We start from the raw sequence: 144,179 nt of genomic DNA on the forward strand, positions 1-144,179 counted from the left end.
GTCTTTCTTTCTCAGAGTCTCTCGCTCTTCTGGAAAGAACTCCAGGGATGTGAGAGCTTAGCCTGTTAAACTATAAAAAATATCATAAATGTTCATTAAATATTAAACATAAGTTTTCCTTGGAGCCACACTCTTATTTTCTCTTTCTTGCAAAGATAAAATGAGTCAGCCAGTAACCTCTGCTCTCTTAGGCCCTGATGGAATCTTGCAGTCACATAATACCCCACTGATGGCAAGGGGTCTCTGTCCATGCAGATGTGATTGCAGGACTCGGGACCTAGCTTACGTTGGTCCCAATAGTTATTGCATTATAACACTGTCAGGCTGGAACACAGCACACATTGGTGTGTTTTGTTTTTTTTTAAAGGGGGGGAGGAATAGCTCAGTGGTTTGAGCATTGGCCTGCTAAAAGCAGCATTGTGAGTTCAATCCTTGAGGGGGCCACTTAGGGATTCAGGGCAAAATCAGTACTTGGTCCTGCTAGTGGACATATGGGGCTAGACTCAATGACTTTTCAGGGTCCCTTCCAGTTCTAGGAGATAGGTATATCTCCATATATTATTAATTATTATTATTATAATAAAGCTCCCAATCATCAAGAGGACAGTAGGGGTCTCCTCTGAGTTACACTTGAACAGCTTAGGAATAGCCTATTGAGTCTCTTATGCAAAAAGAGGGGTGTTTTGAGGGTAAATGCATTAATGATAGTGAGGCACTCAGATACTGTGGTAATGGGGAACATATAAGTACCTAAATGCCTTAGAAGAAGGATATATATTTTTAATCCTTAGGCCTTGTTGGACCCCAACATTGACGCTAACATCCTTTTGTCTTGTAAATATTATCAGGGTGTTCATTAAAATTTGTGATTGGAATACCGGCTGCTAAACTGCAATCACAAAAAAACCCTTCAAGACTAAGACATAAAATGTAAGGCTCTACTGTGTCTTTTAGGAGACTGGCCCATCGTGGGGGTCAGTGTAAGGGGGCCTGACCTCAGAGGGAGCAGTTGTGAAGGGACAGTGCACCCCACAGCTCCCCACCATGAAAAGGGATGCAGGCACTTCCTCAACCCATGAGATGGTGCAACATCTGTTCTTATTCTCAGCTCAGGTAGACATACATGTGCTAGCTCTGCTCGAGTTAGTGTGCTAAAAATAGCAGGGCAGCCACAGTAGTGGCTCAGGCTAGCCAACTAAGTACAATCCCATCCAAGGTCCTAGGGATGTACTTGGGCAGCTAGCCCGACGTACCACCAGTGCTGCTGTGGCCACACCACTATTTTTAGAGCCCTAACTCAAGCAGAACTAGCATGTGTACCCCTGCCCAAGCTTGGAATTACACCTACTAGCTGCAGTGTAGACGTATCCCTGGTGGCTGGCCAGCTCTGCTAGCAAGTAAGGAGTGGGTTGGGGCCATGATTCCCATCAGTGGTTAATGGAAATCAAAACAGGACAGGGAGCTCTCACCACACCAGCTAAGGCTACGTCCTCACTATGGGGGGGGGTCGATTTAAGATACGCAAAATCAGCTACACGAATAGCGTAGCTGAATTCGACGTATTGGAGCCGACTTACCCTGCTGTGAGGACGGCGGCAAATCGACCTTCGCGGCTGCCCCGTCGACGGCGCTTACTCCTACCTCCGCTAGTGGAGTAGAAGCGTCGATTCGGGGATCAATTGTCGCGTCCCCACGAGACTCGATAATTCGATCCCCGAGAGATCGATTTCTACCCGCCGATTCAGGCGGGTAGTGTAGACCTAGCCTAAGAAAGAGGGACCACTGTTTACCAAGCCAGGGGAGGAGGCGGAGCTCTGTTCCTTCCCACTCCTCCCTTATTTTAACTCCTAGTCCCCACCACTAATCTCGCCTCTAGCCCATGAAATCTTTATGCTCAAGGATGGTGATTATCACCAGCCCCTGAGCAGAAAGGCACATTTTATCCTCTCTGTGGTATTGGGGCATGTGCCTTTAGGGGTAGAACTTTCCAGACAGAATCAGAGCAGTGAAGCTCTTAAGATTATGCACAGAACAAAGAAGAGATCTTGCAAGCAAAGCTCTGAGTGATCTCTGAACACCATGCTCTCCACCCTGAGAACTAACACAAAGGTTGGGCATTCTCTGGCCCTTCAGAAGGCACAGCAGCTAGAAATATCATTTTACTACACTGTCACCTGAGGGGGAAGGGGGAGGACAAGAATAACTGCTCCCTAATTTAATTTGAAGTTCAAATGAAAGAGCCTGTTCTTCTTCCATTCATCTATACTGTGAGCTATTTTTATCCAGGACACTGGGATAATTGTTAACATTCTGATGGGCCTAAAATATTTCCAATAATACGGTCTCTTTTTAAACCCCGTACACTGCCCACACCTGCAAAATGAACTAAGCAGACAAGAGAAATGTATAATGCTCATCACCCAAGAATCAAATTCTTCTCTCATCAATTATTAGAGACACTACTGTTTCTAGCAGCTCCTCTTAATAGAGCTGATTACAGCTGAACATTCAGCTGCTTCTGTAGGAAGTGCCAAGACTTACATTAGTTTATTATCCACATTTTCTTCTTCTTTAAGTATTCTCTGAATCCTGTATAAGTGATTGCCTAATGGCTAACGTACAAGCTCAGGAGCCCTGAGCTCTATGCTCATCTGTACCACGGAGTTCTTATGTAACCTTGGTCAAGTCATATAATCTCTTTGTGACTCCCCACCTATAAAACAATGATGCCTTCAGAAGATTTTGAGATCCTCAGTGCAGAAATACAAAGCATTGTTTGTTTGTTTTTTAATAATTCACACATACACCTTTGTTCACAAGCACAGGAGTTTCGAAAGTGCATAGAAGACATTATAAATTGGAGTGGTGGCAAAATGGTCTAAGCATCTGGTTCAAAAGACAATGCCATCCGACAATAAGGGGCTAATGGGGCAGCGAGAGTTTCATGGTGCCTGACTCTGTCTGGGAAGCTCAGCCCTTAAAGGCACAGACCTGCTATGCTATAGACAGGGTAAAATGTGCCTCTCTACTTAGGGGTTTGGGATAATTTCACCTAGAGGCAATGTTTTCTTTCTACGAATGAAATAGATGTTTTTCTTTTCTTCCTCTTTCCAGCAGCAGAGAGAGGGTTTGAATCAGGACGGGAAGACAGGGCTGGCAGATTCCAGCTCTTCAGTGGCAGCACCATGAAGTGAAGTCAGAGGAGGGACTGGCAGTGTCCAATCTCTTCAGGACAGCAGCTCCTTAGAGGGCAGGGAGGTTGTGGGAAGGTCTAGCAGCTAAGAAAGTTCCTCCCTCCATTGAAAGTACAGCACAGGACTGAGAGCTGCACAGACTCAAAAGCTACCCTTTCATTCCCCTTGGATAGCCCCCCTCCACCCCACCCAAGTCTGAGCAGCCTCAGTGCAGAGCTCCATCCCCACTTCAGGAACAGCAGTATGGGCCCATGTCACGTGAGGGAAAGCTGAGGCAGAGGGAATGAGGAGCCGGTAGGGGCCTGTGACCAAGAAGAAAAGGGTGAGCAATGGGAGCCCGTGATCTGGTGGGGATGCGGGGAGAGAGAGCAAAATGGAGGGAAGCTGCCTGTTCTTTACCCAGAAGGGTAGGGAAGCAGTGGTGAGAGTTACAGCAGAGCTGCTTTTCTGTGGTGGGACCTTGTGTGAATTAAGGATTGTGAGATCCTCAAGCAGACTCCTTCAGACAGTGCAGCATCTTTGGCACTTGCAGGAGAGATGCTCAGGCATCGCAAGATGAGGGGTTTTGCCCTTTGGAAGCAAGACGGGTGAGCTTCTCCCTGGAGAGGAGTCTGGCAGCTGGTAGAAGGTGGTGTTGGAGCCGAGTATTTGTCACAGGAGAATGAAGGGGGGTGGGGTGCCAGACGGATAATAGAAGCAGAAAATCACAGTTGTGTGCTAGCAAACAGGGTCCCCATGTACCTACTTATTTGGCACATATATAAAGCCAGATGTGAGAGGGTGCTCCTGGGCCAGGCATATATCTATACAGCTCTTTTGTAACATGGCACTGCTGCAATGAACAGGAGCTTGGCGTGCCATAAAAGAAATGCTGGCAGCTCTGCAGAGCCTCAGTACCCTGCTCAAGTTGAAAGCAGTGCTCCACGGGAAGGTTGGTTCCTGTCCATGATTGGAGGGAGCTGGTATGGAGGTCTCATGCAGGGAGAGAGGGACAGGGGCACTCCCGTTGGTGTGCCCAAATTCCCACAAATGATCATTCATGAGAAGGTTCTGACAGAATAGAAAAACACCTTGTCTTCAGACTGCTCAGATCTGAAGTTTCCTGAGCCTTCGCTTCTACCCACAGTTTAGTTGAGCTGAAAAGGTTGTGTTGGATGTGTTTGGGGATCAGCAAGCAACAAGATAAAGGCAGGCAGCAAGTAGGAAGCCCTGACCCCATCAGAAGGGCTTTCCTTATACAAAACCAACCTAAAATATTTATCTACCAGGAATTGTTTCAAGAACATTTAAAAATCTTAAAGGAAACATGTCTCATAACACACTGGGCTGAGAGTGATCGCTCAGTGGTTTGAGCATTGGCCTGTTAAACCCAGGGTTGTGAGTTCAATCCTTGAGGGGGCCACTTAGGGTTCTGGGGCAAAATCAGTACTTGGTCCTGCTACTGAAGGCAGGGGGCTGGACTCAATGACCTTTCAAGGTCCCTTCCAGTTCTAGGAGATAGGTGTAGCTCCATTTATTTATTATTTGTCCTCATCTATCGTCACTGGAGTTAAACTCAACAGTACTAAAGTCCAGGATGAATACATCCCGCTGTGTAGAAAAGATCAAATTGCTGAACAGCAGCTTTATTCCCTAACATCTTTTCAGGCCTTTTCACAGCTTGTATCATAACCAGCAACGGAGAGAAACAATAACAACCGAGAACTAGGTGCTACAGCTGAGAAACATATCTGTCTCCTGCGTTTGCCAGGCTCATCAAACAAGCAACCAGGAAGGTTGACTTCCACTGCCAGAGCCAAAGAACGAAAGGTGCTGAAGGCGATTAACTGACGTCAGCTGGAAGAGTCAGTGCTGAATGATCGTGGCACCCACATGCTGTATAATTTTGCTGCCATGCGAATGTGTGTAAACATCTAATAAAAAGTGTGATTTAGTACCTGGAAGCTATGAAATCTCTACCATTGTTATTGAATATCATTTTGGAAGGAAGGGCGACTGACCACAGAAAGCCAAATTTTGGTGCCATTTATGTTGTACAAGAGCATATACAGCTGGAAATGAAAACCAGCTAATGTCAGTGTAAATATGAGTAATCTTATAAAGAGAACAGCTATAAAGTGATATATTCAATCTACTAATAAAATTGCCTGTGTATTTGCTTGGCTGGCAAAAATCTGTTCTTTATTCCGGTTGCATTAATTTTAGTGTCCAAGCTTCATACACAATAAGCACCGTTCTCTGATGTTAATTTGAGGGTCTTCTTTTTGAAATATGGCTCCACAGTGGTAATTTTTAATCGCCTTGTGCCATGAGTATTTTTTACAGCTAGTGTGCTCAACGTGCAGCAGCAGTCAAAAAAGCAAAGAGCAGCGGCAGTGCATATAAGAGGCTGGGGGGAGGCTAAGCTTCCCCAAAAAAGGCTGGCCATGCAGGAGGCAAATGCAGTATGGATCACGTCCCTTTGGAGGTACACCCACCCGCCACCTTTGGAGCGCCAGAAGCAAAGCTCCCTAGAAGTAGGGAGGCCATCCCTACGCCCAGACCGTAGCCCCACCCATGCTCCACCATGAGGCCCCGCCCACACTTGGCCTCTTGCTCTGAGGCCCCGCCCTTGCTCTGCCTCTTCCCCCGAAGTCTCCCCGCTCGCCACTTGCTTCTCTTCACCACAGAGAGGAGTGAGTGGCAGGCAGGCAGGCAGGCAGGCAGGCAGGGTGTGGGTGGGAGGGGTTGCGGGAAGAGGCAGAAAATTCTACTGAGAATTCCAGGTTCTAGTGAGAATGCAGCACTTTATCCAGAATATGAAGAAGTTGTTTTGAATACACATATTCTTTGATTTAGAAGATGGATGAAAATTAGATAGTGTAATTCCAAAGGTTAACGAACTTGAAGGGTCATTAGACAAACTGCAAAAAGATTATCAGCTTTTAAAAAGAGCTGAATCAAAGATAAATTTAATTTAAACAGTTTCAACTCATTATCCAGTAGTTCTTACTTGAGAAAAGATAATTCAATGTCAAGCAGAAATGTTAGAGGATAATACTTTTGTAGTTTATCTTTGAGTGTTAGGTTTAAAGGAGGGTTTACAAGGTAAAGATGTTGTCACTACTTTATCTGTTTTGATAGAGTGAATTGTACATGTTTAACACAATCATCCACCTTTAATTGCTGACTTGGTCTTATGTTTTACTTAACATTAATGGAAGAGCTGGAAAAGATACATGGAGTATACTTTTACTAGAGAGACCAATATGTGATATATCAAAAAAAGAAAATGTCAAATTTCATGGAAGAGAAACACATTCGTGAAGAATGAGATTGAGAGTTAACCAGGGATCGGCAACATTTGGCACGTGGACCATCAGGGAAAGCCGGTGGCGGGCTGGGATGGTTTGTTTACCTGCAGCGTCCGCAGGTTCGGCTGATCACAGCTCCGATTGGCCACGGTTTGCTGTCCCCAGCCAATGGAGGCTGCGGGAAGCAGTGACCAACACATCCCTCAGCCCACACCGCTTCCCACAGCCCCCATTGGCTTGGAACGGCGAACCGTGGCCAGTGGGAGGTGCAACCGGCCGAACCTGCAGATGCTTCAAGTAAACAAAGCATCACAACCCACCAGCAGCTTTCACTGACGGGCCGCATGCCAAACGTTGCTGATCCTTGGAGTAAACGTTTTCAAAACTGCCTACATGAGTTAAGAACCTAAGTCCCATTTACAAAAGTGACTTAAGTTATGCCTACACAGCAAAAAAAAAAAAAAGGTCCATGGCAGCGAGTCTCAGAGCCCAGGTCAACTAACTCAGGCTTGCACTGCAGGGCTCAAAATAGCAGCATAGCAATTTGGACTCAGGCTAGAGCCTGGGCTCTGAAACCTGGCAAGCGGGGAGGGCCTTGGAGCCTGGGCTCCAGCCCGAGCATCTACACTGCTCTTTTCAGCCCTATAGCACGAGCCAGAGTCAGTTGACCCAGGCTCCTAGACTTGCCACCATGGTGTTTTGGTGTTTTGTTTTGCTGTGTAGATGTACTCTTACGCTCTTAGACTCAGCTCCTCGTAGGTAATTAGGCGATTAACTAGGTGCCTAACTACCTTTGAAGATCTGGGCCTTAGGAGGTCAAGCCTTTTTCTGACAAAATTATGAGTAAAACTAGGGCCTGGTCTACACTGGGGGAAGGGGGAAATTGATCTAAGATAGCAACTTCAGCTACGAGAATAGCGTAGCTGAAATCAACGCATCTTAGATCGATTTAGAATAATTTATTTTGCGTCCTCACGGCATGGGATTGACGGCCGCCACTCCCCCGTCGACTCCGCTTCCGCCTCTCTCCGTGGTGGAGTTCCAGAGTCGACGGCAAAGCGATTGGGGATCGATTTATCGCATCTACACTAGACGCGATAAATCGATCCCCGAAAGATCGATCACTACCCGCCAATCCGGCAGGTAGTGTAGACGTACCCTAGATGACAAGAGGTCTGTATTTTCTGATTTTGATTATACCAAAAAGGAATGACATAAAAAAAAATCACCTGTAGTTCATGGTTTAGCAGCTCAAGATCCTAGTTCTGATGGAGACTTTCAGTTGACAAAGAATTAAAATCTAGGTTTTAAATCATTTGCTCACTCCTCTACTCCCCACTTCACCTCACAGCTCCTATTTAACAACTGATTGAAATATAGATAACTGGGGTGAGCCTATTTGTTTGATGTCACACAGAGTTGGTAAAAAAAAAAAGAAAAACTGTTTTGCAGACTTTCTTTTAAGTTGTTTCTGTTTCATAGGATTCAAACTGGAATAATTTATTTTTTTCCCTATTTTTTCACAAAACACTTTTAGAAAAAGTTTGCATTGTTAAAATATCAAAATTCTGAATAATTGTTTTTCTCCCTTTGACCTCGTCTCCTCCCCCGACCCTTTTTGCCACTGATTGCAAAACAATGAATAACGTCCAAGGTTGTTGGGCTTTGTCATTTTCCACCCCACGCCCCATTGCCACTCTACAACTTTTCAAATCTTCTCCAACGTTGCAAAAATAATCATGAAACTCTGCAGTTCTGCTGCCTTCTAACTATTCTAAAATTGGAGAGCATTTGAAAAGTTGCAGAGCAGAAGAAAGAAAGGAAATTAAACCATATACACAATTCATTTTATTGTTGGCGATGGCGAAAAAGAGAGAGAGAGAAAAAAGTAAAGATTAAATTACCATTATTACTTATGGTTAATATGTTTGTCATTATTAATGATAACAGAAGTAGCTGCTTTTGTGTATTTGATTACTGCACAACAGTCACAACCAGTCTGTTTCACTCTAAATGTGCCAGGCAGTGTAACAGCAACGTATCATTACACAGACCATGAACCGTTGACAAGTTGTAACAACTGCACCAAACCTTCTGAGAGTGTAAATATAGCTAGCTTGCTACCCCTGTGAGTTTGCTCTGTTGACACAGAGGTGTTATCAAAACTGCAACAAAGGTCAGTCAACGTATCATGAAAGTTGCCCACTATGCTTCTAAAACAAGGGGAGTAGTACACACACACACACACACACACATACTGCTTGTTAATATAAACAGAGTCTATATTCTGAGCTTTTGAAATGTGGTTTGGTCCCCAGTTGGGTTGAAAAGGCGAAGTCTCAGTATTTTTCACAAAATGAAATATTCCAAAAATATTTTGTTTCAGCCTTATTGAAACATTTTGGTTCAACTTTATTGTTTTGACATTTTAATACAATACAATATTAAAGATGATCAAATGGAAATGAAGTGTTCTGATCTAACTGAAACTACTTTCTTGCCAAATTTTTGATGAAATCCCTGTTCCTGTAAAATAATTCTTTTTAGTCAAATCAGCATTTTCCGACAGAAAACTGTTTAAAAGTTTTCAGCCAGCTCTAAATATGAGTAATGGGCTCAGAATCTGGCTGATTAGTTTTAATTATATTTGGTAAATCATAGAATATCAGGATTGGAAGGGACCTCAGGAGGTCATCTAGTCCAACCCCCTGCTCAAAGCAGGACCAATCCCCAACTAGCCTCCTCAATGACTGAACTCACAACCCTGGAGTTAACAGGCCAATGCTCAAACCACTGAGCTATCCCTCCCCCTGTGTCACCATATATCTTCTAATTTCCCCAAATGTGGCTGTCTAGACCTAAATCAAAGTGCCTTTGGGTACTTGAAAAAGATATATAAAATAAACCATGTTACAAAAAATAGCAATTGTGCAGAGGTAGTAACTTTATATGGACCAACAATACCATTAGGGTTCTTACTGCATGGCCTTAGTAACTCATGTGCATCAGCCACTTTGAAGTGACATACTTCCCCCACTCCCAAGGAGCATTCTCATATTATGCAGTGTCAATAATCTCTATGTTTAACTGTCTTCAAGGCTTCATGGCTGCATACTGCAATCACTCTTTTTCAGAGTGATTGTTATCGACGAATGGGTCAATGGGTCAACTTCTCTCTGGGCTGAGCACTTTTTCTGTGGAGGATGTATTGTTTCCATATGCATTTATCTGAAATCACAACACAAAGAACACATACAAAAAGGTAATGAAACAAAAACATGGAGTATGGGGTACATAGGATACAAAGCTAAACTCCAACAATTACTAAGGATCCAGTCCTGCAAGGCGGTAAGCACTCGGACCCCAATCCAGCAAAGCTCTTCAACACTTGCTTACTTTTAAGCATGAGTAGTTTCATTGAAACTAATAGGACCATTCACATACGTAAGTGCTTGCTGGATTGGGGCTGTCATATCTAACTGACAAACAAACCAGTTTTAGGATAAATCCTTTATCAAGAATGGAAACCATGTGCAAAAATAAGGTAACAACACTTCCTGCTTCGCTCTGTCCTGTTCTGGGCTCTTTTGTTTCTGCCCCAGCAGGAAGAGTGGTATCTCTCCACTCTGTAGCACGGGGGCCAATTCTGAACACCTTGCAAGATGGAGTCCTCAGAGTATAAGGGTCCCATGTAATTGCATTTGGCATTAATCGACCAACTGTAAGTAATGCAGCATTTAGATTGTTCTTCCATCCATAAGACAACCATTATAATTACAGTGAGCATAGCTACCACCCACCAGTATTTCCCCTTTAAGAACTCACCAAGTTTCCAGTTGCCTTCTCAGCCCACAATGCTTTAATTCAGTCTTTACCAAGCTGGCAACAGCGATTCCAAAACAGAACTCAAGAGTCCCAAACAAACACAAAGTCTTTCATCAGCTCCAGCTCCGCACAGTCTCCTGGGCTTCCCTAGCTTATTGCCCGGCCTTCTGCCTCTGCAGTCTCAGCTGCTTCTCTCAACCACCCACCCCTCCCTGCAACTTCCTGCTACCTTTAATACTGGAGTCCCTCACTCCCCTCAGGTAGATCTCATCTTGTATCAGGGATGGCTTAGACCCAGGTTCTCCAGCCCAAGGGCAAGCCATCCCATTCAGTGACCCTAGGTCTGGATAATCCTGCCTGGCTCAGTCCACCATGCCTCAGCAATTTCATCTAAGTCCCTTCTCAAAGCCTCCTCCTTAAGCTTTCATATAAGCTATGGCTGCAATCAAAACAACTAATACAAACTTACCAAAAAAAAAAAAAAAAGGGGGGAAGTTGGAATCACCAAGATGAATACACTACCTCCCATATGACTCTGTTTTCACATTGTCCTCTCTATCATCCCACACCTTCCTTATCCTCTACCTGTGTTGTTATCTCCTCCTGCTATACCAGCATCTGGATAGTAGACTTTTGGACAGGGGAAACTGCTTTTACGTGTACTCTGAAACTCCATGCCCATCTATGGAGTTATACAAAAAAATAATAGGGTCCCCTGAGAAGTCATATTCCTGCCTCCATATATAGAGATTACGATAAGGACAGAATTTCAGCTTCAACATCTCCATGACCTGAGGAACAATACTCTTGATATATTGAACTTTTGACTCAACCTCTGAGCAAAGGGAGAGCACTGACACAGGATAACAGAGCCATTATCAGAGATAATGTTGCATCTCAGCATTAGCCGCTGCAGTCACCACTCCTACAATTGCTCCTAAAACACAGTCCATTTCAAGATGTTGACAGAAATCGACTCATGTTGACACATCTCAGAGTGCATGTGAAATTAACAAGTCTCCGTTGTATATTCCCTAAAACACAGCTTTGGAAGGTACAAAAATGGTACTCCTCTGGGAATGTGTCAGACAATTCAGACTGGTGAATTCACTTACATAGAAGAAGTAGTGGCCTTTCGAGGTTTGTAAGTAATGTAACTGGAATATAGGAACAGTCGGATTAAAAGTGTCCCATTCTGCATGTGCATAAAATTACTCACATTAGTAAGTCCGTTGAATGGGCAAAATTATACTCATATAAGTAGTGCAGAAGTGTTAGCTGAACTGGGCTCTAAGCCAGATCATGGTACACTATTTTCCTCATTAAAACTTTCCTAACTGAAATAGGGTGATAGAATCATTGAATGGAAAAGAAAAGATGGGATATTTCCAGAAATACAGAGCACGTACAGAACGTGGTGTCTTATACTACAATATTACTTATGATTGCCAACCTTTATCTGGAGACGGGAATTCAAATATACAATGTCCCAGCTGTGAGCGAGTGGTCCTCAGATATCCTACTTGCAATAATTGTGAATATGCCCAAATTAGGAGACTATAATCTTTTTTGTCATCATGACACCAGTGAAACTTGTTTCTTGCAAATGATCCTCAAATACTATTGGTGGCCAAATACAGAAAAAGAGACAAAATATAAAAAATAAAGTATTGTCCAGAAACAAACTGAAAAAACATGAAATACTTTAAAAACTTTTCACAAACATTTTCCACAAATAATTGCTGTTCCACAGAGAGTTTGCAAACATTTAATTGTAAATATTCAATATTTGCATTGTCGTTGATTAGTTACACAAATCGAATAGTATTGTTTCTGTTCCCTCATATACATCATTTGAAATCCACATCGGTTTGGGTTATGTACATAAGTCATGCAGTGCTGTTTCTGTCCCCTGGTTGGATGATTTATTTAACTAACCAATAATAATATGAATTTGAATCAATATGAATTTGAAATGAGATCTTTGAGTGTAAAATTCATAGTTTGCAATTTGTACTGCGGTTAGTTAGCTGTATGATTCATGATACATATATATGGCTTGCTTCTGCCAAGAGAAATTAATGGGATTACTCTTGTGCTTAAAGTTAACCATATTTTTAAGCACTTTGCTGGATTGGTTGTTCAATGAATACATGAGCACAAGAGTTTAAAACTAGTTTGTCATGCGCATTCACCTAAGTAAAGATTGTTTTCTAGAATATATGTGGAAAGAAAATATAGGAGTAAAAAACCTATCCAAACAAAATTCATTGGAAAATTCAAATGCATATTAAAAGAAATGTTCTTGTACCACTTACTCAGATCTGTCAAATCATTTTACTTGACTTTGCAGTGGTAATCTATACCAGGTCATATTACTAAACTGCAGATACCAGCTGGATAAAAGTTTTCTGTACGGCAGTGCCTACTGGAAGGCTTCTCTATAAGGCAGTTCCTATGCAAAGGAGGTTTTGCTCATTTAGTTTTAGTCATAATATGTTTTTGAATCATGTCTACTCAGTGATGCAATACATAGCTTTTCTGCAAGGCATATGTTCTTTGAAAAGAAAGTAGAAGGAAAGAGAACAGACAGGAAAAGGTTTAGACTGCTGCAGCCTTGGTTTTGCAGTGCGTGGTAATTACATTGAAGAATGCATGACTCACGTTGCTGCACTACCGTGTGTTGCTAAAGTAGAGGTTTAGCATACTAGACAAATGATGAAAGATATAATATTGGTTTCTCCGACATGGCCCATCGCTGCACATTTGTGGTGTTTCAAAGGTCTTTTTTTAGCACTCTACCCTAAGGAAAAATGTGGGGGTTTTGTTTTGGTTTTTTTTTTAAGCCAGAGTAACCTACTGAATCAAAATATACTATATTGAAATTACAGCATACAGATGAACGGACTCTTCTAAAAACAGTGTTTTGGATTATTTGGTAAAAACCCTGTTTCCTAAGAATTGTTTCGGAATGTGTGTGCAATATTCTTCAATGGAAACAAGATCATATGAACACTGTGTTGACACTACAGCAGAAATGTGACCTGGAAAGTAAAGCCGGTGAACCGCAGCCAATGGGAGCCGCAATTGGCCAGACCTGCGGACGGGGCAGGTAAACAAACCGGCCCGCCAGGGGCTTACCCTACACAAGCAGCGACCCCAGTTTGAGAAACACTGAACTAGTGATTAGGGGACTAGCAATCAGGAGTTTGAGTTTGCCACTGACTTGTTGTGGAACCCTGACCAAGTGACTTAACTTCTTTGTGTCTCAATTTCCCCACATGTAAAATAGGTATAGAAATACTTACCTCCCTGATAGGGTTAGGGTGAGAATTAGTAGTATTACGCATTTTCAGATTAGAAAGAAAGAAAGACTATGTTATAGAAGTGGCTATAAAAGGGATTTTTACAGATCACTGCAGTAAGAGTGACTGAACATGAAGAGAGTGCTTAAAGTGCTATCGGAATTTCTATTTGTGAAGCTTACTGTTAAGTTCACAGCTCCACTAAACAAGCCTGTGAATTTCCAGCCGTAAAGACATGTTTTAATCTGCATATTCTAACCAAACATTACTTTGTATCTGCTGTTTACTCTGTTTAAAGGCTAGCATGGTGCTTACAAACAGTTATTTTTTTAACTCTTTTCTACATACAGTACAGCTGTTGTATTTCTGATTTCCAAGCAAAAGCAAAGTAGTGAGTTATTTACTGGTCTGGCTATTGTCCAGACTTGTACATGGACTAAGCATCGAGTAACACTGTTCTCTGTGTATATACACACAAATTTGTGTAGATAAGCAGATGATATGATTAAAAATATGCAATTTAAAAAATGTTCAAGGGCACTTGAAGGGCCAGTCTATTATTTATTTTCATTTATTTTATTTATTTGGATTTATAAACATTAGGGGCAAGGCTATGAAACCTTTATTTATACTGAAGAGCAGCTACTCACACAAGAAGTCCCGCTGGCTTCACTGATTTGAGTAAGGGTTTCTTAATCGGGCTCTAAAAAGGACATGTGTCCATCTACTCTAGGGATGCTGGACATAGCTTTAAAGTACACATATCAAGAAAACACTGACATAAATGAACTGCAGAAATACCAGGACAATATGGCCTCTCTTATTGTAATTTATTCTCTCAGCTCTCCTATATATACTAATTTTGCAAACAGAAGTACAGAGAAATTAAGTGACACTGACATGGTCACCCAGGCATGGCAGAGCTGGAATTGAACCCAGAAATTCCAGATTCTAGCCGCAGACTGTGACTGGCACACCCTCTTTCCTGTATTTTATTACTGGTAGTCAGTAGTATAGGCCTTCCAGACCTACAGCATATTCCTAACTTATTGCAATACCGATATTCTGATTTATCTCCAATGTCATTTAGAGCTTTAACTTTCATGGGAGATTATTGCTGAAGAAATATGGTTTGCATATGTTCATGCTGGAAAGCTGTTTCTCTCTACATCAGTGTGTGTGTGTGTGTGTGTGTGTGTGTGTGTGTGTGTGTGTGTGTGTGTGTGTGTGTGAGAGAGAGAGAGAGAAAGAAAATCAAGAAGACTAAGTAAACATACAACTTGGACCCCATATATACTGCCAATGTGCATATTCAACAGATAGGGCAAATTCTCAGACTTCTAGCATTACTCCAAATGGAGTTACAGCAGCTGGAGAATTGGGTTTATAGCAGTCAGAATATCTAGCTGCTCCTTGAGTGCTAGGGTCTGAAGAGAAAAGTTGCAGATAAAATAATTTTCCAGAGATCATTCCATTAACTAGAATGAAGAACATTTTGTCGTCCCTCCTGCTTTTCTAAGCCGCAGTCCTTTTTCTTCTCTTACTCCTTCTTCCTTCTGTTTCTCAGCCCTTCGGGTTATCAGGTTCCAGCAAGTGAAGGACTGCATTACTTTAGACAGTGCCTATCCTGTGGTACTGACAGAAGTGTGATAACTATCCTAGCCAGCTTCTCACTGTTGCTATGAATGATTGGGGGACAAAATGCTGCTGCATATGAACACGATCTCAATACATTTCATATAGGAAAAGAAGCTACCACTAAACCAGGGAATGCAAAGTGCCAGTGTTTTCCCCTTGGGTGTAGCCATTTGCACTTCAGTACCTTATAATGCTCTTACCCCCTCACAGCTGTTTTAAAAAGTGCTCGTCTCCAGGAATAAACCAAAATGTTTGGTTATGCACAGAGGGTCTTTGGCTCTTTTCCTTGAAGTTCTTTAAGAGAAAAGGGTTCTGGCACTCAGAAGATCTGGTGACCACTATATTCCCATTTTGTCCCAGGTTTATAATATAAAAGCAGGTGGGCAATAGTGTAAGTTCTGTGATATTTGTGCGGATTCCATAATGTGTCCACTCTGGGGTACCTCTGTGCATCTGTCATACACCTGCTACACCTGTTGAATGCAGTTTCCTAAGTCAATGCTACACTCCATGCACTGAGCTTCAATGGGAATTGCACATTTAGAGCAGTTGCAGAATTGGATCTGTCGGCTCTAATTCTCATGCCAATGCCCATCTTCTTTTCCTGGGTCCACAGAATCAAGGAAGCTATTGGCGGGAAAGTTGCTACAGCCTTTACACAACTCCATGTGGCTAGGGGACTGGAGGACCTGTACATTGATGGAACCTCTGCCACTGGCCCTACCCCTTCCCTCTCTTGGGCTGCCTCCAACCTTCCTTCACCCAATCCTTAAGTACTACTGCTGCGAGAACCTCCCAAATCCTATCCTAATACCAAGAAACATTGTTCTGTATGGTTTCACTCCCCAGAGGGAGCCCTCAGCTGCAGGTCCTAAGGGCATAGTCCAAGGGCAGCGGGGGCTGGAGACAAGGCGCCCTCTCACTGCTGCCCCAGGGCAGGCTGCACTAACTGGAGGAGACAGGGCGAGATCCCCTGCAGGCTCCAGGCAATGTCCGGCCCAGCCCCTCCAGCTCACCCAGGGCAGCTCAGCAGCGCTTGTACCAGCCCTTTCCCGCAGGCAAACAGGAGAGACCAGCACCCCAAGCTCGCCTACACTGCCTGCAGGCTCCAGCCCCAGGGTGCCACCCGCACGGCCCTGGGCAACCAGTGCGCAGAGCAGCTGCAGGGAATCTGGGAGCTGCCCCAACCTGGAGCCACGTTCCAGCGCAAATAACAATAGCACTGAAGCTGCAGCACCACAGGTGGCAACATGGGCTAAATGCTCAAGTACATGCCCAGGGTCCCATATGCTGCAGCTTCACTGCAAGCTGGATCATTAATCAAAACTAGCTCAGGTACGTCTACACTTGCTGCAGTCACACATCTGATTGTAGTGTAGACTTAGACCTGGTCTACACCTAAAACTTAGGTTGACTTAGCAATGTCACTTGGGGCTGTGAACAATTTTGCACCCTGAGCAATGCAGTTAGGTTGATTGAGCCCACAGACAAACACAACCAGGTCGACAGGAGAATCCTTCAGTCAAACTAGCTATTGCCTCTCTGAGAGGTGGATAACTATTTAGATGGAAAAAACCCTTCTGTTAATGTACAAAGTGTCTACACTACAGCATTGTTGCACTGCCGTAGCTGTGCTGCTGTAATATAGACATATTTTTACTCTAAGGGCATGTCTACACTTACTAGGGTGTCCAGATGTCCCGATTTTATAGGGACAGTCCCGATTTTGGGGTCTTTTTCTTATATAGGCTCCTGTTACCCTCCACCCCCTGTCCCGGTTTTTCACACTTGCTGTCTGGTCACCCTAACACTTACCTCCGGAGCTATCGATGCACCGGGGTCAATTTATCGCATCTAGTGAAGATGCGATAAATTGACTGCCGAGCGCTCTCCCATCGACTCTGGTACTCCCCTGGAGCGAGAAGTGTAGGCGGAGTTGACGGGGGAGCGGCAGCAGTCGACCTACTGCAGTGAAGACACCACGGTAAGTAGATCTAAGTACGTCGACTTCAGCTACTTTATTTTCATAGCTGAAGTTGTGACACTTAAACTGACTTAGCTCGCCCCTGGTGTAGACCAGGCCTAAGATACCAGAGGCGCAAGGCACAGTATGGTAGCTTTAATTCTCTCCTTCTATTTTAAGGAATCACAAGCAATATGAGAAAATAGAATAGGAAGTACAAAGCCAGTGTTTGCTGTCGACCATGTGCACTTATGCAAATGATACTCAGAGCTAGCATCTCATAGTCTTTGTTCTTCCCTTGTGTCTTTAATTAGTCATGTCCTTTATTTTCATGATTTCATTATAAAACGTTTTGTACTTTTAATTTATTTCTCTCCATGTCCTTTTGTTCCTTCTTTGATGTTTATCCTTTTAATGCTTCTTTCCAAATGCTTTCTTTTTAACCTTCCCAGTTTTGATTTGCTGTCTTTGAAGCATTTTAGTATTTGCTACCTCTTTCCTCCACGTGTTATTATTTTGATTGATGATTTATTTATTATGTGCAATGAGATAGTAATCAGGGCCCCACTGATTTGGTATTACATACTATTATAATAATACATAGTATTACATAGTATTAAATACTAAAAATACACCTATTACAAAATAGATGAAGCGGAAATTATCATAATTTTAAAAATCATTTTCTACAGTACTTGTATTCACGGGAGTGTTTCTTTATGATGGTCGGAATGTAACACTGGTCCTTATGGGTTCAAGCCAATAGAAAATATTTGTGACCTCACTTAGTGTGAAGGTTACAGAAGCTCTGAAGAACATTAATCTTTGCTTTTATGGCTCGATTCTACAAGCAATTGAGCCCTCGTGTGAAGTATAGAACACCCTCAACTCCCACTACCTGCAATGGGGATGAGGGAACCTAGCAATCTCACAGTGATGCTCTGCACCTTGCAATATCAATCCCTACAAGCAAAGGCCCATTATTATTAATTATTATGGTCACTGAATTGTATTATCATGGGCCTAGGAGCCCAGGACCTGGACCCCACTGCGCTAGGTGCTGTACAAGCACTGAACAAAAAGACACTTCCTGCCCCAGATTGCTTACAATCCAAGTATAAGAGAAGAGAGAACAGATGGATACAGACAGACCAACAAGGGAGTACAAGGAAACAAGGAGATGATATTGGTCAGCATGATAGGAAGTGGCTTCAGCATATCAGCAGCTTAACCGTTGTCAGGTTTTTTGTAGGCATCACTTCAAGGGTGAGTTTTAAAAAGGGATGTACACTTCAGGGTTTCTCATTAACTTCAATGAGCTTTGGATCAGGCCCTTAGTTACTCAGTAGACATGTCCAGTCAGCAGAAACCAATTTTCTTCTGCACCAGGGTCCATTGCAGGGCCAGAATATGGCGATATACAGAAAGAAAACTTCTGTTATTAAATGACCAAGGCCATTTGGATCTATACACCCCAGCCAGTAGCCAGTTTTAATCAGGGCCACCCAGAGGATTCAGGGGGCCTGGGGCAAAGCAATTTTGGGGGCCCTTCCCATAAAAAAAAGTTGCAATATTATAGAATACTATATTCTTGTGGGGGGCCCCTGCGGGGTCTGGGGTAAATTGCCCTACTTGCCCTCCGCCCCCGGGCAGCCCTGGTTTTAATTGGGAATTAGTAGGTGTCTGGAATTTTCTTGACCAAGCCATTTACTCCTGCTTAATAATACAAGGCTTTGAAAAGAACAAAATTAAACAACAATACACTTGGCAGGTGGCTTTCATCTCCTTCAGACCTACATGCACCTAACTGTTAAGATTGTTTTTTGTTTTTTAGCTTGGTTAAAATATTGAATCATTCAGCACATAGGCGCCGACTCCGTGGGTGTTCCAGGGCTGGAGCACCCCTGAAAAAAAATTAGTGGGTGCTTAGCACCCACTGGCAGCCAGCTGTCCCCCCTCCTCCCTCCAAGTGCCTCCTGCCCGTCGGTGGCCCCGCCGATCAACTCCTCCTCCTCCTCCCCAGCGCCTTCCGCCCACCACGATCAGCAGTTCCACGGCATGCAGGAGACTCTGGGAGGGAGGGGGAGGAGGAGGAATGGAGCGCGCTCAAGGGAGGGGCAAAACTGGGTGGGAAGAGTTGGGGCGGGGGTGGGGGTGGAACCTGAGGCTGAGCGGGGGAGTTGGAAAGGAAGCAGCTGGGCCTGTGATTCAGCATTCATCCTTTTAGTGATATTTTATGCTGTCAGTCAAGGAAAGCGATATACTGCACGGCCAACATTTACTTCTACCTTCCAGTCAGTGAAGGGAGACAAGGCAAATAATCGGCACAGGAGGCAGCTCTCCTTCTTGAGTCAAACGGACCTGTCATTCAGACATCCATAACTGAGGCTACGGCTTACAGTGGTGCAGCGACGCCATTGTAGCGCTGCTAGTGCAGATGCTCTCTAAGCCGATGGGAGAGAGAGCTCTCTTGTCAACTTAATCACTCCAGCCCCCATGAGCAGCAGTATCTGTCAGCGGGAGAGTCGGCCACATCGGCACTTCGGTCCGTGTAACTTACATCACTCAGGGGGATGGCTTATTCACACCCCTGAGCGACATAACTTCTACTATGGTTACCATTCGTCCGGATTTACCCGGACATGTCCTCCTTTTTGTGCTAAAAATAGCGTCCGGGGGGAATTTGTAAATCACTCACAATGTCCGGATTTCCCCCCTCCCCCGGCAGAGCAGAGTGAGCGGCTGGGAGGGCTGCAGGAAAGTCACGGGCTGGACTCCGGAGCAGCTGTAGAGGAGCTCCGCCCTGCATTCTGAGCCGGCAGCTCCTCCCCGGCAGCCCCGCGCCCCGCTCCAGCAGCTCTGTGCAGGGCCAGGGACCGGGTTGTGGATCTATACACCCCAGCCCCAAAAGGGAGAGGATTAGTGTCTATGGCTGAAGAGGAGTCTGAATATTCAACCAAATGGGGAAGAGATTGGCAGCAGGGAATTAAAAAAGCAAACAGCATTGATCAGTATCGCCTGTGTTTTGCAAGGAAGGAAAGCACCCATGTGCCAAAGGGACCACTAACAATTAGCCCCAAGGGGTGGTAATTGTTGCAGGAGTACTCTGTGCCTGTATATATGTAAACAGTTAACAGATAAGGTGACAATAGGTGGAATTCAAGAACATGTAGCATAGCTCCTGGGTTTTGCAGGGCCAGTAAAACATATTATGCCCTGCAAATGGCTTCCTCTAGCACCTCTTTACACCACTGAATCACAAAAGGGCAATGTGAAGTGAAACTGGTTCTTTCTTCTTCTGAAGGGCTCCACTCCTAAGCAAAAACTAGGCCCATGCAGAAAAAGACCAATCAAACATACAATGCTAGATTCTGCCAGCCCTTGTGCAGGTGCACAGTGGGTAGGGATGGGAGGGTATAAGAAGCATCCACCCCACACTGGCTACACAAGAGCCAGACAGAAGTCTAGTCACTGTGCTCTACTCATCAGCAGAGCAGACCAAGCATTCGGGGGAAAGCATCAGGGCCGGCTCTCGCATTTTTGCCGCCACAAGCAGCAAAAAAAAAAAAAAAAAAAAGCTGTGATCGCGATCGGCGGCAGCTCTACCGTCGCTTCATTTTACAGCGGCAATTCGGCGGCAGGTCCTTCGCTCCCACAGGGAATGACGGCCCCACCGCCGAATTGCTGCGGGAGGGCTGGACGTGCCGCCCCCGTCTTCATTGGCCGCCCCAGGCACCTGCTTGCTAGGCTGGTGCCTGGAGCCGGCCCTGAAAAGCATACTGCACCCCATTAGCAGTATGTGCATGTCTACTAAGCAATAGAGAGGTAAAGATGCATTTTGTGGGGCTCCCCACTGCAGGCTTTGTGCCTAACCTACTCTGTGAAGAGAGAGAGAGAGAAAGGAGACAGATGGACACACACATCCATAGGACAAGTATTCTGGTGACTCAATATTGCAGTATTATTATTGCACAATAATAAGCGTATTGTGCCCAGGAAATATATTAGCAGTAGAAGAAACAACGTCAATGCTGTGTTGTATTTATACATGTTGCAACCATGCTCAAGAGGGCCCCGCTGAGATCAGGGTTGCATCATGGTAGGCACTTATCTAGTTAATTTTACTTGAGCTGCCTCAGTATTTTCAAACACATGAGCTGAGCTGGTCTGTGCCTGTTCTACATGGTTTCCAGTGAGAAAGGACAGAAATCAGAAGAGTCAGAGCGTTAATTCAAACGATAATAGGAAAAACTTTACAAGGAGAGAATTCAATTCATCTCAATAACAAGAAAGTCTGTATTTCTCATGACGGCACCTCAAATGGACAATACTTGACTCCTGTGGGCTTGGCTTCCTTGTGCAAATGCCACGACATTTTGTCAGGAAATGAAAAGAACAAAGGATTTGAGGGGGACTGGTCGATAAACTACTTAGCTGCATTACACAGAAATATTTGTACCCTATCCCTGACTCATAATATTGCAGTAAAATCAGTGAATCATTGCAGTGATTGCAGTCTTAGTGGGGGGTGGGGAGGAATCGGACTTTTTTTTTTTTTTTTTTTGTCAAAGGTCACCACCACACAGGTCTATTTACCCTGAAGCGTACATTACACATGGAGGACCCAGAACAAAGCACAGTTGATATTATCTTCTTTGGTTTCATAATAACCATGGAAACCCTAAAAAAAAAAAAAAAAGTTACCTAGATCATCAAAGACTTGGGGAGGGGAAAAGCATGCACTAGAAACCACTTTCTCTTTGCATTTTTCATGTTCATGTTTGCTGCCCACCCCAGAGTTATATCTTTGCAACTGCTCAACATTTTTATTTTCTGACAGAGAAGGTAAGGGACGAACTGTTTTCACTGTGGACCCAAAGTACTTATGGTAAGGTATATAGGTAAGGTACATATATGATTAATCTTATAGTAAGTGCCAAGAAGGCCCAACTTAGACCAAGGCCTATTGTGCTTAGCCATTGTACAAACGCAGAAAGAGACAGTCCCTGCCGCAAACAGCCTGCACTCTAAAGAGACAAGGTAGACAACAAAAGTATTATTATCCTCATTTTATAGATAGAGAACCAAGGCGCAGAGAGATTAAGTGACTTGACCAAGGTTCCGCAAAAAAGTCTGTGGCAGAACCAGGGACTGAACCAGATCTCCTAAATTCCGATCTAGTGACTTAACTATCAGGCCACCCCTCCTTCATCACAGCACATCTTCCACAATGAAAACCATATACAGTGTCACCTCGCAACAAAGCATGCACCATGTACAGACATAACAAGGAAAAGATGCAAGAACTTAATGCAGTAAAGGCTCACGTAAAACATCATATCAACAACTCAAGAAATAAAATACTATTAGGACCTGGAATATGATGACCCCCCCTCCCCGAAAGAAACCAAAAAAACAATACAAAGCTGGACACACTGACAATAAAATGAATAAGCTTTCTAAAAATCACATCCCATTCACAGTGAGGTAGAGTCTAAGATTTGGGCCTTGAACCTACTCCCATTAAAATTCCACGGCAACACTCCCATTGAATCAATGAGAGCAGGACCAGGCCACCAATGGGCACATCTTAACACAGGCCATAATGGTTTAATTCAGAGATCAAAGGAGAATTCTTTTTACAAAAAATATCGTGCAGGCATGGATTAGAATTTGTGCCTTTACCAGCTGTGTCTGGATTACAAGGGTATGAGGATCTACCCACCAGAACAACAAAAAGGACCAGGCTGAAGCAAAGGGTGGGAGGGAATGCATCAGAAAGGAAACTCACACCAAGTTAATTATTTAACACAGGTTTGGGTTTTGCTCTTATAATTATTTACTTTGAGGGAGTTGGAGAGTGGGCATTGCATATGGTTGCACTGTATTAAAAAAAATGTGTTTTTATTGGCATCCCTTGTTTAGAGTAATTGTTTGAGGGGAAAAAAATCACTTTGAGTTCAAATGTCCTTTGCAGGCAGCTGCTTTCAAAATCCTTTTTTCCAGATGGACAGTGGACTCAATGGAATTGCCTGTCCGTAGAACTGATCAGAAAACTGAAAATAATAAACAATGTCATCATTTTGTTCTGATTAAAATTGCCATCCAGTTCTATCAGTCAGCAACAATAGCTCTCCAATAGATCTGTTTCTATATGGACCCAATTCAGCAAAGCACTTAAGCATATGCTCAACTTTAAGCATGTGAGTAGTGCCTCTGACGTCAACATTAAGCACAGCTTCAGTATTTTCCTGAATCAGTATCCATGTGTTCACTCTAAGACCCCAATCTTTCAAACTTTTGCGAACATGAGTAGTCTCACTGAATTTATTGGCAGTACTCCTCTGGTTAAAATTACATGAATACATATTTGCATGATTGGGAATAAAGATAGGAGAAGGGTTGTAGGACTGTACCACTCATTTTATATTCCAGGCTGTGACACTCTTCATATGATATTGTGCATTTCTTTCGATGTAATAAAATATTTTTGACTTCTTCAGATTTTACAAGTTGCCTGAAAATTCAGTCAACAAGATGAGAAAGACTCGAGATAAGGAGTCAAATCATCCATAAGAAGCCAAAACTGCACAGCAACAAAAGGGAAAAAAAGCTTGCAGAAATATAGAGACTGTTCAATGAACAAATAAACTACCCTTCAATATTTAGGCAGCTCAAGTAAAATTAACTGGATAAGTGTATGATGCAACCCTGATCTCAGCTGGGCCCTCTTGAGTATGGCGCAACAAGTATAAATACAATACAGCATTGACGCTGTTTCTTCTACTGCTAATGTATTTTCTGGGCACAATAAGCTTAATAATACTGCAGTATTGAGTCAGCAGAATACTTGTCCTATGGATGCGTGTGTCCATCTGTCTCCTTTCTCTCTCTCTCTCTCTTCACAGAGTAGGTTAGGCACAAAGCCTGCAGTGGGGAGCCCCACAAAATGCATCTTTACCTCTCCATTGCTTAGTAGACATGCATATACTGCTATCTATCTTAATGGAGTGCAGTATGCGTTTCCCCGAATGCTTGGTCTGCTCTGCTGATGAGTGTGTATATCTATATATTCTGATTTAACATGAGGACACGTTCTTTCCAGGCATAAATTGACATAGCTCCTTGACGTCAATCAAGCTACAAAAATGATTCTGTGTGTAATTTACTGAGCTATATTTTGTAATTTATACACACACACACACATATATGCTATTGTTTGAGTTTAGAATGTTTCAAGAAAGTCCACAAGGAATGCAATAGATAAGATTTCACACCTTTTTATAGGAATCAATTTTAATATAGCAGGATGTAATTGTGATCATTCAAATTGCATATGCTATTATGTCAGGCATGTCAAGATAATTTGTTTTGACTTGGTTTAAAATAATCTTTTTTTTTAGATAATAACACATTTTCCTAACAGACAATCTTCTATATGACATCCTATTACTTCAGACGTGAAGTTTTCAGACCTCCTACTTTATAGCAATATATAAGATTACTGCTACACTAGGATGAATAGAGGAAATGTGCATACCTGCATAGTCCAAACCAAATTGCTTTAGAAACAACAATAACAGGTCTTGATTTCTTACAGCCAGCCAATTCTTTGTTCTGCTCAAGACAAGAATGAAACATTCTGGGCCAGATCCTCAGCTGGTGTAATTAGACCATTGAAATCACTGCCAATTTACAGCAGCTGGAGATCTAACCCTATCTCTGCAATTGTGACAGCTGTTCAGTAATAAATAAACAGGCAAGAGAGTTCTGTTTCATTGACCCAGTCAAGCAAATGGATTTTCTGGGTCCCATTTTCCAACAGTTTCTAAATTTGCACATACAGTTTAGGTCATACAAAACATTTGCACGCATTCATAAAAGAAAGTGTATATTCGAAATGAGAATGTGCCATAGTTTGAAGACTTGGGCCCCCTGAAATCAATCAAAGTCAGTGATGTGTTCCCATAATGGGCTAAACTTTGCCTGGTATTGTGACATTGAGACAGGGCAGCCCAGCTTAACTTATAACAATGAAAGCCTATCATATGTCACTCCTTTGAATACTATTTAGCTCAGGCTCCCAGCTCAATGCACCTGCAATCAACCTTAGCAAAACCATTAGGGGAAAGGGATGACTAGCCAGGCAGTGCATTTGATTTTCTGGGAGATTTGGACATGATGGCAAAAAATATAAAGCATCTAACTAGGTCCTATGCTGAAAGGCAATGAAAGTGATGCCTTGGGTATGTTTGCTTTACTGTTAAGCATACAAGAACTGCAAACTTTTGAAGCTTATCTTCCATAAACAAGCCAGCAATCAGGATTATTATAAGGTTGCATGTTTGGGATCTTGTTTTTGAAAACCAGGAGACTGATGGTTCAAACACAAACCTTAAAAATGCTTAGTTTATAGTGGAGCAGCCCAACATGCAACCCCCATTTTATGCTTGTGTTAGCTGCTGTTGGGTGTGTTAATAAAAATAGACACAGGACGTAGCAGTGTGTCTTCACAAAAGGGAGCAGCAAGGAAGAACTGAGTGAGCAGTTTGGTCCTTGTTTGGGGAGGGAGAGCATCTGTTCATCTGCATCCTAGTTTTGTATTATGACACTACCTGCAGAAGAGACTGTGCAAGCAACATCAAATCAGCAGAACTTTCAGCACCACAAGGTACTTTCTGCAACAATGTTCATGTTGCTGCAATCCTTATTTTCCTGTAATAAAAAAAACAAAACAAAAAAAAGTGTTGATGGAAAATTTTCAACCAGGCTTAGTTTACAATCTGCCCCACTGTGTTTGAACTTTACATGACAAGGTTGTAAAGAAGCCAGCAGAAAAACAGGCCTGATCCTCAAAGGTATTTAGGCCCCTAACTCCTATTGAAACCAATGGGAGTTAGGGGCCTAAATACCTTTGAGGATCTGGGCCTTATTACGCAGGATGTGTACTCACAAAAAACTATGCTTAATTAACTTACCAAATTAAACTGTCATGTAATGCAGCCCTCCTCATAGCTCAGTAATGCAAGCAGAGAAATGAGATAGATCAAGATTCCACTTAGACTTTATCAGCAACTGTTAATTCATGCTGAAAAGAAAGGAGGAAGAAATGCTATGATTTATGAAGATGAGGGCCCCCTGAATTTCAGTGTGCTTATACGGCACCGTGAAACCAAAGCCAGCCTGTTTTGTTTTAAAAAAAGATGCTCTGTGTTCATTCATGACACAAAATGTTCCATATGCAAACCAATCACACATTGTGATGATAGCTATTTCATGTGAAATTTGAATACAGTTTTTTTTTGGAGATATCCTATCTTCTAGAACTGGAAGGGACCTTGAAGATCATTGAGTCCAGCGCCCTGCCTTCACTAGCAGAACCAAGTACTGATTTTGCCCTAGATCCCTAAGTGGCCCCCTCAAGGATTGAGCTCATAACCCTGCGTTTAGCAGGCGAATGCTCAAACCACTGAGCTATCCCTCCCCCTTCAAACAATACTTCACAGAAAGCAGAGGACTTGCATTTATTGCGATAGCCAAAAAAATCAAATGAAGATAATGGAAGGGACTTCAGTTCATTGAAATGATCTGCGTGCAATAATGTATTAATGTCATAATATTCCATTAAGAGCTCATTAGTTCCTTGTTTACATAATGCTAGGAATTATCAAGGGTAATGTTCGTCCAACAAGCAACACTGCAGAAATGAAGAGCTGCTGGCCCTGTACTAAAGTCCCCTCTGCCGTCTCGGAGTTTAGATAAGGGGAAACATTTACATTTTTTTTTTACTGAGCTCTACGCCTCCAAAATAAAAACAAAAACCAGAAAACCAAGCAACCCCACAATCTTAACTAATTTCTGAACCGATCTAAGCGTGGTAGTATTATACCGGCCCTGTGGCTGTACAGTACATAGACCCGCTCGAGCAAAGCCTGTTTGGTGCACCAGTTTGAATGAGAGAAAATAGTAAATGCAATCTTTAGTTTTCTGTCAGCCCCATAGGTACAGGTACGGCAAATGCTTGGAATGCAAACATAAGCCAAGATCATCCCTAGCCCTACACACCCACACACGGCCGCGAGGGTGTGTAAGCAGCCCCTTAATCCCCTGCATGAGCTACACACCCAAGAGGTTCCAGCTGGAGGGGGGAAGCAGCCCCAGCAGAACCATTACTCCCTATGCATGGGAGGCAGGGAGGCTGTTTCCTCACTGCATTGGAACCTGCGGACAAGTAGCCCATACAAAGGAGTTAGGCCAGGGATTTTTGGCTCCATCCCCTTGGTTTGCCAAGCAGTACAATTTAGCTGGTGCAGAGGGGGATTAATGTACTGCTGGCATAGATCATTAACTTGAGTATCAACAGATAACACTGGAGTAAGAAAAGAGACAGGGAGAGAACTGTGACTCAGAGAGTCACAACTCCCCACTTGGTCTGCTCCTAAGGCAGCGCAGCTTTGGGCTGCCCCTTACTCAGAGCAAAAGCCATAGAGTAATTTGCTGGTCAAGCCACTCCTGTTTATTTAGTGGTGTTGGTGGATATAGCAATCAACGGCAGCCATCCATCTTGAAAGACGAAGGTATAAGCACCAAAGCAGTACAGTTACTGTGTGCCATGCTGCAGCATCACGAGTGGCTAAAAAGACCAATTCTCAAGCAATAATCCTTACCACAGATAACGTAGGCATAAGGCACAGAGCCAGAGGATGAAGCCAACTCATGACATGTGCTTGAGACCTGCTGTGCTTTCCTCTTTGCTTGCCTCTCTCTCAGCCACATCTCTTCAGCTCTTTAATTCCCTGGTGCAGCACAGCCCCTCAGTGTGGCCTGTTGGTAGCTGCATCTTCCCAGCTTGTGATATCCAGCTTTTCAAGTCCCGGTTGCAAATGTTCTTGAATCTGAGCCTAGGTTGGCCCATTGGCCTGGGAACATCCTGAAATTCTCCATACAAGAGATCCTTTGGAATGCATTTATCACCCATCCAGTGCAGTGACCAAGCCAATGGAGAGGACTGTCTTTAAGAATAGTGGTTAGACTTGGCAATTTTGCTTTCTCAAGTACTTTGGTGTCAGGAACTTTGGTTTCCCTCTTGATATTTAGAATACGATGAAGAAAGTGTGTGTGGAAGGTGCTTAGACTTCTCTTGTGCATGCCGTAGGCAGTCCAAGTCTGGCCACCATACTGCAGCATGCTCAGAATACACATCTGGTAGACCCGTAGCTTTGTGTTGAGTGTTAGTTTGCTGTTATTCCACACTTTTGGTCAGTTGTCCAAATGCAGTGGCTGCCTTTCCAATCCAAGAATTAAGCTCATCATCTAGAGATAAGTTATCTGATACAGATGATTCCAGATAGCATAACTTGTGCACAACTTTTAGCAAGGTGCTAGCTATTAAAACTTCTGGTACTGTCCACGCAACTTGTGCCATAATCATGTCTTCTTTGAACTGATGGTTAGTCCAAATTCATTACAAGTGTAAAGCTATTACAAAGTTGCCACAGTTCCTCTGCACTTTGTGCAACAAGCAATGCATCGTTGGCAACAAGAAGTTCTCTTAGCATCAGGTATTTAACTTTGCTTTTTTGGTCTTGGATGTACAATATTTAAGAGTTTTTCATCTGATTGCCTATGGAAATGTACACCCTTGGCACTAGATGAAAAAGCATGACAAAGCAGCAGAGAGAAGAATATACCAAAGACTGTTGGTGGCAAAATACATACCTATTTAATAATACTGGTTTTCAAAGCTGTCACATTGATCACCATCATACTGTACTGTTGGCCTCATGTCATCATGGAAGGATTGAATCAGATTGAGAAGGATTTGGGGGCAAACAGTTCTCTCTAGCAACTGGGAGAAGCCCTTTCTGCTGGCCAGGTCTGATCTATGAAGGCCATGTAGAGCGGTCTTGATACTTTTCTTGCAGTTGCCTTAGTGCAAAGACTACCTCAATAGTTGATCTACAAGCATGGAAGCCGCACTGAGTCTCTGGATATACACATTCAGAAAGAACTTGCTGTTTTTTGAGAATGCCTTGTGAGTAACACAAAGGAGATGCGTCTGACGAAGTGGGTATTCACCCACGAAAGCTTATACTCCAATACATCTGTTAGTCTATAAGGTGCCACAGGACTCTTTGTTGCTTTTTACAGATCCAGACTAACACGGCTACCCCACTGATACAAAGGAGATGGTTCCTCTGTGGATATATAGGGTTCTAAATATCAAAATCGGAAAACACAGAGAATTTCTTGACTTTTTTAAGCATTTTTTTCCATGGAATAAAGACACCAATTAAAGATCTCTTTTGGACGGCACTGCCCTGTCATCCCAAATATGAAAGACCTGATCATGAGAGGCACAGAGCAGTTCAAAGGGAAAATGAGTGTGCTCAGAGCCTATAGACTACAAAAGGTGAAGGTGAAGGAGAGCACGTAGAATGGGGCCATGAACCAAGAGGAAGTAGTAGGTTCCCTAAAGGTCAGATGAGTCTGAGAAGGGGATGATGTCAGGGAATGTGGATATCCTCCTTCCCACACAAGAATAGCCCAGGACATATAGGAGAAGTTAGTGAGATAAACAGGAGCAATCAGCATTTCCTTGTTCTCCAGGGCAGGATTCCCTGGTGTCCTTTACTCTACATCAGCACTAGCAGAAGCAGAGGATAAGCTACAACCATAAGGGAACTCATTCATAGTGTGTTTAAAGAATCAAAATAGCAACAGATTGTGACGGGTTGGATCACAGAAACCCCCTTGGGAGCTGCCACCTGATGTGCAAAAGACTACCTCTGCTCCTGTTTTCCCTGCCAGCTCAGGACTCCAGCACCCTGTCTTGCTGAGCCAGACACTCCCGTCTGCTGCAGCACAGACCCAGGGTCTGAATCACTTGTCCCAAAGCTGCAAGTTTACCTGAAAACTGCTCACCGAAGTGTGCTTGTCTCTAGCACTCAGATGCCCAACTCCCAATGGGGTCTAAACCCAGATAAATCCGTTTTACCCTGCATAAAGCTTATGCAGGGCAAACTCATAAATTGTTCGCCCTCTATAACACTGATAGAGAGAGATGCACAGTTGTTTGCTCCCCCAGGTATTAATACATACTCTGAGTAAATTACTAAATAAAAAGTGATTTTATTAAATACAGAAAATAGGATTTAAGTGGTTCCAAGTAGTAACAGACAGAACAAAGTAAGTCACCAAGCAAAATAAAATAAAATGCGCAAATCTATGCCTAATCAAACTGAATACAGATAATCTCACCCTCAGAGATGCTTCAGTAAGTTTTTTCTCAGACTGGACACCTTCCAGGCCTGGGCACAATTCTTTCCCCTGGTACAGCTCTTGTTGCAGCTCAGGTGATAGCTAGGGGATTCTTCATGATGGCTTCTCTCCCTCCTTTGTTCTCTTCCACCCCTTTATATATCTTTTGCATAAGGCGGGAACCCTTTGTCCCTCTGGGTTTCCACCCCACCTCACTGGAAAAGCACCAGGTTAAAGATGGATTCCAGTTCAGGTGACATGATCACATGTCACTGCAAGACTTCATTACTCACTTGCCAGCACACACATATACAGGAAGACTCACAGGTAAACTCAGCCATCTGCAGACAATGGGAGTCATCAAGATTCCAAACCATCATTAATGGCCCACACTTTACATAATTACAATAGGCCCCCAGAGTTATATTTTATATTTCTAGTTTTAGATACAAGAGTGGTACATTTATACAAATCAGATGATCACACCCAGTAGATTATAAGCTTTGTAATGATACCTTACAAGAGATCTTTTGCATGAAGCATATCCCAGTTACGTTATATTCACTTTTTACCATATTTTTCTAAAACTATCCCAGTTACATTATATTCACTTATTATCATGTTTTTATAAAACCATATAGACTGCACAACGTCACACAGATCACTTGAAAAGTTTGTCCACTGAAGAGCAAAATACCCGTGAAGGGGAATGATGAGCCTTCTCGGGTTCATGTGAAAGGGGAGCCCAATGGGGCCTCTAAGGCCTACGGGGCACTGGTGCCTTGATGAGCATTCTAATCCCTGTGGGCTGTGGAGGCTGGAGATGTCAGGGTGCTGAAGAATCTGTTACAGCTCATGGTGGAGCGAAGGGAGGAAGGGAATCTTCACTCCCCACGACCCTCTGCATGGTTACACTTACAAGAAACACAACCCTTTGAAAGTATGGACATTCATATTCAGAGATCGAGACAGCTCAGTTACCCTAACTCTCCTGCCATCTTCCCCTGGACCACTTTAGTTATGCCATGGGCTACAAATCACCATTTGCCCATTTCGAAACATGATTTTCCATGATGATCTCAGAGTGGTAGACTCCACAGCCATGTTTAAAAATATCATGGAAGGGCTGTGAGCCAGCTGTGCTTGGCGGGCGGGGGAGGCGAAGGGCAGCCTAAGGGAAGGTGTGGGGAGCAGGGCCAGTGGAACCATGACTAAGAAGATCTGAAAGCAAATTCTTGGAGCTATACTCCGGTAGGTAAGTACTATTGCTCCCATTTGATGGATGGCTAAATGAAGCATTTAGAGGTGTAAATGCTTTGCCCAACATCCATCAAACTAACAAATCAGTTGCAGAGTTCAGGAAATCCAATTCTCAATGGGAATTTTGCCTGAATAAGGACAGCAAGATGTGCCCCAGAACATATATCCTGTTCATATTGTGCTTGCAGTGTCAAAAAAACAACAACATACTTTAGGTATTCTTTACAAACTGATAATGCCCAATTCCCAGCATGAGTTCAATAAGCTTTACTTCAATAAGATTTACTGTAAGACTTATCTGCCCTTGCCTGCATTTGATAGAAATGTGGTGGACGGACTACCAAAGATTATGTTCCACACTCCACACACAGAGTGAGGAATTTTCAAGGTACAGGTTGCTATATGGCAGCCCGGCATTAAAAATGTTCTGTGCAAATGCCTGTTCCAATTCTGCAAGGCAGTCCATGTGGATGGACCACTGCACCCACACCAAGCTCCACTGAAGTCAATAAGGTTTTGCAGGAGCACAAAGGCAAACTTGCATTGAGCAGCTTGCAGGATCAGGGCATATATAGCCTTGCACTTTTCAGAGTCATTTACCACCTTTGAAAACAAAGTTTTCCAGTGTGGCAATGTTATAAAAGCAGAGATATATGTTTAATGCAAGCACAAGGCACTGCAGGAGCGCCGCCAGTTTTTCTCAAAAAGAACAGGAGTACTTGTGGCACCTTAGAGACTAACAAATTTATTAGAGCATAAGCTTTCGTGGACTACAGCCCACTTCTTCGGATGCATACCAAAGAAGTGGGCTGTAGTCCACGAAAGCTTATGCTCTAATAAATTTGTTAGTCTCTAAGGTGCCACAAGTACTCCTGTTCTTTTTACGGGTACAGACTAACACGGCTGCTACTCTGAAGCCAGTTTTTCTGCCACCCTGGGCGGCGGAAGGTCCCGCCCCAAAATGCTGCCCTCCACAGAGGCGGCGGAAGGTCCCGCCGCCGAAATACCGCCACGGTCGCCGCCCCCCAAATTGTAGCGCCCTAGGCGACTGCCTAGGTTGCCTAATGGGTTGTGCCGGCCCTGAGGCACTGTAATATAATATCTTGATGGCTTAACAGTCTTATAATGAGGGTTCAGAGTGTGATGCATTTGTAGCACACATTACATGTCAAAATAAGTAAATAGATTCAGCTTTTATGTGTTCCTATGTAAAGATAGCAAGTGGTGGATATCGTGTTTTAGCTTATTACTTTTCAGTATGACAAGGAGCCTTCAGCCAATATCAAGGCCTTGTTGTGCAACACCAGTAAGAGACAGACCCCGCCCCAAAGACAAAATAAATGAAGTATGATTATCCCCACTTTACACATGGATAACTGAGGCAAAGAGAGATTAAAGACCCAGATCTGCCACGGTATTTAAACTAACTCCTAATTTCAATGGATCTAGGTGCCTAAATGCCTTGGGGGAATCTGGGCCAAAGTGACTTGTCCAAGGACATGCATGAAATCTGTGGCAGAGCCATGAGCAGAAACCAAATCTTCCGAGTCTCAATCCTATCCTTCCTCTCTAATTTATCTTATTAGAAACTCTTGGTCAGTTTTCAGAATCTCTCCTGGATGGAGGACAATATTGGTAACCTAATCTCCTTTTCCATTAAGCTATGTTGTAAGCATGTGCGGCTAATGTAACCGGAGGGATGTATTATTACACTGCAGCACCTTTGAACATTGCTACAGCCCGGAGGATCCAGATTCAAAATAAAGATTATTCATCTGTTTCTTAGGAGGAACAGAAGCAGAGCTTTACATGTTGACCTTGTTATAGAGGGGTGAGGTGGGGAGGGAAGGCAAAGAAGCAGATTTGCTTTAGAAAATGCTCTCTCCCCTCCAGACAATGACATAGCAGAATTCATGTTCCTGAGTCTAGGCAGCCAGACTGTACTAATACTTTGCAATGCTATTAGCATAGATTCCCCCTCTCTCCCCCCAAAAAACCTTTGAGAAACAGACGCCCTCTCCTTGCCCCAGTTGGAGCTGCAGTAGGAGGGGGGGGGGGAAGGGTGGGAGGGGAGGGAAGAAAGAAAAGCTTGTGGTTGAGGCTTTCCTGTTACTATCATTGTAACGTTTATTTAGCCAATCTCTTAACTATGACGTCTGGATTCATGGCATGCTCATAATATTTAACACACCCACTGAAGGCTGGAGCTACAGCGCTCCTAGTCCAACCAGTCTAAAGCAGTCAGTGTAGCTGAAAGGGGTTTTCACTCTGCACCTGCCAAAGATCTTCTCTCTCTCTATTTTCTCTCTCTCCCTCTGTTTCTCTGCCTCTCCCTTTCTCTCTCTTTCTCTCTCAAGGCAGATCTGTTTGACCCAGCAGAGATCAAAGACGGCACCTCCCTCGCTAAGAAGAACCGCTACTGATTTGTGCTAGTGTCTTTCCTCGAATCTCTCTCCTTTTTCGTGCCATATTTAAGCTTTACGTTGCAGTAGTGCCATCAGACAGTTTTGCAACCAAAAAAAAAAAAAAAAAACCAACAACAACCAACAACCCCGGAACCCCAGCTTGGATCCAGCAACCACCCTGATTTGATCCTAGTTGAATATTTCTCTCTCCCAAGCACTGGATGCGATGGATGAAGAATCTGGAAACTGTCTGAGAAAATCATTTTCCAGCCAATGTTTTTAAACAGTCTCGCGGAGGAGAGAGAGAGAGAGAGAGAGTGTCTCACTGCTGCATCACTGGTCAATTTCAAAGGATGGGCGGAAGCGTTTCCAGCATATCTGACTATTATGGATGATTTTTGCTTCTCCTGAAAGCCTTTTATTTTTAATAGGTTTTATTATTATTATTGCCCCCTCCCCTTACTGTCTTTTTTTCTTACCCAATCAAAGCTTCAGATGTCGGGGTCTCTTCAATAATCCCTTTGCTTTCCCGTTGTGATCCCTGTAATAATAAAAAAAAAGATAAGAAAAATGGGACAGATGGGTTTATAAATTGAACGGCTGTTGGCTTTTGTTTGTCCTATTGATTTTTAAAGACTTGCTTTTGTTGTTGTTGTTGTTGTTTTTGCTCAGTACTTGATGAGACTCAGACGCGAGGACCGACTGCTTTGAGAATATTTATTTCCAACAGCCGATGGAGATAACTTTATCCACTTGATTGTTGGCGTTTGTTCTCCCTCCGCTCAGAAACCAACAAACACGCTTTTTCTGTGAAAGAGCTCCTTTAAATATTCAAATTACCCCCTCCCCTTATCATTTCCTAGGAGGACCCTTGACCATGAAGATGATTTTAGTCCGAAAATTCAGGGTGCTGATCCTGATGGTGTTTCTGATCGCTTGCACGATGCATATCATGATCGATCTGTTACCAAAGCTGGAGAAGCGAGCTGCGAGGACCGAGGGCCAGGCGGGCTGCTCGTGTTCTCACCCCCCGGGCGAGGAGGCTCAGGGCTGGGGGAAGCAGCGGACTAAGGGCGGCTCGGATCCGGGCTGGCCTAACAAGCACACGCTGCGGATCCTGCAGGATTTCAGCAGCGATCCCAGCTCCAACCTCACTTCCCACTCGCTGGAGAAGACCTCGGAGAAAGCCGAAGCTTTTAAGAGGCTGGAACAAAATGGCATAAGCCGGGATCTGGGGCATAAGCCGCTCATCCAAGATGGGAGTCTAAACGCCCAGCCCGTGGGGATGGGGTACTCCAAACTCGCGGCTCTCTTCGAGCAGCCCCTCTACAAAATCGCCCCCCCGGAGCTGGCCGAGGAGGATGTCTTGTTTAACGTCAATAGCGACATCCGATTTAACCCGAAAGCGGCCGAGAACCAGGACTGGTGAGTAGAGCGGGGCTGGGGCTGGGGGACTCGACGCGGTGGGTCCCCAGCGGGCTGTCATTGAAAGCAAAGGGGATGTAAAGCCAGCGGCTTCACTGGGCGCAGGATCAGGCCCCGAGGCTAGCAACAGCAAGGCTAAAGTCTCAGCATTGTATGCAGCGCTGCAGAGCATGGTTTCTCCCCAGCAGCAGAGTATTGGGGTTAGGTTCATGTGGCATTACCCTGAGACTGGGGATGGTATGATCCTGCCTTGGGTTGGTGAGAGGTAACTTCTCACTTTGCTCAGAGTAAAGCTACTGATGCAACAGCCCCTGGTGTGGCAACTGGATCTGGGCTCTTCCTTTCAATTACAATACCTTAAAAATATACTGGGTGTGTGAAGGAAACAGAGTCACTGCTTCTTGCACACAGGGTTTGAAATGGCAATGCAGTTCGCTTACATTCCAGTGTCAAACAGCTCTGCCTGGATGCAAAATTATAAGTGACAAAAGTAGATGATGTGTATGTTAAGGCTACTGAGTACTTTAAAAAAAAACAATAGACCACATGTATTACACATCATTTAAGAAGCACCATCATTTCTTATTAAAACCCTGAGGAGGGTAGAAATAGCATTATAAGTAGAAAACGGAGACTATTTGCGGTGTTATGTTGTAGGTTTCAAACTATGTCAAAGGCAGTAGCTGGAAATAAAATTAATAGTTGTTTTGTGTCTGTAAAGAAATATAGGTTCTAACAGGTCATTTACAAGACTGGAGTAGCAGCTATTTCAGATTAAATGAACGCTTCAGAGATATAATTCAAGTGTCACAAATGGGATAAGAAAATAACATGTTTAAAGCAGGCTGGTTATCCCCCCCTCCCCAAAACTAACAAAATAAAGAACACAAGACAGAGCAGTAAAATATTAACTTCTCTCGGAAGCAGAGAGATTGACTTCAAAGGTCATAAAACTGTCCATAATATACAGATATAAATGGGATTTCAACCTTCAGGATCTGACTTGTGACACAACATTTTCTGCTCTGAATTATTTTTTGACATTCTAAAGCCCAGTGCTTCTGTCTTTAACTTTTAATGCATTTGGTTTCATCTATAAATTCTCTGCTCCACTGATATATAAGAAATGCTTAGAAACTTGAATGGCTGAACAATCAAAAGGCATGTCTCTAATACAACAGCACCCTCTTTCAAACACAGTGACTCTGTAATGTTTAAACAGCTTTATTGTGCCAGGCAAAAGCTCTGACAAGCACTGGGGCAACCAGCCTGGATTTGAATCTTTAACAATATAGTGTAAATGTTTTCATTTTCAACCTCAAGTTTTTATGAATCACAAAGGCCCTCAATGTATCATAATTAAAATCAAAATTAAAGCACACTAGCTTAGAAAACTTCCAATTTCTCTGGAAAATCTCTGTCACCAGCATATGACAATAATGTATGGAATATACTCTAGAGATGGCTAAAGGTACAATTGACCCCTTCAATCAAGACATGTGATAGCAATGTGATCTCCAATATAACTACTGCTCTGCTTGTTATTGCTCCCACGGTTTAAATAATTAAAAACAAATCTAGCAGTTAACATTAATTCATAACATTCTTTGTTATGACAATAGCTTGAAGCTAAGCAAGCTTTCTTGCAGACATGGGAAATAGAATTTGCATTTAGGAAGTAGTCAAAAGTCATTTCACTTTCTTTGATCCCCTTGGAATAATAAGATCAAAAAAGGAATATGAAGTATAATATCTGAATGTAACAAGGCAATTATCAAATAATTTCAGGACATGTTCATTGTTAAATAAAGATTTGGGATAACCTTTATATTTTTGTCTCAAACTCGTTCAAGTTGTTTTCAACAACTCTACAATAAATAAAAACAACACTGGGTTGGTTTTTTTTTAACATTGAACCCTGAATTAAAAAATAAAATATACTGCATCTACCTCGAATTCAACCAACACTCTTTTGGAGTTTTAGAACAGTGCAATATAACACCAAGTCTGATCTAATGTCTATTGGAGTCAATGGGAGCTTTGCCACTGACTTTAGTGGTCTTTGGATCAAGCACTAATAATTTAGGTCACAACTCTGCTCTCATTGAGGTCAATGGCAAAGCTCCCAATGGCTTCACTGGAAGTGGAAGCAGGCCTTTAATCCACGTCAGGGACAAATTGAAACCCTTCTCTCACATCTATGTTGTTTGCTTTTCACATCATTGCATTTTGAAGCCCTCTTTTAAGTTGCTTTGTGGAGAACCGGCAGATAAAAAATAATAATACTTCTCTCTCTCTCCTTTTTGTGTGATAGGCAAAATGAAGGTAATGAAGATGAAGAATTTTTACCCACCGCAGAAACATCTGTAGATTCCTACCCAAACTGGTTAAAATTCCATATTGGTATTAATCGATATGAGTTGTATTCCAAACACAATCCTGCAATTGAAGCTTTGCTACAAGACCTGGTCTCCCAGAAGATAACCAGTGTTGGTAGGTTCAGATACATATATTTTTTTATGACTATTTACTTATTCAAGACCTCATTGTTGTTTTAATATTAATGAGTATTTTCCATTACTTATACTTGATGTTCCTAAAACATTGCTTCCTGGATACATTAGTCTGCACTTATTTTCCTTGTTAAATATAAAAGAGGCTTCATAAATATATCTTGCCAGTTCTGTGTGCATGAATATTTGAGAAGCCGTTTGTATTGCTGTGGATGCTAGCAAGATTCTAGCTGCAAAGCATATTAGACCAGATTCATCCCTGAGGTAAACCTATTGACTACCGAGGTACAGTTACAACACGGTTGAATACTGCTCATTCAACTGTAAAAAAACAAGTTGAATTTTTCAAAAGTCTGATTTTTTTTATTTGAATTTTCTCAACAAAGAGTTTGGTGTTTAAAAAATATCCTGAGGGGGTGGGTGGGTGGGATGAAGAGCAACATCTTCACCTGCAGAAGGTGTTTAAAGAATGAAGCAACAAAGCGCAGTGTCTCTACAGCTCTTGCCAATCTGCATTGTGCTCCAGTACTGCCATAGCTTTATAGCAGTACTGCAGTGTTTGTACATCCAGATCTACACTGATTTCAAAAGACAGTGAAACAAGCATCAGGGTAGCAGGATGGGGTCCATAGTCCGACTCTGTTTGTTCTGTTTATAAACCCATGATTGAGATGATACTATGTTGACCATTCAGTACATTTAATGATCTGGAACACATGGAAATATTTGCTATGGGATCGATTAATGATAGGTTTAGGTGCTCTCGAATATGGCTTTATAGTTACCAACAAAAGAAAACAAAACAGGGGCCTGACATTCTAAACCGGTTAATGTAATTTTATTTCTGGTGGTTGATAATTGTCCAGTTGTTTTAGGCACATAAAAAAATAGGCAATTTCTATTAAACACCAACTTCCTAAGTACTCTTCACCTTTCCACAATGATGAAATAGTAGAAACTCTACAAAACTGCTGATAATCTGTATTTCCACTACCGGATTAGGTCGCTGGGCTTTGACCCTGAAATCTTATTCAGTAAAAACTTCCATTGGCTTTAATGGGAATTTTGCCCCAGTAAATCAGCATCACTGTTACATTTTCCATCCTATGAACCATAGTTTTCTCTGAACAGTACTAGGATTAAGTGGGATTCTTGATCAGAAAGGAGGGATTGATTTAGTTAGTCAAGATAGCAGAAGCCAGGGTTTGGGGAATGCTATGTGGATGAAATTCAACTTTATGCAGAGAGACACACCAAAGCTTTAAGTGGAACTTAAATGGTGCTTAGGCCTTGTGCTCTGCGTAGAGGGGAATTTCACCCAAAGAGAGCAATTTTCAAACCATGCTGCCTTAACAGGATGTCCAGACCAATGTAGTGAATGATCAAATTGACTGTAAAGTGCATAAATAAATGCCATTTGTATGAGCATGTGTGCTGGTTTTCTGCCCCACTTCTGGATTGAGATGCTTTATTAAAGAGCCCAGGTTTGAGAATCGTGCCGTATATATGCCCTCTTTAGATAACACCTAACATAATAGAAATAGCAGTCACTCTCTTTAGATAATACCGAATGCTTTTCATCTTCCTGCAGTCTAGGCCTCGGGATAACAAGGATAATTTACAGTGGAATAAGTTCTAAGTGATTTTCACTGCCTTGTCTTTGTGGGGAACGACAATCCCCTTTCCTGACCCACTCACTCAGTCAGGAATGATGTACAGAATATTCATCTTGCAATTGGATTGGGGAGTGGGGACAGCTCCTTACTATGTTGATTTTAAAGGCACTCCTCACGTATCTATCAGGAGATGGATGAGAAATATCAGCTGGGTCCCCTCCTACCCCTTCCACACCCTAGAGAGTGGTGGTATCACTTCCGTGATCTATCACCTTGCACAGCTGAAGGGCAACAATTTTGCTTAACCCCAGGTCCTTTAAGATTTTGCATCTGAAACACTTGACCAGCTGTTTTTTGATTTGCTGTAAGAGCACCATGCATCTCTCAAAATGCATTTGGACTAAAGTGGCCACTGCTGAATATACTGCACTGCTGAATAGTATCGCTTCACAATTTACTGAACTATATATTTTTCTCCAAGATCTAAATATAGTGTATGTTGCTTATGCAGAGGAAAACCATGGTTTGCAGCATGCTCGGATGTGACCATAATGTAATGCTTATCAAATAGATTTTATTACATCGTCTTTCTCAGTTTGTCATAGAGAGTGTGTTGGCTAGTGATTGAAGGAGGGGAATGAGAATCAGAAATATTAGAGTTTACTTCTGTCACAACCACTGACTTGCTCTGTACTCTTGGGAATGTTGCTTAATACCTCTCTGCCTCAGTTACCTATCAGCAAAATGATTATAAAAGTTACGAGTGAAAAATCCCAGCCCCAATGAAGCCAATAGAAATTTTCCCATTGACTTCACTGGGGCCTTGATTTCACTTTATATGTCTTACAGATGTCGTTTAAGGCTTTAATTAATTAAAGGTTTGCTAGAGCTTTGAGATCCTCTGGGGAAAAGGACTACAGATGCACAAAATCATATTTATTATATTATGTATTGCATATGGGATATTCTGTTATATGCTTGTACAGTGTTTTGCACAATGAGCTTGGGGCCTCAAGATGTTGCTGCAATAAAATACTAAATAAGAGTAATTTACACAACAATGCTTTGCAATTTGGATATACAAAAATACTAAACAATGCATCTCATTAGACAATGTTCCTTAACCAAAGAAGTGCAGATTCTGTCTGAAAAATAGGTAAAGATCAGTTTCTAGAAATGAACTCAAGCTAGCCGTTTAAAGTGAGCTTATAAAAATCAGGGGTCCCACTCCTGGCTACAGTTGGAGGGTTGCCTGCACCAAGATGGTAGGATCCGGCCCAAACCACTGGCAACCAAGCCATGTTTGTTCCTCTGGTAACAGGGTTATAGCAAGGTTTGAAGAAAGAAAGAACCTTATTTTATATTATTAATATTTGTAGAGTGCAGTATGTTTTGTTTTACACTGCAAATTCTTAGAGCTTTTTTTTTTTTTAATTATATTAACACCTGTCCACTTTTCACTTTTTGTTCGTAGAAGCAATAAGGACTCCAAAGCTTTTGAATGGATGAATAAAATCTGACGTGTATTATCAAAGGACACATGAATGATTACTGCATTGTTTCACATGATTCTGCACATTTGCCAAATTAATTTGCATGGTTCCTTTGGTGGTTTGTTTTTGAAAGGCAGCTCTGAAGATGACAACCAGGTTAAAAGTGTAAAACAAATTGAAATCTTCATAGTGCCTGAGAATCATCATTTTCTTTTGACATTCAATGCAATTAAATATATAGAATCCTAGAAGTTAGATGGAAAAGACCTGTTAGTTTATCCAGTCCTTTTAGTGCAAGGAATCTTATCTACAGCAGGTTTTCTAATATTTTGATATGTTATGTATAGGTTTTAATAGGCTTATGTGGTTTTGATATGCAGGCTTTGATACTGTTTGCAACCTGAACTGTAGCTAAACTGCCTTCTTAGCCAAGTCAGATGTATCTGCTTAATTTTATTATTAATTGGAAAGTGTCATGTCCAAATAGACAGCGCTGGATCAATCAAAACTGCTTGCAAGAGTCTGTAGCCCATCTAGTTACCTTAAAATGAAAATGGTGAGAGAAGCAATTACTGCTTAGTTCACAAGAGCAGAGAGCATCAAGGTGACATTTCCTTGAGGTTAAAGTTTAAATGGAACAAATCCATTGATGATGCCACTATGGAAAATTGAATATGAACATTACATCTAGTTCCCACAGTGACACCCAGAGGTGGCCTTCAAAAGGACAGGGTTAAGAATAGCTTTAAGCCAAGTATATATTCAAAGCCTTGCCTATCAGTATGTGTTTGCTATTTATTTTGTTCAGTGCAAAGGGCCTGATCCTGTTCACATGTAATCCAAAGCAAAACTTCTGATGACTTAAAAGGGAGCAAGACAGGAGCCTAAACATTAATATTTTCTATTGAATATTGAAACCCAGTTTTCAGAAAAGGTGGATGCACATATGCATGCAGAACGGCACACCTGCTTTGCATTGAGAATTGCCATAACGGCCCGTACAAATTACTGTAATTAGCCATTCTCCTGCACATTTATGCATGTGCATAATCACAACAGCAGCATGAGCAGTTTAACTAGAAGCACTGTATGGCATAGAGCAGTTAGATGCATGCGTTCAGTAGCTGTGGGCCTGATCCTGCTCCCATTCAAGTCAACAGGAGTTTTGCCATTGGCTTGCATGTGAGCAAAACAGGCTTCTGTGTGGGTTGTTTTTTATTTAAATTCCCTGGTTGAAAGGCCTTGGGAACATTACCTGATTCAGTTCATTTCTAAAGCCTATGATGCATTCAATTTGTGCAGGCAATAATTAGAAAGCTAGAGCACAAAATTACTGATGTGGTGGATAAATGGTACAATTAACGAAGGTAGACATTGGCTAAACAGCAAAATAAAAGAGAGTGCTATGAATACTGAACCTAGATCCTGGCTCTCAGTAAAATGATAAATATCTTGTCAAAAGGCAAGGAAAGAATGTGTGAAAAACATGATGAAATGTAGCGCCACTGATTTACTTTATAAGAAAACAATGAATCTGCCAAGAATCAGCAGATTGATTAAATTTACTGGCCTGAATGGGGCTGGGGGAAAGGGAGGGAGGAAGAACTTAAAATGTACAACAAAGACTTTGGATGTTTTAACAGATCTCTCCACCTTTTAAAACTGCTTTTATCATCCTGAAGGCCTTTAGAAATGAGTCAGCAGCAGTGGCTGAGCAAGAACAAGTTAAGAAGTGATTGAGGCTTGAGTTTGTTTTGAAATTTGTTCCTTATTACAGTTTGTGTGGAAACAAGCATCTAGGTCAGGGGTCGGCCACCTTTCAGAAGTGGTGCGCCGAGTCTTCATTTATTCACTCTAATTTAAGGTTTCGCGTGCCGGTAATACATTTTAACGTTTTTTAGAAGGTCTCTTTCTATAAGTCTATAATATATAACTCAACTATTGTTGTATGCAAAGTAAATAAGGTTTTTAAAATGTTTAAGAAGCTTCATTTAAAATTAAATTAAAATGCAGAGCCCCCCGGATCAGTGGCCAGGACCCGGGCAGTGTGAGCGCCACTGAAAATCAGCTCGCGTGCCGCCTTTGGCACACGTGCCATAGGTTGCCTACCTAGGTTGTGCAGACTATTATCTGCTAGTGAGGTGGAAGTGTTTATGTTAAACTTAGGTCTGATTTACAAAGTTGAAATCTAGATCTGGATTTGAACTTTCCCTTATTCAGATATTATCACACTGCAAGTTTTAGCTCAGTCCCACCTCTCTCATATATCGGCAGCATAAGTACATGGAATATTGTATGTCAGACACTGTCAAAAGAAAGGAAGTTCAGACTTAATGCTTGCCGTCTGTCCTTTATCTCTTCCTGTTGGTGTTGCAAAAGACTATGGGGAATATCTTAACTTGATATTCAGGGTCCTGCCACTCCCATTGTTAATAATAGTGATTATTATTATTTATAACAACACCAACAGTGCACACTTTACAAAGACAAGTGCCCTTACAGAAGAGCTTACGATCTAAATGAATTGGGAGGATGAGGGCCGGGTTGCAACAACATCCAGGAAATTACATACTAGGTCACACCAGTGGTTCATCCAGTCCAATGTCCTGTCTTGGACAGCAGTCAGTACAAGATGCTTTAGAGGATGGTGCAAGAAACCACATATGGACAGCTATAAAAACATGACTGAGCGATCATGGTGCCATACATCTCATAAGTTCCATAGAGGGTTTCATTATTTGAACACTTCACAAAGGGGAGGTGTAGGGTTTGCAGAAAACATGGACATGTGTTTTCAGGAGGGACTAGGTGGGGGAGAAGTTGGAGATATGACTGACTAGGAACCCCCGGGGCACATGGGAGAAGGATGACAGGTGAGCATGGGAGAAAATCATTACACAGTTAATCCAAAGCCCAGAAGAATCAGTAGAAAGACGCTCATGGACTTCAGTGGCCTTTGGACCAGGCCCTCAATCCCAAAATGTCCCTGGTAACGTCAACCCCACTGAGGATTTGTTCCAAAGCCTCTTGAAATTTGGAAATCAGGCTGTAAAATTCTTGCAATACCTGAGATGAAAGAGGATGTTAAGGCTGGAGTATATTAACCTTTAGCTTTATTTCTTTCTTTGACAAGTTGAATTGCCTAAAGATTAAACGTAATCTTTGTACTGGAATTTACTTTTACCATTATATAAATATGTCCAAGAATTGTTGGACGAGAGTTGACTCAAGATGTACTATATGGTGTCAGCGAGTTTTTAAGAAGTTTTCCAGAGCTGCTCATCGTCTGTAACATAAAGGCATATTCCGACACTTTTTAAAATGTGAATTATGACCCTGGAGGGAGGACACCTTTGGAGTCAAACAGCCTTATATTTTAAGGCCTTCTTAGAAATGTCTTAGTATGCTGATCATAGACGTGACAGGCTGTAATGGCTTAGTGTCATTATGTGTTCATCTCTGAATACTGTATGTTCTAATCCTGTGTATTATAAATCCTTATGAAATTTTTATTTGGGAAGCAGCTGAAGTCTCAAGGGCATCTCCAAACAAGCAAACAAGGCTTTAGAACATGATTGGACTCTTATTCCTTGGCATAATATAAAGGGAAACATGTTTGAACTGAGAAACATAAGTGGAAAGTGGAATGTTCCTTGTCTGATTCATATATGTCAGAAGATGAAAAGAAGCCAAGCAAGCAGGCTTGATATTGAAGGGAGGAGAAAAATCTCTAGGCCTAATGTTCAGATAAAGTCTCCATGAATGTGAGCCCTGCTTTAGACATGCACTACCACATAGGCCCATGCAAATCAAGGTTTTTGCATGCACCCAATCCCAGACATTAAGCACACATGTCACTGTCTGCAGGGTCAAGACCTTAGATTGAAAGCACATTGGATTCAGACCATACCTCTTTCTCAGCTGTGACGTGTCATGCACAGCTACGGCACTGTATAATTCATGTTAACGATCCTCATTTTTGCATATGTAGGTAGGCACCTGTATGTACAGGGGAGTCGCATCTTACGCGGGGGTTAGGTTCTGAAGTCAGCGCGTAAGGCGAAAATCACATATAGGCAAACGCTCATTGAGTGGAATGGCGGGTGGAATCGCCCGCACTACAAGTACAGTATTTAAATTTCAGAGTATTTAAATTGTTATTTTTCTCTTTTTTGTTTTGTTTTGCCAAGCACGTATAATTAAAATTGCGTAAGTTAAATGCGCCTATGATGCGACTCCACTGTATAGCCTTTGTGTTAAAATGGTTGGGAGCAAGAGTAAGGGACAGTGTGGAGCTGCATAGGGCAGATTGTTCCCTGGCAAGGCACAATGCCTCTAGAAGCTAAAGGGGAGTGCGGTTGCTGTGCCACCCTCAATCAGTATGTAGCATGTGTCCACCCACCCTGCACTGCAGAGGACCAGTTAGGAGGCATGAAGTCCTACATCTAAACTCAACAATGGCACAAAACTCCAGCAGTCCTTGTGCTCCGGAGTGCTACTGCAACCAGTTCAGCTTGTGCAGACAATATGTGTGGGTGAGTATGACAAGGCCAGAGGGAACCTTTAATCTTCTCACCTTGCACCCTCACACAAAGGATGGACCAGTTCTTTCGGTCTGGAAATCAGGCCTCGCCTGTGTAACAGATCAGAGCAATTTTTCATGAACCTTACATAAAGTTTTCCCCTTTCTTGTTGCCAAAGTCATTGGCCGCAGAGGTTGCTAGCCAAATAATCTGTTGTGCTGCTTTAACGTGCTGTGCATCCTAGTAAACTTAGAGTATTTCAAACTGTGTGTTTAGAAATTGCTGTGAGGAAACCTCCTTTTTTTCCTCCATCTCTACACCCTTTTGGCCTTGAACAATCTCCCTTTCCCAGTCAATATGGGCTTTCCCAGTCATGAGGCTGCATAACGCTTAATGGTTGTATCAGGTCCAGGTCATGCCATGTGTAGAACCCTGACTTTTTGTAAAATGGGAGTATTCTGTTGAAATGGTGCAAAATCGGCTTTATGTGGAGGGATATGAAACTAGACCCTGTTTTTCAAACACTGATTCTGCTTTGGGCATAACATTCCCATATTGCAGGGTTTCCCAAACCGGGATGCCGCTTGTGTAGGGAAAGCCCCTGGTGAGCTGGGCCGGTTTGTTTACCTGCCACGTCTGCAGGTCAGGCCGATCGCGGCTCCCACTGGCCACGGTTCGCTACTCCAGGCCACTGAGAGCTGCTGGAAGCGGCAGCCAATACGTCCCTCAGCCCGGCCCAGCTCGCCAGGCGCTTTCTCTACACAAGCGGCATCCCAGTTTGGGAAACGCTGCCATATTGTATTTGTTGACTTTTCCACAGCCTCTTTTGGCTGGGGACTTTTTATATGTACTGCATTACATTCAGTCAATTCAATATTTTTTAAAATACGTTTGGAACAAATGTTGTTTATTTGCAAATACGTGGCTATATTGTGCCATCGATTTATAAACAGGAATCCTCATTAAAGTCAACAGGAAGTTTTGCTTAGCAATTGGTGGCTCAACACTGCTCCTTGAATAAACGCCTAAATCCTACAAGAATGACTTGGATAAAACTCTCATTGATTGTAATGGAAGTGGAGAGTGAACAGGATTGCAGGAATTGGCCCCATATTTGTATGTTTAGCAAGTGAATGGAAAAAAGACCAATTTTGAAAACTTTAGTGACAAGGGGCAGCTCCTCAGCTGGTGTAAATCAGTGTAGCGTCACAGTGGGCAAGGGAGTCACACTGCGTTACAACAGCTGAGGATCTAAGCTTAAGGATGCAATTCCGATCGCTGTTACTCAATGGAGACTAGGGTGACCAGATGTCCCAATTTTATAGGGACAGTCCCGATATTTGGGGCTTTTTTTTATATGGGCTCCTATTACCCTCCCCCCCCCCGCCCCGTCCTGATTTTTCTCACTTGCTATCTGGTCAACCTAATGGAGACATTGTGGATTTAAACCGATGTACGGGACAATAGAACTTGGCCAATGAGAGTCACAACGTTGGCCCCATTCTAGGTCCTTTACACTAATCTGGCAGTGAAATGTGATGGAAGGCTAGCTTAAACTGTCATCTGGGGACTCCTGGGTGGTGTAACGGTGGGGTAGTTAATTATACACCCCATGCTCTTGACCACTCAGTATAGATGACAATCTAGGTGTGTAGCAGAGCTGTTGCCGGAGTAAGCTGTGCTACAATGATCCTGAGACGTTACTGATAGCACATACTACAGCAGCCTGAGGTTGTTCTAATTTATGCTAGGGGCTGAACTGACTAGTTGCCCCCAAGATTCAGGGTGTTTGTGGCTGGAAAACCATCTATACCTCCCCTACTTCCCTTCAGGTGTACATGAGGATCTCACCTACTCTGTGCAGCAGAGTGAGCCTAATATATGAAAACCACATGTTTCTGGTCTACCTGTTCAATGTGAGTTGTTTAATGCCCCTTAATTTCTAATTATTTATTTGTTCCATTGGGATAGCCGAGTAATGCAGTAGAAGGCAGGGGTCAGCAAAATAGCAATGCAGGAGGGATTTTCTTCCAGAAGAAGAGTAATTAAACTGACCAGATTTGCATAGCATTTTGTTGCAAAAATATACGGATTACAAGCACTGAAAGAGAGCTGGTGACCCATCAGTAATAAGGCACAGAGAGGAGTAATTAACAGGACGTGTAACTAATGGTATTGGTTAGGGAAAGCAAATGTAGACATTAGACAGGTCAAATAAGGCCAGCTCTAAGGCAAAATTTATGAAAAAGATAACATGACATTTTACATAGTTCTTAAATTTATACCTTTTTTGTCTGATTTCTAAAGAAGGGGATTATCTGATCATTCAGAGGAAGCATTAAAAAGGACTAAATTGCACACACTGAGATGACTGACATGACCATCACTGCACAATGCAGAAGTGAATTAAAGAGCTTGGGTGTAGGTCATTTCATTTACTCAAAGTGTTCTTGGCTGGTGGAAGAGAGCAGATGGTTTGCTGAAGCATATATTTACCTCCCTTGACTAACCATATCATCAGATAAGACGTACTCTTTGAGAACTCTTTTACTCATGTAATGCGTGGTTTTTTAAGTGACATGTTTTTTTCCACTTATACAAAAAAAGTATCAGTCCAGGTTTAAAAACACCATCATCCGACTGTTAAAGTGATATTGTACAAATGGTGCAGTTGCTAGGAATAAATGTCAGTCTTACAGTAATTCACCATCAGATGGTGTTTGAGAGTCAAGCAAAAATGGTCTACAATGTGCAGCATGAGCCAAATTTCAGGACGTGGCTACACGTGCAGATGTAGAGTGCTTTGAGTTAAACCAGCCTTCGTAGAGCACAGTAGGGAAAGCGCTGCAATCTGTCCACACTGACAGCTGACAGCGCACTGGCGTGGCCACATTAGCAGCTCTTGCAACGGCCACAGAGAGCAGTGCATTGTGGTAGCTATCCCAGCATGCAAGTGGCTGCAACGTGCTTTTCAAATGGGGAGGGGTGGGGTGGAGTGTTACAGGGAGTGTATTGTGTGTATGTGGGGGGGAGAATGGGTTTTTGGGGGGCTGAGAGCATGTCAGCATACTGTCTTGTAAGTTCAGACAGCAGCAGACCCCCTCTCCCCCACACACCTCTCTCTCTCACACACAGCATTCCACAGTAATGGTTGCTTTGTCTCGGAGCAGATAAGCATGCCGGTTGTCAGAAACGGAGCTTTCAAAGAGCATATCCGCATTCCTGCAGCGATTCCAAAACAATGACAAGAGTGGCCACTTGACTTAAGGGGATTATGGGACGTTTCTGGAGGCTGATCAGAGCGCAGTAATGCAACACCTCGTTCACACTGACACCCAGGCGTTTCAGTCAACACGCACCAAGCGTTAATCTTCTCGCTGAAACGGAGTACCAGGAGCGCTCTAGCCCTGGAGTCAGAGCGCTCTACGTGCCTTGCCAGTGTGGACGGGTAGTGAGCTAGGGTACCCGGGGCTGCTTTAATGTGCTCTAACTCACAGTGTAGCCAAGCCCTCAGTCACTATTCATTCCTTACTCAAAGCTTCCATTGAAGTCACTTCTCGCTTATGTACATACCACCTAAGGCAGGGCCTGATCCATAGCCCACTGAAGTCAATGCATAGATATCCATTGACTTCAGTAGCTTTGGATAATGCCCATGGAGAATATAAAAGATATATATACATATTGCTCAGGAATAATAAATTCTTTAATCACAGCATAATATAGGAGTTGCAATTGACATCTGTTCGTGCCTTTAATTAAAGGCTGGCTGCTACTCACCCGTTTGTACAGCCATGGTTCTGGTGTTCGCCAAGACACACCCAATCTCTTCTTCCATCATGCATCCTTTTCATGGTTGCAAGTCGAAAGAACATAGGGAGTGGGGGAAGTGAGAATGTAGGGACCTGTACCTACACACGCTTAGCATTCAGAACTCCCACTGAAGCCAATGGTGTTTCTGCACTTGTAGGATCGGGCCAACAGTGGGAAAGCTGATGCAGGATGCAGGATTCCCTGTCTACTCGGGTTCAGGCAGTGTGAGCAGCTACTCTAGACTGCATTTCCCCTACTCATCCACTAATGAAGTCTTTATCCCTATTTAAGAGTGCCCTATACACATATAAGTGGGTGTTCAGACACCACATATAAAAGCTTAGCTAGAGAGAGATGTGCTATTTCATTGTAAGACTGCTGACTGTACGTAGAAATGTACACTGTGATTTTAAATGGTTTTACTTTTCTCCCACAGCAATGAAATCCGGAGGCACCCAACTAAAACTGATCATGACATTCCAAAATTATGGACAAGCATTGTTTAAACCAATGAAGTAAGTAAGAAATGTTTTAAAGCTGCTTTACACAGCCGTGGCATGTTACCCTCTTGACAGCTGTTAAAAGATCACTCATAATGTCTTCTAAGTTTGTGGTGCTTAGTTATCTAAGCTTCCCACTGAATGTAAATTGTAGGCATGTTAAGAAGAGGAGGCATGTTAAGGCATGAGGAATTTCAGCATTCTTAGAGCCTGATCCACATGAAGTCAATAGGAGTCTTTGCATTGACTACAATGGGGTTTGGATTAGATCCTTAAATGACACCAGGTATATTGTGGTTTTATATGAGGTGTCATGCACACGGTTCTCTGTGAATTCTTTGACTCACAAAAATACAGGATGTGCTCAAAGTTCCTTTCTTATGTGGATCTTTATTCAAAACACACTTGCTCCAATATTTTGCAGTTTGTATTGCATCACTTATTTTGGAAATGTTACCAGCAAGCGTGCGAGTTTTGGCCAGGTTTTCAGAATAGATTTATTAGAGAGGAAGACATAAATAGTGTTTGTTTGATGAATTATAATTTCATCCTTTGATTTATTGCTGTTGGTATTAGAGGTGCACTCTACTGTTTGCTAAGGCTGTATTGTAGCTGTGAAAATGAGGTTCTTTGAGAAGCAGGAGTGAGGAGAAAAGACTTGGATGGAACAGGAATGATTTTACTCTCACTTACACCTGTGTAAAGCAGGAGGTCAGTGGAGTTGCACAGGTGTAAAACTGATGTAAGTGAGCTCTGAATCAGGCCCTATATGTTTGTATTATAATAATGAAAATCATTGTGTGCTTAGTGTACAGGGTTTAGTAAAATCACTTGAGGCTGCAGAATGTTTAATGAAGCTACTCACTCTCTGTGTCAGTGGTATTACTGGAATAATAATAAACTCATTTCCTTTCTTTGTTCCCCCTATAAGGAAGTTCACTTCATTTCCTTTAAGGTGGTCTGTAAAGGAATAAAGCAGCACAGAGCATGTGGTTTTCAGTATGCATTTGTTTTATATTGTACATGTAGACAGGAAGGATGGTCCAGTGGGCAGGGGGTTAGCTTGACACCTGGGTTCAATTTCCTGCTTGGCTACTGACTTCCTATGTGACCTTGGGTACGTCAGTTACTATCTCTGTGCCTCTATTCCCCATTTGTAACATGGCGATAATAAAGGGAGGTACCTTACCTCACAGAGATATTGTGAGAATAAATGCATTAGAGACTGTGACATGCTCAGATACTACAGTAACAGAATCCATATAAGTGCCTAAGGTAGATCAGGCCTTATATGGACTTCAGAAGGAATAGGTAAATGAGTTTCCTTCGCATCAATCTCCTTGTTCACGTGCGTCCTGAGATCTATGAAGAAATCCCCTAGATCCCCAAAGTGTTTGTGCAAAGGCCCAGTGGTCCCACGTTATTCCCAAATTCCTCCCATTCAGGCTGGCTTCCTCTGGATTCACATTCTTCTTGGTTCCTCTTGTGGGGCTGGGAGGCTCAGATCTCTGAGAGGGAATCTCCATAAGATGATGTAGACAAGTCTGAAGGGAGATGTTGCCAAAGCATGTCCTAAATGGACCATTCCAAAACCACTGGAACTATAAAAGCAATGCTCAGAGCATTGGTTTGGATGATACCATTGAGGCTCTACTCCTCCCCCCACTCCCTTCCCAGCACATTTTATCTGACACATTTTATCACTATTCCAAATCATTTATCACTATTCCCTCCCTGGGAAATTTCTGAGACTATGACAGGGCCTAGCTGTCTTTAGTTATTAGGTAAAAGAGTGATGGCCTTGGTGGCTTTCCACATGGTACAAGATTCCTCTTGTCTCCATTTACTTAGATGCAGATATTTTAAATCATTATCATTGCTGCGACATTGTAGCTCTGGGAATGCTAATGAGGTTAAATCAAAAGTTTACCATGTGTACTGCTTTATATACACCACTGGCAAGATGATGGATGACAATGGATGTATAACCAGTTTCCTATACAGAAGCAATTATTGCCATCCATGGGGACAAAAGCAGAAAATGACGATGTCTTAATCACCCCTTCAGCTTGATTTTGAGGGTGTTAAAATGCTATTTTCTAACTGATTAAATAGATGTTTAGGAAAAGAACCACTGCAGCATTCCACAACTGTGTTCCCAAATACTCCATCTTACAGTGGCAACACGACTGTATTTCAGATGATCGCTGTAGAATACTTTAGGTTTTTTTAATTAAGGACATTTGCGAGCATTTGTTTTCATTATGAACAGGGAGCCAAATCCTAAGCTGGTGCAAATCAATATACAGTAAAAACGGTTTTATCCGGCATGTTGGGAGAATGGGGGGTGCCGGTATGTGAAAAATGCCAGTTAACTAAGAGGGAGGGAGTTTGGGTGCAGGAGGGGTTTCGGGGTGTGTGTGGGGGGGGTGTCTGATCTAACGGCCGCTCACCTTGGGTGGATCCCCACAAGCAGTGACCTGTCCCAGCTGCTCCTAAGCAGAGGTGTGGCAGGCAGCTCTGCACACTGCCTGAGCCTTTTCCCACAGGTGCCGCCCCCTGAAAGTCCCATTGGCCATGGTTCCCAACCAATGGGAGCTGTGTTCCTAGTACCTGGGGCAGGACAGGGACAATGTGCAGAGCCGCCTGCCGCGCTTCCGCCTAGGAGCAGCCGGGACAAGTCGCTGCTTGCAGGGAGCCGCCCAAGGTGAGTGGCCCCGGATCCGGCACCCCGCACCCCCTTCGGTGCCCCATGCTCCTGCCCGCAACCAAACTCCCTCCCAGAGCCCGCACTCCACACCCCCTGCCACACCCCACACCCCTGCCAGCCCCATGCCAACTGGACTATAAACTGGAATTGCATTGAAGATCAGAAATGCCGGTTTATAGAGCTTTTTGGTTGGTGAAGTCCTGGATAAAACAGCTTTTACTGTAGCTCTATTGAGTTCAATGGGACTATATCAATTTCCCACAGTTTATGATCTATTTCCTGTGAATTGTTTGGTGAGATATACGGAGTGATTTCCTTCCATGGAACTTCCATCCTAAAACTTTAAAAATACAGTCTGTTAAATCTACAGGACTTCCCATGGAAGGGCCTTATCCAGCAGAAAGGAGCCTTCTCTAAATTTAAGCTGTTCCCTCTTTTGAGGGGATATCACTTTTGGTTCAGGCTTTATGTCTGACTCCTTCCCAGGCAAGGTGTCATATGTAGGGCCCTACCAAATTCATGGTCCATTTTGGTCAATTTCACAGTCACAGGATTTTAAAAACAGTAAATTTCATGATGTCAGCTATTTAAATCTGAAATTTCATGGTGTTTTAATTATAGGGGTCCTGACCCAAAAAGGAGTTGTTGGGTGGTCACAAGATTATTGTAGGGGGGGGTTGCGGTACTGCAGCCCTTACTTCTGCACTGCTGCTGACGGCGGCGCTGCCTTCAGAGCTGAGCAGGTGGAGAGTGGCATCTGCTGTCCAAGAGCTCAGCTCTGAAGGCAGAGCTGCCACCGACAGCAGCGCATGGTATGGTATTGCCACCCTTACTTCTGTGCTGCTGGTGGTGGGGCGCTGTCCTCAGAGATGGGCACCCAGCCAACAGCCACTGCTAGCTGCCCCCAGCTATGAAGTCAGTGCAGAAGTAAGGGTGGCAATACCGTGACCCTCTTAAAATAACCTTGTGATCCCCCTGCAACTCCCTTTTGGGTTAGGACCCCCAATTTGAGAAACGCTGGTCTCCCCCATGAAATCTGTATATATATGGTAAAAGCACACAAAAGACCAGATTTCACGTTCCATGACGTGTTTTTCATGGCTGGTGATTTGATGGAGCCCTAGTCATATGGCAATGATACTCACGTGGATGATGTCAAAGAATGTTCTACATGTTCTTAGGGCATCATCAGTGCTAATGCAATGGGTAGGTTCCTCCCTACCTTAGTCACAGCCAGAGAAGACCTCTAAAGGAGTCTTATGGACCACAAAACAACTCCCTGACTCTCAGCTCTGGGATCGGCAAGCTGAAGAGGCTTTCACTTTGATAGTCAGGAAAGTGACCTGCATCATGGGCCCCTGCACTCTTCTTCCATAATTGTGATACAAGCCACATGACTGCATTCCACCGATCAACACGTAGGAGTATGCACTTCACAAGAAGTCCCATAGGTCATCCAGGACCATTTACTCTTCTGTTTCTGGAGATGTGCACAATAGCTATTCTAGCCTTTAGGAAATCCTGTGGGATGCATATTCCCAGCATCAGAGATGGAACATGGGAAGGACTCATGATGTGTTTGTCTCCGTCTGAGTGGATATGCCTTTCCCTATGAAAAACCATGCTTCTAGCCCAGTCTGAACAGCAGTTAAATAATGTAGCATTTCTTGCCTGTGAATAAATACTATGGCCTCAATTCAGCTGTCAAATAAAGGGGTGAAGACAATGAGAGTTGCAACTCTGTCTCTGAAGTTTGAACTGAGCTACTCTTTAATATACCAGAGGGGGTTGGAACCAGCAGGATATTGAGTTTGATTCCTAAAGAAAATTCTTGATCAAAAGTGTCCCAATCTGTCTATTATTCTAGTCAGTTTAAAGCTAAACCCCTTATTTCTGCAGGACTCAGATTCAGGTAGTGTGTGAGGGAACAGCCCCCTGTCTGCACTTGGTTCCATTTGTAATATCGGTGAACCCTTCTTGACACATGTAGACCTGCTCAGTATTCTTCAGAGTTGCAATGATATTGGTGCAAATGGGGTGGAATGAGAAGAACATGCTAACTCTTTACTAATGCAGGCAGATATCTATTAACTACATGGATATTCCATAGCACTTCAGAGATGGTTTCTGCAGCAGTGTTACAGTGAAATGAAACTGGCAAGTTGTTCTAACTCCTGGAGAACTCATGAGCAGGCCTTGGTTAGTTTGCATTTCACAGCGGCCGAATCCTTTGTTGATTACATCTATAAAATGAGCCAGCTCCTGAAAGAATCCTTCAGCACAGCCAGTATTTGGAAATGGAGAAACCATCCATCCCCTGTGCTAACTGTTTGACAGTGCCTCACAAATCTTGTACCATCGGGTCATTTATTCAGGCAAGCAGAGCAAAATCAGGAAAGAGGCGTTTAATTGCCAAGAGAATGTCACTGTGATAAATAAAGCCTGATCATCTACAATTATTTTATTTATTTGGAGCTCTGCATTTTCCACTGTGAAATAATTGCACATAAAGGGTTACAAGGTGAGCCATTTCTATTTAAAAATCCCATAGCTCAAAGTAAGTTCCATAGCTAATTGCAAAGGAATCATAGAAGTCACAGAAATGAATCATAGTGCTTGCAAACTTAAGGGAAGTTTGAATGTACTTGCAATGTGTCTAACAGTTAATATGTAACTTTGTTCAGCCTGTTACAACTGTATTGTACTATATTACTGTCATCATCACAAAACCCCAAATCCGCACCAACCCTAAAGCTCCTTCCTGTTAGTATATTAGCTTTGTAAACAAAATTTATCGAGATGCCCAGCAATGTCTCAAGTCAAGATTCCTTATATAACTTATTCAGAGAGAAAGAGAGAGAGAGTGGTCATAAATTTAAAAGGCTTTTGGCTTATCTGGCTAAAAACTACCCTAGTTTTTATATTTTTATTTATTTTCTCTTTGCTATTGTTAACTGGGGGAGTGAAACAGCTGGCTTAGCAACAAAAGAGACAACGGTTTTCTCTCTTGGAGGCTTTTTTTTTTTTTGGAAGGGTGAAAGCCTGCTCCATCGAAGTCAATGGCAAAATTCCCAGGTAGAACTGAACATAAAATATCTTTTCTAGAGTTTTTTTTGGAGCCATCCTACATAATTTAATAGAGAATTATATCTTTCCTATACAATTTTACAGGCTGTTTCTAAAATCCCTATACAAAGGGCACCATTCACTATGAAATCTGTGAATTTTAGAATAATGTCAGTAGACCCCTATTTGTTTCATCCAGAGAAATGCCCTTGAAATCAGTGAAGTCACTCTTGATTTAAACTGGGATGAAACCAGAATCTTATTCCAGATTTACAGTGGTTTAAGGAGGTTAAAATTAAGCCTTACATGTTTTTTATACATATTTTTCTTATAAGTGAATTATTTTTGTAAGTACCAACACAGGATAGATAAAAGGTGCATCATTATAGTCATCTATAAAAGACTGTAGCTAATCAGTGTCCAGTACTCCCCTTTTTTTTCAGGTGCAAGAATTTTATTATTTTTAATTATTTACATTCCAATTTAACACCTTAAAAACAGGAGTCCTGGCGTCTAAGGATTTGTCTTTACTGGAAAAATGTGTCGTGTTAGAGACCTGTCAAGAAACATATTTTAACTAGCACTTTAGTTAATACCGTGCATTTTCTCATCTTTGACAAGCTCTAAGTATCCTTGCAGATATTATCTGTAACAACAGATGAAATAAAATGATGGCAGTTCCCACAGAATGAAAAAATAGCCAGGCAGGAAAAATAAAATAAAATAAATACATTCCCATCTCATATTCCTTAAAAAGGCTATCTTCTCAGACCACCTCGAATTCCTTTCAAAGGGAGGGGCTTTGCACCATAGTTTGAAGGTCACTAAATTTGGGCTATTTCAGACCAAGGTAGTAGGGAAATGAATATTGTTGTTTTAGTTGGCAAAGGACAGCTATTTTACTGGTTTCAGAGTAGCAGCCATGTTAGTCTGTATCCACAAAAAGAACAGGAGTACTTGTGGCACCTTAGAGACTAACAAATTTATTTGAGCATAAGCTTATATATATAGCCCACGAAAGCTTATGCTCAAATACATTTGTTGGCTATTTTACTGGCTTTTAAATTGCACACTTTTACAAATAAACAATTAGCAGCATTTTTAAAATTTCTCTTTGATTTGCCCTTTGAGAGTGCTATACAAATACTGCATTTTAGGGTAGTGGCATTATATAAGACATAAAACCGCTCTAATAGAAAAACTGTTAATTGCTTTAATTTTCTACAATTATATCCAGATTTTGAAGTTGTAGTGTGACTACTTACCTGTGAAATACAGCCTCTAGGCCTGATTATGACTTCATTTACACTGGTGTTACTCTATTGACTTCAGTGGCATTACTTCTGATTTACACAGGCATATGTGAACTTCGGAATCAGGGCCAATTGTCTATACACACTGCATGATTTGTTTGCCTTAGTACATTGCATATATTGCTGTTTTGAGGAAATACATTTTGCAAACCTGTTGGGTTTCAGCTGGCAGACATCCAATATGAACATGCTGTTACAGGGCGTGCACAAGGGTGGGCAAACCCCACCATAATCGTCGGAGGTACAGAACTCCTCCGGCCCTGGGGCCAAGGTGGTGGTGTGGGGGAGAAGAGGGACCAAGCTCCTCCTGGGGCCCCCGCTGTGGGTGGGGGGAGAGTGAGCTCTTCCCAGCCTGAGGCCGTGGCAGGGGAACAGAACATGCCCCTCCAAAAGGGGTCAAATTTAAATTCCTGCGCAGTATTGTTATAAGTCAACATAGCAATTAAATCAAATTGCAGCTACAGAAGTGAGATATCCATACAGTAGCTGCTATTCTATCTGCCTATCAGGATTATCACTTTGGCAGATTGGAATCCATTGCATAAAGCCCTACTAAGCAATCCATGGTCTAGGCACAAACAAAACCACTCTGCTTGGTGAATCAGCTCGAAGCAATTTTTACTGTGGTTGTCACTGCAGAAATCTAGCACCTTGTAAGGGGCTGTTATTTCAGTCATATGGAGTGACAAACTGACACGAAGGGTTGACACTGATAATCACACTATTCAGCTCTTATCTGCCTGCTTAAAATATATAGGCATCACATCTCACAAAATTATGAAAAGGAAACACCTCGTTTTTGGGTATGCAAGTATCAGTCAATAAACAGACATTCCAAGGGCCCCATACATGAGTTACTGGCTCTGTAGGGACAAATCCTACTGTTCTTACCCTCCAATCCCTACTGGGACTTTTGCCTGACAGCCAGATTCTGATCTCACTTGCACCAGTGTAAATGTGGAGAAAGCTGAGAGAGTTATGCCAAATTTACACTAGTACAAGTGGGATGTGACTATGACTTTGAGTAAGGACAGCAGGATTTGGCCCCTAGCTTGTACATTCGCCAGCGCACGTAGTAGCATGAAACAGAACTTCTACCTAAACATCCCACATACTGCGTGTTAAGTTACTTTCTCTCCCTATCATATCTTCATCAGACTGTACTTGTTCCATATAAAACATCATCTCAATACAAATTTTAAATGGATTTAGGAATCATGAGGGGGCCCAATCCAAGGACCATTGAAGTCAACTGGAGAATTTCCAATATTTTCAATGAGATTTTGAAGAGGGTCCAAGTTGATAGCCCTGTTCAGACTAAATTCCTCTATAGCAGGGGTTCTCAAACTGGGGGTTGGGACCCCCGAGGGGGTCGTGAGGTTATTACATAGGGGGTCACGAACTGTCAGCCTCCACCCCAAACCCCGCTTTGCATCCAGCATTTATAATGGTGTTAAATATATTAAAAAGTGTTTTAAATGTATAAGGGGGGTCGCACTTAGAGGCTTGCTATTTGAAAGGGGTCACCAGTACAAAAGTTTGAGAACCACTGCTCTATAGCATTGCAAATAGGAATGCAATCTCCTCCATATTGCCCATTCAATGTATTCCATTCTTGCCATGGACAGGGCCGGCTCCAGGCACCAGCCCACCAAGCATGTGCTTGGGGCAGCGCCCGGAGGGGGTCGGCGCGGCGGGGCACTCCGGCCGGAGAGTGGAGCCGCAGCGGGCTCGCCGCCCTCCCCCCCGGTGCTCCAGCCGGTCAGGGAGAGCGGAGAGCCCCTGGCCGGGCTCTCTGCCCTCCTCCTGGCGCTCTGGCCGCCGGGGAGAGCGGAGCTCGCCACCCTCCCCCCGTGCTCTGGGCAATCGGGGATTGCGGGCCCGCGGCCGGGCTCAGCACCCTCCCTGGGGTGGGGGGTGAGGGGGAGCGGGTGGCTTTTTTGCCTAGGGCGGCAAAAAAGCCAGAGCCGGCCCTGGTCATGGAGATTCACCTCTGGAAATGAAAGTCTTGGCTGGTGTCTAGACCCATTCAGTCATAGTGCAATTTGTTCTAAGATTTTTAGAAATATCATTAGATATTTACTCCCATGTAAACATTTTCATACTCAAGGTAACTTAGAGGAGGATTATTCAGTGCAGTGAGATGAGTTTCAAGAAAACATCCCTGATGTTTATTTATTATTGTAGTATAATCAGGGTGTAATACCAAGATTCATCCGTTCTTTTTGATCATCTTTAGAAAGGGTTTTCATTGAAATGTTCTCCTGTGGAGGAATGATGTTACAGCACATATATTTTCTGTTATGAGCGGTAGTCATAGAACTGTAGCACCTAGAGGTTCTAAGTGACATCATTGGTTAAGAGCCACTTGGCAAGATCAGAAATGGACCATTTCACTTGGCTGGTGGCCATGACAAGGAAAATATGGAACACCTTTTCCTGTCTCTCCACACCTGCAATATTGTGCTCAACCCATGGTGGCATTATTTAGGATTATCCTATGGGTCATTCCAGTCAACGGTTGTAACAATCATTCAAGACGTGTATTTTCAGCAAATTGGTTGTTTTCTGTTGAACATTAGCAATTTCTTTCTCTTGCATCTTGCTTCCTTCTGACAATGCTTTCTGTATAATGAGCACTTCTTGACAAAGGTGGGTGTAATGGCAGATGGCATGAGGTAGCAGTGAGAAGTTGGGGACTTAGGCATCTCTGCAACTTGTGCAGGTGGCAGAATTAATAGCATCTGCAGAGTCAAGGCTGGAATGTGCCTTGTGAAGAGTGTGCCTGCATCCAAGCCTTTTACTTCTTCTTCTTAATTATTTATTCTTAGTATTATCGTAGCATCTAGGAACCCTAGTCTTGGACCGGGATCCTTTGCATTTGAGTGGGATGTTCTGGGGTTACAAATGTTTATGTCCCCCTGATAAGCACTTCCTTTTCTAACTCTCTGACCCCAATTTCACAAGGATTTATAGGATGCAGGATTAGAATGTATATGTATCCCCAAACTGATGGTCTTGTCCCCCTGCCTCCGTGGATATCAACGTCTTTCCAAAATGATCTGTCCTGAAATGGGCCTCGTACAGTGGCTACAACAAATGTGATGTTGTCCCTAGCCACTCCAGCAGTGGAAAGATCTGTTAATGGTCCAGGAACACTACAACATCTATTTCGTGCTCTTGTCTCACTAAGGCATTTATATAGCACCAGTCACCACAGTATCTAGGCACTGACAGTACCTGCTTGCTTTCTGAGTTGTAACTAAATGGGTAGCCTTGTTTTACACTGGTAGCATGACTTTGGATTTTTTAGGGCTCTATTGATTAGCTCTCTCCATCATAGGTGTTTGTAGATTCTAATTAATTAGTCTTTCGGAGTTAAGAGGTAATGGTGTTTGCTATTTGCTTTGCTTGTTGCTTTGAATGACAGTTTACTGTCAGGGACTACTAGATCCTGATTCACTAATTAATGTCATGTTGTTACTAGGGTTGCCAACCTTCCAGGATTGGCCTGGAGTCTCCAGGAATTAAAGATTAAATCGTTAATTAAAGTGTATGTCATGTGATTAAATCTCCAGGAATATGTCCAACCAAAACTGGCAACCCTAGTCGTTACTCCATGAAAGAAGTGCCATCAGTATTTCATTTCAAGCAAGCAGGTTCTGCATATTAATAATACCTATTTCTTAGCATTGCCATCACACTTTACAAAGAAGATGAGCATTATTATCCCCATTTTACCTATGGGGTGAAATGACTCACCCAAGGTTACCCAGCAGGCCAGTGGTAGTGCTGGGAATAGAACGCCCGTCTCCTGTCTTGTGCTCTATCTACTAGGCCACACTGCATCCGCAATTCATACCGATGTGCAGGCAATCCTCATGGAGCAGAGCCTGCTCGTGCAGGCACCCTTGCTTGGGGTCTACAAGTCCACTAGCCCCGTCTCCATCCTGTCCCTTCATGCAATAGAACTGCATTGATTCTGCTGCATCTGGGACCTTCCACTGCTGTGGAGGAGGGGAATAGGGCAGGGGGAAAGGGGCAAGAGGGTTGGGGATCTGGTTCTTTGAACTGTTTATTTTAGCTTCATGTTTGTTCCTTAAACTTCCATCTTCCATAACTCATTTCCCATTTCTGCATATGTATTTAGTAACAGTCAGCATCTCGCATGTGGCTTTTCAAAAGAGGGAAAGGGAACAAATAGCAGTGGGTGAAGCAGGGGTGACAAGGCAGCATCTATAGTTTCTAGAGACCTGGGTCCAAATCTGCCAAAGGTCAGGAGCCAGATGAGTTTACTTGACACAGTCCCACACTGGCTAGTGACACAAAAACCAACCTGCAATTGTGGCATGAGTGGTAGCTTCCGCTCAGGAGAGACCCAGATCTGAATAAGAGGGTAATGCAGGTCAAGACAGAAGGGCTTTGACAGAGCTGAGAAGCTTAGGAGAGCTTGCACAGTGCCTGCCCAAATTATGCTGCCAATGACTCACATAACAAAAAAAAAGTGCATTTAATAATCCCACTAAGTAATGTGTTAAAATATATCTTTAAGACTTTCTGGATACTTCTGTCATGTCAAGTGTCTATCTCAATAATGATAGTGCAATTTTCCAGCCTATGATCATAGAATCATAGAATATCAGGGTTGGAAGGGACCTCAGTAGGACATCTAGTCCAACCCCCTGCTCAAAGCAGGACCAATCCCCAGCTAAATCATCCCAGCCAGGGCTTTGTCAATGATAATGTTCTGCACGTGGGTATGTAAAACTGAAAAGGCCTGAAAAACTAATTTGCATGCAAGAATAAAAAAGAAGCCCTAAATACATTTTCTATGTGTGCATATGAACAGTTGTAAATAAATGCATTCATTTGTGCCCTATGAATGGTAAAATATCTCACACTGGCACTTAAACCAGATAGTACTCACAGAAGTAGAATCAAGATGATCCTCTGTCAGCATTATAAAACCTCTTTGTAAATCTTGCTAATCTGTGGTCCACCTTCCAACTGCAATGGTAGTTACCTGGCCAGTGAAATACTAAGGAGATGAGTGAGAGAGGACATATATAAAAGTTGGCAGAAATACTGACTTCAGAAATAAGTGAATTTGTCAATATATCTATTGCTTGTATTTTGGACCTATTTGCTATGCTACCACCAAATCAAAAAAGGCGATGAAAATGCTATATTAATTCTCTCATTTAGAGGCAAATCTAATCATTATTATATTTTCTTTTGTTTGTAGTTGTTTGGTTTTGTTGTAATACTGTGATGTGATGCAAGGTAATAAAATTTCACATTCAGCTTATCATTATTGTCATATTATCCAATCATTACCCTCCCACATCCTAAAGGAAACATATTATATTGTCATTTACATTACTGTGTATGGAAGACCATATGATTTGGCTAAGCCTTTTGGATAAGAATTCTTTCTCATCTGATTCTTTAGCGCTTTATTCACCAGAAAGTCTGACGCCTGTCATTTAAGCCACAGAGTTTACATAGACTTTCAGACTTCAATTATGTTTAGGAACTAAATGTTTCTCAGTACAGCTCTCATTAAGCTGAACATTTAAGTTTTGGCAACTCCACCAAAAAGGAGGCCACGTTTTCTCCCATACCCAGATATAGAAAGAAGATCCATGTGATGCCATGATGGCGTTTCAACAGAGCATGCTCAGAGAGAGAACCGTGCTGTCAGTCTTCTCTGTTCTGACATTTAGCTGTGCCTCCCACTATCAGGAAACTTTCTTCTCTAGAATAAAGGGGCCTGATTCTCTGTTATGCTAAGGCCTTTTTATGGGACCCTGTCAATGTAAAGCAGAGGGCAGAAGCAGCCCCTGCAAAGAATGCCCCCAGCACAGAGGGGTGCAGATGGCACAGAGCTGCCCTGCTCTAGTGTTGCCAGGTGTCCAATTTTCAACCAGAATGCCCAGTCGAAAAGGGACCCTGGTGGCTCTGGGCAGCACTGCTGACCAGGCCGTTAAAAGTCTGGTGGGCGGTGCAGCAGGGCTAGGGCAGGTTCCCTGCCTGCCTTGGCTCTGCGTGGCTCCCGGAAGCAGTGACATGTCCCCCCCTCCGGCTCCTAGGCATAGGGGCAGTCAAGGGGCTCCCAGCATGACCCCCGCCCCAAGTGCCACCTCCGCGCTCCCATTGGCCGGGAACCGTGGCCAATGGGAGATGGGGGGGCGATGTCTGCAGACAGGGCAGCATGCAGACCCACCTGGCTGTGCCTCTGCGTAGCAGCCAGAGGCAAGACATGCTGCTGCTTCCGGGAGCTGCCTGAGGTAAACACCGCCTGGAGCCTGCACCCCTCCCACGCCCCAACACCCTGATCTCCCTCCGCCCTCCAACCCCCCCCGCCCCGGGTCCCAGCCTGGATCACCTTCCTGTACCCCAAACCCCTCATCCCCAGGCCCACCCCAAAGCCCGTACCACTAGCCGGAGCCCTCCACCCCGCCTCCCGCACACCAACCTCCTGCCCCAACCCAGAGCCCCCTCCTGTATCCCAAATCCCTCCCGCACTGGAGCCCACACCTCCAGCTGGAGCCCTCACTCCCTCCCGCACCCCAACCCCCCTGAGCTAGCCCGCTGAAAATGAGTGAGTGAGTGAGGGTGAGGGGGGATAGCAAGTGACAGAGGAAGGGGCCTCGGAGAAGAGGCAGGGCCTTGGAGAAGGAGCGGGGCCCCAGAGGAGGGGCGAGGCAGGGGGCGGAGCAAGCGTGTTCGTTTTTGTACAAGTATAAAGTTGGCAACCCTAGAGCTGGCATGTAGCTCCAAACCATCCCTCTTTCCAGTCCAAGATGTAGGAGGAGAAATAGGGATGTGCTGTGTGCAAGTTGAAGGTGTGGCAGGCGTGCACTGCATTATAGCTATTCTCTATTTCACAGGGCTCACAGAGGGACCTCGTAAGCAGAGCATTATTTAGAGCAGCCCTGAGGGTGCTCTAACATGCATAGCAGGGGAGCTGAGCAGGTCCCTGCACAGCCCCAGAATTCAGGGAGCACAAAGATATCTTAAAACCATTTTTACTCCTACTTTTCCCACCATTCTTGCCCCAAGCACAGGAATGCAGTAACTAAGAATCTGGCCCCAAACGTGCCCTAGTTGCTCTGCCTGACATAGCCTTCACTGACTAAGTAATTCTCAGTAATTTTGCTCGTCTTGTGTCTTAGCCTCAGAGAGCCAGTCCTTTGGGTTTCAGGTTAGACCATGATGAGTTGGAGTTATCCTACCATGTGTTTTAGCGGCTGCTCCTTATGTATTATTGTGGCACTCTTTACATTAGAGCCTTGCTTTGTTGGCAGGCAGAAGAAGGTGCAAAGTCTGTGCACTTACTGTTACAGTACTATGGGCCTGATTCTCCTCTCATACTAGTGTGAGGCGGGAGTAACTCCATAAGCATAAGGAGGCATGTTTACAGCCAATGTTTGTGTGCTGTTAGAGACGCAGGGCTCTGTGCAGAAGAGATGATGGCTCTTGCAATGTATTCTGGCTACCGATTCAAATCCATGCTCTTCTGGCACCCATTAAAGTGTCTGACAACTTGTGAGCAGGCACAGTGCCATCCAAACAGATGGGCATGAATGTATGGGCTGCCAAGAGACCGTTCATGTTCATCTGGTGTGGGTAATGAGGGCAGAACTTCTAGCTGTGACTGTCCAAATGGCTGTCCATCTTGAGGTATCTCTTTAGTTACACAGGGAGAGGAGCGGAAGGAAATAAGGACACCTTAAATCCAGTTTGGACACAGAGTACATTAGGGTTATTTATTTCGGTTTTCCCTTTAGCAGTATAGATGGCACTGTAGTGCCAAGCATATAATTTCAGGCACAGGCACAATAACATTTCACAAACATCAGTTAAACATGTCCTCTAACCAATCTGAGTGATTTGTAAACTAAATAAAATAGAGGTTCAGGTGTTGTCTTTAATCCATCAGCTCTTTATTCAGGGAGAACATTTTAGCATTCATGGTCACAAAATGTTTGTCTCCCGCAGTTGATTCCCTGCTCTGGACAGAAGTAATAAGTCATGGGGCTTTCTAGCTAATCCAACTAGAGGGGGAGTACAGGACTGTCCCTTTAAGAGATTGGGTGATTGCCCACGCTAGGAAGTGCAGCAGGCTGGATCCAGGTGTAGCACATGCAATTGCAGCGTGATCTCTGAGTAAGCAGCAGTAAAGGAACCCCCTGGGTTCTGTGTCTGTGCTAGCTGTGTCGAAGTCTAATATCACACCAGAGACATTACAGAGAGAGCGCCTCTCCCTCCATCCCGACCTTCCTGTGGGCATGTTTTTTAAACTGTCCACCACACCCTCCCCACTATCTGTCTCCCTCTCCCCTGAGGAAAGCTGATTTTTCCTCTTCCACACCCTATGGGGAGGAGCCTTTTAGGAGGGATTCTCTCCCCCATGGAAATGAGTTTCTCTTTATTTTTCCCAGGTGTTTTGCACTGAAGAAGGGTTAGCGCTTGGATTAGAATTAGATGTTTCTCCTAGGGTGCATTAATCCAGAGCAGCTCCGCACTCGCTTTCAGTCAGAGGCATAGCTGCCTTCCATTTTGATGCCCAATGGATTGGAGACCATCCAGGGGGCTCCTTGAGAACAGCGGCACAGCAGTGTTTAAAGGCTTCGCTGCCTCAGTGCCTACAAGTAAGTTAGGGAAAGTGAGGAAAACGCTCTGAGGGGGGCCTGTCAAAGACAACCACCAAAACAGCTTCTTAGCTCATTTACTCTCATAAGAACATAAGAACGGCCATACTGGGTCAGACCAAAGGTCCATCCAGCCAAGTATCCTGTCTTCTGACAGTGGCCAATGCCAGGTGTCCCAGAGGGAGTGAACCTAACAGGTAATGATCAAGTGATCTCTCTCCTGCCATCCATCTCCACCCTCTGACAAACAGAGGCTAGGGACACCATTCCTTACCCATCCTGGCTAATAGCCATTAATGGACTCTCACACATTGTGTGCTCTCCGTGCTGACTCACAGCTCACTAATTGGCTTTCATCCCATCAGGAGGGGTTGAGGGAGGAAGGAACTTCTTGTGGTTGTAGGCCTGGACTCTATGGTTCCTTTGAACCTAGGAATCTATGTTTGCACTACACCACAGGTCCCTCTCAGACTGGCATGGCCTTTGGACCAAAGAAGCTCATAAAGAGGGCAGAGCTGGTAAGCAAACCTTTTATAGCCCCTCACTTCTGCCACATTCATTTCCAGGCAGCCTCTATACAAACATGATTTCGTGCCTATGGAAATATATACGTATCCATTACCCTGAGGTTGGTGAAAAACTCTTTTTTCATCGTCTTTTCATCTCATCTTATCGCCTGAGATATAGGGTTTAGATCTGTGAGCAATAAGGGTTCCAGCTACACTATAAAATTGGCTCTGTATAAGCATGGTTGCTCAACACAATTAGTAATAACAATACCTCGCTTTTCTATAGTGTTTCGACTCGGCAGCTTTCAATGTGCTTGACACAGGAGCTAAGTACTATTATCCCTATTTTACACATGAGACACAGAGAGATCATCCAGCAAGCCAGGTCACCTGAGTCCCAGCCTAGTGCTCTCTCATCTCAGTTTTAACATGGAATGGTCCTGCCTCTGGACAGGAAAAGCCCACCTAAAAGTAGTTTTCCCCAAAAGTTGTTTATAAAATGGTTTGCTTCTGTCCACCCAGATTGGACCAAATTGCATAAAACACTGTCTAAACTTGCACAGGATCATCGTATAGAACTGAAATGAAAGGGCCAGATTCTACTTTCATCTACAGCAGTGTGAATCCAGAGTGACTCTATTGACCTCGGTCAAGTTTTATACCAATTTAGCTGGGAAACGAACTTGTCCCTAATTATTTAGAGCTTGCTTCATACCTGTGCCCTGTAGCCTTGAATGGTCTCATAAGTCAGAGAACACCACAGTTGTAGCTCTACCTTATTTCCCTTCCCTGCCTTGGCTTTTCAAGGACATACAATACAGTCATTCAATGGCTGTATATGGGGTTGCCTTCAGGGTCTAAAAACAGAACCTCTGCTACCTGCTTGGCCACAAATATCATAGCCTCCTGAAAGGCTTTCCCAATCGAGAGGCCTCCAATACGGATAATACAGTGGCGTCAATTAGCCGATATAGCCAGTCACCTATCAGTTGTTAGCTAGTGCTTTACCAAGATTTGCATCATCCATTGTTGTCCCAATGCTTCTCCTGTTGCTACATTGCAGCATCTGTCAGGGGATGAGCCCTGCCCAGTGTACAAGATGGCATTAGTATGACAGGCAGTTCTGAGGAGCAAGAATATTTGGCATGTCTTGTTCCTTTTATTCAGCTCATATTACTTCACCCACAATGCACCATGTACCACATTCCCCCTGCCCCTGTGGTTTCAGATTGAATAGATTAACCCTGTCACTTTACACCTTCCTGGTATCCTATTTTGCTGGCAGTTGCCTGAATTAACTTTTAAAAATAAAATAAAAGAATCCTTTGTTAGGTAAGGAGGGGGCCAAAACAAGCACCAGCATTCAAGGCACATTTGGATTGAAGATCTCAGCCCTAGATGAGTCTAAGTTACTCACCACCACTGGATGCAGGGACTCTGTCGTGGCAGCAGCCCGAGGCGCCTTTAAAGGTCCCCATTGTATTTAGGTTAGGAGGGAGAAGAATTGGGGACAGACTTAACTGAGTAGATCCAAGTGGGAAAAAGGAAGGAGCTGGACAAAGTGGGACCACTGACCCACCATGTGCACCAAGGGGTGAGGGAGGGTATTTATACCCTGCAGAGACTCTCTGGATATCTCAATATTTGGTACCTGCGTTATCGAGGGACGATGGGGTATACCTCTCCAGCTGGGGAGTGGAGACAGTTTTGGCTGATACTAAGGAGGCAACTGTTAACTATCTGGAAACCCAGTGAGGGGGTAAGCAGACAAGCTAATTGCTGGCACTTCCTTTTGGTAGGTGTCCAGTGCAGGTACTCATTATAGTAGCAGGTACTCGTTGTTTCCTGATAAACAGGAGCTGGAAGTGGATTTAAGGGGAGGCATCCCCTAAGAATACTGGTCTCCCAACCTCTGGTACAGCTGAGAGGCAACCCCCTACTTTTTGTCCAGTCCCCCTTAACCCTCGTATGAGGGGACGGTGGTGGCATCCCAGCAATGGGATGACTGGGACCAGGTTGGGAAGGAAGAGGGGCTGAAGGCAGTACTCCCACATAGGTGGAAATGATTAAGGAAAGAATGATGGCCTGCCCTGTAGGATTTATTGCTTCGTATTCCTGGTTATGTTAAGTGTATAAAGTTGCAGCCTAATTAAAGCACATGGATTGCCACTTGTCTTTCATCCTGCATGGCCATGACAAAGGTTGTGTCTGGATACTGCCTTAAGATTTGTTTTCTTTATATTTATATCTATATATAACCCTACTAAACTTTTTATATATATATATAAAAACAAATCTAAAGGCAGATAGATAGATAGATAGATAGATACACCTAAGTGTATTGCTGTTGTATTTATTAGCTTCTCTATCCCCAGAAAAAGAATCATCCATTTTAAAAAAGGAAATTATGTTACATTGGTTCTTCATAGCAATGGGTCATTATATCTGAATACCTGCTGGCCTGCAAGGTATTTTTGTGTTACCAAATCCATTTTAATATCTGTGAATGTGTGGTAGGAATTTTCTGGTATCCTGAGCTCTAAGGAATTAAATACAACAGTCCTGAATTTCAAAAACTGCTCTCACTGCAAGAAATATGAATCCAACAACAGGAGCAGGATTTTAATTAGCTTGCTTTTGAAAGATTCTATAGAAATCTAAAATTACTTTGTAGGGTGAAAAAAAGCCCCTAGTTTTATCCGCGAAGAGGTTTTAATTCTGGTGAATAAAGTAAGTGGCGGCTGTAATAATGAAAGATTTCCCTCCCTGCCCCCCCCACCCCCGAACTGTGTGGCTGTTCCTTCAGCCATAGCCTGCTGGGAATTGATCCTGTAGCAGTGAGATGTTTCAGTTCATCAGACATTATACGTGGCAATTGATGAACCAGGTGGTGACTAGAATTTGTGCTTCTGTTAGGTTAGCTGTTAAAAATGAGACCACCTGAATTCCTTTTCAATGTGACCTTCTCTAGCTGGTCATAGGCTGTGTTTTCTTTGTGATCTGATCTGATTTTAAGGCCAACCAAAAGGCTAACAGTGTTTTAAAACACAATAATACCTATTCCCTCACTCTGCCGCTTTTTTATGAAGAGAATCAAAAGCTTTGCAGGCGTTTCTACATCTGGCTTAGTTGTTTGTTAAATGTATCCTCAGGGAGGACTGGAAAATATTACTTCTCTTGTTTAGAAGAGAAGTAAATGAGTCACTTTTTCCAAAATTGTTTTCAAGGAAAGGGATATCAGAGGTTGTTTGTATTGTGCAGTTGATATTACAATAGATCTCATGTGTATTTTAAAATTTTATAGCATTACAAAAGGGAGTCAGATTAAGCAGAGCAACAAGAAAGACTCTAAACATTATCATTGCTCTGGTGAGGGAATGAAAATTTATAGCTACATAATATCTTTACAGTCTGCCCTGAGTAAGGGGCAAGGCATAAATGCACCAATCCAGGGCCAGAGAAGGGTGCAAACTGTGACTGGGACATTTCCGCCCCAACTCCCCCCCTCCCTTTAATTTGCAGAGGGAATAGATTACTTCAGATACTTCTGATAAACATTTTTTCCCCTCTGCATACCCAGACAGGTACTCAGGCAGGTGAGCTGGAGGGTAGTGGAGCCAGAACTTCTCCCTCTCTTTGCACCTGTCTACCCCTTCTCTGCCTACATGCTCATAGGAGGCAGGAGGAATAGGAGGAGCAGCCCCTTTCTCCCCATCATGGTTAAGTTGTGATCTGAGCAGGGACCTTACTCCCCTTTCAGTCACCTACACGGCTGAATATAAGGCTGTGACATCTAGCCGTTAGGGATTTAGGAGCTGACCCAGTTCCCTTTGAAAATGATGGAAGGATTTCAACAGGAGCTATATGGAAAGCCAAGTTGATAACATCTGTTACATTCACTCACAGACAACCTTGTAAGATTGGGCCCAATCCAGCAAAAAATATGCAGATGTAATCCACTCCACCTGCCTAAAGCCCAAGTTTTTGGACTCCATGTGGATGGAGTGCAGAAGAGGAGAAATCTACCCACTCAAACCCAGGACCAGGATGTGGGTCTATTGTACAGCTCCTCTTCCCTCTCCTGACCCATCCCCAATGTGGCCTGCCATGCTGATCTACAAATGGCCAGTGGAAAGACCTATTCTTCAGTATGTAAAGGGTGTGTAGGAATGTCTGTCTGATCATTTAGTGAATGGAGCCATGAACAGACTCTGTGCAGGGTTTAAGTACTGTAGAGGGCCAGCTGTCCCCACCCAGGTAAATGTCATCATAGGCACGATGTGAAAGATTTAACCAGCAGTAATATAAGTACGGAGCAAGTGTAACTCAGAATTCCAAATGATGCTCTAATGTAACCAAATAGCTTGTTTTTGGCTAATCAATCCAAACACATCTTTAGCCAAGTGTTAACACTTTCATCTTGCCGTGTCATTGGAGAAAAGAAAAAGTAGTTGCTGGTATTTTTAAAAGATCTATTGTATAGTAATACTAAATAAAAGGTGATTAAAAATTACACTTGAAATTCAACATTCATGTTTCTGAATGTCCTCTTTTCTACATAAAAATATTTCAGTCATGCCCTTATCTATTCAGTGGGTTAATACTGAACTATTTTAAAATATCAGAGGCTTTATGCTGAGAAAAAAATAGATTTTAAAAATATTTGCACAGGTAAGCCTGAAAATTAGAGTTTTTTAAAACTATGATTATTCTGTTCCTTCTTGCATAACCACCAATTTTAAATACATTTTAAATAATTATTTTTAAATTGATTTTCTTCAAATTGACCATACCAAGCTAGATAAATCTCTTCAGAAATAATTTTCCACCTAGCTGAAGAAATTAGCGATTCCCTTCTCCCTCCCACCTAGAAGCAGCATTAGAATGGTTACCTAGATACCCTGCTTGTAAAGGACATGGATGCTGAAGCAATTAAAAGAGTGTGATTTGTCATCTAAATGCAGACATCATTAGCAAAGCGCTATTTAGCTGGAAACTTGTCAGCTGAACACTGATCACTTTTCTCAGTGTTGAAGAGAGAGATTTATTTTAACCAACTTATGGGAAAATGTTGCTTGCCTTGGGTGAAATTCTACAGAGACGTCTGGCACAAGGACTGTGCATTCCTTATGTCCTCATTTATGACCTACTAGGAGGACTTTTGTGGGATTTAAGGCTTGCATAGGTCTTCTGTTGGTTGTACAGTGCTGGATTTCACCCGATATTGCCAACCTTCCGCATGCAAAAATCATGGGTCAGCCCCCCAAAAATTCATGAGATTGTGTTACAAATCATGAGAATTTTTTTTAAATACATTTTTGGTTCTTTTTGTTTGCCTTCTGGTTCTGAGCCTTTAGAGTGCACTAGCTTTGTGTTTTTAAGCTTTTCTCTTCAGCCATGAGGGCTAGAAACTTACTTAAAAAAAAAAAAAAAAGAAAGCGGAGATTCTCATGCGGTTTCTTCATTTCAGCCAGTGGGGCTGTAAGGAACTCATCAAATATCACAAGACTCATGATGAATTTGCAACAGTTGGCAGTACTGATGTGTCCCCTTATGACTAGTCCTATTAAGTCAATGGCATTATTTGTGTGAATAAGGCAAGTATGATTTTACCCTTAAATTTGGGGGAGAGGGGTCTTATATATATATTTATTTTATTTTATTTTGTAACTTACAGTGCTTTTTCTTCCTGCTCTCAATTTATCTTTTGCCTCTGAATTTTTAAAATGACAGGCACTTCAGAACAGATTACTAACGAGAACACCTAAGAGTAGGGTTGTAAGCTAGGCTGATGAAATTACATCACTGTACTGAAATTCACTGTAGTTTATGTTTTACTGTGAAAAATAGAAAATGGCTACTTCCTCTGATGAATGTTGTAGAACGTAATCTGTTAGGTAAGAAGGCAGTATTACTGCTTAGCATGGGATCCAGCTGTTTGGCATTGTTAAGATGGCTGCTCTGGTCAGGGGTGGTAAGCAAGTGTATCTGAGGCTCAGGAAAAAGATATTCTCCCAATTATCAGATCCCTTTTTATGACCAGATTGCATATAGCAGACTGGCTCAGGGCCTGATCTAGAGCCCACTAAATAATATATGGAGATACACCTATCACATAGAACTGGAAGGGAACCTGAAAGGTCATTGAGTCCAAACCCCTGCCTTCACTAGCAGGACCACTTACTGATTTTGCCCTAGATTCCTAAGTGGCCCCCTCAAGGATTGAACTCACAACGCTGGGTTTAGCAGGGCAATGTTCAAACCACTGAGCTATCCCTCCAAAACTTTCAATTTTAGTATAAATCTTTCCATTGGTTTCAGTGGACTTTGGCGGCAGTTCACTCAATGTCTGATCTGACAAATCATCAGTCTCGGCCAGAGTAGGACCCAAATGGAGCTTGCGCCCCAAATCCTAGCTAACCATGTATCCCCCAGATGCATTATGGGATCACCACCATTAAGTAACTGCCAATTATAAATTTGTGAGCATCCTTCTCTGCAAATCTGCTCCCAGATCATATACGGGAGCCCTACTTTTAAATCAAGCACAGTACCAAAATATTCTGCTGATCTATGATAAAACTCTCTTTTCCCTTTAGTTTTAATTGGTGTTACAAAATAGTTTATGGTTCTTGTCATTAGTATTCCCAATTGGCAAGACCAACAATTTATTTCAAGCTCAGATGTTTCTACTGATTAGCAACACCAGTGGGACATACTGCTCAATCTATCAACATGGGTTATTTTTCTGTTCTGGATGGGCAAGGATTCTTGTGCAGTTGAATTAGAAAGTGTCTTATCACAACTTTTGTTGTTACAAATCTAGTGAAATGGAGATATTTTCTTGATAGTAATTAAATTCCTTCAGTGACATGCAGTATATTATATGAAAGACTCCAGTGTAATGAATATATTTATCTTCCGGGAAATCTACAATATTTTCTAGCCATTTGTAGGACTCCATCTATAAATAATGCAAAGCATGCTGTGCTGATTTTCAGTTCTTCCTAGGATATTATGCTATTAAAAATCCCAGGGTTCTTTCTGCTACACACACACAGCAGGTAAAAAGAATGTTCATGTGATGAACAGTGACAGAAACAGCATCAGCTAATACATAAAGCTTCAATTCAATGAAATACAATGAAATTGTTTGCAATAATTATAGCGAGGAATGAGACTGGCATTTAACTTAATACACGGTGGTTCAAATCTAAATTGTGATCCATCAAAGAGGGCATTGAATTTATAAACCTAGTACTGGGATTTGGAGTGGTAAAATAAACTGAGATGTTTATTTATATCCTAAACCAAGCATGTCTCTGCTCCCCCTACAACATCCCAAATACATACAATTGGTAGCCATGTTAGCCAGTGCATCTCGGTTATATACACACCACATGAATAGGCATTATGCATGTGATATTAATATACATATGTGTTGGGTACTTGTGCTAAATTGTAGCATGCTTATTCTTGCTCACTTATGCTAAGGTATATATTCCTCAATGCCCCGGGATAAATATAGCTCAGCACTTGGCTTAAGCAAGTACGAAATCTGTCAAAAGCTAGATGGATGAGTGTTATGAAACAAAGGTACAATGTGGTACCAGGAAATAAGGTAAGATATATGAGTGCTTTGTAGCAGGGAATATCATGCCCCTTAATGTTTGAAATTTTATATTCCAATGAAAGATGGGAGAGTACAGGGAGGCACCAAAGACAAAGCTGGCTAGTTAAACGTAAACTTTAAGGGATGTGAACGTGGACTGTAACTTGTAAACAGCCATGCTATCAAAGATGGCTAGTTTAAGGGGGCAGTTGGGAAGCACATCTTCTGTGTAAGGTAAACTGAATACGCTGCATGACTCCACTTCTCGGGAAGGACTGGTGATGTATTAACTCTTTCTCTCCTGTACCACATTGCTTTCTCTTTAGACAATCCATTTGGCTGAGCTTGGTACTTGGCCTCTTGGCCATTTTTAATATTGACCTGCAAGCATAGTCGGTTAGTTGGCTATACCTTTTAGTCAATAGCCATGATACGAATGAAACTTTGATTGTACCATTTTCGAATTAAATGGTCGTGATGAATTAATTATAGACCTATGTGTTTCTTTGTTTGTTTAGGAACACATCCTGTAATTGAAATACCCCGCCCCTCGTTAACAACGTACAATATTTTTTTCAGAACAGAATTGCTAATTCTTGCAGTGTGAAGAAGACAAAGATCATCCAACACATAAAGACAAAGTTGAGTCCTGAATATCTTATTTGTTAGAGAGGAGTGCACTGTACGTTAGAAAGGAACTGAGTGTCTATCATACACTAGCGTTACTTACACATGAGCAGAGTTTGTGGCAAATAGAAAGTACATGAATTATGTACCTAGAAGAGGAAAAAATGATCTGCCTATTTATGGGATGATCAATTTTGCATTCGAATGGACAGTTATTTTTAGTTCAATAACATTACAGTAGCGGCATTTATAAAGAAGCAACACTCTTCTTGTAAGGCACCATAGGCACTGGCTCCATGGGTGCTCCGGAGCTGGAACACCCACGGAAAAAAATAGTGGGTGCTCAGCACCCACCAGCAGCCCCACAGATCAGCTTCTCCCCCTCCCCCCACCCCCCTCGCCCACTGGCAGCCCCACAGATCAGCTTCTCCCTCTACCCCACACCTCCCTCGCCCACCCGCAGGCCCACAGATCAGCTTCTCCCCTTGCCCCCCCCCCTCGCCCACCCGCAGGCCCACAGACCAGCTTCTCCCCTTACCCCCACTCCCCTCGCCCACCAGCAGCCCCGCAGATCAGCTTCTCCCCCTACCCTCCACCCCCCTCGCCCACCGCCAGGCCCCGCTGATCAGCTCTTCCCCCCTCTCTCCCACTGTGATCAGCTGTTCAGCGATATGCAAGAGGTGCTGGAGGTGAGGAGGAGGAGAGGGGATAGGAAGAGGCCGGAGAGGGGGCAGGGAGGGGGGGAGTTTGGGGGAAGGGGTGAAGTGGGAGTCCAGCACCCCCTGAAAATTCAGGAAGTCGGCGCCTCTGTTTGGCACCCTCATACAAAACAATTCCCTGAGATTTCTTGGTGTCACCATTTTCAAAATCCAGGGTAACATTCTGTCTATTTCCTGTGAGCCCATGAATTCTGAACATCATTTGGCTGCATAGTTATTCTTGTGCAAGGGAGTTGTGGCTCAGTGATCTGCTTAAAACCCTCACAAGGCAGATAAATATATCCAGGTGCCTTACTTATTCCATCACCAAGGTAAAGTGATTTAGTTGGATGCTGCATGAAGAGCACTTTGACCAGTTTTGCCAACCTGGATGCACTTATTCTGGTTGTTAGTGGACCACACCCACTTTTGGGAAGTTTGTCTCTTTTTCCTATCTGTCAATCCTAGATGTGTGTTTTTGTAACAGACCCATTTTTGTAGCTTGAGTGGAACTTAACTAATGCATAAGCCCTGTGTCGATCCTTTGCTCAGGGGTGACAAAATGAGATTTCGACTACCTCCTTAAATTTCACTGTTGCTTCAAAGAGTTTCTGCTGGATTTCTCAGAATGACTCAAGGAGCCCTAATGACTTGCTGCTTTAAAGAAAAGGTCTCTATCTGATTTTTCATCTTTACTTTTATGATTAAAATCAATTACTGCAGTCACTGGCTCTTTGATGCCTTTTGCAGAACGAGGTATCAAAAACAATACAAACGCAGATGTAATACGTAGCCATTATCATTAATGATGCATTGTAGCTAACTTCCGCTTCTAAATGGAAAAGCACAAGGGCAAGAAAAACAATCAGAAGCATAAAATTAAAAGGCAAAAGTAAATAATTTAGTATGACCAAGTCTTTGGAAATGCATAAATGTGCAGCAATAATCATTTGTTTCAGCAGGGAGTCTCCATCCCTCTAGCAAGTAACTTGTTTTGCAAGCACCGTCTGCCTTTTCAATGATTTGAAACAATGTCTTAATTAAACTTGATGAAACTATATCACATTAACCATTAGAAAAAACTCTGCTCTGATTTGTAGAGGCAACTCTCATTTTAGTCAATAGGAGCTGTGTGCGCATATCTAAGGGCAGAATATAGCCTGTAGGGCTACGTTAAAAATAGATGCGTTATTTGCCCAGTGACTTGACTTACCAGCTTATCATACTGTTACAAAGGAAGTCTGATTTTGGAAACAGTTTCAAGACTCACCATAAGTTGGGATAGAAAGGTTATGTCTGGAAATGTTACCTTAAAAGATCTTCACAGTAGATAAAAATGAATGGAAATCAATCGGAAGCATTTTGTTCAGATACACTAATTCACACTGGACTGCACAGTTTAAGAAATAACTTTATTGAAAGGGAGTTTCTAAAGATTGACTCTTTGGTGCCATCACTCTGTAGCTCTTGCTGTCAAACTATAAAGCGGCTTGAATTAGTGCATAACAGCCGGGAGTCTTGGCTCCCACCACTGCACCGTGCAGCACTATTCTTTTCTATTCTATATTGGTTCTTATATTGCCCTCATCACTGTTGTATCTGAGCGCCTTCCAGTAGGGCATTGAACAATGTGACTAACATCTATCATGTGAGCTTCATTCTCTCTTTCTCATCCTCTCCATAGAAGAAGAATTGTAAATGCAGCTTACTGGTTTGTTTTGGTAGGGTTGTGTTTTGTGAGTTTGTTTTTTTAATGTATACACGGCTCTGTGTTTATTTTTAGAGAAGGGAGGTTGAAGAAGTGCATCTTGCCTTTGGAGCAGAAGGTGACAAAGTCTTTAGTGCCACAGTCCCAGACCAAGCTTTGGTATTGACAGTGGCAACTTAGATTAAATACCACTATTGCTTTCTGAAGATTTTACTGTTGGCTCAGCAGATCTCTCACTCCATTGGAGGAGTCTGGGTCAGCCATTAAAATCAAATGATCTTGGATTTCCCATAAGTTATGTCCCTAGAATGCACTGGGTGGTCATTTTTCAGCTAGGATCAAAAGCTTTAATGGAGACGGAAGGATCTGGCAGGCAATGCAATCAAGGAGAAATTGACAGAGAAAGGTGTGTGAATTGATCAGTGGGGCCCAACCTACGGCTTGGGAGAGGGACCAAAGACTTGCAAGGCCCCAGGGTGTAGGTAGCAGGTGAAGAAGGGGTCAAAACCTCTGAAAGGGTGGATGATAATATGCAGTGAATACTTTGCTCAATGAGTTTAGCCTCTTTTTCTATTTGCAATTTGTCAGCAAGCAGATTACAGCTTTGTCGAGTTCGTTATTGAAAAATTATCTGCCCTATAGTTTCCCTGAATAAACCTCAGCCTGTTAGAGTGGACACGAGCAATTTGTTGTGAGAACTTGGTGTTCATAATTTGAAATGTGATGGTTAGTTCTGACTGGAGCAGGTCACATGGTATCGTTCCAGTCTCCTGACTGGATGAGCATCATCCCTAGAACCAGGTGTCCAATGCAAATATTCAGTATTACGAGTTTATAATTCACTTTCCAAGAAAGTTTTCTGATATTTGCTGAAAGTTCATTTTGTCCACAGATCTCAACCTTAAAAATGCTAAGGGCCTGATGGGTTGTGAGACAGGGCTGAGGTACCAGTTTTAATTATTATATGAGAATCAATTCACCCCTTCTTGTTTATATTTCACTTTAAGGGCGTCCAGCCTGATGGTTACTAGAGTCTAATAATTATTTATGCAATGACCAAATTTAGGCTAGACACTTTATATAGATATGCCATGGTCCCTGCCTTATCATAGTGTCTGATCAAAGGCATAGGGCCAGATCTGAATAGTATTTATATAGTGTTTCATATCATGTGTAGTTTTGTTAACTTAAGCAAGTGCCTGATCCAAAGTCTACTGATATAAATGGGCAACTTTCCATTGACTTCAATTGGCATTAGATCAGGTGCTGTGCTAGTGTGTAAAGGATTGGATCCTAATTTAAGACATGGCTCTAAAAGAGCCTGATCCAGTGCTCCTTGACCTCAGAGGGAGGCATTCCACTGACTTCAAGAGGTGTTGGATCAGAACCAGCGAAGTAATAATAAATATTAGGGGAGAGGAACAAGGACGGATAGGGATTACAGTATTAAAATCAGATGATCGTTCAATTTGGTTATGTGCATATTTTGGTAGGTCCATTAAATGTACTATAAAAATATGAGGATAACTCACTAGCTGTGAATGTCAGTGATCAAGAACTCATGTGGGTTTCACATATATATGACACTGTACTGTAAGTAAGTTGCATATTTTAGAGACATTTTAATAAAACTTAAATATTCTAGGAGTGGCCAAATATATACAGCAACAGAGTCCTGTGGCACCTTTAAGACTAACAGATGTATTGGAGCATAAGCTTTCGTCCACACGTTGGACGAAGTGGGCATTCACCCACGAAAGCTTATGCTCCAATACATCTGTTAGTCTTTAAGGTGCCACAGGACTCTCTGTTGCTTTTTACAGATCCAGACTAACACGGCTACCCCTCTGATACTTGACAAATATATACAGTTACTGAAAAGCAGTGCATATCATAAATCAGCTTAATAAAACATTGCTGGCAACAATGGTATTTCATGTATTTCACTTAAACGTGATTTACTGCCCAACTTTCATAAACTTTCCTTTCTTTTCTTTTGTATCCTACTTTTGTTGGCCTTAACATGTACTTATTCTCATTTTACAAAACAATCTACACTATAGCACTTTCATTTAAAATTGACCTAAACTGATTTAAAACCAGCACACCTGTGTCAAATTTTACATTTACGGAGCTCAATCATTTCAGTGTAAGTATTTCCTCTCCCTCCCCCACCCTTCTTAAACTTTGCTTGAAGTCTGGGCGTAGACATTTTGTGATCCATGGAGCATGAATAAATATACTACTGTGCACTTTGAGAACGGTAGTTCACTGAACACATTCTCACTGGATGGCAGATATAAACTAGCAATCGCCTCAAGAGTTCCTGCTGAAATAAAGAAATAATCTCTTTCTTTCTACCTAGTGTTGCTCAGCATAGTTATTCTGGCATCCTAGTGCACTTTATTCTTTATAGGGTAAGATTTTAAAGGGTTTCAATAGTTTTACCACTGACTTCAATGGGGGTAAAATTAGGCTAACACTGAGCACTTTTTGAATATCCAACCCCTAGGGTCCGTCTAATAAGGAAAGTATTGTAGCTCCTTACATTCTTCTCCATCTTCACAATCAGTTAGCTAATGAAGGGAACGTCCACTAACTAGGATTAAACGTAGAGAGCCATCCTATTCATAGATTCCAAGGCCAGAAGGACCCATTGTGATCATCCAGTCTGACCTCCTGTTTTATATGGGCCACAGAACTTCCCCAAAATAATTCCTAGAGCAGATCTTTTAGTAAAACAGTTAAAAATTCTCCAGTGACACTTGGAAAGTTGTTCTGTTTGGTGAGCTAGGAAAACACTAACTCCCCGCACCCCGGCTGCAGCCTTCAGAGAAGTCACAGCACCCCTTCCTCAGTGGAAATGCGAAGGAGGGCGGTGTTACCAATACTGCCTGAATTTCTCTGGAGGTGAATAAAGCTTTCCCGTAAAGCAAGGGCCCTTGCAGGTACAGGGAGATGGGGAGGCTAGCAGAGGGCGATCCAGCAATTTATCCAGAGAATAGGAAACTGAATGGATCTTTATATACACTTTCCAGTCTAATTGTGAGTAACGTGGTGCTCCTGATTTACAGTACGGGCTAGCAGTGGCGTTTGTGATAGCCTGGAACAGATAGGATGTGGGGCGAGATTTTCAACAGCACCTTACACCCAGATCCTTAAAGGTATCTAGGTACCTAAATACCTCTGAGGATCTGGACTTAAAGGATTTAGGAGCGCAAGTCCATTGGAAGATTTGTGCTCCTAAATCTGTAATGTTCAGAATGACAAATTAGTGATGTCATGATACTCCTAAACATGTAACACTTTGAACAGAATGGCTTAGCCATGGTAGATGCTGTGTGTTACCATCCATTAAACAAAACCCAGCAGATTAACAGATCAATGGTGCTTTCTTTTCAATAGTAGTAGATGGCCCATGCCCATACAAGTCTTTAAAGCTCTATGGATGTTTCATCTTTCTGCTGAGATACAGCCTGAGTTAGAGGCAGCCCACACAAAGACACAATGAAGTAAATGCGGGTATTAATCTACATTCCTCATTTAGGCAAAACTCCCACTGGAAGAAATGGAAGTTTGCCCTGAGTCACAGCGTGAGTCAAAAGCACGGAAAAGGTTAGATACCCTTCGCAGAGATCACATCTGCTGCCAGGCAGAAGAGCGGCAATGGTACAGCAGACCTAAAGTAACAATAAAAAGAGGGCGGTGGAACAGTTTGTTTTATTAGAGTAATGAAATATCATACCATATCAAAGCAATTCTCATTTCTTTTGTAACCACCAGGGAGTCTGAAATAGGCAATTACATCTTCTTTCCAGCTCAGAGAGGCATATCACCCTTTGCCACACATTAAAGCATGTTAATAAAGCAAGTTCAAGGGTGTGTGTACTTTATGGGGCAATCACACCTCTGAAGAATTAGAAACGCTTAGCCCTAGGGAGCGATTATCTTGCAGTAACCACAGGCCTGCTCTCATCTATGGCATAATTATTGAAGATTTTTCTGGATTTTGTACAAAGACAATCTTGAAAGAAAACTTGCAGTTCTGTAAGGGTGAAATTGTCCCCTGGGCAGATGACCAGCACAAGAATTGTGAGCTACTCAAGTCCCACTTAAGCCCTATTTGAGGATTTAAAGCGGACTTAAGCAAGCGGCAACATGGATGGAATACTGGAGTGGGACTCAACAGATCTGGTTTCTATTTCTTGCTGTGGCCTATTGGGTAACTTTGGGTAAGTCACTCTCCCACCTCAGTTTCCCCATCTGTAAAATGGGGATAATAATACTGACCTCCTCTGTAAAGCACTTTGAACTCTATAGCTAAAAAGCACTACACAAGAGGTAGGTGTTACTAGTAAGTGGCAAATAAACCTTGGGTAGGCATTCTGCAGAAAGGAGAACTGTTATTGTATATCAGTAGATTCCACTCTATATTCAGTATATACATACAGGACATGTAGTTCCACACTTGATTCATAACAGATATATTTGCAAAATCTTAGGCACTTGGTTTTTGTCAGAATAAATATCGTAGCTAAGTACAACACAATTATCAGCTAGCCCTGCAATGGGAAACTATAAATACAGAGCACTGCACTCACCTAGAGGCCCACCTTATTCTGTTTTGCAGAATATTCAGCTGCTTGGAACTCACTGGGCATAGGAACATTCCTGGAACAGCTGTGAATATATGGTTGGCCGATGCTGGAGGTACTGTGTAGTAGGAGAGATGGATATTGTGCTACTAAACCATTTCACAACCAGGATCTGAGGGACTTTTTATTATGTATTGATTGATTTTGCAATGCTACCATAAAATGTAATGGTGAGATTGCATGTTACAGCTAACAGAGACGGAAATCTGTTCTTATTAGATCTTAGAATTACAAGCACTTCATTTAATATATAGAGAAAGAGACAGCATGAGGAAGACATTCTGACTTTGAGCTACATTTTGAAATACACCCCAAAAGCTAAAAGAACGAGGAGTACTTGTGGCACCTTAGAGACACCTTAGAGTCTCTAAGGTGCTATAAGGACTCCTTGTTCTTTTTGCTGATACAGACTAACACGGCTACCACTCTGAAACCCCAAAAGCTCTGGCCAATAGGAGCAGTACCGAGTGTAAAGAAGTAGACCCACTTCTACTTCCTCCAACACTTGTTTAATGCAACTTCTATGTATCAGGCTGCAGAGGAGTTTGCTTGATCGTATCGGTTAGGACTAGTGTCCATGTCCTTGCACTACATCCTATTCATTCGTGGTGTCTACGTGTCTCTGGCACTCAGAGGGCAGTGTAGAGATATTATGGGCCGTAGTGGTAAATGTGTATCCCTCATGGAGAAAACATGAGAGCCAGGATTTGATGCCTCTTTATAGCCAAATTCTCCTCATCTTAGGCCTGGGCTACACTAGCAGGGGGGTTCTAACTAAGATACGCAACTTCAGCTATGCTATTCACGTAGCTGAAGTCAAAGTATCTTAGTTCGACTTACCTGGCCGTTCTCACGGCGGCGAGTCGACCGCTGTGGCTCCCCCGTCGACTCTGCTTACTCCTCCTGCCGAGGTGGAGTACAGGCACTTGATTCGCGGATCGATTTATCGCGTCCAGACAAGACGCGATAAATCGATCCCCGATACATCAAACACTAACCGCCGATCCGGCGGGTAGTATAGACGTACCCTTACTTACACAAGCAGTCATAGTAAATAACATTGCAAATGAGGAGTTTCGTGTGCACTTAATTATTCTGAAGTTGCTGAGTGTTTGGTTACATGTTGTGCTGTGTCAACTCACTGCACAAAAACCTGAATGAAATCTAAATGGTGAAATCCTGGCCAATATATCACTGACTTTCATGGGTTTGCAGGATTTCACCCAAAATATTTGGTACCATGAATAAGAGAAGAAAGCATAAAGAACGAGGAGTACTTGTGGCACCTTAGAGACTAACAAATTTATTTGGGCATAAGCTTTCATGGGCTAAAACCCACTTCATCGGATGCATGCACTGGAAAGCATGAAGATCTTGAAGTCCAGGCACTGAACCAGGTGTCAGGAGCTCTAGGTTCTGGCTCTACCAAAATCTGCTTGTGTCACTTTAGTCACGTCACCTATGGCTTGATTTTGCGAAGTACTGAGCGTTGTAGCCAGATCCAACAAAACACGGAAGAATGTGCTTAATTGTAAGGAACGTGGTTAGACACATTGACTACTCAAAAAGAACAGGAGTACTTGTGGCACCTTAGAGACTAACAAATTTATTAGAGCATAAGCTTTCATGGGCTACAGCCCACTTGGTGCTTAAAGTTAAGTATAAGCTTAAGTGCTTTGCTAGATGAGTTTACTCATGGCATACCTGAGTCCTTAATATCTCTGTGTTTCAGCTCTTCACCTATAAAAGAAGAATAACACTTTCCTGTCTCACAGAGGCATTTTGAGGATAAATTCATTAATATTTGTGATGCTGTAAGATACCACAGTGGTGGGGGCTACATTAGGAGCTTGATGAATAGGTTGACAGACATTATATACCTGATTTTCAGTTCATCATGTTCATAACATATTCAAAGGGTCTTTTTTATTTTTTTATTTTATTTTTATTTTTTTGCAATATATGTAGAAATAGAAGTAGTAGTTCTCTTCAGACCTGGAGTATCTGTGGCACATGCATTGTACTGCAAAAATCTCCCTCTTTTTGTCAAAGGAAACTCGAGCTATTTGGTGTTTCTAATTCGTTTAATGTTATTGTTCCTTTAAATCTTTACCCCGAGTGACCCCAGACACAGTACATATTATACAACATTCTCTGTGCTGAAGGACAGCTTAAACCTCTGATTTTATGGTGTTTTTCTTCCATCCATGCCAGAGCACTACAAATGTTTAAATATTCAAACCCCTTCTTTGTACAAAATATTCTATATTTCCTTCTCTGAAGGAAATCTGAGACGGCAAGAGCACAAACTATGCTTATGTTTGCATTGGCAATTTTTTGCAAAGCCCTTTTTTTGCAGCTGTATCATTTTTCATGTTTGCTGTTTATGGTGAGCAGACAATATATAACTAGGGCCTCCAAGGAGATGGGGTGTGTGTGAGAGAAATGACAGATTTCATGGGCTAGTCCTGGCAAAAATGCACACACCACCATCTTCATAAAATGAAAGCATCTAAAAGAGAAAGTAAATTATATAGGCAAAAAGATTTGCATGTGTTACAATTTCCTAATGCAGATGCATTAAATAGATGCACAAAATATCATTGCAGCCCCTCATTAATGATCTCTTCTGCTTATTTAATTGCTACGAGACTCTTTTCTCCCTGCTGTGGCAACAACATTGACCATATTAATGTGGTTACAGAGAACTGTTTTGTAGTGCTGTCAAGTGCCTCTTAATCTTCCGACTCCTGTATGTGAAGCCAGGTTTCTATCTCGAAGATTCATCAAATGTTATTTCTGGATTAAGATTTTTCTTATTCACAAAGTAAATTAGTGACAGGAGCTTCCCAGCACTTGTCTTTCTTTTCATACCATGAGTCCTTCATTTTCATACAAGCACTGTGGTTTATGGCTGATGGCTAAGAATCCTTTATTTCTAACCTGCATAGCCAGTTAGCCTATGTGGCTTTGATACCCACTTGATCCTCTTCCCCCCACCCATCTAAAAAAGAAAGAGAATTTACAGTAAATCACTATAGATACATCCTTTTGTCTGTAATAACACACACAATTTAAGTGTGTACATGTAACCTGCTGGTAAGTGTGTTATGCATCACTCTCTGTGCCTGATGCAAGGAGGATTTCTTTCAGCTCTCATCCTGAGAGTTTAGTTCAAGCTGTAGAGTCTCGTGCTTGTCGCACTGTAGGTCCCCAGTGTTGACCAAGAAGTGGCCATTGTGTATAATAATAATAATTAATTACTTAACCAATTAATGTGTAGGGGTGTGTGAGTGTGTGAATTGTTAATAGCAGCTATTAAGAACATAAAAATGGCCATACTGGGTCAGATCAATGGTCCATCCAGCCCAGTATCCCATCTTCCAACAGCAGCCAGTGCCAGATGCTTCAAAGGGAAAAACAGGGCAATTATCAAGTGATCCATCTCTTGTTGTCTAGTCCCAGCTTCTGGTAGTCAGAGGCTTAGGAAAGCCCAGCGCATGGGGTTGCATCCCTGATCATATTGCTAATAGCCACTGATGTACCTGTCCTCCATGAACGTGTCTAATTCTTTTTTGAACCTAATAAAACTTTAGGCCCTCATAACATCCCCTGGAAATGAGTTCCACAGGTTGACTGTGCACTGCGTGAAGAAGTACTTCCTTTTTTTTGTTTTAAACCTGCTGCATAATAACTTCATTGAGTGACCCCTGGTTCTTGTATTTTGTGAAGGGATAAATAACACTTCTTTATTCACTTTCTGCACAGCATTCATGATTTTATAGACCTCTATCATATCCCCCCTTAGTTGTCTCTTTTCCAAGATGAACAGTCCCAGTCTTTTTAATCTCTCCTAATATGGAAGCTGTTCCATACCTTTAATCATTTTTCTTGCCCTTCTCTGTACCTTTTCCATTTCTAATATATCTTTTTTTAGAACTTCACTCAGTATTCAAGTTGTGGGCGTATCATGGATTTATATAGTGGCATTATGATGTTTACTGTCTTATTATCTATCCCTTTCCTAATGGTTCATAACATTCTATTAGCTTTTATGACTGCCGCTGCTCATTGAGCAGATGTTTTCAGAGAACTATCCACAATGACTCCAAGATCTCTTTCTTGAGTGGTAACAGCTAATTTAGACCCCATCATTTTATATGTTTGGATTATATTTTCCATTATCCATTACTTTACATTTATCAACAGTGAATTTCATCTGCCATTTTGATGCCCAATTACTCGGTTTTGTGGGATCCCTTTGTAACTCTTTGCAGTTTGCTTTGGATTTAACTATCTTGAGTAATTTTGTATTGTCTGCAAACTTTGCCACCTCACTGTTTATCCCTTTTTTCAGATTATATATGAATATGTTGAACAGCACTCATCCCAGGACAGATCCCTGGGGGGGACTGCTATTTACCTCTCTCCTTTCTGTTAACTGACCATTTATTTCTACCCTTTGTTTCCTGTCTTTTAACCAGTTACTGATCCAGGAGAGGACCTCCCCTCTTATCCCAGGACTGCTTACTTTGCTTAAGAGCCTTTGGTGAAGGATCTCATCAAAGACTTTCTGAAAGTCAAGTACACTATATACACTGGATCTCCCTTATCCACATGTTTGTTGACTCCCTCAAATAATTGTAATAGATTGGTGAGGCATGATTTCTCTTTATAAAAGTTGTGTTGACTCTTCGCCAACAAATCATGTTAATCTATGTGTCTGATAATTCTGTTCTTTACTATAGTTTCAACCAATTTTCCTGGTACTACAGTTGGGCTTACCAGCCTGTAATTGCCAGGGTTATCTCTGGAGCCTTTTTTAAAAAAAAAAATTGGCATCACATTAGCTATCGTCCAGTCATTTGGTACAGAAGCTGATTTAAGCAGTAGGTTACATACCACTGTTACTAGTTGTGCAATTTCATATTTGAGTTCCCGCAGGATTCTTGGGTGAATACCATCTGGGACAGTTTGTCAGATTTATCATTTAAAAAGAATAGCTTAGGTGTGAGAATCTCCCTCACATCCTCTGCAGTGAAGACCGATGCAAAGAATTATTTAGCTTCTCCACCATGGCCTTATCTTCCTAGAGTGCTCCTTTAGTACCTCAATCATCCAGTGGCCCCAATGATTGTTTGGCAGCTTCCTGCTTCTGGTGTACTTACGTTTTTTTTTGCTGTTAAGTTTTGAGTCTTTTACCAGTTGCTCTTCAAATTATTTTTTGGTCTGACTAATTATTCTTTTACACTTGGTTTGCCAGAGTTTATGCTCCTTTCTATTTTATTGAGTATGAGCTGACTTCCAATTTTTAGAGGATGCCATTTTACCTCTCATCGACTCTTTTACTCTGTTGTTTAGGCATGGTGGCATATTTTTGGCTCCTCTTACCCTTTTTTTAAAATGTGAGATATACATTTATTTTGAGCCTCTGTAATGGTGTTTGTATATAATGATGCCTAATTCTAAGCAGATGTATGCATGTAAATTTGCTATATATGCTACATGTACAACAAGATCAAATACTCTGTATTCTCTGGTAGTTCCAACCATATATGTATGGAACACAGAGAGCAATATGGGAGGAAGGGTGGAATAGACAGACATGAAAATAGAGATGCACTAAGGAGGGAAAGTCATGGGGACCTTTACAAGTGAGGAAAACCACCTCTGTTATGGTATTTTATATATGTTTAAATAAATACAAAATAGTAATTTAAAAAAGCATAGGACCAAATAATGCTCTCAGTCATACCAGTACTCCACAGAGTTGCGCTGGTGTAATAATAACCCAGAGCAGAATCTAGCCCATGATATTGGAAAAATTCACCTCACCTCAACTGTTTAAACTTGCATGCGTGGTTAAACACTGTAGGCCTGACTGTTAGATTTGAAATATTTGCTGCAGAAAAGAAGGGTGGTATAGACAAAGTCTAAGAAATGATCCTACTTGTCTGATCTCATTATGTCAGAAGCTACCACAGAATGCAGAGTATTTGATCTTGTGGTACATGTAGTGCACACAGCAAAGGTACGCATATACATCTGCTTAGAGTTAGGTACCATTATATTCCGTTCCGTTTTCTGTAATTGTTTAGTGTGGCTTACATGGTTTGTATCTAATTTTGTTTTGGATCCTTTTTAGTTGGTTTCGCAATTAAAAAAAAAAAAAGCTGTGAATTGAAAATCTCACCTTCCTGTCAATATATTTTCCATCAAGCTAACTTTTTGTTTTAGCTTTGAAATCTTGTAGGTGTGACATTGGTGTGTCAAGTGGGTTCCAGAAAGAATGAGAATGAAATATTGCCCGGCTCATGCCAAAAAGTCTGATAGATCTGTTAGACATCTTCACTAATGCGTTTACACTAATACTAATATTTTGCCATTGCCTTTTTCATGAGGAAGTGTAGCTACTTGTTTGGCAGATCTTGAAATAGAATTGCATTTTCCAAACTGGTCAAACGTCATGTTTCTTATTCCAATCAAAAATTCCCTTCCTGTTCTGTGCATCTGAAAGCAAGACAGAATGACTGTAAAAACTGCTCCGTCTCACAGAATTATCTTATGCTTTAATGGCCCTTTCTTTGATAAACTATATAGGGTTTTAGATTAGAGCCGGTATGGCAAACTGGGTCCCTGACTTTATACCCAGCACAATCCCAATAAAGTCAATGGGATGGACAGGGTATAAACCAGGGAAGGATTGGGCCCCAAATCCAGAACATTACAAGAGAAAATAAAAATCTCATGGCTGGAAAAATGTACATCTGTAAAGACCCTCTTAATTTTTTTCTGATGTTTTATTGGAGATCCCTAAATAACTTTACATAGCTTTTCTGACATTGAAACATGTTAGTAACCCTGACTGTACATGCAGTTATATTTTATAGGGTTTTACAATCAAGGTTAGTAACTTGTGTTCTATGCAGCATGATATTTGTATTTTTTCTCTTTTTTGGGGGTAGGATTTGAGTAACATTTTATTACCATTGGCCTGAGGAGGTCTGGGTATTGCAAAATCTCCTGGGATGAGTTTTGGTTTTGCATACCCAAATCAGGGTTTGTTTGCATCTGGATTCCATATTATCCAAACCACTAAAGTTTGGAAAGAAGGAGGTGTTAAAATAAATGGTCCTGGCTTTGTCCCATTTCTAATATTTTTGTAATGTTGTTCTAATGAACCAAACAAAAAACCCCAATGGATTAACATGTATACAGGCCAGCCAGTATGCACAGCTCTGCACAACAGCTGAACTGTTGCTAACGAATCAGTGGAGCCCCTAGTTTGAAATGTTTGCAAGCCTGCAAGGTGTTGAGCACTGTGGCAATAGGAACTGATGGTATTCAGCACCTTGAAAGATCAAGTTCCAAGATTCTGAAGCACAGAACACAAGCAGAGAACCACATGGTCCCTAGATAGAACACTTCAGAGAACAGGTTCTTTTGAAAGTCTGGCAAGCATCTGTTGAGATGTTCTGCCCTGAGTACAAGGCAGTATGAAAGATGGCACAAAGTCTGCAAAGGAGAATCAAGAAGGGAGCATTGGTGGAATAAGGAGAGCAACATGGGAGGGCGAATGGGGCAGGCAGACATGAAGATAGAGCTGTACTAAGGGAAAAGTCATGGAGACCTTTGAAAATGAGGAAAACCTTGAACTTAACATGGTAGAAGAGTGGAGCCAGCATGCGCATTCAGGAAGGAAGACGTATTGGGCAAAGCAGTGGGAAAGGAAAAATAATCTCAGCAACTGCATTTTAGATGGTTCAGTGGACAATTCATGGTTTGTTTTTTTTTCTTCTGTATATAACAATAGGATTTCTATATACAATTTTCTCTCTTTCCTTAGCTGGACACCATTCATCTGACTGCAATTCTGCTATTCATGTTAAGTTAGCTAGTCTTTGGGCATGTGTCAAGCTTTCCTTTTCTGTATACTGTAAAAAGAAAATAAAGAGGCCCACATGCAGTAGCATGGTCTTGGAATTTATCCTTTTAGCAGTTTGCTATCTATTCCTATACTGTTGCAACCCTGTGTGAATTTCTGCCTTTCTGCCATGGTAAATATTCTTCCATTTTTCTAATAATAAAACTGTAGTGAGATGAGAGAAGTCCAAACATCTTGCAAAAATCCATATTGTCATTTGGATGAGAGCAGTTGAGTGGGCCAAACATCCTTTCTGTAGCACATTAAATTGCATGTCTTTGCATTCCGGGATTGGCCACTCATTTTCGGGACCATATTCTGTTCTTGTAAACAGCTCGGATAGTCCCTAGGAGTGCTCTTTATAACAGAATGCTTTGATAAAGCCAAAGCTATCAGTTGCCAAGATTCCATAAGGAGCTGGAAATAGGCGCCAGATATCTTTGCTACTGTAGATGTCAATGCATTAGCAACATCATTTATCTTCCTAAAGACATACTAAGCCCCTAAAATGTATTATAAAATTAAGTGGCATTTTTTTCCACCTGCTCTAGCCGATGCCAACTGCTGATAGAAAGCTCTCCCTGGTGATATGACTGCATGCAAAATTTAAGTGCCCTACTAAGGACTGCAGCTGCCTCAGAGATATCCTTTTTTCTATCGGCTGCCTCCTTCACTTAGAATAATAAGCTTGAGATTATCTCGGGGCACTTTAGATTCCAGTGCTGCACAATCCAATTTGACATAACAACAAGAAAAAGAAAAAGCAAGAAACAAAGAAAAGAAAAAGAAAAAAAGGCAAGCCATCACTGGACTTCCATTCTGTTTCTTCAGCTAGTCAGAAGAATAAGTTCATGAAAAATGGTTAGTAAAACAGCAAGCTAGTACTAAGTGGCATATTTTAGTACTATATTAATTGTATTTGATAATTGTATTTATTTATTGTATTTATGTTATGCCAAAGTGGCTTCAGTTAAGAGGAAACAAGATTTGAGCATCTTAAATATTTCACAGAGGATGGGAATAGACATATCAAAGGAACATCGCTTTTCAAAAAGAGAATAATAAGAAGTGATACCTGTGGGTACATCCTGATAATCTCCAATTATCTGTTAGAAAGCCCAAACTACTTTCTTATCCGTCCGTGTTCATTGGCCGGTTAAGTCTCTTACTGGTCCTGCTGCTGTAGAATTAACACCGCTCCTCCCCAAACAATCCCATTCTCTGCTGCCAAAATACTTATTGTTGTTATGTGTATTGTGGTAATGTCCAGTCAGGACAAGGGCCCCATTGTGCTAGATGGTCTACAACAGCTAGACATAGTCGCTGCCCTTGGAGAGCTCAGATTCTCATCTGAAACCAGAGTATGACATACAAAAGGAGCCAGACACCTGTTCGCTGTACTCAGCCACTCAGCCGTATTGATACCTTGTGGATGTATGCTGTTGTAATCCACTGGTCCTCTGTAATCCTTTTAGTTGATTCTGCTGATTCCTGTTGGGTGCTCCTTTAAAAAAAAATGTAGGAAGCATAGCCTCCTTAAAAAGAAATGACCTCTGAATCCATAATAGTAAACCGACGACAAGTCCTTTGATTAGTTAAAATACAGTTGTTTGGATACAAAGATGCTTCTGGAATGTCTCTGGATGGCCAGCAAACTGTGTATGTCCTTATATCAGGGGTCAGCAACCTTTCAGAAGCGGTGTGCCAAGTCTTCATTTATTCACTCGAATTGAAGGTTTCGCATGCCAGTCATACATTTTAACGTTTTTAGACGGTCTCTTTCTATAAGTCTATAATACAACAATAGTTTAGGTATATATGTAAAGTAAATAAGGTTTTTAAAATGTTTAAGAAGCTTTATTTAAAATTAAATTAAAATGCAGAGCCTCCCCGGACCGGTGGCCAGGACCTGGGCAGTGTGAGTGCCACTGAAAATCAGCTCGCGTGCCGCCTTCAGCACGCGTGCCATAGGTTGCCTACCCCTGCCTTATATATATCAGTAATGTCTAACTTGCTTTTTGACTGCTATGCATATGATTTGAAACTTACCGCAGTCTGTGCTGAAGAAGTATGACATGTAGATGGAATTCTATTGAGTGGTGAGGAGGAAGCCACAGGCGTGCTGCATTTTAGTACTACTGATAACAGGTAGGCGTTGGAGAGAGGTCTTGGAAGCTAGCCTTAGATTACTAGGCTAAAGATTTAGTTTCTGTAGAAGTTTTCTTTGAAAAACACCAACGAGCCAGAGATGGCTTTAGGATCTTAATGTCAAGTATCGAAGGGGTAGCCGTGTTAGTCTGGATCTGTAAAAGCAGCAAAGAGTCCTGTGGCACCTTATAGACTATCAGACGTATTGGAGCATGAGCTTTCTTTGCTGCTGATCTTAAAGTGTGGATGAGTTTCATGAATTGCCAGTAATGAACAGGAAACAATGAACATTGCAGTTCAGGTATAAAATTATGAACCAAAAAAAGAGTATGCTAACGTTTTTTAAATTTGGGGGGATTTGCAAATATTTTCGCACATAAATTGTCATGTCAAATGTCAAAATGTTCTTGAACAACAAAGCATGTGGTAATAATAATCGAAATGGAGTCAGCTCTCCATGATTATCCCAGAAAGCATTCATTAATTTGAATGGTTTTAGTTATTCCCTTCTTTAGCGTGAATTGCTAGGTCAGATCATGGATAAAGCTCATCATATGTAAAACCGTATGTGTTCCCATTAATTTAAAATTCCACTTTTTGCTTTGTTCTTATTTTTCTCCCAGTTATGTTCAGGATTTTCAGTGGCTTTGGTTTTTCATGATAGTTCTCCTCTACAAATGTTGCTAGTTCTGATTTGTCTTCTACTAGTGTTGTAATTCATTTGGTCTAGTGCCATTGAACAAATTCTAACTGTATGCAGTATGAGCAGAACTCCAGCTGTCTTTCCTCCAGAACTTCCCATTCGGTCATTATAGAAATCTGTCAAATCTTCCCCCAAAGTGAGGAGTACTGGACTCCAACTGTTTGCAAAATAGGAAGACCAGCCAGAAATTCTCTCCCACCTTCCGCAACCAGTAGATCCTGAAATAGTGGATGGTGTGCGATTTTATTGCTGGCACTGAGAAGCTCCTGCCATTATCCTTAATGTATTATCAGTCAGAGGTCTAAACTTCTGCAGAGGTCTTACCTTCTTGGTCTGTTTGCTCAAATATCTAATTGCTTTTGTCATTGTATGAGCTAGTCTTTGTTCAATAACCATCACTTAATGAACCAGAAACAATAGGCTTTTTTTTCCATTTATTTAAAAATGCAATTCTGCTTTAAAACATGCTACAGGAGGGATTAAGTCAAGTGTGGTTTCATGTAATATTGTAATTGACCTGGAACGGATTCAAAAATCAGGACTCCTTTCCCAACACTTTACTTAGAGATTGGGCGACAAATTAAGATCTCATTTAAAATTTTCTAAAGCCAGAGTAAATCCATAGGGCTAAACGGGGTCTCATCAGTGTAATTGAGAGCTGAATTTGATGCTTTGACTCTACACTTGTACAACTCCAAATAGAATTTGGCCCAGAGAATTCTTATCTAACCACGCTGCCAAGCAATTTGACTGCACACACCAGATAATAGTCACACTGGTTCGGGTTTTGAATTGTTGGTAAAATAAATTCAAATATAAATAATACAAACTTGAATAAGGAGACTATTTAAATTGTGGGCGTCTGTTGATGTTTCATGCCTTTGTAACACAGATAAACACAGTCCCTGGGAAGTGACCATTGGTTCTTCAGAAAGCATTGTCAAAAAATGGTGCCAGGTGCAGATGGCCTTTTAAATTCTGTAGCGTACCTACTGTCACGCACATCGCATCTCTTACACCTTTCTCTAGAGACATAGAGTGGCATCCAGCTCATTGGTGGCTGAGGAGTTGTCAACAAACCTTTCAGTTGCTAGTGTGTACTGCAATTAGCTGTAAACAGGCATTTAAATAAAATTGAGGGATATCAAAGTCAGTCCAAGAGGTTGTTTACAATATGAATTGTAGTCATTTCCTTCTTAAGTATTAGTAGTCAGTTCCTACCACGGGACATTACAATAGGTCACCAGAGATGAAGGCTTTGGGATGCCAGGTGGGTTCTAGCTTGGGATCAGACCCCAAAGGATTCTTGGGTTTTCTAATTGCTTTCAAGCTAAGGTTAAAAAAGTGCTAGTAGGTCACTAGAGAATGCTAGGATCTTGGGGGAACTCTGATGCTAGGGAGGACACTCAGGTCATTTGGAGACCCTGCTGAGGTTGTTTGGGAGAGGAGTTTCATTCTTAGGCCCCTGAGTGGGCTCTTCTATGCCTGCCCCAACTTGGCTCTGCATAGGTTTGCAGAAATTCTGGGACTTGAAAAATCTTCCTTCTGATTTATATTGAATCAGGGCCCAATTCAAAAAGCACCCAATGTTTATTTCTGTGAAAATACAGGAAGAGAATATGCATGCTGGTCACTTCTGCTGATCAGGTGTTTTTCTGTATATATAGAGAGCAGGTGAGCTGGACTGTCAACAGGACTTTAAATAATTAGTGTCTGTAGTTTATTTTTGCCATCAAGTCAAGATTTAAAAGGTATGGGTAACTCTTGTGTCCAGACTTAGCCATGAGTTCAGTGTCCTGTCCTCATTTGGGCATTTCCATGAGTATCTTCCTCAGTGGTGGGCAACCTGCATCCCATGGGCCACTGTTTCCCGCAGTTCTCATTGGCTGGGAACGGCGAACCACAGCCACTGGGAGCTGCGGGCATCCGTGCCTGCAGTCGGTCAGTGTAAACAAACTGTCTCGTGGCCCGCCAGCGGATTACCCCGACGGGCCGCAGGTTGCCCACCACTTGTCTTGCTCCTCTACGTATCCAAGATCATGGCCTTTAGGATGGTGCATTGCCATTTGAAAATGTATAACGACAGAACAAAAACCCATATAAACAAAGTTAAGCCTCTAGGGAAAAAAAGTACTGATTCTACAATTAATAATATCCATTACCTTTGCCTGGAGCTTCAAGGGGCTAATAGAAAAGTGAAATTTGTGATAATATACTATTCCTGCAGCTATGTAGTGAGTTGATCGCCACATATGTCAGATATGCAGCAGTAAGAAACTATGATGGTTTTCTGTGGATAGTTGCACTTTCAGGATTAAGATCTACCCTTTATTTGGGACTTATTTTCTCAATCAAGATTTTTTTTTAAAGGAACAACCATGATATATTTAATCTCTCTAGAAGATAAAAAGCAGATGGTACTGATTAGCTAATTATTAATATTTTCTGAAGCTTATCAGCTGCATTGAGTGACTGGTGTAAGCTTTGCAAAATACTGGAGATGTGTCTTTTTCTCTTTCAATTAGTTACCAAAATTTATTAAAATCAGAAAAAAATAAACAATCAAAATCCTTTTCTGTCCAATAGAAATATATTAATTTCTTTCTTCTGAAATTTACAGTCAAAATTCATTTCTCTAGTACTGAGGTTACAACATACACTTGATATGGAACCGTACAATGAGGCTGCAGCTAACCTAGCTGTTTTGTCTTTATTATATACTGTTCCATAAGCCAACTCAACTTTATTTGTCCCTGTGGCTATTTCACCTTTTTCCTTGTTCCTATTTGGAAAACATTATTTTTATTTTGTCCTGGTCTCACTTCTAGCTTCTATCCTTTACTGCCTTTTTGCAACAACAGGAGCAAATGGAGAGCAGTGATTGCTTATTTGATTGCCACACTGCAGCACTTCTGCTGAGCAGGGGACCACATGTGTGAAAATTACGGTTGCAGTGCTAGCATTGTACCCTCAGTAGGCATGCTTATGGCCCACAATTTGAACTACACGTGACATGAAAATAAATATGTTGATGGTCTCTACGTGTCTGCAGTTATGCTTCATTTAAGGCATGGACTACTTTGTACTGTACAATACTGAAGAAAGAAAAACAATGCCTATAAATAGGGCAGTTTTCTTGGGATGAAATTCACCCCAAGCAGATGGCCTACAGAAGATCTATGCAACATTTAAGTCACATTTAAGTCCTCCAAATAGGGTATAAGTGGAACTTAACTGAGGCATAGGTCTTGTGCTCGTCAACTGCACAGGGTGAATTTCATCCCCTGGCCAATTCCTGGACCCACTGAAGTTAATGCAAAACTCCCATTGGCTTCACAGGGCCCAAAGATTGCCCCTATGTTACATGTAATGATCTTTCCATTTTTAGCAGAGTTTGATGTTTGAGCTTTATCTTTCGATTTAAAAAAACAGTTTTTATTTGTGCTTAAAATGTAGGAACAACAAATTTTTGACACTTCTGTGGAGCACAGTCTTGTTAATGTTCTTTGAAATGTGACATATGTCATTGCAGTCAAACTGGAATGGTTCCATTTCTTCTGAAATGAAGAAAACATGTCATTGTTGGATCCAAGTAATACAAAAGAAGAGTCATATTTTAGATAGCAGCTCCACAACTGCCAAAGATGAAAGCGAAATTTTATTACTTTTGGAAATTTTATAATTACAGTTAATGATAATTTAATGAAATGACATTCTCTTCACTGCTATCACTAATGAAATGTTTGAGTAATAAAACAGATCTTGTTAAATAGAGCGAGCATCTTGAGTGGAACAACACTTGTGACAGCAGCCTTCATGCAGGAGGATAGGCTTGGAATTCAGAATTTTGTTACAGAAGTAAGAAAGATAAAATTAATGTATGGTGAATAATTCGCACATGAAGTATTTTTAAGGGCCTTCGATTAAGCAACCAATACTGAACTTTTGAATAAAGGGCTTGATTTTTGAGCATTGCTCATTATAAATACTAACCCTTATTTGTCATGCCTGTTTTTCTTTGCAGGCAAACCAGGGAACAGGAAACCCCACCTGACTTCTTTTATTTCTCAGACTATGAAAGGCATAATGCTGAAATAGCAGCATTTCATTTGGACAGGTAAGGAAAACGAAATAATATTTAAAAGAAAAAATAAATGTGATATGCATTTTATTCCAAACCCTCCTGCCTGGCAAAAAATTAGTTACTTTAAAAATAGAAAATAACATAAAAAGGGTGAGCAATCGACATGAAGAAATGAATGGAACAGAATGAAACTGGGGAATAATAATTAGAAATAACGGTTTACTTTGGGAGGAAGATACATGAAAAAAGTAATGGTCAAAATGAATTACAGGCAATATTAAAGAGAAGCTCCTAATGCTACACATGACAATGTGATCTTGAGTTGCATATGGAGAGGGTCTCATGTCATGGGTGATACATGGCATTGGTCTGACTGAACCTGTCCTACTTCAATTAGTTCTAGACACATGAATATGAGATAGATATTGATAAACAGGAGAGCACTCAGAGAAGAGTAAAATAAATGATGAACAGAGAGGGGAGAAGAGATGGTGGTTTCATAGGGTTGGGGTTGGGACCGGCTGCTGAAGGCCATTGTGCACAAAGTTTAGAATTAGGGTCATAACTAGGTGCACAGTTACAATGAGGAATGGGGCCCATTGGTTGGTCTAGGACAAGATTAGGGCTGGACCCTGATGGAGCCATCTGTGTGTCCAGGATAACCTTTGGAATGGAGCTCATTTAGCCTCCAGAGCAGAGATTATGGGTGGGTTTTACTGGTAATCTAGGATTACAGTTAGAGACCATGGAATTTTCTGGATTAGGATTAGGGTTGCAGTTTCTTACACATCCTGGGTTAGGGCCAGAGTTGGTGGCCATAAAATGTTCTTGCCTAGGGGGTAGGGTGAAAGTCTCTTGGACAATGCATAATAGAGTTAGGGTAGTGACCTGTAGGGAATCCTGGGAAAGGGTTCAGTTGGATCCCATGAGACACACCAGGCTAGAGTTAAAGTTCAGGTATTAGTGACAGTCGGGGCTAGGATGATGGTTTGAGACCATTTGGATACCATAGTTTACACTAGGATTGAGACCGGGGGACTGTTCTGGGCTAGAGTTGGGATTGGAGCCCATCAGACATCTCAGATTAGGGTAATGATTGGAGCCAGTTGGGCTTCCAGATCAAGGTTTAGGGTTGGGACCTCCAGTCCTCAGATAAAGGTTGGGGCCCATAAAATTTCCACATACAGGGTTGGGTTTGTGCCAATAGGGATTCTAGAGTTATGGCTAGGGTTAGGAGCCATAGGACTGCCCACCCTAGGGCTAGGGTCAGGGCCTGTAGGGCTTCCTAGCTTGGGGTTTGAGACAGGGCTGGTAGAGTGTTGGGTTTGGGGACGGTAGAGCTATCCATCCTAGGGTTAGGTTTGCAATATATAGGGCTTCCTGGGCTAAGATTAGGGTAGTGGATGGTAGGGATTAGGGACAGGTTGAGAGCCATAAGGTTTCCAGGCATAAGGTTAGGGTTGGGGGCAGTAAGGCTTCTCCAACTAGGTACAGGATTGGGACTCATAGGGCTCCCAGACCTTGGATCTGGTGGGCTACCCAGCCTCAGGTAGGATTGGGGCTGATACAGCTCCCTGACCTAGTGTAAGGGTTGAGTCTCATTTCACTTCTCAACCTACAGTTTGCATTGGGTCCCCAGGGCTTCCCAGTCTAGAATTATGGTTGGGGTCCCTAGAACTCCCTGCCCTAAGGATAGGGTTGAGATCCATAGGGCACCCTAGTCTAAGGTTAGGTTTGGGGCCCCAAGGCATATGTCTACACTGCATCTGGAAGCAAGCCTTCTAGACCAGTAGACAAATTTGCATTAGTGGTGTTCACACTAACAAACTAAAAGTAGCAGTGAGGATGTTGCATCCCAGTGGAGGCTTGAGCTGGCCACCCAAGCTCAAGCCCATCCTACACCCTGGATCTGAGCTTGGGTGGCTAGCCTGAGCCTCCACCAGTGTCGCGATGTCCCTGTAACTATTTTTAATGCACTAGCAAGAGCCCTGCTAGCACAGGTCTGTCTACCAGGTCAGGAAGCTTGCGCCAAGCTGCAATGTAGACATACCATAAGATTGGTTAACCTAGGGTTAGAGTTGGTGCCCATAGGACTCTTCTTTTAGGGATCCCCAGCCTACTGTAAAACATGGGGTCTGTAGAGCTCCCCAGTTTAGAGTTAGGGCCTGTAGGGCTTTCCAGGTTAGGATTAAGGCCCACCGTGTTTTCCTTTCTTGGGTTAGGATTGATGCCCCTGGGACTCTCTACTTAGATTAGATTTGAGGGCCTTAGGAATACCAGCCTGCTGTAAGAGTTGGAGCCTGTGTAGCGTTAGGGCTGGGGCCTATAGGCCTCCTTGGCTTAGGGTTAGGTTTGGGACCCTTAGGGCTACCCAGACAAGGGTTAGGGTTGGGGCCTTTTGGGCTTCTCTGGATATCCTGGAATGAGGGTAATAGGTTACCAATGGAAGACATTGGAACCACATGTCTTGAGTCACTCAAAACAGGAGTGAAAAAGCAATGGATAACGTTCTTTAGGGAACAATCCTGCATTGGTGAGCAGTTGGACTGGACTAGCAAACCGGTCTTGTATCTTAGATTTCTAGGATTTTACTTTGCTTAATTTTTTCATGAAACATTGTATGCCCATACTTTTAATCGTATAGTGATTCTGCTTGGATCACTTGATGATTACCAGTTCTGTTCATTCCCTCTGAAGCACCTGGCATTGGCCACTGTCAGAAGACAGAATACTGGGCTAGATGGACCTTTGGTCTGACCCAGTATGGCCGTTCTTATGCTTTATACAATAAGGCTAAATCGGCACTCGTAACAAAGTACGTTTAACATTACATCTTGAGCATGTATACTATGCACCATGAATGATCTGATGGGGCTCTTTGAAATATGAAGGCCACAGAAAAATTTAGGTGGTGCCTTCTGGGTATAATGTACCTCTTTAGTTTGCATCACAATTACGTTTTTAGATGCAGGAATTATCAGAGGTTTTGTTGTTGTTGTTGCTGTAGTTTAAAGAATCTTAAAAGTAAACTGCCCCTTTTATTTCACTTCCAGGATCCTAGATTTTCGTCGTGTTCCACCTGTTGCAGGTAGATTGGTTAATATGACCAGAGAAATTAGGGATGTTACTCGTGACAAGAAACTGTGGAGGACATTTTTCATTTCACCAGGTAGTTTTATGCATTACATTGCCCTCTTCCTATGTCACAAGGGAGACACCTATTGTTTAATTGTAATATGAGGTCTCTTTTTATATACCTTTAAATAAAAACAAATATGGTTTGTTGGGGAGCTGTTGGATCAGGTCAAACTCTATTGACAGCAAACAATTTATTGTATTGAACTGAGTCCCCTTTTTCAGTGTTGTTGTAGCCGAGCTGATCCCAGGATATGAAAGACACAAGGTGGGTGAGATAATATCTGTTATAGGACCAACTTCTGTTGGTGGAAGGTACAACCTTGCAAGCTATACAGAGCTCTTCTTCAGGTCTCTGCTTCCTTCCCCAGAAAGCTTGTACCTTCTGCCAAGAGAAGTTGGTCCAGTAAAGGACATGACCTCACCCACATTGTCCCTTTTGCCATTCACAAATAATCAAATGAGTTTTATTTGTGTGTATTTGTTTGTTAATGCAAATTATTCAACAAGTGTTTTATATAAAGCATTTTCATCAGATACTTGCAGTTTATTCGAAACAACTATCACTTAGCACATTTATTATTTATGCTTGGCTATTGGTTGCTATGTGATTGATCACCACTATAGGTTACATGCTATTGTTTCTGCTCCCTGATTGGATGGCTGAAACTTTTATATATGGGAAGAGAACTGAATACATCATCTCGGTCCCAAACATTCTCATGGACACATGCTTACATTGGTATCAACAACAAGGCAGTGTGACACCTGACTAAATATGTACAAAGGACACTCCTTCCAGGTGAAATTCAGCTATGTTCCAAAGGCTACCACAGGGCCTATGTAGCATGTAAGTCCCATTTATATCCTCAGAATAGGGTTTAATTGTGACCTAACTGGTGCATAGCCCTTGTTCTGAACCAGGGAGAGTATTAACCTCCATAAACATTCTTGTAAATAATAACATTGCACATTGAGGATAGCCAATAAAAGGGGTTGTGAATATCATTGCAGTGAACTTGTGCAGGGGTGGCTCCAGGCACCAGCGCAGCAAGCACGTGCCTGGGGCGTCAAGCCGTGGGGGGGGGGCGGCGTGCCGGTCGTCATGAGGGCGGCAGTGAGGCAGCCTTTGGCGGCATGCCTGCGGGAGGTCCACTGGTCCCGCGACTTCGGCGGCAATTCGGCGGCAGGTACAGCGAAGGCGCGGGACCGGCAGATCACCCGCAGAAATGCCGCCAAATCCGTGTGAGCAGCGTGACTGCTGTGCTTGGGGTGGCAAAAAACATAGAGCTGCCCCTGAACCGGTGGGTGTTATTCACAGTATGATCCTGAATGCTTTCTTCAGTATTTGCCAAGCTCTAGTAGCCTCATAAAATGCAACATTTGAATTTTCAAAGGCTCATTCTTAAGAGTTTAATACTCCACACACCGCATTTGGCTACTCTCTATGCAAACACAGAGTAAAAACCATGTGCTTAATTCCCATTGACTTTACTATTAAGTGATGTTACAAGATGTGCCGTGTGCCTAAGTGTTTTCCTGAATTGGGTCTACGTGACTTGCTTAAGATCATTCAGGAAATCTCTGACAGAGCTGAGAATTGACCCCAGGTTTCTTGAGTCCCAGTCCCAAGTCTTAATCACAAGAGAATCCTTCCTCTCAGTTTCCATGAACATCATTGTTACATGCCTGCATCAGATGAAAACCATAACCCTCCATTTTGGGTTTTCATTACAAAAATAGCTATTTATTGTGTGTGTCACACGTCTGTACATAAAATCACCTCTAGAGTCATCTGTGATGTTTACATTTTGAGATCATGATATATTTTCAGCATTGTTGTATGCACATTTTTAACATGCTGTTATTTATAGCAGTACCTTCACTTGGCAAATTGTATAACTACAAAAAGTTAAATCTGCCCTCATGTTTTGAGTGTCCATTTTTACATATACAACTAATTGACCATGCTCAAAAACCAAGGTATGCAGCCAATTTGAGTACACACACAGGAATGCGGGTACTCCAGTCAAGCCCTTGAGGGAGTAATGTGAATTTTCATGCACAAAATAAGTGCACAATCACTGCAATCAATTATGGATGCAAATACTGTGGGCAAAATTTAGAGATAAGACTTAGGCTGAAAATCTGGTGGATAATGTTAAGTTAATGTAGTTTGTTTTGCTCACTTGAAATGTTAACCACTGTATTCCCGTGCTTGTCAGCAAGATTTGAAAGTGTATGGTCCTTTGTTTTTTGGATTTTCCAATTTAGATTTCAAGGTTTTAAGGGAAACCTACCTTGTGTGATTTCTGAAAGTAGAATCATAAAACAATGCTAAAATATCTGAGCAGTTTAAAGCAACTGAAGCAACAAAATTCAGAGATAAGAAGGCGAGTTAAGATAAAGTTCTTTATCTCATCATGATACAATTTTAGACATTCAAAGGAAGGTCCAAGCATAATCCTTTATCCACCTCTATTTATGTGATTCAGATACATCCAATTAAAATATTTGATTAACTGTGACTCAGGCTTTGCTGGAGAATAAAATGCTTAACCTGTGTGTTTTTGCATTATAGATTTTCTAAATCAATATACCTTCCTTATAGCATGTTAGTGAATTGCAAAGCCATTCTCTGCAAATCCGTAGTTTAATTAGCCAGACTCACATTACTGTAAGAACAGCCTGCATCTTGTATCTCATACTTGTCCTTAAAAGGCATTAATTAATTAATGTGGGGTCCAGAAGTAATAAAGCTCCTAAATTAAGCACTTTGGACAAATCCGGGGACTTAACACCCAGCCCAAATAGCCCATTTGAAAGGCTCCCACTGATTTCAGTGCTAGCTTCACAAATGGGAATCCTCAGATATCAACCGGGGCTACCTCAGCCCAGTAGCTGAAGGAGTCTCGATAGCTCTGATAGACCCCTGCTGCAGGATTCATGATGTGGTGAAACATCTGACACTATCAAAGCCAGCCCTCAGCTTCCCCCATTAGAAATTCCCCTATTCTCAGGGGGTACCTCTACAGAAGCGTAGGTGGGGGCTTGATTTGCCCCTAGAAGATTCTCCTCTGCCGTATTTTGTGCTAAACTGGCTAGATTCAGTACATACAATATGAACATAATAAGAAACCACAGAATACTTCACATCTCTGTGTCACATTGAACTCTCAAGATCTCCATGGGATTCCCCCCGTAGCAGAATGTTAGAGAGAGTATGTTGTCTCTGCAGCTCTATCCCAGTGCATGGGGAGAGGTAAGGGCTGTGGAGACATATATTGTCTCCTCCATAAACATAACTCCCCACACGCACCCCTTAAAGTCACTGCAGCAGTAAGTGGCATTAATTTTGCACAGAGCCCCCACGAGACTAGGCAACTACCCCTTACTGGGGAATCCCTGGCTGCATGGATACAATGGACCCACACTTCCAGCATGCTGTAGGGGTGTGGAAAGAGCCACATGAAGAGGCACAGACCCTCAGATGGCCTTGTGCATCTAACGATCACTCCAGGAGGTGTTAGGGCCAAATCCTCAGCTTGTTCTATGATGTGTGGAGTGTGCAAACCTCATTCTGCAATGGAACAATTTGGGGAAAGACCCTCACAGGGTTTCCATTCCCGAGGCCACCTCCTACTGTTGTCCCTTGGGACAGAGCTATCTGTCATAGGAGGCTATGCCCATAACTTGCAGGCAGCTCTTGTTTGGAACTACACATCAGGGAAGCATTCATTCTTACATTGAGAAATGTAAAACCCTGAAATCAGACAACAATAGGGTCAGTCAATACGTTATACTGCTTTCCAAGAGAAAGCACATTGCAGAAAAAGTGCACTTGCAGGCAGTTTGGACTAAACATGAGACATGGAAATAGACGAGTAATCATTTAAATTAATTTTACATCCTTTGCAGCAGGGGAGGCTATGGAAACTCGAGTACTCTTACAAATAAATAGTAACTTACTAGCAAAAAGAAAGAAGGTGGGTGAGGTAATATCTTTGATTGGACCCGCTTCTATTGGTGAGAGAGACAAGCTTTCAAGCTTATGCACAGGTCTTCTTAAGGTAGCAAAAAGAGACATATTAATCTCAGCCATCGTTTTAGGAATAATTGAGGCAGCAGTTTAAAGAAATCCATGTTACACAGCTGGTAAGCACTAGATAGGGTTACCATCCGTCCGTATTTCCCCGGACATGTCCGGCTTTTGCGTCTCTAAATAGCCGTCCGGGAGGAATTGGTAACAAGGTTAAAATGTCCGGGGAGGTTTTCTCCCTCACCTCCCTCCCTCCCTTCCATGCAGTGTGGCTGCTGATTGGGCGGCTAGGCCGATTGACCCACTCCCATTGGCCTCCAGCAGCCAGAGCCCTCCCCTGCTTCCCCCTCCCTCTCTCTGTAGTCCTGTGTAACACACAAACCGACCCATGTGGAGCCAGAATGGTAAGAGGAGTCGGGGGGGGCAGTCAGGGAGCGGGGGAGTGTTGGATGGGTCCCCAGCCTCCACCTGCCATCCCCCCCTCTGCACATCCCCCCCTCCATGGGTCCCCCCTCCCTGTCTGCCTCTCCCTTGTCTGCATGTACTGCCAGAGCCAGCAGCAACTGCTGTCTGCTGCCCCCGGGTCCTAGTGCCCCCATCCATTAATGGGAAGACAGGCTGCCCTTACCCTGCCCTTCCACCCTAGCCCTGAGCCTCTCCAACACCCCAAACCCCCCAGCCCCAGCCCTCATCCCCACACACCCTAATCCTCTGCTCCATCCCTGAGCCCCCTCCTGCATCATGAACCCCTCATCCCCAGACCCACAGCCCTCACCCCTGCATCCCCTCCTATCCCCAAACTCCCTCCCAATCCCCCTCCCCCTTCCCACACACCCCCTCCTGCCCTCAAACTTCCTCCCAAAGCCTGCACCCTCCCTTTGCACCGCCTCTCACCCCCAAACTCCATCCCAGAGCCTGCACCCCTCACCCCCTCCTGCACACCCACCCCCTGCCCCAGCCCGGAGCCTGCACCCAGCACCCAAACTCTATCCCAGAACCTGCACCCCTCCTGCACCCTAATCCCCAGCCCAGGACCTGCACCCCAGACCTCCAACCCCCCTCCCAGAGCCTTAGGCAGGTGGGGTGGGGGGTTCTGGGCACCACCAAAATTTCTACAACCCTGCCACCCATGCGAGTGGATAAGGGTCAGGGCAGTCAGGGGACAGGTAGGGTCCTGGGGGGGGGCAGTTAGGGTAGGGGGTTCTCAGCAGGGGGCAGTCAGGGGACAAGAAGCAGGGGGGGTTGGGGTTCTGAGGGGAGCAGTCAGGGGGTGGGAAGTGGGAGGGAGTGGATGGGGCGGGGCGGGGCTAGGGCGGGGCTTCCCCCCCCCCAGTGTCCTCTTTTTTGTTTGTGGAAATATGGTAACCCTAGCACTAGAGCTTTCATTCAGAGTAACCAATTCCAGGGGATTGTGGATGGGGTTTTTCCCCCCAGCAAACAATAGCAAATCTGGGTCTGTTATTATTCTGAGCAGGTAGATTAAAGATCTTTTCATGTGCTGCTGTAGTAAGCATTCAGGATTATATCCTCTTTCTAGACTTGTGATTGCAAAGAGATTGCTAAATACACAGTATTAAAAGTAACACTACTTTCAGTGAAATAAAGATACTGCCAAGTCATTTGATTGTAAAGCATCTTGAAATGTTTCTTTTCTACCTGAGCAGAATTATTGTTCCGGTAACGTTATGAAAGCCACAAGATGGATGGATAGATGCACAGACACATTTTGAATTTTAATTGTAATAATCAGGCTGAGCCTTAATACTCCTATTTTTCGATCACTTGATTATGATTACAAGGCAGTTTGTCAAAACCCACAAATCTTGTCAATTCATATTCAGATGCCTTAAGTATAGCACAAATGTACTGCAGTATCGCTTCGGGCCCCTCAAAAAGTTGCTGCTCATGTTCTTTATTTAATGAAATGGAAGTTTACACATTGATACATGACACAGCAGAAATGTTTCACTGCATCCACCCATCTGAAGCATCCCCTCCCTTTCCGGGATGCCAATGCTGATGCACCCCACCACCCTTTGCACTAGGCGAGTGCAAGCAGCTTGCACCAGAGTTGCATCCTTTGCGGATGTATTGTGCTCCCCCTGTGGCTGCATCCCCACACAATATATTAAAAAAACCAGTACTGCCCTGGGTCCTCACAGGGGGCTCCTGTTAATGTCCTATACAGGTCTGTCGCATCTTATGTGCATTTAACAGGTGCGATTTCAGCTTTACGCGGTTGTCAACAAAAAAAAAAAGAGAGAGAGAGAGAAAAATATCAATTTTAATACTGTACTTGTAGTGCGGACAATTCCGCCCGCCATTCAGCTCAATGTAATTTTGACTATACGCGGTTTTCGCTTTACGCGGTAACGGAACCCCCGCGTAAGATGAGACTCGCCTGTATAATCATAGGAAGGCGGGATTTGTCTATAAATGTGTCATGTGGGAATGCAGATGATCTACTTTAATCGAAAGGGTACTTTTAAAAAAAAACTATTTGAATTTATCTTAACGGGGCTTGTGGATTATTACAAATAGTCGGCATCCGTGTTTTTGAATTTTTTTTTTAAGAAATCCTTTTGAAGAATGCTATTCAGAGAGATATACCCCCATAATAATACAACCAACCTTGCCTCAGTCCCTGCATGCAAGAAGCGGTAGAAATATTTTTAATGGCAAAACGCCCATTCATAAGAGATTTGCACAATGCATTTCTCTCATTTCAACGATGCTAAAATGTGAGCTACAGTGCCAGAATCCTGCAGTCCTCTGCACAAGCCTTTTGAAGCCAATGGAACTATGGGCCACAAGTCTGGGCCAACAGAGCATGCAATTGGTGGCAGTAAAGGCCTTGTTATTGACTGTAACTTATCACCAAGAAATACTCTTGTGGATTTGCTTCAGATTTGTTGTCCTAACAATAGGACATATCCTGCCATCCTTCAATGCGTGGGACGACCATTGAAGTCAATGGGAGTTCTGTGTAAAAATCAATAGCTGGATATGCCCCAATAAGAACAATGATTGATTGGAAAGCACAGGGCAGCCAGCACGTCTCGTGTTAGCTCTGTCATGCCATGCAGCGGTTGATGTGATTGTGGTGATATGCCAGAAACTTTGCTGTGGATTTATTTAGATACTACTACGTGATGAATGCCAAATTATTATTCCCGGTTGCTTGCACTAACAATATGGAAAGCTGCTGACTGCATTCTGTTGATTCCAAGTCATACTCTCATTCATCCTGCAGTACAAAGTGTGGTATTTGATGTCATTCCTTTCTAAGAAAGGCAAATACGACAGCAGACGAATGTCATTGTTGTGTCTCTTTTGCTCTTTACAAAACAGTTATGGTTCAGGATAGCGGATGATAAGTTTCCTCCCTCCAGGTGTAAGCAGATTCATGTAGACTTTAAAGAGAAAGTATCTCAAACTATCAAGACAAATATCAGTGGATTATCCCCATCAGCAAATGAACAGGCAATGCTGGCACTCGACTAAATTAAAACATGGGGGCTAGATGGCAATCTTACAATCTGTCCCAAGTATGGGGCAACGCACAGTTGTGCTGACCCAGGAGCAGACACAGAAGTGGTGGTAGGCCATTGGGGTGCCTAAGCAGGAATCTTTCTGGGGGGCCCTTGCCCCTCCCCCAAAACACTAATTGTATTATTTCCTCAAACCAATAAATATACCAACACAACACATACGAATACACTTGTTAAAAAGTCCACATTAAATAAGATGAAGGTTTTTTGGGGGGTAATACTACAGCAGGGCCCACTTAATCTGCTTGGGGCCCAGGGCCGAGTAAGCTGTGCCAAGGGTCTGCCCATTCCCTGCTCCTGCCCTCCACACTCCATGCCCACCAGTACAGGATGGGGAGTAGTAGCTAGAGGGTGGCCGTTCTTCCCACTGCACTGCCCCCTTCAATATGGGTAGGAAGCATGGGGGAAGGCAGGGGGTCTCTTTATGTCCCCTCACTCCCCTATTTTATCCTGCAGCAAGGATCACAATCTGATCCTGTGTGTGATTTTGTGCAAATCTTCTTTTGTGTTTAGCCTGGTGTCTATTGCAATAGTTTGTCTAGATTAATTTCTTTCAAAGGCATAATCTCAAATGTTTTTCCTCAGGAGTTATTAGCTAATAGTACCACTGCCTAGTACAATGCGATAATCCAGTTTCCTAGTTCACTGCAGCTTACCGTAGCATTTAGCCAATGTTCAGACCACAGCCCCCTTTCATTATGGATTATGAAAAAAATTCAGATGGACGCATGAAACCCTCCTGATTTAACAGTCGTGATCAAAGGCAAAGCTAAAAAGCTTCAGGGCATGTGTAGCCTTGTGGAAAACTGCAGCCAGACTAGCACTACAGTGGCAGTTTGGAGGAGAGCCTTAAGAGAGGAAATAAACCCCCGTACACATTTTAGAATGTGGATCCTGAGGTTGTGGCCTATAGTAGTTTGCTTTTAAGCTAAATTGTAGAATAGATAGATAGATAGATTAGATAGATAGATCTGTATTCCTATGCAATGTGAAAGATATTTTCCAAAGGTGCCAGTGTATAGATATGAATTACAGGACTGTTTCAAGTTATTTAAAGGATAAATTGAGTGTTATTCCTGTTTGAAACCTATTAATCATATCCTTTGTTGAACACGCAGCAAGACTGAAGGCTGAGGTGATTATAGGAAATAATCAATCCAAGGGGCTTATCAGCCAAGGATGTGGTTATTTCTGAGTTACGGGAAATCTCCTGAAGTTATTATTTTTATCTTGAAATTGTTAAGGCAATGCTCACATTTTAAATGAAAGGAAAAACTATTTTTTAAAAGGAAGGGTGCTCAAATTGCCATAAGATTTTTATTATTATTATTTCAAGTTCAAAAATATCTTTTTGGCTCTTCTTTCCCCCCTATTATCATTTCTCCTCTTCTTTTTTTTTCTTTTACTGTTTTCTCTCTCTCTCTCTCTCTCTCTCTTTCTACTGGTCAAAAAGGCTCTTGCCCTCAGGATAAACATAATATATATTTGTTTACATAGTGTTTCGGAACCAAATCAGAAGGGACTTAGCCAATGTAAGTAAACATTGAGGACACGATATATGACAATTAGGGAATTGTTCATGTACCCTCATTGACTAATAATGAATGCCAGCCTATCAGAGTACAGGCATTTGCATGATATGTGGCCGCTGAGTAATAACCATAGGGATAATGCACAAATCAGATGCCCACAACCAAAATGCTTGGAAATGAATAACTAGGAAAAACTGTTAAGTAATAATCCATCAACCCTGCACTCTGATTGTTTGAGACAATTTCATGGTAATCAGTCTGTCCTCTAAATAATAGACCTGAGCAATTCCAATCAGTAAAGGAATCATCACAAGCTTACTGCACTTTCATAGTCTCCTGAATTTAAAAGTATGTTCAACCTTACTTTACAAAAGGACACATCAGCATTATTGTAGCTGCTTCATCTGTCTGAGGGAGTGTCCTCTTTAAACATGCAATGTGGTCCTTGACAGTACAGTGCTAGCATTCTTCCTCCCTACCTTTTCTCCTCATTGCATTACCTACCTTATATCCACACACTATTCTGTTTCCACTTTGGATGCTTTCTTTTGCTATGGGGTTAGATTATGCCATTAGCACAGAGCTCTAACGAAATGGTTATGCAGAGCTGCATCACCGCAGAGCAAGCTCCAGGAGACATTTGGCCAAGAGACCTTGAACTGTCCTATGGCATTAGGGGGAAAGTAACTAGCCACACTTCTTTACAGTGTAGCACGGAGCTGCCTGTGCAGACAGCAGGTTCTGCAGGCCAGCCTGTGAAGGGGGGTGTGTGTTTGAGCCCTGGCTTCACCCATCCCTGCCCCATTTTCAGTGAGTTGCTCCCTAGGAAGAGCAACTCTGCAACCAGCACTCAAGCCCAGCGGTGCTACACTGCGTGGCCTTGCGGTGAGCTGTACTAAGAGTGGAGCTTCTTACTCCTTATCTCTGTGGCACAGTAGCGTAAGGAGAGGACACGATCTTGCACAACTTATATTTTACACATTTGTGCAAAGCAAATTTTTAAAGCCCTGTAGTAAAACAGCAATGATAGGAACATCACTCTGCTTTTCTTGCTAATAATCTGGGTTGCTTTCATGGGGTAACATACTCATCCTTCAGCCTTCTAGTGTATTCCCTTGAGAAGTGGATTATGGCACTCCTAGTACACTCAAATATATGATGGTAGTTGTGAGATTTTAAAGTACTAGACCCTGTAAAATATGATAAGTTGCTGTTGAGGGATTCTGTTTGTTGGCTAATGGAATAATGCAGCATGCAGAGAGGAAATTTAAGATATCTATTGCCAAAGCTAGTTCTATGATTCCCTGGAAAATTGGATATGTATCACAAACAATTCTCCCTTGTAAAAATGAAAACATCTTATACCAAAAAATGCTGTCAGTGTTCAAAGAAATGAGACAGAATTTTAAAAAGTGACTGTTGATTTTGAATACCTTAATTTCTAGGTTCCCAACTTGAGACATATCAAAGGGACCTGATTTCCAGAAAGTGCTGCGCAAACTCTTAGCAATATTGGTTATTATCTAATGTTCAGGTACTGTATTTGAGGGAACTATGTTAAATCTAGAGCTTACCGTCAGTGTCTGTAGGGACTAATATTGCTCAAAAGGCATATTGAAGTTGGAAAAGTGTAGAGGAAACTATTTTTTATTTTACATAATTTGGAAATATTCACAGAGGGCCTGATCCAGGCCCCGCTCCAAACCACTGAAATCAATAGCAACCTTTCCATTGACTTCAGTGGACACTGGATCAGGACCCTACAGCTCATTGAAGGCAATGGAAAGACTACCACAGCCATCAGTGGGCTTTGAGTCAGGATCGTACATTTGTTCATGGTTGTTTGTGGATTTCTATGTGTTTTACCTACTCTAAAACACTAATAAAAGAGAAAGTTTTCAGATGTTTCCCTTCCTTTGTCAGCAAACAACATCTGTTTCTATGGCGAGTGCTCATACTACTGCTCAACCGAGCATGCTCTTTGTGGAAAACCAGATCAGATCGAAGGTTCTCTCGCTGCTTTCCTACCTGACCTGTCTTTAGCTAAAAGGAAAACCTGGAGAAATCCATGGCGGCGCTCCTACCATAAACGCAAGAAAGCAGAGTGAGTAGTGGAGACCAAAGGGATTTCCAGCAGCAGAGCTAATGTATTGCTGGGTAGGATATAAGCAGTGGTTAATTAAAAAATAAACACAAATTCTGCAGAGGTCTAATCCAAAACTCATTGAAGTCAGTGGGAGCCTTTTCATTGCCTTCAGTGGGCATTAAATCAGGCCCCTAGACAATGATGTACTTGGGGGGGAGAAATATTTAGAATCTGCAAGAAACACCTGATCCTTGTATGGGCTTCAGTGGGACTATGCCCATGTCTAAAGACAAGCACTTGCATAAGTCTTTTCAGGATCAAGGCCTGTATCTGTGTCCAGTAGTGAACCAGTCAGTCCTAAACAAGTGTTGAGTAGTTTAGATATCTGACTTTGTAATTACTTAGAAGGCACACCTGATCTCCTAATTTTTGGATCTGGGAACCAGATATTTTCCTTAAACTCATGATTCTTCTAGGAATTCTAGAAAATTTACCTTAATTCATCAGGCACAATCTTTATCAGAATTTGTATTGCTTAAAATAGCCTGTAAAGTTGGTTGTACATGTGCTAATCCTAACCCACTGCAGTACAACTAAATCTTTGAAAGGTTTTGTTATACCGAGTAACTTTTAGATCAGATATAAACAATCAACAATATCTCTTTTCCAGATGGGAAGTTGATCCGGATTATTGTGAAGAAGTTAAACAAACACCACCCTATGACAGTGGGACCAGAATTTTGGATATAATGGATATGACAATTTTTGATTTTCTAATGGGTATGTTTCAGATCTTTTAAAATTAAATGCAGTGTTTAATTATAGTAAGAACCAGTTCTCCATACCGTGTTTTGTATAGTTCAGCAATTTTCTGATGCACACCTAGAATTGCAAATACTTGTATGTGCAATTTGGGTAATTGTGAAATATTGCACATTTATTTGGACATATTTGCATCAGTGCAGATTAAAAGAACAAAGATTTATAAAACTATATTGTAAATAAGCACAATGATTAATGTCCTTTTTGACAGTCACATGAAATGTTCTTCATGGAAATTCAGGGCCTCTACAACACAGTTTACAGTGAATGTCATTCTGTTGTAATGGATGCTTTCTACATGTACATGTCCAGGCTATACATTATTGGTAGATCTCTGTACACCCAAGTGCTAGTGCATAAGGTGTGGTAGATAAACAGAAGACCATTGATTCTCAATCAGGAAAGATGGAGAACACACCACAAACAGTCTTTTTTTATGTGCAACCCATTCAGTAATAACATACTTACTCTCCTCCCTTGGTGTTCACACCTCAACTGCTAGCAGAGCACCTCACCCTCCCTGATTGAACTAACCTCGTTATCTCCACACTGATATATACCTGCCTCTGGAGATTTCCATTACTTGCATCTGAAGAAGTGAGGTTCTTACCCACGAAAGCTTATGCTCCCAGTACTTCTGTTAGTCTCAAAGGTGCCACAGGACCCTCTGTTGCTTTTTACAGATTCAGACTAACACGGCTACCCCTCTGATACTTAACATACTTACAAACACTAGACAAGAGTAACATATCCTAGGCCTGCTGTAATGTACTGAACATGGGGCTACAGTTTGAGATCACTTGGAAACTGAAGCCAGTACAGATTGCAGCTGCCCACTGAGAGCAAGATGTTAGAAAACATGCTAAGTAACATGTCTAACTAAGAACATAAGAACAGCCGTACTGGGTCAGACTAAAGGTCCATCTAGCCCAGTATCTTGTCTTCTGACAGTGGCCAATGCCAGGTGTCCCAGATGAAATGAACAGAAAAGGTAATCATCAAGTGATCCATTCCCTGTTGCCCATTCCCAGCTTCTGGCAAACAGAGGCTAGGGACACCATCCCTGCCCATCCTGGCTAATAGCCATTGATGGACCTATCCTCCATGAACTTATCTAGTACTTTTTTGAACCCTGTTATGGTTTTGGCCTTCACAACATCCTCTGATTGTGCGTTGTTTAAAAAAAAATACTTCCTTTTGTTTGTTTTAACCTGCTGCCTATTTAATTTCAGCCCTAATTCTAGTGTTATCAGAAGGAGTAAATAACACTTTCTTATTTACTTTCTCTACACCAGTCATGATTTTATAGACTTCTATTATATCCTCCCTTAGTCGTCTCTTTTCCAAGCTGAAAAGTCCTAGACTTATTAATCGCTCCTCATATGGCAGCCGTTCCATACCCCTAACTATTTTGTTTCCCTTTTCTGAACCTTTTCCAATTCCAATATATCTTTTTTCAGATGGGGCGATCATATCTGCACGCAGTATTCAAGCTATGGGTGTACCATGGATTTCACTGAGTGCTCCTTTAGCATCTCGATGGTCCAGTGGCCCCACTGGTTGTTTAGAAGGCTTCCTGCTTCTGATGTACATAAAACATTTCTTGCTATTACTTTTTGAGTCTTTGGCTAACTGTTCTTCAAATTCTTTTTTGGCCTTCCTAATTATATTTTTACACTTCATTTGCCGGAGTTTATGCTCCTTTCTATTTTTCTCACTGGGATTTAACTTCCACTTTTTAAATGATGCCTTTTTGTCTCTCACTGCTTCTTTTACTTTGTTGTTTAGCAACAGTGGCACTTTTTTGGTTCTCTTACTGTTTTTTTATTTGGGGTGTACATTTAAGTTGAGCCTCTATTATGGTGTCTTTCAAAAGTTTCCATGCAGCTTGCCAGGATTTCACTTTTGGTGCTGTACCTTTTAATTTCGGTTTAACTAACCTCCTCATTTTTGTGTAGTTCCCCTTTCTGAAATTAAATGTGACAGTGTTGGGCTGCTGTGGTGTTTTCCCCACCACAGGGATGTTAAATTTAATTATATTATGGTCACTATTACCAAGTCCTCCAGCTAAATTCACCTCTTGGACCAGATCCTGTGCTGCACTTAGGGCTAAATCAAGAATTGCCTCTCCTCTCGTGGGTTCTAGGACCAGCTGTTCCAAGAAACAGTCATTTAAGGTGTCAAGAAACTTTATCTCTGCATCCCGCCCTGAGGTGTTATGTACCCAGTCAATATGGGGAGAGTTGAAATCCCCCATTATTACTGAGTTTTTATTTTTATAGCTTCTCTAATCTCCCTGAGCATTTCACAGTCACTATCACCATCCTGGTCAGGTAGTGTGTAATATAGCCCTTCTGCTATATTCTTATTATTCAAGCATGGAATTACTATCCATAGAGATTCTATAGTACAGTTTGGTTCATTTAAGATTTTTACTTTGTTTGATTTTACGCTTTCTTTCACGTATAGTGCCACTCCCCCACCAGCACGACTTGTTCTGTCCTTCTGATATATTTTGTATCCTGGTATTACTGTGTCCCATTGATTATCCTCATTCCACCAAGTTTCTGTGCTGCCTATTATATCAATGTCCTCATTTAATATGAGGCACTCTAGTTCACCTATATTATTATTTAGACTTCTAGCATTGGTATATAAGCACTTCAAAAACTTGTCATTTTTTAGCTATCTGCCGTTACAGAATGGGACTCTTTTTCGTTTGACTGTTTCTCATCAGATCCTTTCTGTATTTTATCATCTTCCATCCTCTCCTCTTTACTAGGACATAGAGAATCTCCATTAATAGATCCTCCCCTAAGGGATGCCTCCGTCCGAACCATGTGCCTCTGCACCTGTCAGCTTTCCCCCAGCCCTTAGTTTAAAAACTGCTCTATGAACTTTTAAATTTTAAGTGCCAGCAATCAGGCTCCATTTTGGTTTAGGTGGCGCCCATCCTTCCTGTATAGGCTCTCCCTTTCCCAAAAGTTTCCCCAGTTCCTAATAAATCTAAACCCCTCCTTCCAACACCATTGTCTCATCCACATATTGAGACCCTGCAGTTCTATCTGTCTAACCTGCCCTGTGTGAGGAACTGGAAGCATTTCAAAGAATGCTACCATGGAGGTCCTGGACTTCAATCTCTTATCTAGCAGCCTAAATTTGGCTAGCATGACATTAAATATTATTTCACGCTTAGTGTAGATAAGAACACTGGGTTTAGCTGGTCATGGTTAATCCTGGACACTAAGTCGTGTTTAACATCAGGTTAGTTAAGTTATGTTAGTTAATGCCTTTTCTAATGGGATACATTTTGTCCAGTGTAAACATAGGCTCCTTGAATAGAGCTTCACACCAAGAGAATACAATATTGGTGCTTTGTGAGCTCACTGGCTGCCTGGGAGGTGGAGCGTCAATGTTGATTTTAACTGTAAAAGGTCTTACTGGTTTAGGACTTGGTTACTTCAGAGATTGTCTCCCTGTGAAGTTGAGGTCAACTGAGGTGCTTGAGCAGAACCCCTCATTATAACAGAGACCGGGTAGCTGGCAGGGCATTCTCAGTGAGGGAATTCACTTCCTCTCGCTTGGTCCTCCAGAGTTCGGATATGTTAATCACAAACGGGTTGAAACGCTCATCTTTTCTCCAAGCCTTTTGAAGATGAGGAATTCCGAGGGGGATGCTGGGGATTTCACAGGGTTTGCTGGGAGGTTAAGTATTTAGGGCTTGCCCTATACACCTGCACAGGGGAATAAGGGAGCACAAAAATCTCTTATCCCCTTGGGTTGCCTGTGTGGTGGGTCTCAGCATATGGGGCAGAGTGAGTTCTGTAGAACTGCTACTTCCCCTGCCCACACATATGGGTGGCGAATGGGCAGGCAAAGGTGGGAGTGGCTGAAGACAAGCCTCGTTCTCATAAATGTGCCAGCCAGCCAGAATACTAGAAGTAGCCTGCACTAGAGATAGGCCTGTCCAGAGAGAGGGACCTAGAAACCTAAATTAGCCCTCAAAAATGGTACGAGAAATGTATCATCTGTTGTTATATGAGAATGCACATTGTAAATTATATAAAAGCTTCCAAATGAAAGGAGAGTGATATTTTTAATAAATCAAAAGAAATAAATATTAAAGAGTTCCCAATTGATGTGCAAAGTCCTCAGTTGGAAGATAATATAGAATCAAGCTAAAAAGTATTGAACAAAAATATCTTCTTCTGTAATTTGCCACATCTGTTAGCATTTTTCATAGCTAATAATGACTAACGACAATAATTTTTCATAGCTAACTAAGGAAGTCAGAAATATTCTGATCATGGCTAAAATAAGTAGCTTCTGGACTGTCTGCCGATTTGCATTCCCCACAACAAAACTTTAGGAATAACAGTCTAGAGTGGTGGGGTTTTGTTCTATCATTATTATCACTATTATTATTATTATCATTGTTGTTATTATTATTATTATTATTCTCTAGGAAACATGGATCGACATCACTATGAAACCTTTGAAAAGTTTGGAAATGAAACATTTATTATCCACTTAGATAATGGAAGAGGGTAAATATGTTAATAATTTTATTGATCAATGGAATAATTTTGGCCAGACTAACTTCATGACAACACAGCTATGGAGATAATTTATACATTTCAATATATACATTATTAATTATTAGTATTACAGCAATGTCTAAAGGCCCTAACTGAAATCAGGGATCCATAGGATTAGATGCTGTACAAACATAGATATGAGACAGACCTGTCTTGAAGAGCTTCTGATATAAATAGATAAGACAAAGAGTGTGAGAAAGGAAGTATTATTATCCCCATTTCACAGATGGGGAACTGAGACCAAGAGAGATGAATTACCTGAATATATATGAATTACCTGAGCCGATAGGGGAAGGCTGTGGTACAGGTGGGACTGAACCCAGATGTCCTGAGCCTCAGTCCTGTTCATTAATCATAAGACTATTCTTCTGCTCTGGTAATATAATTTACCTACATTCAATTTTCACCCAGAATAGTAAATCCCCATCAATTTAAGACACAATCTTTGTTTTGTTCTTTGGCTTGAAAAGGCATGTTGAGAAAAATGTGAGGCTCTGGTACATCATTTTTGCTGGGGCCCCATCCGCTCCCACTTCACCCACATTTCACCCCAATTACAGATGTCTGGGGGGGGGGAGGCGGGGAGCTAAGCTCAGGGACTTGATACAATTGTCTCCCTTTTTCCCCATCTTGCCAGTCCTTGATCGTACACCCAGTGGCAAAACTCCCATTGCCTTCACTGAGCAGGCCATATATACCTAAAGAGCTTTTTTTAATTTTCTGGAATGAAAAGATACAGGTGTGAATTAGACATTGAGATACCCTTTGTCATTTCATCCTTTATTTTTCAATAGGTTTGGAAAATATTCCCATGATGAACTCTCCATATTGGTGCCTTTAAACCAGTGCTGCAGGTATGTTTTATTTTGAGATTTATTCCTAATCTGTAATGAGCCCTGTGTTTTTTCAGGTGGCAGGACTGAAATGCTCAGGAGTGAGCCATGTGCTTAATAAACCACACATTTAAGGTGCTCTGGGTATTGTGGGGTGTCTATTGTTGACCAACACAATCTGTTTGTTTAATTGGCGCTTACAAAGCTGAGGCAGTGACAACAGTCAAATGTGGTGAAAACAGATGCAAAAGAGGTTTTCCGTCTATGGATTTCCCATTTAGATGTGCACCATGCTGAGCTCGACCCAGAAGAGGAGATTTCAGATGCAGATTGTACACCACTGCCCATGTACTGTAGTTGCCTGAGAAGTTCATATGCATGTCTTTCCAGCTTAATTGTTTTGTGGTTTTTTTTAAATGCTTGCTTATTGGGCACAGAAATCGTCTCTAAATGTTGGTTTTAGTCTTCCATGAATTTTATTTAAAAGCTATGGGCAGTATGTTCTTGTTAAAAAGTTCTGCACTGATGCTCTTTGGGCACTTAGGAGCCTAAATCCCACTGATTTCGGAGAAAGTTCGGCACCTAAGTCCCTTTTGAAAATGAGACTTGGGCTCTTACGCCATTTAAGCACTTTGAAATGTTACTCAAAGTCTTTTTTTCATGTACATACCTCAATTGCATCAGTAGAAAGAGATTTGCAGCAAAACTATTTCAGTTACTACCAGAGCAAACTTCTGATTTCTTCAACTTTTTGTGATTGTCAAGTCTCTTTGACCTAAGGCCATTTTGAAAAATGGGACTTAGGTTCCTGACTCACTTAGAGAGTTTTGGAAATTTTATCCTTAATGTCACTGGCCAAGAATTTCAGATGTGACTAGTGATAGTGGGTGCCTTACTTTTTGGGAGCCCAACCTGAGAAACTTTAAAGGGGATCGATTTTCAGATGGTGGGTGCTCAGCACTTTCTGAAAATCAGGCCTTTTTAATACATCTCAAGAGGGCATTTAAAAATGGAGCCACCCAAAACCACTAAAGACTTTTGAAAATGTTGGCCATTCGTTAAGAATATATGCCTGACATATTACTTGTGTACCATGTTTTCTTATGTCAGTGTCTTCTACGTTATCATGAGAAGGATTATTTCAATTCTGTCTTTTATGCCAGATGTAATAAAGTGTAACTCAAATACCGATTTACTCTTTTTCCTTCATTCCTAGAATAAGGAAGTCTACCTATCTGCGATTACAGTTATTAGCCAAGGAGGAATACAAACTAAGTCACTTGATGGAGGAATCTTTACTAAAAGATAAAGTTGCACCCATCCTTTACCAGCTACACCTAGAGGCAATGGACAGGAGGCTACGGATTGTTCTCAAAGCTGTTAGTGACTGTATAGAAAAAGATGGTTATGTTAATGTGGTTGAAAATGACTTTGACACTGATGTTAACACTATTACAACCAAGAGGTAGTGAAATCACATGACTGCATTTTTACTAGCTAAGTAAAGAAGATAAAAAAAGTCTTGCAAAAGACTGTGTATGCAACTTTGTGAATTCAATGAATTCAAAAATGAGATATAATTGTTCCCAAAGTAGGTAAAGTGTAGACTCTGTGAAGGATTAGTTAATTAAGAAAAATAAGTCTAATGTGATGCTTTTAAATAGTTCCTAAATCAGAATATGAAAAGGTTTGGAAAATATTGAGGTCACTGACAGGTGACGCTAGTCTGGTGGCAAAACACCTCCTACTCTTTTTGTATAGAAAGGAGGCCTTTATTTAATATTTTGTATTTATATATGGTATATCTATGAAAACCACAGGCACCTACCTACCAAATTTAACAAAAGAGGGACAGCATAGTTTTGTGACTCACAATTTAATCTTGGTGACAGTCCACTTAGTATTTTGTATTAACCCTTTAAGTGCTCTCATTCACTGTACCTACTTTAAACTGAATGCTTTGTTTTTCAACTACTCAAGCATTTAAAGGGTTAAGACACATGAACTTTTTAAAAGCAAAACTAACAGCCACAACAATAATAAGTACCGTGATTAGCTGGAAGGGGATTTCGATAACTGTGCATTGACAAGAATACTTGAATGTTGGTTTTACAGCGTGATGTAAAATGACAAGTTGTACTATTTATCCATAAGAAAGTAGCAGCTCTGATCTTTCTAGACTATCGTAGTAGGGCTGTTACTTTTCCGACTTTGCTTTTGATAGTTTTGTGTAAATATATACATATATGGGTAAAAGCTGTTTTCGGCAGCTTCTAGGCTTACTTTTGCAGCATTTTTGTGGAATTGTTTGCAATGTGGTAAAAGTGCAATAAAGATATGGCAAATGTGTAGCCAGAGTGTCTAAATGGATTCATTTAAATTGCAAATATATTTCAAAGGAAAAATATACACTAACATAGACACATATTTGGGAAGTAGATGTTTAATTTGTGATCGCATTTTGCAGTTCTAGATAGAGGTGGTTGTGCCAGAGCAGACAACTGATGGGTAATATACATTGAAAATTCTGCAGCAGCTTTGCTACTGTGTAGGCAATTGTGGTATTTAGCTACAGCCCTGAGTACCGGGACATGCAGCTGGTTACTGGCCCAGGAAGAGCTCTGGGAGGTAACATGACTTCTAGAACCACTGTGCTTCCTTGATTTTCCCAGTCCCCTTTGACACAGTGCAGCTGCTTTTCCTTGTGTGCTGGGCTAAACCTATAGACTGGTACAGAAGTTTTAACAGAGCCATATCCCCCCCTCTTCCCTGCCTGCCCTTTGCAGCCAGCCTAGGAGTGCATAGAGGAAGCAGTCCTTGTTCTTCCCAGGCACAAAATGCCAATATTCCCCACAAGTGGCAAGGGGCAGAAGGCTCTATATCCCCTCCCCTTGGACCTATGTATATTCAAATCCTTTAATGACTGCTAAGGAGAGCAAACACAGGGTGCACTCTACAGGGTTTATTACTATTGTTATTTTATTCCTTTCCTTCTCTTAATTGCCTTTATTCTGAAATAACTGAGAGGTAAACAATGCATTGGTAGGATTTTCCTGGGAGCAGGGGAAGCTGTGGTGTTTGTTGTTAGCTGTAAGACTCCATTTTGAGTCAGGTGGAGGAACCCAATTGGCTAGAACCTGGGGCTAACAGACTATAAAGCCTGCTCCACAGGGAAGGGGCTGATTTCAGTTACAGAGCTCTGCCTCAGGTCAGATAGGTTTCTCTAGCATAGGAGTTCAGTTGTGTCAGAAGTCTGCCCCCAGTCCTGAGAAAGCTCATTGTGGCTTGTGAGTTTAGTACACCTCAAGAGTTTAGTTTAGCCTGGGGGGGAGTAGCAGAGCTGAGAAGATCTCTTCTTCCTGAAAGTGTGGAGTATCTCAGGAGCCTACTCTGGTTCTGAGAGCTGGCAGATTCCAGTTAAGGGCTTCCATTAAAAGATGTCTTAGTTACAATAGGGGGAATCTATAGAGGGATGTTTATTTTATGTGAAACTGCTGCTGGTCTGTAAGTTGTTAACTGCCTTCCTAGGGGATCTTAGACTAAAATTCACTCATTATTCCTATATTTCAATGGACTCCTGACTCTTTGCTCTCTGTCTCCTTCCCTACACTTTGACTACATGGCATGACCATAGTGTGATAATGCTGCAGCTCTATAATTAACCCAATAGATGCCTTCCTGTGTTTAAAACATTTCCAAAACCTATTACACTTCCAAAAACCAGAAGTGCTTCCCTTCTGCTTCAACCTTCAGAATAGCATTACCTTTTTATGATCTGTACATCAAAGTCTAGCTGAAAGAAAGGCTAGCCCATGGGCAGGTAGCTAGCCGGAGACTTGGGAGACCAGGCCTCAATTCCCTGCTACCCTACAGACTTCCTTCTTTTCAGCCAATCATTTCGTTTCTCTGTGTCTTAGTTACTTATCAGTCAAATGGGTGTAACAGCACTGCCCTACCTCCTAAGGATATTGTGAGGATAAGTACATTACAGATTGTGTGATACTCAAATCAAATGCTCTGGTAACAGAGGGCAGGCAAGTACCTCAGCTAGAATCCAGCAAGTTGCTGATCACCCTCAGCTGTGTTTCAGTGGGAATTGAGGGCACTCATGACTTGAGCTAAAGCACCTTGAAATCAATGGAAAGACTCTCATTAATTAACTTGAGCGGGCTTTGGATGAGTTCCTTACTCCATGTCTTACAAGAAGCTCACATCAATGTGCAGGAGCTCAGGCTAGGAACTAGAATTTGGGACTGTGTGTTAATTTTCATTTCGCTGCTTCTAGGTATCAGTGAGGGGAAACCCACAAATTACTGACTTGTCTTGTTTCAACGTTTTGATTTATTTAGTTTTTGTACATGCACATGGGGGAGGGATGTGACTCGACGCCACCTTTCTGCTACCCTGAGGCTCGGGCCCAAAACAGTTCCCCCAGGAGCTCAGAGCAGCCTAAGGAGGACTCAGTGTCGTGCTAAGACAGCTCTCTGCCCCTCTTTACTGCTGATGCAAAGTGGACAGAAGTCTGGGTTCAGGATCTGTCCCTATCTTTCAACACTGAAGATATGTACTGATTTTTTTTCCCATTCAGACAAAGGGATTTGCTATGTTGTGGTGAAATCCACATGCAAAGAGCCAGCCCAAGGTCTATGAACCACTTAAATCCTGTTTAAAGTCTATTTTGGGGACTTAACTGGCACATAGGCCTTGTGCTGTCCCTTTGCACAGGGTGGATTTCACTATGGGTGGTCTTGTGTACCTGCTGTTAAGGTTGATGAAGTTATACGTGCTCACTGTATGGAGGCTGTTCACCTTATCAAGCATGTGTGACAGCCAGATTAATGCAATGAGATGCAATGGCTCTGAAGGGGCTGTCAGTGTTGATTAGGTCAATAATCCATGAACTAAGGAGGATTAACATGATAGAGCAGAACATCTCTTTAGGAGTCCTGCACATCTATCAGGCCAAATATTCACTATAGAAAAAAGTACCTGAATGCAGTTTTACTCAAAATACCATACATTAGAATGTGTAGATATGTGAAGAATACACCCAAAGAAGCTTCTACAGTCTATGAGGGACATAACCTGTTCAGCAAAATGCATGTGGTATTCACAGTAAATATTTGATCAGATACATCGTGGCTTTTAAAATGCCTACTTGCAAATTTACCTGACAGCCTGGAATAGTGATGCTGTTTTCTTGAGTAATCAAGATGTGAGAGAGACTTTTTTGTTGTTTGTTTGTTATTTAACCGTTAAAGGAAATTCACAAATAAATGGTTCTAGTGTGAATTAAGTATTTGTTGCATGCTGCCAACCTGGTCAGCACTGGTCAGAGCATAGGGTAGCTAAGATGCCTACCTTAAGGAGCTTGCAACAGCACAAAGTGTTTCTCATGTGGGAAATAAACAATGGCTGGAAATGGAAACTCAGGGTACGTCTATACTTACCTCCGGGTTCGGCGGTAAGCAATTGATCTTCTGGGATCTATTTATCGCGTCTTGTCTAGACGCGATAAATCGATCCCGGAAGTGCTCGCCGTCGACGCCGGTACTCCTGCTCCACGAGAGGAGTACGCGGAGTCAACGGGGGAGCCTGCCTGCCGCGTGTGGACCCCCGGTTCGAACTAAGGTACTTCAACTTCAGCTACGTTATTCACATAGCTGAAGTTGCGTATCTTAGTTCGAACTGGGGGGTTAGTGTGGACTAGCCCTCAGTAGACTGTCTCCCAGTGTCCTACTGGATGAGCAGGCAAGGGCTGAGCTCAAGTGAGACTTGTCTTATACAAGAGATGGAGGAGTGTCAAATAAGCACCATGAGCATTCTCACTGTTGTGATTGGAGCCCTTCATGTGTGTTGAGGCCCTCAATTCAAGTCAGTGGGATGCCTCACTTCTTCAAAGCTAGACACACGCTTAAGTACCTTGCTGAATTGGGACCTGAATAAGCCTAATTCTCAGCATCAGATTTCCAGGGCTAACACATTTGCAGATTAAAAATTTACTTCCCATGAATTTTTTTCCAATGTTGCCTTAAAATTTAGTGTCCATGAACACTCCTGCTGGTGCACTTGTTGCTAGGCAGACACAAACATAGTCTAAACAAATTCATTTTAAAATGTAAAATCAATATAGGAGGAAACACTTTAGCAGCACTGGGCAAGTTAGCATCAAGGGTCTTTGATTTTTTTGCCTATTAGATGATTCTGGATCTATTTGCAAGTATTTTTACATACAGAAATGTGCCTGTAAGAGTGGCACATTGATAGCCTACAGCTATGCCACCTCAGGCTGTGGACTTGTCAGATTGGATTAACTATTTGCTTCTATATTTATATCGCCAAAACACCCATCCAGTGCTCTGGGGACTGTGTGGAAAAATTATAAGCAATTCAGTTTGATAGGTCAAAAGACCTAAAGAACTACGCTGGCTCAGACCTGGTCAGGGCTTGGTTAGAAGGCCTCCAGGGGAAAATCTACATGTAAGCTGGCAACATGGTGGTGGTGTTGATTTAGTAATTGTCACTCTTCCCTCCATTACTGAACCGATATGCCAGCCTGGTGCTAGGGCAGAGGTTCCCAGACTATGGTCTGGGGGCCACTTGTGACCACCCAGCTCTCTGAGGACATGCTTTATTGGTTCTGCCTTATTTCCAATTGCTAAATTGCGTTAAAATATATTAAATATTTTCCTGGATTTTTTTCATTCATGCAGCTATGTAGTCACCCCGTGGATGTTAAGGAATTGTGAATGGTAGGGGAGGTAGGCCCACTAAACAGTCTCTGTATTCAAATGTATTCCACGTTATGAAAACGGTTGAGAACACTTGTGCAAAAGAACGAGCAGGCAGCTAGAGGTGCAGTCTTTCAGCCAAGCCTTATTACTGAAACCTTGATTATGACCGAGGAACGTGATCGTTCCCCTTTATTCAACATTGGTGAGGCCTCATCTGGAATACTGTGTCCAGTTTTGGGCTCCACACTACAAGAAGGATGTGGAAAAATTGGAAAGAGTCCAACGGAGGGCAACAAAAATGATTAGGGGTCTGGAGCACATAACTTATGAGGAGAGGCTGAGGGAACTGGGATTGTTTAGTCTCCAGAAGAGAAGAATGAGGGGGGGATTTGATAGCAGTCTTCAACAACCTGAAGGGGGGTTCCAAAGAGGATGGAGCTCGGCTGTTCTCAGTGGTGGCAGATGACAGAACAAGGAGCAATGGTCTCAAGTTGCAGTGGAGGAGGTCCAGGTTGGATATTAGGAAACACTATTCCACTAGGAGGGTGGTGAAGCACTGGAATGCGTTGCCTAGGGAGGTGGTGGAGTCTTCTTCCTTGGAGGTTTTTAAGGCCCGGCTTGACAAAGCCCTGGCTGGGATGATTTAGTTGGGAATTGGTCCTGCTTTGAGCAGGGAGTTGGACTAGATGACCACTTGAGGTCCCATCCAACCCTGATATTCTATGATTCTATGATTGATTAGCTGTGGTCCATAAAAATTACATTTAACACAATTACATTTAACACAAGAACAGCATTATTAACCACTGGAGTCTCAGCTAGAGGTAGATCCAAACTCAAAATCTCAGCTCTGGATCCAGGTTCAGATTGGAGTTGGTAGCTTGGGCTGAATCAGAACACCCCAAAATTTGGAAAGCATCAGATCTGGATATGAAACCTCCAAGTGTAAGACTTTTTTGTGATCTGGGGTGGTAGGACAGGGATATTTTACTTACTTAAATTCCCCTTCCAGTTTAGCTAGGTAAGATATTGATTGATTGATTGATTACATTCATAGAAATGCTAAAAAGGATGCCTACCCATACACTTGAGGTAACCGTAACGTAGCTTAAAAATATATAGTAAAAGCACTGCAATTCAAGATAACTCACCACCAGTAAGCCAGGCAATTTAAAAGCTCACACCACCAGACTGGTGCTGTTTTAATGGTTGCTGCATCTCACTCCAGACGTGGCTGCATGTTGAAGTGGAGGAAGCTCTCTATATATGTACAGTTCTGTGAAGCACCTGGATGTTTGCAAAAGGCTCTATATATCACTTAATACCTGCACTCTGTGTGCAACTTCTCAGTGCTATGTGCATAGTTCAAAGGATGGATAGTGTATAGTGGACAAAAGATTAATATTAAAGCTGTCAACACCACAGAAGATATACAGCTTGGAAGATCCAAGCAGAAATAAAAACTAGTATGGCAAGCTCATTCTAGGATCTTTATCACAGGCTGATGTGTGAGCCAGGAACACAGCTTGATGTCCTGGTCTCAGACTGAGCCCTGGCAGTTAGAAACAAATCTTGTTTTGACTTGTAAATTGAGCAAATTTGATATGCAAGTCATTGATGGAGAATAAATATGGAATACCAAGATGTCAAGTTTCACAGTGTTATTTCTCTAACCTTAGACACACTGCACAGAAGCTAAAAAAATGTATATTTTTTGGTCAGAGATGGGCTTTATGAAATATACTCTCCAGTGGTATTTTCTTTAGAGCCTCCCTGAATGCTAAGGATTGGATGGTTTAAGTCTTATCCCTGCACCCAGAGTCTCTGCTATTGGGAGAATTTTACAAAGAACTAAGATAAAAGTCTCTTGCAGTTAGTCCGAAGAGTGAAGTTTGTACCATTCTCCATATGAATGGCCCTTTCTGCTGATTTTAAATAATTCCTTCTTAATCAGTAAAGAAAATGGGAGTTTTATGGAAGCAGGATTAGGCCCAATTTCCTCCTTGACTGCCCATTCACAGCTGAATGATCTCACTGACCTTCTCATGGGCTTCTTAGTTATATGCTTGAAGATTTTATTATTATTTGTCTTCTCTATATAGCTTTGGATATTTATTCTCCTGTTTGCTTCACTGCATTGCACTGGATTGCCGTTTTGAAAGGATGCTTTCTTGGCCTGAATAACCTTTCCTAAATTCATTATTTATAAATCGAGGCATCCATGGCTGAGTCCCTGCATTGTAATTGCAGCTTCATTTAAAAGATGACAATAGCATTTAGAAGAAATTAGTCGCAACAAGTTTCTGTATCTTGATCCTATATGGAAAGGAAGTCACTTTCAGACAAGTTGATTAAATCTCCCTGAGAGGCGAAAAAGTCTGTATATAATAATAAATTGTGCTCTGTAACACCTTCCAGTTAAGAATCTCAAAGAAATTTCCAGACATTAATGAAGTGAGCCTCTCAAAATCTCTGAGGTGGATAAGTCTTATTAGAACTGGGTGTACCAAAAAAAGTATCTGATCAACAGATCACTGTATTTCATAAATGATTAATCCAGGTCAGAATTTACGGTAACGCCACACAGGACAGGCTAAAGACCCAGGGAGAACTACAGGGCCTGTGTGTGTCTGACAGCCCCAGTAAAGAATGTCCGTTTGCATTAAGTATGGCACAGGCCTGTCTTCACCAGGACAGAGGCTGCAAGCACTATTGGAATGGACTTCTCCCTATGCCCTTGCAATCCTAGCAGACCACAGGAAACCACTGCACAGCTTTGGGCTGCTCCACTACTGCAAAGATGGCCTGAAACTGCTGGGAACCTGAGTGGGATTATTCCAGCATCAGAAGATCATTGGGTAATGCCAGAGAGACTCATATGCCATGTTCCTTCCTCTGGCTAGCACTGGGGGGACAGCCAGGGGAAAGGAGTTGAGGGTGGTGTGTCCCTGAGCTCCAGTGATTCCTGGCTGCCTTAATGGCCTTGTAGGGTTGTTGGCAGGCAGCACAAGTTAATGCAGCCTGTAGGCTTCCTATTGATTTAAGACAGTGAGTGGGAAAAATCCACCTCCCGCAGGCTTTGGAGATGACCTACCGCAGCCTAAACTCGTTCTGAGATGGGTGGAGACAGGACTGTGGGATCTCCAAGTTCTCACCTGGCCCACTCTTAAATGCGCACTTCTCCCTGACGCACAGGATGCTTCCATGGAAGACAAGACGTGGACTCCCCCCTCCATGGCGCTTCCAAATCCTGCCACATCCCTTGTGAATCAGAACTGTCCCAGAGAAGAGCAGTAGGATTTTCTCATTTTACGACCTGGTTCAATGCACATTGAGGTTAATGGAAAACCTCCCATTGACTTCTGAGGGCTTTGGATCAGGCCCTCAATGACTGTGAGGATCAGTGAAACAGAGGTTCTTGCGTGAGACTTCAGAAAACACATTTCAAATTAGCATATTGAAAATTAAAAGGGTCGATGGTTGTGATAGCATTTTATTTGCTCTTGTGTTTCTTTCTGTAGTTACAAGTGAAGAAATAACCCTTTAGCTATTTGTATGGGGTTCAAAGTGTTGCAACAGGTGAGAAATAAATAAAATAGGCAACAAGCAATGAGGCCAAGAAGTCAAAGGAAAAATAAATAAGGCATCAAGTTTTGTGTAGTCTGGAGAGAGAATACAACCCGACTAACAGGCTACTGCATATTTATTAGAGCATTGCACATGTCCTCTCTCTTATTACAGAACCCTACCTCTGACCTGTCATGTTTGATTAGCATTTTAAAAGCTTCCGACATTTATTTATCTGGTCTCCACCCTTTACGCCACAAAATGGATAATTCAGACATTCAGTGCAGAGGACTCATGGGTATGTTTCCTGTCTAATAACATCCCACGCTAGCATGACAGCCTAGTCATTATGCATTCATCTATTTTGCTATAAATTGTGGTGAATTGACTGATTAGCCACCATTACTTCCAGACAACACACTTCTTGTTTATCTATCAGTTGTTCAGCGAACAAACTCCTCTGCAGCGGACCCTGAAGTGGTCTAAGTCAATATGACACAGCCTGGTGTAGGCCGTGCTGGGGTATTGTTCGCATCTCTTGGGTCCACTGTTCCCTCCTCAGCCTTCTACTCTAACCTGCAGCCACTCAAGAAGTAATGAGCTTCCAGCATAACAAGGGATATAACTGTGACCCTCTACAAAGCTTGATTCAAATAATTTTAAATAATGAAACCATCAGTAATAAAACTAGAATATATATTTTAATAACAACATCCTTTACATTAAGCAAAATAGCGTTAATTTAAAAAATAAAAAAAACCTAGAGATATCTGCTATTTTTAAAAGGAAGATCTTTAGTGCCACTGTATCCAAACCTTTCCCTCCATGTCACACCCTCCCCCCGCATCACTGCAGCAATGATAGGACTCATTAAATTAATATTCATCATGCATTTTGCCTGCCTGGAGGATGGACCCAGGAGAGGCTTATCATCAGGGCCGGCTCTGGCTTTTTTGCCCCAGTCAAAAAAGCCTCCGGCCGCCCCCCTCCCCCCCAGCGCGGCAGGGGAGGGTGCTGAGCCCGGCCGTGGGCTCTGCTGGCAGCCGGAGCCCCGGGAGGAGGGCGGTGAGCCCGGCCGGGGCTCCGCTCTCCCCGGCAGCCGGAGAGCCGGGGGGGGGGGGGACGGCGAGCCCGCCGCGGCTCCACTCTCCCTGGCAGCCGGAGCCAGAGCGCCGCACCACGCCACCCCCCTCCAGGTGCCACCCCAAGCACAAGCTTGGTGGGCTGGTGCCTGGAGCCGGCCCTGCTTATCATACCAGAGCATGCAACAGTACTCCAAGCTCTTCACTGCCTCTCATCACTTCTGAATGATGTCTGGCCTCATCTTCACAGCCCTGAATATGCAAGGTTGGAATGGTCTCAAAGGCTATTCTTTCCTCCATGGCCAGACTTTATACTATAGATAGGGGAAAGGAGACTGTCCCATGGGAGGGACTCTTTGGGAACAGTCACATGGTGCTCTTAACTGACGTCCCTAAGGGGTGACATTCACTATCACCAGAGACCACTGTGTGCCCAGGTCTCGTTAAGCCATTAAAAAGCCAATATTTGCCACCCATTACTGTACACTTGCCACTGATATCTCCAATTATAGGCGGAAACTGTGGTTAGCTCAGATACCATCATGTCTGTCAGCTAGTGCTGATTTTATAACTGTAGAAAATGGCATAAGAACCTTCTTGCCTTCCCCCCAATAACAGAACTAAAACATAAGGTGGCATTATTTTCCTGGAAGTGTGCCACAAAAGAGACGCCACTGAGCTGAGTAGCTAACATGAGATCAGAGACCTCGCTGGAGGTTGATGATAGGAGCTATGCTGAGCTGCACTAGCTGAGGAGTTGGCTTATCTTTGGAAAAAATTCATGTGATCTTTTCCTCAGGTATATGGTGCTCTAGGGATGGGCCCACTAGAAGTACCGAGAGGGATGAGAAGAGCTGAATGAGGAGTTCCTGATTTGGCGTGTGTTGGTCAGAAGCACAGGGTGCTGAACCTGAATGGGCACAGCTGTCTGACGCGCTCTCCAAGACCAACTGGAAAAATGGATTTGAAGCCCCCCAGAAGACAAGCCCAAAAGTGAGAGGTTTAAAAAAGGTAAAATCCATGTTGTGGGTTGCCAGATGGTTTGGGGCAAAGAGGACTGTGCTTGACACAGCTGCTCAGTGGCGCTGGGACACTTTTAATAGTGGGGGTGCTGAAAGCCTTTTACCTCATGCCTCCCCTTGCCCCGTCCAAGCCCTCCCCATCCCTCAAAGTTGGGGCTGGGAGCAGGGCCATGTCTCTGGGAGGGGGGGACCCGGATAGAGGCAAGGGGGCTAAGGCTGGGGGCGGGCACGGGGTCAGGAATGGAGCCCCGGGCACAGGGCCAGTGGCCAGGACCCTGGTAGTGGGGGGCTGGAAGCAGGGCCTCAGGAGCGGAACCCCAGGAGTGGGGTGTGGGGTCAGAAGCTGGGCCCAGAGTCAGTGGCTGGGGAGTGGGGCCAGAGTCCCCAGGTGCGGGGCTGGGAGCGGAGGGCTGGGCATGGAGCCCCAGGCATGGGGCCAGTGGCCGGGGAGCAGGGCGCAGAGCCGTCATCCAGGGCCCCACATAAAACCTGGGGGTGCTGCAGCACCCCTAGTTCCCGCATCTATGCTGCTGGGCCTGAGACTGGCAGGTCATGCTTCCACTTGCACAGTTCAGTCAAGAGGGACAGAAGGCCCCTACATGCACCTTTTCTAAGCCTAGGATTAAAGTAATGAGCCCTATTGCCGTGGTGGTGAGGGGGGGTCACAGAACTAGGTGTGGGGAGCAGTGAGCACTGGAGTTTGGGCCTATGTGCTAATATTTCAGGCAATAAACACACAAACATAGATGCAACACGGGGGTCTCTGTGCCAAGATGTCGCCAGGGCTGTTACACTCAACCTATCAGAATGCAGGATCTCCTAATGGCATTTTATCATTTTAATTACAATTGAAAATAACATCTTTTGGGAACGTTCTGTGCTAGCTAGGAAAAACCAAGATGATGACAAGGATCTCTCAAGAGCAAACCAAGCTCTTTTCCTTACATGCTCGGATCGTGTTTGTGTCCCAGATCTTAGTGCCGATGTTGATCTATGTCAAGCGTGCTTATTGCTGCCATGCTGATCTCAGCTTGATGTAACAAATCATGACATGGCAAAATGTGTTGGGAACTGCCCCGAGCAGCATCTCTTGATGTAGCAATGATAGAGGGGATCTTCCCTAAATTCCGCCTATTGTGTTTCACAAAGCTGCCATCCTTAAGTGTTTTTGTTCTCTCTATTGCAGAATTTATAACCCTTAAGAAATTGGGAGTTTCATTTTCTCCTGGCCTAGAAAATGTGTTCTAATTTATGGGATAAGATGTGTGGTAATTGAGTTCACAACTGAATGCCAAGTCTTTTCTTATCCCCTGGGGTTTTCCTGGGAACTAGATATATATCCCAATATGTTTCAAGGAAAAAGAATGAATGAATGAATAAATAAATACATGAATAACAGCATGCTTCATTTTGTCTATTTCCTGGAGAGAGCAAGGAAGCTAATTTTTAAGTATCAGGAATTTACTCATTATGCAAAAACAGCAAAGCAGATGCAAATACTCGTAATAAATATATTAGAAATTTTGTTTTAGCTCCTAGAGGACAAATGCAACAGCAAAACTGGGTCTGATTATAATTTTTCTTCCGCTCCCGATGGTATCTTCTTATTTGAATATATATCTGCTTGATCTGGCTGTATCTAGAAGTATGGAGTCTATTGTGCTTGGAAAAGCAAGCTATTAAAGCTACATTCTTTGACACTTCAGATTTGGAGACTGATCCAAAACTCATTGAAGTCAATGGAAAGGCTCCATTGACTTCAAAAGGCTTTGGATCAAACCCTACATTTATTGCTTATCTCATGACCATCAGCTGCTGAGTGTGTGATTTTGTCTGTTACATTTTACATTTTTGTAGCACTTTCCATCTGAGGACCTCAAAGTAGATGATGAGGGGCCTGGGACATAATATAAATAGGGCTATTCACCATTACCACCATTTAATCAAAACTAAAATGATGCATTGATAATTGGATGTCTTCATAATGATTGCACGGTGCCTAAAGCACCAGATAGGGTCCTTTCATACATTGAAATAGATCAGATAAGTATTCTACTGTGGAGAAAGATGTCAATCTTTAATTTCAGCATGAATAATGGTGAAAATAAGGGTTGGTCATGACAGAGTCATTCCATGCCTTGCTATGGTAATTTGTGCCGTGTTTGTAGATGAAAAAACAAATCAGTCACTTACACTCTTCTGAAAAATGCTGAAGGACCTCAAAGCTGTGCAAATCACTTCAGTATAAACAAAGATCCTGGCTATGTCCATGACTACCTCTTTAACCGGCAGTTTTAATTCATCCCCCTGGCCCTCACTCCAACTCCAATATTGAAAATATAAAGAGCTAGAGTACAGGTGGGGACATAGGATTGAAACTGCAAAGGTGGCTAGGAGAGAATGTCAGAAAGATCAGGAAAATGCATGGAATGCAATCCAGGTCTCCACTTCCTGCTCAAGATGTGGCGGATCCAGGGAGGGTCTTGCAGTGGGTGCTCAGCAGTACAGATGGACCTCCCAAAAGCAATCATTCCAAAATCCATTTTTATCTCTTATTTTTTATTAAATGGTGTTTGATTTTGCTAAATCCCATCCAGCCACTAAACCACTCCAAACCGGCATGAACCTCTCTGAAAGCAGAACTCAAAATGAAAATGAAGAACGAAAATCAAACATCAAAATGGTCAATGAAAAAGTGAAAAACAAAGTTTCATCAGAAAATGTCGAGACTATTTACAAAAATGTCCAAATGAGCATTGGCCTGCTAAACCCACGGTTGTGAGTTCAATCCTTGAGGGGGCCATTTAGGGATCTGGGGAAAGAAAAAACAAACCAAAAAAACCTGTCAGAGACAGTACTTGGTCCTGCTAGTGAAGGCAGCAGACTGGACTCAATGACCTTTCAAGGTCCCTTCCAGTTCTATGAGATAGGTATATCTCCATATCTTAAATGGCCACGTCATTACAATGTCAAATTTCAATCAGTTCTGCTCAGCAAGTTATTCTATTCTATTCTGTTCTATTCAGGTTCTTATACGCCTTGTCATTGTAGTATCCGAACACCTTCCAGTAATGCATTAAGCGATGTGACTAACATCTGTCTTGTGTGGCTCTCTCTCTCTCTCCTATCCTCTCCCCAAGGGGAGAATTATGTGTGCAGTGGAGTGTTTTATTTTGTTAGGATTTTGGTTTGGGGGATTTTTTTAAGTGTACACATTATACTAAAGAAGGAAGGGTCACAAAAGTGCCCCTTGCACTGGGAGCAGAAGGTAATGATATTTGCTGTAGTCTTTAGTTCCTGTGTAAGTTCATTCCACAGACTCAGACTGGCCCCCAAGAAGGCTTTGCCTCCTGTACTGCCCTTATGTTAGAAAGTTTCATTTTGCCAGAGAAGCTGAGTTGTCGACTCCGGTCTTCAGTGGCACAATGACAATATGCACCAGCTGAAGATCTGCGAGTCAGAATCAATGAAAAACAACTTTGCATTATAGTTTCCCGCTTGTAATCTGAAGCCAGGGTTTCTTCTAGACTCTTTTTGCAGGAACAGTAACAAATCGCTCTCTGTCAGACATACAAATATATGACATATGCAGCCATGGTATCAGTAAAATTGTCCAGTAATTCCTTATTCCTGGATATTTTTTTTTTAGGAATATAAATGTGAAAAGATAACAAAATATTCAAACTAAAAGCCGGCAAAACAAGCTTTGGCATGACACAGTGTACACAAGAAAGACCTGCCTAACTGAGAGCTACAAGAGGTATTTAGACCTGGTGATGTACCTGGAAAAGAACCTGGAGAGGAGCATTAATTAATTATATGAGGGCAAAAGTCTGCTTCAGCTAGTTACAGTGCCTAGCAGAGCAGTCTATATACAAAAAAATGAAAAAGAAGAAAAAATGTCAAATGTGCCTTTACTATAGTGGTATTTTTCTCTCTATAAGCAAGACTTTTGCAATCTCATTCATCCTCTCAGACATATCAAAGGAAAGGTCCCTCACTCCCTCTGCTTTCCAATGTTTAATGAGCTACTTTTTTTGTATAGTGCAATGGTCTTAAAGGCACTATAATGAATAAAGGCCAGAGTGAAGTCATCGGCTTCCAGACCCAGAGAAGACATAGCTTAGATAAGAGTATAGTGTGACACTTGAGTCTTACTGAGGTCTACAAATTCAGAGTCTTCTCAGAAGCCCCTGAGACACGTGAAAGATTTGCAAAGGAATGCAAACATCTGCAGCATTTCATTGGATCTAGCAGGCTGTGAAGAGAAGCATCCACTTTGTCCAATAATACATTTAAAGGTTTGGGTCAAATCGTATGTGCAGTTTCCATCTTATATGCTGGACCAAATTCTACCCTGCATACATTTGTGCAAATCTATTCTCCTCATGGGTATGCATGTGGGTGGAGCTTGTCACAATGGGAGGAGCATGCTCCCAAGTATCGGAACAAGAATTTGATTCCTTACCAAAGGCAGGAGGAGAGGATAGTGCAGTTTAAATCATTTTTCTATTGGAGATTACAGGAGGGCATTTCTCGTTTGCATTTTCCTGATTTACCAGGAGTTTAATGGGAAAAAAGGAAACGCTAAGAATGGAGAATGTGACATTAATTTGAACAAAAGCAAGATGACCTACGTTTTCAGTTAAATAGCCTGTGTGAGAGACATTCTCCAACTGAGCTAAACAGAGCTTTATCCATAAGTAGGACAGAATATTGCCAGAAGGGAGCATGAAGGAGAGAGGAAATGGAAAGGGCTGTAATCTAAAATTGGCACATAAAACTAACTGGAAAATGCTATTTTGTGGGCACTGGGACATCAGAATAAGGAAGACATGACTGGAAACCAAAAGAAGGCAGGGGAGATATTTAGCAGTGATCAGCAAAAGGGGTACCTCAATTTGTTAAGGAAGTGCAAACTCTCTTTTGATGTGGGTCTCCTATATGACGTACGTGATGTGCCAGATAACGATTTGCCTTTGTTAGAAATCCATGTGCTTACCCCAACCCAAACAATAGTGAAAAGTGATTGACCATTACCAAAGCTTTTGCTGGTATCTCGAATGGAAACAGACTGACTAGGAATGAGCATCTCTGAACAATGGGCTGGGAGCCAGGACCCCTAAAGTTTTTGGGGTCGTGGTGGATAATCAGCTGAACATGACTTCCGGAGTGACTCTGCAGCCAAAAAAAGTTAATGTGGTCCTGGGATGCATGAACAGGGGAATCTTGAGTAGGAGTAGAGAGGTTATTTTACTGGTGCGACCGCTGCTGGAATACTGTGTCTCACAATTCAGGAAGGAGATTGATAAATTGGAGAGGGTTTAGAGAAGAGTTGCGAGAATAATTAAATGATTAGAAAGCATGCCTTATAGTGATAGACTCAAGGAGCTCCATCTATTTAGCTTAACAAAGAGACAGTTAGGGGGTGATTACAGTCTATAAGTACCTACATAGGGAACAAATATTTAATAATGGGCTCTTCAATCTAGCAGAGAAAGGTATAACACGATCCAATGGCTGGAAGTTGAAACTAGACAAATTCAGACTAGAATTAAGGTGTACATTTTTAATAGTGAGAGCAATTAACTGTTGAAACAATTTCCCACATGTTGTGTTGGCTCCTCCATCGCTGACCATTTTTAAATCAAGATGGGATGTTTGATCTAAAAAAATCTGCTCTAGGAATTATTTTGGGGAAGTTCTCTGGCTTGTGCTATACAGCGGTCAGACTAGGTGATCACAGTGATCCCTTCTGGCCTTGGAATCTATGCGTCTATGAGTTCTAATGCCAGCACTCAGCCCTACTCCCTCTCTGGCCTTGTCACTTGAAATGTCTCTGCCTCAGTTTGCTTACCAATGCAATGGGCATTATACTTGCAGTACCTGCCTACCAGGGAAATGGGGAGAAATAATTAGTTAATGCTTGGACAGCACTCTGAAGCTGAGAAGCACAATGTGACTGTGAAGAATTCATTGGACACTGAAAATTAAAGTTAATTAAAGCCAAGATTAGCAGGACCCACAAGACCTGAACAGAGCCCAAAGAACAAAAGAGAATATCTAAAGCCAAAAAGACAGGAGCCTCATGCCTGGACTCAGACTCTTTAAAATGCATGTAGGGGGGGAAAAACTATCTTGGATGATATCTGAAAGGAAAACAAACAGCTTCCCAACCCAAATATATTCAATCTTCTATTTATCTGCCAACTTTTGAGGTGTTATGTCATCCTTTGACATGTGCTGCTCTCCATCAAAGGCTTCTTTCTTTGGAGTTTTCTGTGAGATCGGTAGGATTTCAGGAGAACAATTAATAAATATAAATATAAATCAAGCTTGAAAATAGGCCAAGAGCATTGAATCCTTCAAGGGAATGAAGCTGGCTTTCATCGTTAAGCTCTAGAAACGCCTAAAGCGGGGGTGGGGAAATGAGCGGAGCAGAAGAAGAGAGCAAGTTCTGGTGTGGAGATTAAACTGGAACCAGCTTTTTTTACACTCAATGCCTCCAGTTGTCCTCATTTGTGCTAAGATGTGTTCGGGCCTATCTCCCCAACAAAGAAAAGAGGGTTGATTGCGGCTGGGACTGTAAGCCAGTGGAGGGGAACAAGGGGGAAAGAGAACTCACTCTTTTTTCTTCTACATGGCACCTTAGGTCTAGGCACCAATGAGAGTAAAGGGGCATGCAATCTGCCCCCCCCCCCGGAAATAGTAGCCACCCACTTTTCATTGGACCCAGCCGAACTGGAATGCAAACCCCACAGCAGTGATAGCCTTTCATGAATGTATGAAGGTTCACCCTATGTGCATAACTCCTGTAAACACAACTAATGCAAATAATAAAACACCCCTAGGCCTCCCACAGGACAAAAGTATAACAATACAACCTCCCGATGTACCGATGAGAGCCAATGATATAGAACTAATTATATATTTAAACCCTGGGAGAAAAAAAGGAAAGGAACTTCAGGGACTCAAATCTCTCTCAATTAGTAGTTCTCTCCAGCAGTTTGTCTGATTAATGGCTGCACCTCACACTGTGACTGTATAATAGGTGCAGGGAAGGTGCTCTAATAGTACTTTACCACTAATTATGTGGGGGCTGAAACAATGGGGCTCTTTCTTGAAGAGTAAACATCATTCTCACACACACACACACACACACACACACACACACTGTTCACATTGATAAGCAGGGCTAAAATTAGGGCCGGGTGAATGGTTTGAAGGATCATAAGAACATATCTGATTCAGGCTGGTTTGCACCATCAGACAGACTTCACATTACAGGGCTGAGTTCAGCAAACACGGTGATAACTATGTGCTGACATCAGCACTGAAGCATCATCACAGGCTTCATGACACTGCCCAAGAAAGAGACTAGCACTCTGGGAACTGGTCCCAAGGCCTGGATGACAGCAAAGGATCGGCCACTTGCCCACCATGTTGACCCTACACTTCCACTCGCACTCCTTTCCCAAGGCGGATGGTCTGCTGGGTGAGTGGTGTGATGTGATAATGTTTACAACACCCCAGGGGGAGCCCAGGTTCTGGTTAGATTGTAGTCCTGTTCCTGACTCTGCTACTGAAAGTGGCATAGGGTAAATCAGGGTATGTCTTCACTGCAGAGTTCATTCGGGTGATCAGCACCTAGTCTGGGCGCCTGGCTTAGCATAGCCTGGGTGTGAACAGCCCCCTGCAAAGTGCTACCCAAGTTACAGCCACTTCATTGGTGCTGAATGCCCCTACATGTGTTGCTAGGATTTGGGGGGACATATCCCATTTTTCTTTTGTTCTTCAGCAAGATGAACTGCTCTATGATTCCTTCACAGCGATTTGTGGGAGAACTTGTCTGTTCTTGGCACACATCGAAACACAGTGGAGGGCTATCAGCACTCAAGTGAGGTAACCTCGGTCCTCACTACAAAGGGGGCAGGTTACTGGCATGAGTGAAAGCTCACATGGATTTTAGCCTACAGGCTCAGCCAGGCCAGCAGGCCTGGCTTGAAAACACTACTAAACTCAGATGAGAGGGATTTGTGTGTGGATGCAGGAGGAGGTCCAGCTAAGCTAGAGGCAACACCCAAGTAAGAGGCCAAGTTAACCCTGCAGGGAAGACATATCTATAGACTCTCTGGGGGAAGTTATTCAGAGTTGAGCCTGGCCCAGGGTCTGAGGGTGCTGTATTTTGTGCCGCCACTACCCTGGGCTGCCGCTGGGGGCTAGTTTAGCCCTGGGTGCATGTTGGAGCAACTTTGTGATTGGCCATAACTTGTGTCTTGGCTTCAAGAGAACATGTGGGCTATTGCATTGCTGGGAAACAGCTGGGACATAAGCAACAGAGGGTCCTGTGGCACCTTTAAGACTAACAGAAGTATTGGGAGCATAAGCTTTCGTGGGTAAGAACCTCACTTCTTCAGATGCAAGACTGGGACATAGGCATATCCTGGCCATGCACCCAACCTCCACTCCCTTCTCACCTGGTCAATCCGTACAATGAGATTAATAACACCCACTCACCCATCCACCTTTGTAATGTGCCACTGGATTCTTGGAGGAAAGTTGCTGTAGGGATGCAAAATCTATAACTAAATTATGGGGCCAAACATGGTAACTTTTGCCCACCCTTGGTTAACCTACAAAAAAATCATCAATCCCTCTCTGTCTGCCCTCCTTCCAGCCCCCCTGTTTCTGGTAAGCTCAGAGAATCACATATTCACTTCAAACTAAAGAATGGATTTAAAATACATTTACCTTATAAAAATATCAAATCTTCTTTTGGAAATGAGCATGGGTGAATTATGAATGGCGGCACGCAGCGCTGTGAGCCTCTGCTTATCCATTTTTAAAAGCAGCCTTTCACTTCTGATAACATATTTTTTAAACCCACAGGACTGAAGTCTATAGTCTATTGCAAAAACAACCATATGTTTGGCTACTGCATTCCCTGCACTGAAGGGACTCCCAGCTGCTTTGGTGAAGTAACTCCTCTCACCATGTCTCTTCCAGCGTGAAGATAGGTCTAACAGGTCCAGGCTGAGGTCACTGGAAGTGCAAGAAAAGAACATTTTTTTGCTTGGCATATCATCATCATTTACAAGGAATTAACGTGTTTTTTGAATCTGAAACTAATAATATCCCAGCAACAGAGCTCCACCAGGTATCCTGAAGCAGACTTGTTGGGCCAGATCATTAGTTGGTGTAAATAGGCTTAAATCCATTGAAGCCAAGGATCTGGCCCTTCCACTTAATTTTAATTTTCACTCATGCTAATATCCCACATTTCCTCCAAGGATCTCAGATCACTGGTAACTATTTTAACCGTACAGCACCCTTATGATGTATGTAAGTATTATAGGTGGGGAAACTGAGGAACAGACAGGTTAAGCGATTTGCCCCAAGATGCACAGAAAATCTGCAGCAGACCTGGGAATGGAACCCAAATCTCATGACTTCCCAGTCACATATGCAGCCTTAAACTTTATCATACTGGTGGGCACATATTACCCTCTAGCGCCTCCTAATGGATCAGCACAGTCAATGTAAAAATATCAATGTTTTCAAAGTACAGATAGCATTTATGAGGGGAGTTAAAAATGTACCAGACCCGAGTTTAATAGCAATTAAATTCAAACTATATGAGCAAGATGGAAAAGTAAATTTCTGATTTATCCCACCTATCCCCTTTTACACAGCCATTTTCTCTCCCCTTCTTTCTTCAGAGATGTCTGTGGTTTTTCTTTTCAATAATACCATCAGCCTCAATTTTTCCAAGTCATCATCAGTTTCACCTTCATTGCCAGACAGTTGTGTTTGGAACAGCAGCATTTACAAGTCCAGAGGCGAGTTAGAAACAACTTCAGGATGATTCCTGATATGACTGACCATTGGGATCTACGAGTGAACCTAGTAATCTGTGGCTGATGGGCTTTAAGGAACTCTGCAAAGGTTGGAACCTACTTTTGACATGTAAATCCTGATGAGAATTTTGCAAAGAACAAGTTTTGTTTCGCAGGACTTCCCATGGACTGGCCATTTTTCATTTATGATTTTTCAGCCTTATAAATGTTGTTTTAAGTATATATAAAATGGGCGAGGGGGTTGCATCAAAAACTGGTGAAAATATAAATCTGTGCATGATTTGACTCAAAAGCTATTTTCACCTGGAAACTGGACCCAGCTTTGTTCAAAAAGATTCCCTCACATTTGTGATATTTTCCAACCTGCCCTGTGGAAGGGTTCTAAAACTGTCGGAAAAATTCTGAGCATTCAAACTCTGGGAGGAAAAAAAATCGCAAGGGGAGAATCTTGGGCATGCAAAATAGCTCAAGATTCAATGCAGTTTAGGGCATTGTGTCTTAAGAAATGTTCACTCAAAAGATACAGAACCTAGATCTCGTTCTAACTAGGAAGTTTTAAAAATAATGGCATTTCCAATCCTCAGCTTCTAACAATATGCCCTTCTGCCCCTGCAAATAAAAACCTCTGTCTCTCTCTACACACACCCCCAATAATGTTTTGTAATACATAGGCCTCCATTGAATTCTTAGTCAGAGTGCACCATCTAGAGAAGAATAAAGGAATAGCATGACTTTCTCTCAAATCTGGGTTGTTTAGGGCTCCTACCTCCATACAATCTGAGTGCCGAATTGGTATCACTATAAATATAAATTACTGTTTAAAAAAGGATAAGAATCATTTGGATTCTACTGCACCTGATTTGAAAGTATGGCCACACCGAAAATACGATATTTATAAAATGTCACTGTCTTCCTGTTCTGTTGGGAGCAGTACTACTACTGAGCATTCATCAGCTTCAAAGTAATGTGCACAGTCAGAAGACTGTACTGGCATGACAGCTATGGAAGTAACGAAGAGTCCTGGGGCACCTTATAGACTAACGGACGTATTGGAGCTTAAGCTTTCGTGGGTGAATACCCACTTCGTCAGACGCACGACGTGGGTATTCACCCATGAAAGCTTATGCTCCAATACGTCCGTTAGTCTATAAGGTGTCACAGGACTCTTTGTTGCTTTTTACAGATCCAGACTAACACGGCTACCCCTCTGAGCTATGGAAGTGTTTTCAAAATGTATGAAGGCATAAACTCCATACACTACATTCAGGGCTCACACAAGGTTAAGACTTCACAATATTGGTTGATGTCCATTTGTCATTATTGTCCACTTCTGATTAAATGACAAGTTTCTGTACAGGATGCTGTTTTCTTGCCATCTCTTTCCTTTCTCCTTGTGTCTTGCAGTTTTTCCTTGTCATTTTTACATGAAGTGTTTGATCATTTCTCATACATTTCATAGATTCCAAGGCCAGAAGGGACCGTTGTGCTCATCTCGTCTGACTACCTGCAAAACACAGGCCAGAGCACTTCCCTGAAATTATTCCTGTTTGAACTCGAGCAGATATTTTAGAAAAAAAAATCCAATCGTGATTTTAAAATGTCCAGTGATGGCAAATCCGCCCCAAAGCTTGGTAAATTGTTCCAATGGTCAATCACCCTTGCCGTTAAAAATCTCAACCTTATTTCCAGCCGGAATTTATCGAGTTTCATCTTCCAATCATTGGATCGTGTTAAACACTTGTATCTGAGGAAATATATTGCTCACACTCCTGCATATTTTGGACATTGTGTTAAAAATGGACTCATGGTTTTTAATTTTTCCTTAAACGCTGGTTGCAAAATCAATCTCGTCTGACTTTGCACTGTACTCTGTGGATGCACATCTAGCTTATGTTCACTGATTCTCCATTGACTAAGAGGCCATTTTACTCTAGAAAGATAACCTAGTAGCATGAAGGTTCTACATGTAGAGCTGTAACAGCCTAGCCTCCTTTTTTAAAAAAAAAAAAAATCTATTCTTACCAGCGGCTCATATTGCTGCTTGAAGATTGTGTCTGTTCTCAATGAGATGCTTTAATAATAAATAATTATAACACTTATCTCTTATCTTTGCATAGCTCAAAGTGCTTTACAAAGCAGTCGGTATCGTTATTCCTATTTTACAATAATACAGGGGAAACTGAGGCATAGAGAGGGAAAGTAACTTGCCCAAGGTCATCCAGCAGGCCAGGGGTGGAGCTAGGAATTAAAGCCAAGTCTCCTGAGTTCTAATCCAGTGCCCGTCCACTAGGTGAAACTGCTTCCTTTAGTAGCAAGAAATGTTGCCTGATTGGTAGAGCAACACATTTCCACTAGAAGGACCAAGCAGCATTGTTGTTCATGCAGAATATACTTCAGATAAGTCTTTGTTTTGTAGGCCAGTGACAGGCTGATTGAAGCAGGAAAGGGTTTCAGCACTTTTACCTTGAAGCTTACACAGTTTCCTGGTGGGTTTTACTACTAAGGATGTCTTGCCAAAATCAAGGTCAACAAGTGGCTTGTTTCAATCAAGTCCAAAGCAAAGATCTAAAATGAGGTTCATTTCAGCTGAATGCCACCCACTCCAGCAACCAGAACCTCCCACCATCCCATCCAGCACAGCACCCCAGTTGTCTTTCTAGAAAGATCCATCCTCCTTGACCTTCACAGCCCTACTTCCTGCAAGCCATCCCTCTCAAAGAATCCAGTGGGGATAATTGATTAATTTCCCAAAGCTGGTCCAACCATGAAACTTGGAAGCCCCTTTACTTAGGCCAAGCAATTGTGGTCCTTCTTACATGTGGAGCAGGGTGAGGTTTAACCCTTTTCTTGCCAATCTCTTAACTGATAGGTGTCATGCTTATCTTACACCTATCTTAACTACATAACCCAGCACAAGACCTTTTCAGCTTAATTATTGCATTTGAGGAGACAAAAATGGAGCCAGCACTTGCATGCAGATTCTTGGGCTCACGTATTTAATATTCACATTTAGCTCAATAGCAATCTTTAAGTCAGCAGGGAAGCATTTCCCGGTTTGCTGTGTGACAACTGATGAACCAAACTATTAATCAGTTTATTACTAGGCTATTAGCATGGGCTACTTTATTAATAAATGTGCTCTTCAGCTGAGGAATAGGTGGTGAACTATGAAATCTTGGATGAAGCTGAGGTCACTTGTGAATCGGAAAATACTGCAAGTGCTGGGATGTTTAGAATGTTTAGAACCCAAATGGGCAAATCCAGTTCCCAGACCACGCACCAAGCAGCTGAGCTGAGCACTGGGGATCTGGATGGAGCAATGAGGAACAATCCTCTCCCTTCTGGCTGTTTTGGTAGAGTACTACATGTTCTAGGAAGAAATGGGCCCTATCACAAAGAGCTGACAAAGGGCAAAAAACAGAGAGTGGGGGGAAAGGATAAAATATACAGGTAAAATGATGATAGGAATGACAGGGACACAACTGTCAGGTGCTAATATCTATCTATAGCTATCAATTCCTTAACCCTCCAATTATTTATCAACGTTTCGTCTGATTACTGAAGGGACTCCGCTAATGTCAGAGCACACCGTAATCACTATGAGCAACAGCCTGTTCCCAATCAAAGCAAAACTCCCAAGTAAAATCAGTGACAATCGAGGAGTGGTTTGAAGCTAGACTCCAGAGCCACATCCAGGAAAGATAAGGCCAGAAACTCTTTTACTGATTTATTTCAGTGTAATTATTCCAGCCTAAAATCAGAACATCGTCTTCCTTTGGCTTACTGGAGGAACAAAATTTCGGAAAGTGAGCAAGCTCTGACAAGTTTCGCCTGCAGCTGTTGTACAGCTCCAAAGAACAGGTTTGGTTTGGTTTTGTGATCCCACACATTTTTCATCTGTATTAACCCGAGTTCTCAGCAGGAGGAGCTGTAGTTTGCATGGAGGAGGCATCATTTGGCTACCCCCAAATGGGAGTTCGTCTAATAATAAAGAAGCAATCTGGCTTTTCTGCACAGGGCCAAATCTTGGGCCACCACACAGCGCCTACATTAAATGGACTTTATGCAAAGAAACATTTCCTTAACAGGCCACAGAGCACCAATGCAGCTGCTAATAAAGACCATGAAATGAGCCACAAGACTGCCCCCAAAGTTACCCTCCAGGGTGTGCAGTCTCCCTGCTCTGTCTCTCTGTAGCTGAACGAACCACACAGCATTTAGGGTCTTTGGTACCTGCAAGGGGGTGGGAGAGGATTTGGCACGTGGCAATTCACAGCAAGAGTGTGCCTCAACGGGCAATGGGGAAAGAGTGCATAAGCAACCTCAATTCTTCCTCAGTCAGTTCTAGCCATTTCACTCTTCTGAGCACAAACGGTGACAGCTAGTGACCAGGGTTGGGCTACTATCGCCAAACTGGGTGAGGAAGGAGTGGGGCTTTGGGGCTTTTCTTTCCAATCCAGCACCAAGGCGGAGGCACCCACTGTATACTTGCATAGGGTTTTGCAGGTTTTGCACTCCACGGAACTCCAGGAGGCACAGTCCCTGTTTCAGGGACACCTCCCAGAGCGCTCATTGGCTGGCTGGTCCACTTCTTCATCATCCCCAAGGGCACACCAGAGCTCTTAATGGTCGGGAAGGCTGCAGAACATTTTCACAGTGACAGAAGCGTGCTGCACAGAGGCAGTTCTGCAAAGTCCTGAATTCTATCCAACACTGATGCTTGAAAAATGACATAGCTGTCAATGACCTCATGTAATTACAAGGCCGCTGATTATTGCATTAGCCACTATTGCGTTAGTCTCATCAAACCGTTTCTTTCAGCTATTTGGCATGTTTAGGCAGCTCTGCTCCTTCCCATCACATTAAATAAATATAACATGG

General features: G+C 42.4%; 1 protein-coding gene and 1 long non-coding RNA gene across 4 annotated transcripts; one reads left to right on the plus strand and one right to left on the minus strand.

Annotated features, from left to right (window-relative positions):
• Positions 1–24,496: 24,496 nt before the first annotated feature.
• LOC101944673 (uncharacterized) lies at positions 24,497–36,438 on the minus strand. 3 transcript variants are annotated; one of them, XR_010591193.1, is made up of 4 exons: positions 34,785–35,497; positions 34,623–34,684; positions 26,197–26,306; positions 24,497–25,933 (listed from the first exon to the last, which is right to left on the minus strand). It is a non-coding gene; the product is annotated as an uncharacterized LOC101944673 (long non-coding RNA). The 3 variants fall into 3 exon arrangements; XR_010591195.1 differs by lacking the exon at positions 34,785–35,497 and adding an exon at positions 36,317–36,438 and having other exon boundaries at positions 25,796–25,933; XR_010591194.1 differs by lacking the exon at positions 34,785–35,497 and adding an exon at positions 35,790–35,885 and having other exon boundaries at positions 25,796–25,933.
• On the plus strand, positions 33,948–119,387 carry FAM20C (FAM20C golgi associated secretory pathway kinase). The gene is made up of 10 exons (XM_005289163.5): positions 33,948–35,568; positions 37,883–38,061; positions 49,963–50,041; positions 96,381–96,473; positions 99,494–99,609; positions 110,621–110,801; positions 111,454–111,563; positions 116,071–116,152; positions 116,998–117,057; positions 118,253–119,387. The coding sequence occupies exons 1-10, from the start codon at positions 35,021–35,023 to the stop codon at positions 118,503–118,505; spliced, it is 1,701 nt and encodes a 566-aa protein (XP_005289220.1). The 5' UTR covers positions 33,948–35,020; the 3' UTR covers positions 118,506–119,387.
• The last annotated feature ends 24,792 nt before the right edge of the window (positions 119,388–144,179 follow it).

The sequence above is a fragment of the Chrysemys picta genome, chromosome 10 (assembly GCF_011386835.1).
Source record: "Chrysemys picta bellii isolate R12L10 chromosome 10, ASM1138683v2, whole genome shotgun sequence".
Taxonomy (NCBI): Eukaryota; Metazoa; Chordata; order Testudines; family Emydidae; genus Chrysemys; species Chrysemys picta.

Bases quoted from the DNA above. Each gene is read 5' to 3' on its own strand.
- FAM20C (XM_005289163.5), top strand. From the start codon at position 35,021: ATGAAGATGATTTTAGTCCGAAAATTCAGGGTGCTGATCCTGATGGTG. The intron at 96,474-99,493 runs GTAAGGAAAACG...TTTCACTTCCAG, and splicing joins GCAGCATTTCATTTGGACAG to GATCCTAGATTTTCGTCGTG. The intron at 110,802-111,453 runs GTGAGTAGTGGA...TCTCTTTTCCAG, and splicing joins CATAAACGCAAGAAAGCAGA to ATGGGAAGTTGATCCGGATT.